The 144179-nt window shown below is 39.2% G+C and overlaps 1 protein-coding gene across 1 annotated transcript in view; it reads right to left on the bottom strand.

Moving 5' to 3' along the window:
* LOC140817898 (uncharacterized) overlaps positions 1-3809 on the bottom strand; it is an 18004-nt gene extending 14195 nt beyond the window's left edge. The window contains exons 1-2 of the mRNA XM_073177692.1: positions 1602-3809; positions 966-1424 (exon numbers count right to left, since the gene is read on the bottom strand). Of these exons, the coding sequence (XP_073033793.1) occupies positions 966-1424; positions 1602-3809 (2667 nt within the window). The remainder of the gene's footprint in view (positions 1-965; positions 1425-1601) is intronic.
* Between the last annotated feature and the right edge of the window lie 140370 nt (positions 3810-144179).

The following is a 144179-nucleotide window of genomic DNA, read 5'->3' as shown; positions in this document are numbered from 1 at the left end:
ATACAATTTGACGGCGTAATCTCGCGATACCGATAATACCAATAAGTCGAACATCAATATATCTATATCAACCTCTCATAAGTCTCATTAAAATCTAATGTATCATGTTGAACTCTTCACTATCTCAACTTAATATACATGCTGGAAATTCAAGACAATCTCATACGGTATCCGAAAATCGATCCGATTGCAATTATATCATGCTCAACATATCAAGAACACATAATATAACTTATATCTGAATTTCCCCAACATCAATATCTCAAATCAGGCTGAAAGTGAATGAAACTTACACCCTCTTGTAACCCTTGAAGAGAGGAACAAGAATCTCAACTCGAAATATAATTCGGATGGCTAAATCTTGAGAAATCTAACTTCAAAGCCTTGAAGAAATTTGAAGGATTCTCAGAGCTCTCTCTCGGTCTCTAGCTTTCTGAAATGGGAGGAATTGAAGACACCTCTCTTATATTGCATGGCAAGGACAAGTGTTATTATTTTTCAAGCAACACGCATGACCGCGGGTACGGTGACATCTTCAGCGCGGGTGCGCTCATGCTTCGGCAGCACTTTCATTTTTCATAATTTGATGACCGCGGGTGCGGTCTTGCTTCGGTAAAATTTGCCAACTTTCTGTCCATGCACCGCGGGTGCGGTGGTTCTTGGACCGCGGGTGCGGTGTGGTTTCGGCCTCACCCTATTCAAAACTCTCATTTCATGTCATGCATTCTCATATCTTCCGAGTTTCACATCAATGAAGACTAATAAATCAAATTTCAAGTCCTATAACATGCATACTCATATTTTCCGAGTATTTCGTCAATGAAAACTAATAAATCTCGAGCTTTACATACATAAAGATAATGACGCCATATCTTCAATGCAAACACAATGGCAGCTAACTCCAAATCATGAACTGGATATCGAGTCTCAAGTGACTTCAATTGACGAGATGCATACGTAATCACTCGCCCATTTTGCATCAAAACACAACCCAGTCCATTTAGAGAAGAATCTGTACAGACAACAAATCCACTTGAGCCTGAAGGCAAAGCTAACACTGGAGATGTGGTCAACTTTTCTTTTAAAGTCCGAAAACTAGACTCACATTTTGCAGTCCATACAAAACGTCGATCTTTCTGTGTCAACTGGGTCATAGGCCTAGCTATTCTAGAAAATCCTTCAATGAAACGCCTATAGTACCCAGCTAAACCCAAAAGGCTGCGAATCTCAGACACATTGGTTGGTTTAGGCCAATTGATAAAAGCTTCAACTTTACTAGGATCAACAGATACTCCTTGTGCAGATATAACATGTCCTAAAAATAAAACTCTGTCCAACCAGAACTCACACTTAGAAAATTTGGCATACAATTGCGCTTCTCTGAGTGTTTGAAGAACTAATTTCAAATGTTCCTTGTGCTCTTTCTGTGACTTGGAATAAATCAAGATGTCATCAAAAAAGACAATAACGAATCTATCGATGAATTCTCGGAATACACGGTTCATTAAATCCATAAACACTGCGGGTGCATTAGTCAAACCGAAAGCCACAACTAAGAATTCATAATGCCCATATCGTGTCCGAAATGCTGTCTTAGGAACATCTTCCTCTCGGACTCTAAGCTGATGGTATCCGGAACGAAGATCAATCTTGAAATACACAGATGTACCCTGCAACTGATCAAACAAGTCGTCAATACGCGGCAGAGGATACTTATTCTTCACAGTAGCCCGGTTCAACTGCCGATAATCAACGCACATTCTCATCGTTCCGTCTTTCTTCTTTACAAACAATACTGGAGCTCCCCAGGATGACATACTGGGTCTGATATAGCCTTTTTCCAGTAAATCTTTAAGCTGTTCCTTGAGTTCATTCCACTCTGTCGGAGCTAAACGATATGGTGCTCTAGATATAGGATTTGTCCCTGGCATTAATTCAATGCTAAGATCTATTTCCCTTTGAGGTGGAAAACCTGGAATCTCATCAGGAAATACATCTGGAAAATCCTTGACAAAGGGAATGTCTGAAACTTTCAATTGTTCTTCACGTGTTACATCAAGAGCATAGATAAAAAATCCATCATTGCCGATTGACAACAACCTGAACATTTCCATTGCAGATACTAATGGAATTCGAGCCTGTGAATCATAACCATAAAAATTCCATTTGCTGCCATAATATGGTCTAAATCTGACAACTCCATGGAAACAATCCACAGTAGCTCGATAATTCGTCAACAAATCCATACCCAGAATAAAGTCAAAATCAGTCATAGCTAACTTGATTAGATTAGTTATCATAATATTATTCCCAAATCTAATCACACAGTTCAAAACTATCTCATGGGACATCAAGTAATCACCGGAAGGAGTAGCAACTGACACAGTATCCAACAAAGGAATAGTAGCAATCTCATGCTCATCAACAAATGCGGCAGATAAAAATGAATGAGATGCTCTTGTGTCTATCAATATGCGTGCAGGATAGTCAAAAACATAACAAATACCTGCAATCACTCCTCCTGGTGCATCCTGAGCCTGGTCTTGAGTCAATGCATGCACTCTAGCCTGCTGTGGCACTGTAAATTGTTGCTGAGGAGGACCTCTAGGCGGTGGATAACCAGATTGCTGAAATGACTGTGCAGGAGCATATGGCTGGAAAGCTGGTCCTCGGGGAACTTGTCCAGACTGTTGTGGCTGAAATTGCTGTCTTTGTGCATTAGGACATACTCTGGCATAATGTCCAACCTGACCACAATTATGACAAGTCCCCTGAACTCCTACACATTGGGAACTAAAATGTCGACCACCACATCGATCACAATGCATAGTGCTAGACGACCCAACCGAACCTCCCCCTCGTGCAGTGCCTGAACTGGAGGAGCTGGATTGAGACTTCTTCTTGAATTGCTTTCCTTTTGCCTTGTACCTCTGCTGCTTGGGTTGTTGGTATGACTGTACAGGCTGATATGGAGGTAAATCCACTGGCATTGACATACTACTCCCAGATCCCTGAGAAACAGATGATGGACCTGGTTGTGGGTCTCCTCTGAGCAAACTTGCTTCAATTTTCTTCGCCTTTTCCACTGATTGAATATACGTATTAGGCGATCCAGTCATTACCAACGTATGAACAGTCTGCTGCAACCTGTGCAGAAAACGTGATAGTTTAGCCTGATCATTCCTGGCAACATGTGGAACATAGGGCAAAAGAGCAGAAAACTGTGAAGCATATTCCACTACTGATTTGTTGCCCTGTACCAACTGATTGAACTCTTCTTCTTTAGCAGCATAATATGATGGTGGTGCATATTCCTGGGTAAAGTGAGCACGAAAAGCATCCCAAGTAATAATTTCACCAGAGTCCTTCATTGCTTCCTCTGTGGCTTCCCACCAGAGTTGTGCTCGGTCTTTAAGTTGGTAGATGGCAAGCTTAAATTTAATATCTTGGGAATACTTCAACAAATTAAATAGATGATTTATACTTTTCAGCCAGCCTGCTGCTTTTTCTCCACTCTCGTTGCCAAAGGATTTTGGAGGACGTAATTCTTGAAACTGAGAAATTATTAACTGCATTCCTCCAACTTTCTGTGTCAGCTGTTCCACTTCTTGCTCAATCGCTACCTGTCTAGCTCCAGGTCTTTCAGGTCGAGGAGGTTCTTGGTTCATTTCTTCTTCAACATTTTGAGCGACTTTTCCTCGAGGCCGACCACGTCTACCTCTAATGATATCTTCAAGTCCTCGAACATTTTGCGCCTCAGATTCTTGCGCTATTTCTTTTCCTTTTCTACCTCTTCCTCCAGGTGCCATTCTACAAGACACGAGTATTAAATCCACAGGCAGATAACAGGTAAAAGAAAGTTATAGGCAATTTCTAAACTACATACCATGCCTAATCAGCTAGTCGTTCTAACGCAGGTAAATTCAAGCAAATCACACCAAATAATTCAAATACGAGCAAATAGTCAAACACAGGCACAATCATTTTATTTGTGTCTAGACTCAAATGCCCTAGACTCTAATTCGAGCATATCCCAGTTACGCTCTGATACCAACTGTGCGGGGCTCGTGCTCCTGATTAATATTAATGACCAAACAACCAGGCTTTATTAATGTAAACAACGAAAGCGATTAATCCAAATTATATAAATCTGAATTTTCGAAATTAATCCAAATATATAAATCTGAATTTTCGAAATTAATCCAAATATATAAATCTGAATTTTCGAAAATCCAATTATATAAATCTGAATTTTCGAAATTAATCCAAATAAATTCCGAAAATCTGGTAGATACCTTTAATCGGCTCAATTCTTGTACTTACAATCAATAATATAACAAATATTAATATTGGTACCAAATTTAACCCAACAAAAATACAACCACCTTGCTGGAATCATGATTTGTACCTCAATATATATACCAAAATGAAGCCTATGACTTAGAGAACAAAACCCCTCAGTCAATTTTCGAATTCCGGTGACGTACGAGCGGCAATTCGACGGAGAAAGGGAAAACGGGTTTTCGAAAAGTGTCGAGAAACACTTCAATATAGGTACCAAAACGTAGCTCTCGTCGAGAGGATTCCAAAACTATACTTACTTTCGAAAATAGTTCAACGAATTTGGAGTTACGGGCGGTCAAAGACGGATGAAAATCGTTTGACAAGAAGAAGAAATTTTCGACAGATTGCTTACGGGAGAGAGAGAGAGAGGAAAAATTGATAATTATCTTCCTTTTTTTTAACTTATTATCCAAATGGGCTGGGCTCTCACACAATCATGTCTCAAAACTTATAATATGGTGTGAAAGATGAGTGAAAGAAGATTAAGGCGTGCCTTCGCATATTTCACGCACGAAAAACAACTTGCGATGCGATGAACGTGGCGGAGAGACGGGGGAAGAATCTTGCTGAATTTTGTTCAAACCTTGCGTGAATACCTCTTCAAAACGTGTGTTGTGTGTGTTTATGTGCTGATGGAAGAGTCCTAGTAATTTCCTAGGGTGAGGGGCGTGCGTTTTGAATGGAATAAAAGAGCTTGGAAGCTTGATAATTTGATATATAAACACATGTGCAAGCTTAGGCTCATTAACCTCGTATCATAAGCCCATTAGATAATATTTAAAGCATTTTGTTTAGGTTGCTTTTCGAAAATAATAAAAGAGCCTCCAAAAAGTCCCTATTTTTGTCAATGATTGTGCCGGTCTAAAGTACGACTCAACACGTAAAAACACATTAAAAGTTGCCATTTTCGAAAATATACATTAAAAAATATCACATATTAAATAATTAAAAATAAGCATTTAATAAAATATTTTCCCTTTACGGTCTCCGGTCTCTGTTCCTCGATCGCGTCTCAAATAACCTTTAAAACACAGTTTTGATGCATTCTAGAAGAAACTACATTTTAAACATGTAAACATGCCTACCATAATCAATTTATACAATTAAAACAATTTAATTAAAATACATAAGAAATTTGATAATTTGCATTCATGTGGTTCACGTAGAATTTCAAATTTTCGGAACGTTACAACATTATTTTTTGGTCAACTAACCCCAAACTATGTGAAAAGTTCTCTAAATTGATGTATGACAAATCTGATATTCTTTTTTGTTCTAAGTGTGAAACAATTGGTTAATGATATTTACATCATTCAAACTAATTACATAACGTAACTACTGATGAAATTTGACATGAAAACATGTTCCAGAATAACAACTCAATGAGCTCATCAGTTAAACTAGACAAAGATGAATAGAGAATATCAGTTGAGGTAACCATATATCAAGGCTTAATAGATTCTTTATTGTACCTAACTGGAAGTCGACATGATATTATTTTTCCTCTTTGTGTGTGCTTAGTTTCAGTCGGATCCTAAGGATCTCTTTATTTAGCTGCCAAGAAATTTCTTAAATATCTTAAAGGATCACAAAATATGGGCCTATGGTATGCTAAAAACTCTTCTTTCAATTTAGTTAGCTATTTAGATATAGATTATGCAGGGTGCTAGCTTGATAGAAAAAGTACCAGTGGGTCATGTCAGTTTCTAGGACACAAACTGATATCTTGGTTTATCCAGAAGCATATTTCCATTGCAATATTCAAAACTGAAGTAGAACACTTAGCTTCTGGAAGCTGCTATGTCCAACTGCTTTGGATTCAACAACAGTTAAGAGATTATGGGATCATTGCACATGAATAACCAATATTTTTGACAATACTGGCACCATAGCAATAATTTACAATCCAATTCTAGATTCCAGGACCAAACACATTGATATCAGATATCACTGTATCAGAGATCATACATTGAATAAAGACATAAGGCTATAATATCTCTCAACTAATCAACAATCAACAACTATTTTCACCAAGCCACAACTAAATACTAAGTTTTATTATTTCAAAAATATTTTAAGGATTATTGATTTATCTTCATGCTTAATTAGGGGGGATATTGATTGTTAAGATGCTCAACTGATAAGACAAAAGTCAGCTTACCTTGAGCTCAACTGATTGTCAGTTTAGTTCCCTAAACTACAATTTTGTTATTTTAGACAAAATGATCTTATCATTTAGTAGACTGATTCTTAACTCAGTTTAATTCCATATCAAGTTGTGATGGTTGAATGATTATTCAACTTCAAATCAATTTACCAATTTTTCAAAAATATTTTTGTTCCAATTACGAACTGCCACGTGTCTCATCAGAGGAAATTAAAAAATTCACCGTACAAAAGCACTTCAGTTCACCTCTTACATTTCTTTGGAGGGTGCAGGCTGTGTGTCATTTTTGGGTTGCATCCAGATGACCTAAGAGTGTTGAGTCGTGCCTGGTTCGTGGGCAAGGGCTGGAACAAAGCAGCTTGGCCGCTTGATCACCACATGCACATGGTTTGGGAATTTTGTTCATGGCTCGGGGCAGGGACTATATTCAGGTCTTAGGCTAAGTCGTGATGGTCCAAAGGGGTCTTCGGGGTAATCTATTCATGGGATGGTAGGGGTTGGCTCATGGTTAGTGTAGAGCCTAAAATCAGTACACGTAAAATCCATGCATTTATTTAACTGTTAAATCATTTATTTTAAAATTAAAATTTACTTTTAGCGATACATGATTTATTTAAATGCATTATTTTAAATTATTATGTTTATGTGATGCATGTTAAAAGTTTTTATCGAGTTTCATGTTTCAGACGATTATTCGATGCGAGATCGAGGAGAAGAGACCAGTGACGATTTTGGCAATCTTAGAATGTGGGAAATTATTTTTAAGTTTAGATTGGGGGCATTTTAAGTGATTTATAAGTTTTAGTATTTTTAAAAGCCTAAATTATTTATTTAAGTGATTTTAGAATTTTACTTTTAAAGTCTAGCATGTGTGAATTTTATTTAAATTAGAGGATTTTATTAGAGTATGTAGTAGTTTACTATTTTGATTAACTTATTTGGTATTTTAAATTAGCTTGTTAATTATTAATTAAGCAAATTTAACCCCTATTTTTGCCACTAAACACACTCACACACACCCATACACACACTTACATGTTAAAAACACAACACACACCTACACACTTCAATTTCAGATTTTTGTTGGAGAAAAGTTTAGGGTTCTTAAGCTATCAGCATCCGCCCTTCCCTTTGAACTTTTCCAGCAGATTTTCGTCCATTTTTCTTCAAGGAAATAGTGCCACGTTTGTCCCGGATCAACCTTCGTATCATCCACGCTTCGGTAAATTTTAGTATCAAAAGGCATGTATAACCTGTTGTTTATGCATCGATCTCGTTATATTACGTGTTGTGCTGTTTACTATGCGTGAAATCCATGTGTGTTGTGAAAAGGTTTGAGCAAGAACGTTTGAAATGATTTTTGGATCAAAATTTTTAGATCTAAAATGTGTCTGTCATTTCGTGTGCTGCGAATTTTCAGTCACTTATTTTGAAAAACTTTCAACATATAAAATGTAAAATTTTCTATACCTTCGATTCGACAGTAAATTCAAAATATTTGGATAAAAATTGAGAGAGTTATGATCGTTTTTGTGGGACTGCTCAAACTGCGTTTTTCTGAGAATTTCTTGTTGCAGGCTTCGTTGGTAATCATCAGAGGTGCCTTGCTTTGTATAGGAGTGTCCATTGGGGTGATCATGTGAATTTTGGGGTGTTGTCTCGGGTTGGGGAGGTTGTGCATGCATTAGAACATAGCGATCTCTTGTGCAGAATTTTGGGTGGATTTGCTGTAATGCCCAAGATTTTGTATCATGTTAATCTGAGATTATTAATTATTAGCGGACACGATTATAACCCGGAGAAAGAAATAGGAAGAGCCAAGAGGTGGGCCGAAAGTGTCTCGCCCGGGCGGAAGTTTTTGTCCGCTCGAGCGAGACGGAATTCTGAAAGAGGGCCGAGAGTTACTCGCTCGGGCGGAAGTTTGTGCTCGCCCGAGCGAGACTGCTTGAATTGCGAGGGCCGAGAGTTACTCGCCCGGGCGGAAACTTATGTCCGCCCGAGCGAGAGACGTGGTTGGCCAAGGATGAGCCATTTGCCCTTGTGCATGCGGAAGTTGTATAGATATATATATACACATGCATGTCTTCCGGGGAAAGAAAAGGGAAATCAGGGGAAAACTTTGCTTCTTGATTCAAGAATTCAATCGTGCGATCAATCCGTCCGTTTGATTTTGATTCCGACTTCGGTACCGAGTTCCTATCGACGTAGGCTACACTTTGACGTAAGTTTTGCTATGTTTTGACATGCTTTGAAATTATGCTATTGTCAGAATTGAATGGAACTCATATATGGTGTTCTTGATATGTTAGACATCGTAGAATCGAAGTCAGATTAAGAAATAGACTGATTATGGAATTGTTGTGATTTTCTGATAATAATCAGTTGATACCGGACCGATTTGGATTATGGATTGATTATAGATTGTATTGGATATGGGTTATGGATTGTAACTATTATCGGGTGAATTGGTATAGACGGGGATATTGGAATTGTACCGTTATACCGTTGATTTTGAATTAAATCCAGATTGATCAGATTATTATGGAATTGACTGGTATATTGATATGAGACTGTTGATATTGTCAGTACCAGACAGGCCTTGAGGTCAGGACTTTGACTGAGCGGGAAACCGAGACTGCAAAGAAAGGTATAAGTCAATGTGGTATTGGGAGATGGACTTGAGTCGGCTTGGACTTGGGTTTCCCTAAATCACATACTTTATTTATTGCATTGATATTTGCATTTATTTGATTAATATACTTGTGCTCTTGATATTTAGATGACAGGTATTAGTCGAACTGTCTTGTGACACATCGTGCCGGATAGTGGTGGTATCGCCACGGCACATTGCACGATGTCACAAGATAGGATGCTAGCGATAGAGCTGCAGTCCATGACGGATAGGTCAGGACACTGGATGTATGGTTATATCGAGTAATGGAATCCATTACGGAATTCGATATAGGAACACCATATTTGGTTATATCGAGTAAAGGGGTTGGAATTCTTCTATTACGGAATTCGATATAGGAATACCGGGGCACTGGTTATATCGAGTAATAGAGATTATGGTTCCCTCCTTTACGGAATTCGATATAGGAATACCACATCCGGAAACCGGGATCCCTAGACTAGGATTGAGTCTAGTCTTAAATGATGTAGCTACGAGTATTGTTTATGTTTCGGATTATGATACATATTCATGTTACCTGATTACATGCTTTATATTGTTTATATGATTGCCTGTTTCATTGATTTATACTGGGGATTATATTCTCACCGGTATATCCGGCTGTTGTCTTGTCTGTATGTGTACTTGACAACAGGTGGGACAGGTCCAGGGTCGAAGAGATGAAGAGATAGATCGTGATTAGAGTGGTGGCACCGGACTTGGACTAGATGTAGGGTTGATACACTTGACTTTAGTTTTAAACCCTAGTTTGAATAAATGTTGAAATACAGGATTTGTATTTTATATACTGATATGTATATATGTGGTATGTCACTACGTTCCGCATTTTAAAAAAAAATTTTAGACCCTCTTTTCAATTGATTAATTAGTCCCATTTATGATTAAGAACTTGATTAGCGTCCGGGTCCCCACAACAGGTGGTATCAGAGCGATAGATCCTTGAGATTGAGATAGGAGCTAGTGAGCGGGGTAGAATGAGATTTTCTTTCCTTGCTTTTGATTGCTAGCATGATTCCTGTTTTAATACATGTTACCTGACTTATCTGCTATTGATATGGTATTGTGTATTATTGGAATGGATCAGCTGTAAGATGATCCAGGGAGGCTTGAAACAGGATTATTGTTGGAACCGCTAACCCTTTTGGTTATCAGATATGCCTCCGAGGAGAATGCCAGAACAGGGGAGTACCTCGAATCCTCCCATGGATGTGACACCTACAGCAATGGAGAAATTGCTGAAACGGTTTCAGTCATTTCATCCACCGACTTTGAAAGGAACGGAGAACTCCGTGGATTGTGAAAGTTGGTTGGACGACATTGAATCACTGTTTGACTCTTTGGAGTACACGGAGGAAAAGAGGGCGAAACTGATAATACACCAGTTGCATGACGTTGCTAAACACTGGTGGATTACGACAAAAAGGGCATTGGAACAGCGAGGTACGGCAATTACCTGGAATGTGTTTAAGACTGAATTTTATCTACGGTTCTTTCCAGTTTCTTATAGGAAGGACAAGGGAGCCGAGTTTGCAAACCTGAAACAAGGCCAGTTGAACATTGAGGATTATGTGGCTAAGTTTTCGACACTGCTCCGATTTGCTCCCCACGTAGCTGAACATGATGAGGCCGTAGCAGACCAGTTCATAAATGGCCTAAATCCTGAGATTTTTACGCTGGTGAATACTGGGAGGCCCAACAATTTCACCGATGCCCTGAATAGAGCCAAGGGAGCCGAGGCAGGCCTGATGAGGCAGAAAGAGGCTTCGTTTGTGCTTCCAGCACCGGGACAACAACAACCTCCTCGATTTGAAGGTGGCAGCAGCGGTAGCGGAAAGAAGGATTTCTTGAAGGCTAGAGGGAAGCAATTCAAGAAATCAGGGACTACCTCGTCCAGTTCGAGTGGCTCTAGACAGACCGGTCAGATCCAGAGCTATGCAGGACCATACTGTGGTACTTGTGGAGGGAGGCATTCCACAGATCAGTGCCGAGGAGTAGTTGGCAGCTGTCGTATCTGTAGACAGCAAGGACACTTTGCTCGAGTGTGTCCCCAGAGGAGTGCCCAGGGATCACAGGCTGCTGAGTAATCTGGATCAGCGGCTCAGCCAGGTAGACGACCGTCTGCCGTGCACACTTTTCAGCCAGCACCGTCTACTCTGTCACAGCAGAGGCCAGGAGGGGGCCAGATCGTGAGCCAGCCTCCGAGACAGCAGGCCAGAGTTTTTGCTTTGACCGAGGAGCAGGCACAGGATGCACCTGATGATGTAGTTGCAGGTTGACCAAGTACCGAGCTACAGTCGATTGTTTCCACAAGATTGTTCGATTCAGACCTGAGATGGCTAAGGAGTGGAAATTTTATGGTAAGGGTTCTCGAGCGAGAATTCCTTTAATATCTGCAATGAATATGACTCGATTATTGCAGAAGGGAGCGGATGGATTCCTGGTATATTCAGTTGACTTACTGAAAACGAGCCCAGCATTGGCAGATTTGCCAGTGGTGTGCAAGTTTGCTGATGTCTTTCCAGATGAGATTCCGGGATTGCCTCCGATTCGAGAGATAGACTTCAGCATTGAGCTAATGCCAGGAACAGTTCCGATTTCGAGAGCTCCTTACAGGATGGCACCGATCGAGTTGAAAGAATTGAAAGAACAGTTGGAGGATTTACTGGCCAAAGGATATATCAGACCGAGTGTATCTCCTTGGGGTGCTCCAGTACTGTTCGTGAGAAAGAAAGACGGGTCGATGAGACTTTGTATCGACTATAGGCAACTGAACAAGGCAACGGTAAAGAATAAATACCCCTTGCCTCGTATTGATGATCTGTTTGATCAGTTGCAAGGTTCATCTGTGTATTCCAAGATCGACTTGAGATCTGGATACCATCAACTGAGAGTCAGGGACTCTGATATCTCAAAGACAGCATTCAGAACGAGGTATGGACATTATGAGTTTATTGTCATGCCTTTTGGTTTGACGAATGCACCAGCGGTATTTATGGGATTGATGAACCGCGTCTTTCAGAAATACTTAGATGATTTTGTGATCATATTCATTGATGATATATTGATTTATTCAAAGAATATGATTGAGCATGCAAATCATCTGAGGACTGTGTTGAGCATTTTGAGGGCTGAGAAGCTGTATGCTAAATTGTCGAAATGCGAGTTTTGGCTGAAACAGGTTGTGTTTTTGGGTCACATTATATCGGGAGACGGTATCTCAGTTGATCCTAGTAAGGTTGAAGCCGTGATGAGTTGGCCGAGACCTACATCTGTGCCGGAAATTCGCAGTTTTATGGGTTTGGCAGGATATTACCGACGATTCATTCAAGATTTTTCGAGTATTGCCAAACCGATTACGCAGTTAACTCAGAAGAATGCTCCGTTTGTTTGGTCAGAAGACTGTGAATCCAGTTTTCTGGAATTAAAGAAAAGATTAACCAGTGCGCCTGTGTTGACGATTCCTTCAGGTACTGGTGACTTTGTGGTTTATTGTGATGCATCTCACAGAGGGTTGGGATGTATACTGATGCAGCAAGGGCATGTCATCGCCTATGCCTCTAGACAATTGAAACCACATGAGACTCGTTATCCAATTCATGATCTTGAATTGGCAGCCATAGTCTTTGCATTGAAGATATGGCGGCCTTATCTGTACGGTGAAAAATTCGAAATTTATTCTGATCATAAAAGCTTGAAATATCTGTTTTCGCAATCAGAATGGAATATGAGACAGCGAAAATGGCTGGATTTATTGAAAGATTTCGATTGTGAAATCAAGTATTATCCAGGGAAGTCCAATGCAGCAGCTGATGCACTGAGTCGAAAGGTATGTGCACTATCCTTATCGACGATTGGTGTATCGAATTTGATAGAAGACTGCTGTTTGTCTGGATTAGAATTTGAAACAGATTATGGGCCGTTAAGACTTTATACGGTGCAAGTAGAACCAGAGCTGATTATGAGAATTAAGGCAGCTCAGCGAGGTGATCAGAATGTACAGAAATCAGTATCGATGGTTAGAGCAGGACATCGATCAGAGTATCAGGTACGTGATAACGTCTTGTATGTGAATAATCGCCTGGTTGTGCCGAATGTTTCAGATTTGAGACGACAGATATTGTCAGAAGCGCACAACAGTCGATTCAGTATTCATCCTGGTGGCAGAAAAATGTATAATGATTTAAAGACACAGTATTGGTGGAAACAAATGAAATCTGATGTGACCGAATTTGTAGCCAAGTGTCTGAATTGCCAACAGGTGAAAGCTGAAAGAAAGAAACCAGGAGGATTGTTACAGAGTTTGTCCATTCCTGAATGGAAATGGGATCACATTTCCATGGATTTTGTGACACAGTTGCCGAGATCCTCCCGAGGTTGTGATGCGATTTGGGTCGTGATTGATCGATTGACCAAATCAGCATGTTTTATTCCATACAAGATGACGTACCGATATGATCAGATGGCTGATATTTATGTCAAGGAAGTGGTTAGATTACACGGAGTGCCGAAGTCGATTGTTTCAGATCGTGATCCTCGATTTACTTCGCACTTCTGGCAGAGTTTACAGCAAGCTCTTGGTACGAAGTTACATTTGAGCACCGCATATCATCCACAGACCGATGGACAGTCAGAGCGAACTATCCAGACCCTGGAAGATATGCTGAGAGCAGTGGTGCTAAATTTTAGCACTACTTGGCAAGATGCATTGCCTCTTTGTGAGTTTTCGTACAACAACAGCTATCAGACGAGTATTGAGATGGCACCATTCGAAGCGTTGTACGGAAAGAAATGTCGATCCCCTCTGTATTGGGATGATATCTCTGAAGTTCCTGAGACTGGACCTGAGATGATCAGAGATATGACCGAGAAAGTGAAATTGATTCAGAAGAAAATGAAGGCAGCTCAGGACAGACAAGCCAAGTATGCCAACATCAGACGACGACCGTTGGTATTTGAGGCTGGAGACCGAGTATTCCTGAAGATTTCGCCTTTCAGAGGTGTTAGCAGATTTGGCAAGAAAGGGAAATTGTCTCCACGATATGTAGGTCCTTATGAGATTCTCGAAAAGATAGGAGATCGTGCCTATCGACTTGCTTTGCCGCCTTCATTATCTGAGATACATGATGTCTTTCATGTATCGATGCTGCGGAAATATCTCCCTGATGATTCTCACGTGATTCGACCAGACGAGACTGAGCTGGATGAGACATTGAGTTATGTCGAGAAACCGATCCGGATTATCGATCGTAAAGAAAAACAGCTCAGAACAAAGATGATTCCGTTGGTGAAAGTTCAATGGACTCGTCATGGGGTTGAAGAAGCCACGTGGGAGACTGAATCAGATATGAGACAGGAATTCCCAGCATTATTTCACTGATGTAAATTTCTTATACAGTGTTTGTATATACTCCTTATTGATACGAATGAAATGCTCGTGATTTCGAGGACGAAATCGTATCTTAGGGGGGGAGAAATGTAATGCCCAAGATTTTGTATCATGTTAATCTGAGATTATTAATTATTAGCGGACACGATTATAACCCGGACAAGAAATAGGAAGAGCCAAGAGGTGGGCCGAAAGTGTCTCGCCCGGGCGGAAGTTTTTGTCCGCTCGAGCGAGACGGAATTCTGAAAGAGGGCCGAGAGTTACTCGCTCGGGCGGAAGTTTGTGCTCGCCCGAGCGAGACTGCTTGAATTGCGAGGGCCGAGAGTTACTCGCCCGGGCGGAAACTTATGTCCGCCCGAGCGAGAGACGTGGTTGGCCAAGGATGAGCCATTTGCCCTTGTGCATGCGGAAGTTGTATAGATATATATATACACATGCATGTCTTCCGGGGAAAGAAAAGGGAAATCAGGGGAAAACTTTGCTTCTTGATTCAAGAATTCAATCGTGCGATCAATCCGTCCGTTTGATTTTGATTCCGACTTCGGTACCGAGTTCCTATCGACGTAGGCTACACTTTGACGTAAGTTTTGCTACGTTTTGACATGCTTTGAAATTATGCTATTGTCAGAATTGAATGGAACTCATATATGGTGTTCTTGATATGTTAGACATCGTAGAATCGAAGTCAGATTAAGAAATAGACTGATTATGGAATTGTTGTGATTTTCTGATAATAATCAGTTGATATCGGACCGATTTGGATTATGGATTGATTATAGATTGTATTGGATATGGGTTATGGATTGTAACTATTATCGGGTGAATTGGTATAGACGGGGATATTGGAATTGTACCGTTATACCGTTGATTTTGAATTAAATCTAGATTGATCAGATTATTATGGAATTGACTGGTATATTGATATGAGACTGTTGATATTGTCAGTACCAGACAGGCCTTGAGGTCAGGACTTTGACTGAGCGGGAAACCGAGACTGCAAAGAAAGGTATAAGTCAATGTGGTATTGGGAGATGGACTTGAGTCGGCTTGGACTTGGGTTTCCCTAAATCACATACTTTATTTATTGCATTGATATTTGCATTTATTTGATTAATATACTTGTGCTCTTGATATTTAGATGACAGGTATTAGTCGAACTGTCTTGTGACACATCGTGCCGGATAGTGGTGGTATCGCCACGGCACATTGCACGATGTCACAAGATAGGATGCTAGCGATAGAGCTACAGTCCATGACGGATAGGTCAGGACACTGGATGTATGGTTATATCGAGTAATGGAATCCATTACGGAATTCGATATAGGAACACCATATTTGGTTATATCGAGTAAAGGGGTTGGAATTCTTCTATTACGGAATTCGATATAGGAATACCGGGGCACTGGTTATATCGAGTAATAGAGATTATGGTTCCCTCCTTTACGGAATTCGATATAGGAATACCACATCCGGAAACCGGGATCCCTAGACTAGGATTGAGTCTAGTCTTAAATGATGTAGCTACGAGTATTGTTTATGTTTCGGATTATGATACATATTCATGTTACCTGATTACATGCTTTATATTGTTTATATGATTGCATGTTTCATTGATTTATACTGGGGATTATATTCTCACCGGTATATCCGGCTGTTGTCTTGTCTGTATGTGTACTTGACAACAGGTGGGACAGGTCCAGGGTCGAAGAGATGAAGAGATAGATCGTGATTAGAGTGGTGGCACCGGACTTGGACTAGATGTAGGGTTGATACACTTGACTTTAGTTTTAAACCCTAGTTTGAATAAATGTTGAAATACAGGATTTGTATTTTATATACTGATATGTATATATGTGGTATGTCACTACGTTCCGCATTTTAAAAAAAAAAATTTAGACCCTGTTTTCAATTGATTAATTAGTCCCATTTATGATTAAGAACTTGATTAGCGTCCGGGTCCCCACATTTGCGCAGAAACAGCGCCGCACTGCGGGCACCGCAGCGCTGCCAGTACGTGCCAGCAAGCGCCTAGGCGCTGCTGGTACACACAGGCAGCGCTGCAGCGCCTTGGCGCCGGTCTGGCGCTGCAGTGCAGCGCTCCTTCAGACGAACTTTAGGCTTCAGATTTAGGTGCTCTTGCAGGCGCTTACTGGTACACACTAGCAGCGCCGCGGTGCCTAGGCCCCAGTCTGGCGCTGCAGTGCAGCGCTCCTTCAGGTGAACTTTAGGCTTCAGATTTAGGTGCTCTTGCTTACTTTGGGTACTATTAAGTCGTTATGTCCTAGTATACTAAAAGCTAATTTAGATGTCATGAAGTTTGATCGGGGAACGTTGAACTATGTTTTAGGCAAGGTCCGTGCATTCTATTGTTTTGGGGAAATTCATACTTCTGGGCAAGAATTGTTTCGGGGTTGAGTCGGGGGTTAGCATGTTGTTTATCACTGTAAAGTCCCGAGCATTTCTAGAAGGTCATAAGTTAGCGAGTCAATTGGTGATGCATTTGATAGGCATGATTAAGTTGTGGAATTTAAAGTTCATGGTAGCATGTTAGCATGTGTAGCAAGGACCCGAACGTGATCCAACGAATCCCTCTACGTCAAGTAAGTTTTTTCGACGTGCAAGAGAAAATACTTTTAAGTTGATTTAGGTATGCTAAATGTTTTGTGACCAAATTATATATAAGATTGGAAAGCGATAAAGCATGACCAGGGACCAATCCACCCCATAAGGCATGAACGGGTTTAGATCAGGATTGGAAAGCGGTAAATCATGACAAGGGACCAATCCACCCGTTAAAGCATGAACGAGGATCTCAAGAATGTGGCAATGGATTTTCCCTGTCAGCCCAGTTGTAATGACCGGGATTTTTATTTGGTAATTTGCAATTATTGATTTATAATTTGCTGTAATTATGGACGGAAAGGATCGGACAGAGAAAGACGAGAAAATACATGAAATGTGTGCGAGGAACAGTACCCCTCGCGCATATGCGCGACACTGATGCGCGCCTATGCGCGAAGTGGGCAGAGGACCTTGCGCATATGCGCAGAGGGTGTGCGCGCATATGCGCGAGTTGTGCAGTGGTTCAAGTTCATGTCCAGAGAACCTCGCGGATATGCGCGACAGGAGGGCACACATATGCGCGAGCTGCCGAGCTGTTATTGCTGAGACCAGTAGGTCTCGTGCATATGCGTCGATGTAGGTCGCGCATATGCGCGAGACATGTTTATCAAAGGATGAGCCACACGTCAATTACATGAATGATATATATATATATATATTTATATATATATATATATATATATATACATATGAACGTCTTCATCATTATTCAGACAATAAGAAACGAGAATTCCTCTGAAAACTTGGAGCTTCCGTCGACTTTGACTTGGGAGTTTATTCAATCTGTTTATCAGAATTTAAATCCGGACACAGTACCGTGATTCTATTGACGACAGCTACTACTGGACGTAAGTTTTATTACGTTTTGTTATGATTTGAAATTATGATATTGCTGGAATCAAAAATGATTCATATATGAGGTTCTTGACATGTCAGACATCGTAGAATCGAAGTCAGATTAAGAAACATATTAATTATGGAATTGTTATGGTTTTTCAGATTATATTGGTTGATATTGGACAGATTTGAATTATGGATTGATTACAGATTGTATTGGATATCAGTTATGGATTGTAATTAATATCTGTTGATATTGTATAGAGGGGATATCAGGATTGTTCCGTTATGCCGTTGATTTTGAGTTTAATCCAGATTTATCAGATTCGGTATTGATCTGAGCAGTATATTGATATGGTATTATTTGATATTGAAATTGCCAGATTGAGTGTTGACAGACTTTGAATTCCAGAGAGGAACAACGTCAGAACTGCTATAAAACAAAGGTATAATTCAATGTGTTATCGGGAGAACGACTCGAGTATGATATACTTGAGTTTCCCTAATCACATACTTGTTGTTATTATGTGCATTGATTTGATTTGATATGCTTGTTCTATTGATTTATAGAAAGCATGTATTAGACGAGTATTAGATGAGTGATCTTGTGAGATAGGTGCTGATAGTGATGGAATCGTCACTGGCACATTGCAGATTGTCACAGGATAGTGATTTGGCGAAAGTGCCAAAGTCCGTGACAGATAGGTCAAAACACCGGATGTTTGGTTATATCGAAGTGGATAGAATTGGAGTTTCTTCAATTACTGATATTCAATATGTTATACCAACGTCTGGATACCAGGATCCCTAGACTAGGATTGAGTCTAGTCTCATACGTGGAGTCATGAGTCTAGTTGACGATTTTATATTAGTTATGTTTCAGATTTCGATATATGTTACTGATATCTGTTACATGCTTTTACATTGTTTTTATGATTGAATGTTTCGTTGATTTATACTGGGATGTATTTCTCAGCGGAGTTATCCGGCTGTTGTCGTGTTTGTATGTGTGCATGTCAACAGGTGGGACATGATCAGGGTCAAGGAGATGATGAGAGATCGTGATTAGAGTGGAGACTACGGACTTTGACGTTGCTGTAGATAGGATTCAGCACTTGACATTTAGTTGTTGAACCTTAGTTTAAGTTTGATGTTTGTTGTACAAGAATTGTATTTTTATACTGATATGTATATTAGATTGAATACCATTATGTTCCGCAATTTTTTTTTAAAAAATTAGACCCTGTTTATTATAATTGATTAAATTGTCCTAATGATGATTAAGAACATGATTAGCATCCAGGTCCCTACAACAGGTGGTATCAGAGCGATATATCCTTTATATTGAGATAGGAGCTAGTAAGCGCGGTAGATTGAGTTTTCTTTTCTTGCTTTGGATTGCTAGCATGACTTACTGTTTTAATACATGTTTACCTGATTATCTGATTTTGATATGGTAATGTGTATTATTGAGAATGGATCAGAACCGATTCTTGATCAGAGGTAAGATGATCAGAAAGCGAGTGAGACAAAATTGTTAATTGTGATGGCTAACTCTTTTGATAATCAGATATGCCTCCCCGAAGAATACCAGAACAAGGTAGCACTTCGAATCTTTCAATGGATGTGACAGCAACACCGATGGAGACATTGCTGAAGAGATTTCAGTCATTCCATCCACAGACTCTGAAGGGTACTGAGACTTCAGTTGATTGTGAGAGTTGGTTAGACGACATTGAGATGCTGTTTGAGTCCTTGGATTACACTGATGAGCGGAGAGTGAAACTGGTAGGGCACCAGTTGCATGATGTGGCAAAGAACTGGTGGATTACAACAAAGCGGGCCTTGGAGCATTGAGGTACAGCTATCACCTGGAATGTATTTAGAACTGAGTTTTATCAGAGATTCTTTCCAGTGTCGTACAGGAAGGATAAGGGAGCAAAGTTTGCAATCTTGAGACAGGGTCAGCTGAACATCGAAGAATATGTGGCCAAGTTCTCTACACTGCTACGATTTGCTCCACATGTGGCCGAGAATGACGAAGCCGTTGCTGATCAGTTCATTAATGGCCTGAATTCGGAAATCTTTACCTTGGTGAATACCGGGAGACCGAATAATTTTACTGATGCTTTGAATAGAGCTAAGGAAGCCGAAGCCAGTCTGATGAGACAGAGAAGAGCTTCGTTTGTGCCTCCAGCACCAAGACCACAACAACCACCTCCTCGATTTGAGAGTGGCAGCAGTGGTGGTGGAAAGAAAGAATTCCTGAAAGCTAGAGGGAAGCAGTTCAAAAGATCTGGAAGCAGTTCATCCAGTTCTAGTGGCTCGAGACAGACCGATCAGGGCCAGAGTTATAGGACCTTACTGCAGCACTTGTGGAGGGAAGCATTCCATAGAGCAGTGCCGAGGAGTGTTTGGCAGTTGCCGTATTTATAGACAGCAGAGACATTTTGCTAGAGCTTGTCCCAATAGGACGCACCAGACGATGTTGTGGCAGGTAACTGTTTTATTTTTGGTTACCCTGCTTATGTATTGATAGATACTGGTGCATCGCATACATTCATATCTGAGAGATTTGCATTGAGTCATGCATTGCCTATTGAGTAATTATCTGCTGTAGTGTCTGTCTCTTCTCTTTTGGGGACATGTTTGATATCACTAAAGTCTGTGAAACATTGTATGCTACAGTATGATGGGCATGATATTGAGATAGATTGTTTTGTGCTTGGGTTGTTTGATTTTGATTGTATTATCGGTATCGATATGTTAACGAAGTACAGAGCCACTGTTGATTATTTCCACAAGATTGTGAGATTCAGACCTGAAATGGCTGAGGAGTAGTAATTTTATGGTAAGGGTTCTCGAGCTAGAATTCCTTTTATATCTGCTATGAATATGACTCGATTATTGCAGAAAGGAGCGGATGGATTCCTTGTTTATTCAGTTGATTTACTGAAATTGAGTCCATCATTGGCGGACTTGCCAGTGGTGTGTCAATTTGCTGACGTCTTCCCAGATGAGATTCCTGATTTGCCTCCGATTCGAGAGATAGACTTCAACATTGAGTTGATGCCAGGTACAGTTCTGATATCTAGGGCTCCGTACAGAATGGCACCGATAGAACTGAAAGAGCTGAAAGAACAGTTGGAGGGTCTACTGGCCAAGGGTTACATTAGATCGAGTGTTTCTCCTTGGGGTGCTCCAGTGTTGTTTGTGAGAAAGAAAGACGGTTCGATGAGACTATGTATCGACTGCCGGCAACTGAACAAGGCTACGGTAAAGAACAACTACCCTTTGCCTCGTATTAATAATTTTTTTGATCAGTTGCAGGGTTCATCTGTATATTCAAAGATCGATCTGAGATCTGGATACCATCAGATGAGAGTCAGGGATTATGATATCCCGAAGACAGCATTTAGAACCAGGTATAGACATTATGAATTTATTGTCATGCCATTTGGTTTGACGAATGCGCCGCCTGTATTTATGGAATTGATGAACCATGTTTTTCAGATACCTCGATGAGTTTGCAATTATATTCATTGTTGACATTTTTGATATATTCAAAAAATATGATTGAGCATGCCGAGCATCTGAGAACGGTATTGAAGATTTTAAGGGCTGAGAAATTGTATGCTAAACTGTCGAAATGAGAATTCTGGTTGAGACAGGTTGTATTTCTGGGGCATATTATATCCGGAGACGGTATATCAGTGGATCCCAGCAAGGTTGAAGCTGTGATTTCTTGGCCGAGATCGACTTCAGTACCCGAGATTCACATTTTTATGGGTTTGGCACGATATTATCGACGTTTTATTAAAGATTTTTCCAGCCAAACCGATTACTCAGTTGACTCAGAAGAATGCTCCATTTATTTGGTCAGAAGACTGTGAGTCCAGTTTTCTTGAGTTGAAGAAGAGATTGACCAATGCACCGATATTGACTATCCCCTCAGGCACTGGTGATTTTTTAGTTTATTGTGATGCTTCTCATCGAGGATTGGGTTGTGTTTTGATGCAGCGAGGGCATGTTATCGCTTATGACTCAAGACATCTGAAGCCCCATGAGACTCGTTATCCAATTCATGATCTTGAATTGGCAACCATCGTCTTTGCGTTAAAGATATGGCGACATTATCTGTACGATGAAAAATTTGGAATTTATTCTGATCACAAGAGCCTGAAGTATCTGTTTTCACAGTCCGAGTTGAACATGAGGCAGCGAAGATGGATTGATTTACTAAAGGATTTCAATTGTGAAATCAAGTATTATCCAGGAAAATCCAATGCAGCAGCTGATGCACTGAGTCGAAAGGTATGTTCTTTATCTTTATCGAATATTGGTATTTCAAATTTGATAGAAGATTGATGTTTTTCTGGATTAGCCTTCTAAACAGATTGTCAGCCTCTGAGATTATGTGCTATTCGGGCCGAACCAGAACTGATATTGCGAATTAAAGAAGCACAGAAAGTGGAACAGAATGTACAGAATTCGATTACTATGGTCAGAGCTGGACATCAATCGGAGTATCAGGTTCTTGACAGTGTTTTGTATGTGAATAACCGTATTGTTTGCCGAATATTTCAGATTTGTGACAACATATACTAGCAGAAGAGCACAGCAGTCGTTTTAGCATTCATCCTGGTGGCAGGAAAATGTATAATGATTTGAAGACACAATATTGGTGGAAACAGATGAAATCTGATGTTAATGAATTTGTAGCCAAGTGTCTGCATTGCCAACAGGTGAAATCAGAAAGAAAGAAACCAAGAGGATTGTTACAGAGTTTGTCCATTCCTGAATGGAAATGGGATCACATTTCCATGGATTTTGTGACGCAGTTGCCGAGATCCTCCAGAGGTTGTGATGCGATTTGGGTCGCGATTGATCGATTGACCAAATTTGCATGCTTTATTCCATACAAGATGACATACAGACATGACCAGATGGCCGATATTTATGTCAGAGAAGCGGTTAGATTGCACGGAGTGCCGAAGTAGATTGTTTCAGACCGTGATCCTCGGTTTACTTCGCATTTCTGGCAGAGTTTATAGCAGTCTCTAGGTACGAAGTTACATTTGAGTACCGCATATCATCCACAGAAAGACGGACAGTCAGAGCGGACGATTCAGACATTAGAGGATATGCTGAGAGGTGTAGTGCTTGATTTTAGCACTAATTGGCCGGATGCATTGCCACTTTGTGAGTTCTCGTACAACAACAGTTATCAGACGAGTATTGAGATGGCTCCTTTCGAAGCATTGTATGGAAAGAAGTATCGATTCCCTCTGTATTGGGATGATATCTCTGAAGTTCCTGAGACTGGACCTGGTATGATCAGAGATATGACGGAGAAAGTGAAGCTGATTCAGAAAATAATGAAGGTAGCTCAAGATAGACAGGCCAAATATGCCAACATCAGACGACGACCGTTGATATTTGAGGCAGGAGACCGAGTATTTTTGAAGATTTCACCTTTCCAAGGTGTTGTCAGATTTGGAAAGAAGGGGAAGTTGTCTCCACGATACATTGGGCCTTATGAGATCCTCGAGAAGATAGGAGATCGTGCCTATCGACTCGCCTTACCGTCTTCTTTATCTGAGATACATGATGTCTTTCATGTATCGTTATTACGGAAATACCTGCCTCATGCTTCACACATTATGCAGTCAGACGAGGCCGAGCTTGATGAGGCATTGAGCTACTACGAAAAGCCGATTCAGATTTTTGATCGGAAGGAAAAGCAGCTCAGAACGAAGACAATTTCACTTGTGAAAGTTCAGTGGGGTCGTCACGGCATCGAGGAAGCTACCTGGGAGACTGAGTCAGACATGAGACAGAGATTCCCAGAATTATTTCATTTATGTGAGTTTTCTGTTCAGTTTCTGTTATACACCTTTTTATTGATATGATTGATTGTCTGTGATTTCGGGGACGAAATTGTATCTTAGGGGGGGAGAAATGTAATGCCCGGGATTTCTATTTGGTAATTTACGATTATTGATTTATAATTTGCTGTAATTATGGACGGAAAGGATCGGACCGGGAAAAACGAGAAAATACATGAAATGTGTGCAAGGAACAGTACCCGTAGTGCATATGCGCGACACTGATGCGCGAAGTGGGCAGAGGACCTAGTGCATATGCACGGAGGGTTTGCGCGCATATGCGCGAGTTGTGCAGTGGTTCATTATTCAGAAAATAAGAAACGAGAATTCCTCTGAAAACTTGGAGCTTCCATCGACTTTGAGTTGGGAGTTTATTCGATCCGTTTATCAGAATTTAAATCCGGACACAGTACCGTGATTCTATGGACGACAGCTACTACTGGACGTAAGTTTTATTACATTTTGTTAAGATTTGAAATTATGATATTGCTGGAATCGAATATGATTCATATAAGAGGTTCTTGACATGTTAGACATCGTAGAATCAAAGTCAGATTAAGAAACAGAGTGATTATGGAATTGTTATGGTTTTTCATATTATATTGGTTGATATTGGACAGATTTTAATTATGGATTGATTACAGATTGTATTGGATATCAGTTATTGATTGTAATTAATATCTGTTGTTATTGTATTGACAGGGATATCGAGATTGTTCCGTTATGCTGTTGATTTTGAGTTTAATCTAGATTTATCAGATTTGGTATTGATCTGAGCAGTATATTGATATGGTATTATTTGGTATTGTCATTGCCAGATTGAGTGTGGACAGACTTTGAATTCCCGACAGGAACGACGTCAGAACTGCTATAAAAGAAAGGTATAAGTCAATGTGGTACCGGGAGAACGACTCGAGTATGATATACTTGAGTTTCCCTAAATCAAATACTTATTGTTATTATGTGCATTGATTTGATTTGATATGCTTGTTCTATTGATTTATAGAAAGCATGTATTAGACGAGTGATGTAATGCCCGAAAATTAATCGCTGTTAATTGACGATTATTGATTTATAATTTGAGGTGAGTATGAGAGGATTAATCAGGACATGGTTTGAATTCAACATGAAAAGATGTATGTGCGAGGATGAGCTCTCGCGCATATGCGCGACCCAGCCGGGCGCATATGCGCGAAATGTCCAGAGAACCTCGCGCATATGCGCCGAGTAAGGGAACGCATATGCGCGAGGGGCTGTGCGAGCTACGCGCCGAAACATACTGTCTCGCGCATATGCGCCGAGGAGGGTCGCGCATATGCGCGAGACATGTTGCATGTAGGATGAGCCATTTGCCTTAATTTGTGTCGAGTGTATGTCTGTTGATATGGTATTGACAGGGATACTGAGATGGTGTCGTTATACCGTTGATTTGAATTAAATCTAGATTAATCAGATTCAGTGTGGAATTGAACATGGAATATTGATATTATGATTCTCGATATGTCATTTCAGATTTACAGAGACATTCTTGAGTTCAGGACTAATATTACTTCTGACCGAGACTACAAACGAAATGTAAGGCCCGAGATGTCATCATTTTTGTGAGAACCCGAAAATTAAATAATTGATTTAAATTATTGAATGGCATTTTTGTGATTTTCGGATGGCATTTTCGTAATTATTTGAGGGAAATGGCATTTTCGTAATTATTTGATGGCAATGGCATTTTCGTAATTATTGGATGGCAATGGCATTTTCGTAATTATTAGAAGCAATGGCATTTTCGTAATTTTGATAGAAATGGGCAAAAATTTGGGAGTGTGCCAAGTTTCTTGATTCATGCATGTGGATATATATATGTATGTAAATGAATGAAATTAGATTCAGAATTTGCTCGAAGGAAGGCTTTGGGGAAAAAGGCTCATTTCTTGAGTTTAGAAATTGATTGCGAGAAATCTATCTGTCTGATTTTGAATCCGACTTCGGTATTGTGTTCCTAACAACGCAGGCTACAACTGGACGTAAGTTTTGTTACGTTTAGACAAGATTTGAATTTATGATATTGTAAGATTTGAATATGATTCAGATATAGTGTTTCTGCTACCGTAAATATTATAGAATTGAAGTCAGATTAAAGAACAGACCGTTTCTGTAATTGTTATGATTTTTGAAAGATATTGACTGAGATTCTATATCAGAATTGTGTTAATATTCAGAGTATGAATTATGTTGACACAGATTACGAGTTCCAGTATTATATTTGTGATGTTCAGATTGATGGGGTTATTCAGATTGTATTAGTATGTCGTCGAAACATCAGTTGATTTAGATTGATCAGATTCAGATATGATTTCGATTAGATTGTGATATTATTGATATGACTCAGATTTCATCTTGTTCAGATATTGATCAGATTGTATACTGAATTGAGTATTGATCAGAGCAGATTGAATATTGAATTATTTACTGATACAGTGTATTCGATATTGTCATTTCAGATTTGAGATGGACAAATTTGAATACAGGTCTTCGTCATCGTCAGACCGGGACGACAAAGGTATAATGCATGTGATATTCGGGAAGTCCCAACTCAAATGAAATCTCATTTGAGTTTCCCAACAAAATCACATACTAGACTGTTGTCTATATTTTATTATGATTATGCTTTGATTATAGAATTGTATTCAAGCATGTAAGATAATTGTGATATTCAGTTATGAATATGATTATGCTTTGTTTACAGATTGTTATTCATTGCATTTAAGATAGGAAAGTCTTGACAGCCATTGTCAGACTTCTAGACGTTCGGTGTATCTCAACTTAGGAGTAGCCATTACTCCTATTGCCAGCCGTCGATACAGTTCGGACCGAAGTCTAGGAATAAGACGTACAGTCGCCCCGAGTGGTTGGGTAGGTGACAGTCAGTGACGTCTTATTCACCCCGGGATCCCTAGAGTTATAGTTGAGTCAAGTCTAGACATGATTTGATTAGAACAGCATGCGTAGATGAATTGGTTTCATAGACTATGGGACCTATTGTTATTACTTTCAGTCATGACAGCATGTTTCATGATTTAGATTATTTACATGCATGTTTATCTGATTTGAATTGCATGTTTAGTTAGATTAGAGTTCATAGATGATGAAATCTATTACTATTGTCTTTGCTTTTATTCATGACAGTATGTTCCATGAATCATTATGTGTATATGCATGTTTACCATATTTTATACTGGGATTTATTCTCACCGAAGTTATCCGGCTGTTGTCTTGTTTTGTATGTGTGCATGACAACAGGTGGGACAGGATCAGGGTCGAGAAGACGACGAGAGAAGACGAGATTAGCGTGGTGATTCCGGACTTGGATAGATTTGATTTTAATACTTGAAATTAGTAATTGAACCCTAGATTTAGGTTGTAGAGTGTTGTACTTTTCTTCTGAACTGTAGTTTTTATACAGAGATGTATATTGTTTAGATTCCATTACCTTCCGCAGTTACATTTTAAAAAGAAAAATTTTTAGACCCTGTTTATCATAACTGGTAATTAAATCCCAACGATGATTAAGAAGATGATTAGCGTCCGGGTCCCCACAACAGGTGGTATCAGAGCGATAGATCCTTTAGATTGAGATAGTAAGAACTGATAGATCTTTCAGACTGAGATAGAATAGAATGAGCGGGGTAGATTGAATTTTCTTTCCTTGCATGAGATTGCTAGCATGTGATTTGTTCTGATGTTGATTTACATTCTGGGTGCTAGCTTGATTTACTGCTTTCCCTATTACATGTTGGTGGTATCTGAGTTGATTGCAGCATGTAAGTGTTAAGCCTGAATCAGAACCGATTCTCGATCAGAGGTATATGATCAGAGGAGGGCTGAGACAGATTGTATAGACTTTGTACTAATCTGTTTGATATTTAGATATACCGCCTCGGAGAATTCCAGAAAGGGGTAGTACTTCTTCTGAACCGATAGATGCATCCGAAACTCAGATGGAAGTAAAATTAGCAGAACTTCAGTTATTCCAGCCGCCGATTCTGAGTGGTATCGAGACATCTGAAGATTGTCAGAATTGGTTAGATGACATAGAAATATTGTTTGATCTAATTGACTGTACAGATGAACAGAAAGTTAAATTGGTATTCCACCAGTTACGAGAGGCTGCTAGGAAATGGTGGATTGCAACCAAAGGAGTATTAGCACAATGTGGTACGTTAATTACGTGGGAAGTCTTTGAAGCTGAATTTTATCGACGATTCTTCCCAGGATCATACCGAGAGAACAAAAGAGCAGAATTTGAGAATTTGAGCCAAGGGCAGCTGAATATTGACGAATATATTGCTAAATTCTCTACGTTAAGGCATTTTGTTCCTCAGATAGCTGGAAGTGATGAAGCTCTAGTAAATCAGTTCATCAGAGGGTTGAATTCAGAGGTAGTTGCATTTATGAATTTGCAACGACCTTACCATTTCGCGGATGTCTTGAGTAGAGCAAAGAGAGCGGAGGCGAGTCTGATTAGACAATTGACAAGGTTGTGTGTGAAGTCACCTCAGACACAGCAATCCCCTCTTCGATATGATCACGGCAGTACGAGTGGGAAGCAAGATGTGCTGAAAGCTCGAAAGAAGCCATTCAAGAAGTTGGGAAGTGGTTCCTCTAGCTCCAGCGGTTCTAGTCCAAGTTATATTGGAGTTTATTGCAGGACATGCGGTGGGAGACATCCCACAGAGCTATGCCAGGGAGTGTCTGGTAGTTGCCATATTTGTGGACAGTCGGGACACTTTGCTAAAGTTTGTCCCCAGATGCGTTCCCGAAAATTGTAGGGAACAGAGTTCAATTGAAAGCACAGATCTAGAATTCACAACAGGTACTTTCTTTATGATTATATCGCATATGTATTGATATGTACTAATGCGTTTTTTATAAGAGTATCTGTGACTGAGTTGCATGGAGATATGCATTATCTGTTGAGTCTATATTGCTGTAGTATTAATCTTTGTACCTTGTGAGAAAGAAAGATTGATTTCAGAGATTTCTGTGACATATGTATACTACAGTAAGACGAAACTGAGATCGAGTTAAATTTTGATGTACTTGTGTTTCTGATTTGATTGCATTATTGATATTAATATGCTAAACAAGTACAGAATTATTATAGATTCCAGTCAGGAAAGTATAAGATTCAGACTAGATATGGCTGATGAGTAGAGATTTCACAGTAAGGATTCTAGATTTCGAATTCCTTTGATATTTGTGTTATCTATGACTCGATTGATACAGAAAGGAATAGATAGTATCCTTATGTATTCAGTAGATCTACTGAAATCGAGCCTAGCATTGGCAGATTTGCCAATGATATATGAGTTGGCTGATATTGCTAGATAAGATTTCAGATTTGCTTTATATCAGAAAGATAGACTTCAGAAGTGAAGTGATAAATCAGAGTACTGGGCAGAGAGTTACATCAGATAGAGTGTTTCTCTTGAAGATATTTCAGTTCTATGTCTAGACTGATAGCTTCTGTGTTCAGGAGTATTTGGATGATTTATGCTTATTATATCGATGATATATTGATATAATTGCAGTATCTGACTAATGGAATCGAATATTGGAAAGATTTTATTGGATATTCGAAGAATTATGATTTTGTATACAGATTGATTTGACACAGTTGAAATTGTGATCAATAGCTGATAAGATACCAATATCAGAAAGACCAGAAAGGTCAGAAATGTCAGAAATGTATGTTGTCTGATTTGACAGAGTATTTTATTCGACCATTGCTTTATATCTGCTGAGTTTTGTTATTACTCTAAATCAGTATTTGAGACATATTATATTGTTTTGGGGAGCATATTTTATTTGCAGATGAGATATACCAGTTGATCAGAATGACATGAAGATATTCACCAGAAATCCTTATATTATGAGTTCACTGAACTCACTAGATCTGTATAGGTTACTGATATTTCGTTTCTGATTTGATATTACTGTTGTTTTGAATTCGTACATGATACAGATTATTGTGAACCGTCAAGATTATATACAGTTCAATTGTATCAGAATTGATTTCAAGAGTTACATCAGTTCAGGAATATGATTAGAAGGGTCAGAACTCGATTCTATAATCAAAACAGAGCATCAGTCAGGATAACAGATATGTGATTTTGCGTTTTGTATGAAACTGATTATTTTGTTATGTCAAAATGTTTCAGAATTGTATAACAGAATTGATATCGATAATCAGAGCCGAATACCAGGTAGGTATTTCTTCTTTAATTTATATTATTAACTGATTTGTTTGTGCCGAATAGTTCGAATCAGATAGCACAGATAATGTCAGACATGCACAGTAGTGGATTCAGTTTTTATTCGGATAACAGACAGTGTTGATATAGACAGATTAAATCAGTTGTAACAGAATTTGTACGGAAATGTTAGAATATATCATATTGATATGTCTAAATCGCTAACAGAAAAGATAGAAAGATAGAAATCAGAAGATTTATTACAGAATTGTGAAGTTTTAAATAGAAATGAGAGTACATTTCTATAGCCTTCGTAATGAAATTACCGTCATTTTTACAGATTGTAATATGATATGATTAAGATTGACAGATTGTTCAGTCTATATCTATCAGTTTGTACCAGATAATGTACAAACATGACCCAATGACACAGATTGATGTCAGAAAAGTGGTCAGAAAGATCAGAATGCCATAGTAGACTATGTCAGATTATGATTTTGCTGGAGTTTGTATTCGTGACAGAATATATCATGAACTCTCTCTTAGATGGTTTTACAGATTGATAGATTGTCAGAATGTATTATCCAGAAATTAGAAGATTTTGGTATAGTGTTAGTGTTGGATGTTAGCACTATACAGCTTTAGTGCTGGATGTTAGCACTAGATGTTATGAATTATTGTTCCGGTATGACAATAATTATTATGACAGTTCAGAATAGACAGACTTAAGAAACCAACGTCGGATAATGACGATTGGTATTTGAAGCTAAAGATTGTATAGGTCCTTGATTGGGATAAACAGATTTGATAATGGCTGATGGTATTGATTTGTTATGAATTGTGATTGGTTTATACGAATGTTGTATAACCAACATGGAAAGATTGATTCTGTCAGAAGGATTGGAGAAGTAGTATGATATTATACTTAGTGAATTCTTATTCCAGACTGGAATCAGATATTTGAATTTTGGATTTAACCTCTCGTATACATTTCTTCTGAGATATCTGAATAGATTATTGGCGAGTTCGAGGACGAACTCAGCTCTAAGAGGGGAAGAAATGTAAGGCCCGAGATGTCATCATTTTTGTGAGAACCCGAAAATTAAATAATTGATTTAAATTATTGAATGGCATTTTTGTGATTTTCGGATGGCATTTTCGTAATTATTTGAGGGAAATGGCATTTTCGTAATTATTTGATGGCAATGGCATTTTCGTAATTATTGGAGGCAATGGCATTTTCGTAATTATTGGATGGCAATGGCATTTTCGTAATTATTGGAGGCAATGGCATTTTCGTAATTTTGATAGAAATGGGCAAAAATTTGGGAGTGTGCCACGTTTCTTGATTCATGCATGTGGATATATATATGTATGTAAATGAATGAAATTAGATTCAGAATTTGCTCGAAGGAAGGCTTTGGGGAAAAAGGCTCATTTCTTGAGTTTAGAAATTGATTGCGAGAAATCTATCTGTCTGATTTTGAATCCGACTTCGGTATTGTGTTCCTAACAACGCAGGCTACAACTGGACGTAAGTTTTGTTACGTTTAGACAAGATTTGAATTTATGATATTGTCAGATTTGAATATGATTCAGATATAGTGTTTCTGCTACCGTAAATATTATAGAATTGAAGTCAGATTAAAGAACAGACCGTTTCTGTAATTGTTATGATTTTTGAAAGATATTGACTGAGATTCTATATCAGAATTGTGTTAATATTCAGAGTATGAATTATGTTGACACAGATTACGAGTTCCAGTATTATATTTGTGATGTTCAGATTGATGGGGTTATTCAGATTGTATTAGTATGTCGTCGAAACATCAGTTGATTTAGATTGATCAGATTCAGATATGATTTCGATTAGATTGTGATATTATTGATATGACTCAGATTTCATCTTGTTCAGATATTGATCAGATTGTATACTGAATTGAGTATTGGTCAGAGCAGATTGAATATTGAATTATTTACTGATACAGTGTATTCGATATTGTCATTTCAGATTTGAGATGGACAAATTTGAATACAGGTCTTCGTCATCGTCAGACCGGGACGACAAAGGTATAATGCATGTGATATTCGGGAAGTCCCAACTCAAATGAAATCTCATTTGAGTTTCCCAACAAAATCACATACTAGACTGTTGTCTATATTTTATTATGATTATGCTTTGATTATAGAATTTTATTCAAGCATGTAAGATAATTGTGATATTCAGTTATGAATATGATTATGCTTTGTTTACAGATTGTTATTCATTGCATTTAAGATAGGAAAGTCTTGACAGCCATTGTCAGACTTCTAGACGTTCGGTGTATCTCAACTTAGGAGTAGCCATTACTCCTATTGCCAGTCGTCGATACAGTTCGGACCGAAGTCTAGGAATAAGACGTACAGTCGCCCCGAGTGGTTGGGTAGGTGACAGTCAGTGACGTCTTATTCACCCCGGGATCCCTAGAGTTATAGTTGAGTCAAGTCTAGACATGATTTGATTAGAACAGCATGCGTAGATGAATTGGCTTCATAGACTATGGGACCTATTGTTATTACTTTCAGTCATGACAGCATGTTTCATGATTTAGATTATTTACATGCATGTTTATCTGATTTGAATTGCATGTTTAGTTAGATTAGAGTTCATAGATGATGAAATCTATTACTATTGTCTTTGCTTTTATTCATGACAGTATGTTCCATGAATCATTATGTGTATATGCATGTTTACCATGTTTTATATTGGGATTTATTCTCACCGGAGTTATCCGGCTGTTGTCTTGTTTTGTATGTGTGCATGACAACAGGTGGGACAGGATCAGGGTCGAGAAGACGACGAGAGAAGACGAGATTAGCGTGGTGATTCCGGACTTGGATAGATTTGATTTTAATACTTGAAATTAGTAATTGAACCCTAGATTTAGGTTGTAGAGTGTTGTACTTTTCTTCTGAACTGTAGTTTTTATACAGAGATGTATATTGTTTAGATTCCATTACCTTCCGCAGTTACATTTTAAAAAGAAAAATTTTTAGATCCTGTTTATCATAACTGGTAATTAAATCCCAACTATGATTAAGAAGATGATTAGCGTCCGGGTCCCCACACGAAAGGTATAAGTCAATGTGGTATTGGGAGATCGGCTCAAGTAGGATATGCTTGGGTTTCCCTAAATCACATACTTATTGTTATTGTATGCATTGATTTGATTATTATATGATGTTCTATTGATTTGTAGGAAGCATGTATTAGATGGGTATTAGATGAGTAATCTTGTGACAGAAGTGCCTGATAGTGGTGGGATCGCCACAGGCACATTGCACGATGTCACAAGATAGTGTATTGGCGATAGTGCCAAAGTCTGTCTCCGGATGATTGGCTATCGATGTGGATAGAATCGGAGTTTTTTCTATTACTGGTGATCGATATGGAATGTCAACGTCTGGAAACCGGGATCCCTAGACTAGGATTGAGTCTAGTCTGAGTCGTGGAGTCACGAGCATTGTCGACAGTTTTATATTGATTATGTTTCAGAGTTTGATACATATTGCTGTTACCTGTTCATGCTTTTATGTTTATCATATTATTGCATGTTTCATTGATTTATATTGGGATTATATTCTCACCGGAATTATCCGGCTGTTGTCGTGTTTGTATGTGTCCATGACAACAGGTGGGACAGGATCAGGGTCGAGGAGATGACGAGAGATCATGATTAGAGTGGAGACCACGGACTTAGACATTGCTGTAGATAGGGTTTGGACACTTGATAGCTAGTTGTTGAACCCTAGTGTATATTTAATGTATGTTGTACATGACTTGGACCTTATTTTATACTGATATGTATACTAGTATGATTTCCATTACATTCCGCATTTTAAAAAAAAATTTAGACCCTGTTTATTATAATTGATTAAATTGTCCCAATGACAATTATGAACTTGATTAGCGTTCGGGTTCCCACAACAGGTGGTATCAGAGCGATAGATCCTTTAGATTGAGATAGAAGCTAGTGAGCGGGGTAGATTGAGGTTTTCTTTCCTGCTTTTGAATGCTAGCATGTTTTACTGCTTTAATACATGTTACTTGTTTATCTGATTTGATATAGTAATATGTTTGATTGAGAATGAATCAGCACCGATTCTGGATCAGCAGTAAGATGATCGGAGGAGGACTGAAATAAAATTGTGGTATTTGTTACTAACCCATTTGATTATCAGATATGCCTCCGAGAAGAGTACCAGAACATGATAGCACGTCAAATCTTCCAATGGACGTTACAGCCACTCCGATGGAGACATTGTTAAAAAGATTTCAGTCATTTCATACACCGACTTTGAAAGGTACCGAGAATGCAGTGAACTGCGAGAGTTGGCTAGACGATATCGAGATGCTTTTTGAGTCTTTGGACTATACTGATGAGCGGAGGGTGGAACTGATAGGACACCAGTTATATGATGTGGCAAAGAACTGGTGGATCACTACTAAGCGAGCATTAGAACATCGAGGTACGACTATTACCTGTAATGTGTTTAGGACTGAATTTTATCAGAGGTTCTTTCCAGTGTCGTACAGGAAAGACAAGGGAGCCGAGTTTGCTAACTTGAGACAGGGCCAGCTAAACATTGAGGAATATGTGGCCAAGTTCTCTACATTGTTGCGGTTTGCTCCCCACGTGTCTGAACATGATGAGGCTGTTGCAGACCAATTTATTAATGGCCTAAATCCTGAAATCTTTACCTTGGTAAATACCGGGAGGCCAAATAATTTCACTGATGCCTTGAATCGGGCTAAGGGAGATGAAGCAGGTCTGATGAGACAGCGAAGAGCTTCGTTTGTGCCTCCAGCACCGAGATTAGAACAACCACCTTCTCGATTTGAGAGTGGCAGCAGTAGTGGCGGAAAGAAGTATTTCTTGAAGGGTAGAGGAAAGCAATTCAAGAAGTCAGGAAGCTGTTCTTCTAGCTCTGGGAGTCCTCGACAGAGCCAAAGTTATACAGGACCCTATTGCAGCACCTGTGGAGGGAAGCATTCCACGAAGCAGTGTCGAGGAGTGTTTGGCAGCTATCGTATTCGTAGACAGCAGGGAAATTTTGCACGAGTATGTCCACAGAGAGGTGCCCAGGGATCCCAGGCAGCAGAGCCATCTGGATCAGTGGCTCAGACAGGGAGACGACCATCTGCTGTTCATTCTTTCCAGCCAGCACCTTCTACTCAGTCACAGCAGAGGCCAGGAGGAAGCCAGACAGTGAGCCAGCCTCCGAGACAGCAGGCCAGAGTGTTCTCTTTGACTGAGAAGCAGGCACAGGATGCACCTGATGATGTTGTAGCAGGTAACTGCTTTATTTCTGGTTATCCTGCATATGTATTGATAGATACTGGTGCATCACATACATTTATATCTGAGCGATTTGCATTGAGTCATGCACTGCCTATTAAGTCATTGTCTGCTGTAGTGTCTGTCTCTTCTCCGTTGGGGAAATGTTTAATATCAGTGAAGTCTGTTAGGTCTTGTATACTGCAGTATGATGGGCATGAGATTGAGTTAGACTGTATTGTGCTTGGGATATCTGACTTTGATTGTATTATCGGTATCAATATGTTGACGAAGTACATGGCTACAGTCGATTGTTTCCACAAGATTGTTCGATTCAGACCTGAAATGGCTGAGGAGTGGAAATTTTATGGTAAGGGTTCTCGATCCAGCATTCCTTTGATATCTGCTATGAATATGACTCGATTATTGCAGAAAGGAGCGGATGGATTCCTTGTCTATTCAGTTGATTTACTGAAATCGAGTCCATCATTGGCGGACTTGCCAGTGGTGTGTGAGTTTGCTGATGTCTTTCCAGATGATATTCCTGGATTGCCTCCGATTCGAGAGATAGACTTCAGCATTGAGTTGATGCCAGGTAAAGTTCCAATATCTAGAGCTCCATACCGAATGGCACCAATTGAGTTGAAAGAGTTGAAAGAACAGTTGGAAGATTTACTGGCCAAGGGGTATATCAGACCGAGTGTGTCCCCTTGGGGTGCCCCAGTATTGTTTGTTCGAAAGAAAGACGATTCGATGAGACTTTGTATCGACTACCGGCAACTGAACAAGGAAACGGTAAAGAATAAATATCCCTTGCCTGGCATTGATGATCTGTTTGATCAGTTGCAGGGTTCATCGGTATATTTCAAGATCGATTTGAGATCTGGATATCATCAGTTGAGAGTCAAAGATTCTGATATATCAAAGACAGCATTCAGAACCATGTATGGACACTATGAATTTATTGTCATGCCGTTTGGTTTGACGAATGCACCGGCTGTATTTATGGGGTTGATGAACCACATATTTCAGAGAAATCTGGATGATTTTGTTATTATATTCATTGATGAAATTTTGATTTATTCAAATAATATGATTGAGCATGCTAATCATCTGAGAACTGTATTGAAAATTTTGAGGGCTGAGAGGTTATAGGCTAAACTGTCGAAATGTGAGTTCTGGTTGAGACATGTAGTATTTCTGGGGCATATTATATCCGGAGACGGTATATCGGTTGATCCCAGTAAGGTTGATGCAGTGATTTCTTGGCCGAGACCGACATCAGTGCCCGAGATTTGTAGTTTTATGGGTTTAGCAGGATATTATCGTCGATTTATAAAATATTTCTCCAGTATTGTCAAGCCAATTACACAGTTGACTCAAAAAAATACACCGTTTGTTTGGTCTGAAGAATGTGAGAGCAGTTTTCTTGAATTAAAGAAAAGTTTGACCAGTGCTCCGGTATTGACTATCCCGTCAGGTACTGGTGACTTTGTTGTTTATTGTGATGCTTCTCATCGAGGGTATGCCTCAAGACAGCTGAAGTCCCATGAACTCGTTATCCAATTCGTGATCTTGAATTGACAGCCGTAGTCTTTGCATTGAAGATATGGCGACACTATCTGTACGGTGAGAAATTCGAAATATATTATGATCACAAAAGCTTGAAGTATCTTTTTTAACAATCCGAGCTGAATATGAGACAGCGAAGATGGCTGGATTTATTGAAAGACTTTGATTGTGAAATCAAGTACTATCCGGGGAAATCCAATGCAGCAGCAGATGCACTAAGTCGAAAGGTTTGTTCTCTATCCTTATCGATGATTGGTGTTTCGAATTTAATAAAAGATTGCTGTTTGTCTGGATTTGTGGGGACCTGGACGCTGATCTTTCTCATTAATCATCTTTGGGATTTAATTATCAGTTCTGATAAAACAGGGTCTAAAAATTTTCTTTTTAAATTATATAACTGCGGAAGGTAATGGAATCTAAATACTATACATGTCTGTATATAAAATACAATTCAGTATAAAAAATACAATAATGTACAACATTCTAATCTAAGGTTCACTACTAAAATTCTAGTAGTAAAATCCAATCTACTGTAAGTCCGGAATCACCACGCTAACTCGTCTTCTCTCATCATCTTCGTGACCCCGATCCTGTCTCCCCCTGATGTCATGCACACATACAAACAAGACACCAGCCGGATAACTCCGGTGAGAATAAATCCCAGTATAAAACATGGTAAGCATGTATATAAACAAACTAATTCATAAAACATGCGATCCTGTATAAACCAATATATTTCATAATCTATGAAATAAATCAAATAAGCATGTAACTCAAATCAGATAAACATGCATATAAACGATCTAAATCATAAAAACATGCTAGCACAACTGGAAGCAATAACGATGGGTCCCATGATCTAGGAGCCACATCCATATAAGCATGAAGTCTTAATCAAATCATGTCTAGACTTGACTCGATCTATAACTCTAGGGATCCCGGGGTGAATAAGACGATCTATCACCTACTCTCCAATCGGGGGTGACGGTATGTCTTATTCCTAGACTTCGGTCTGATCTGTATCCACATCAACAATAGGAGAGGTGATCTTCTCCTAAGCTGTGATATCACCGAACGTCTAGCAGTCTGGCTGATCTCCAAACTGTCCTATCTTAAATGCATGAATACAATCAGTAAACAAAGCATAATCATATAAACATAAACAAGAATATAGTATGTGATTTATTGGGCAACTCAAGTGGTGATCTCAATTGAGTTGTTTCTTCCCGAATATCACATGAATTATACCTTTGTCGTCCCGGTCTGACGAAGATGATGATCTGTATTCAACTCTGTCCATCTCAATCTGAAAAGACAATATCGAATACATAGTATCAATGAATAACTCAATCTACAATCTGTTCTGATCAGTACTCAATTCAATATACAATCTGATCAATGTCTGAACAAGATACAATCTGATTCATATCAATGATATCACGATATAATCGAAATCATAACTGAATCTGATCAATCTGAATCAACTGATGTTTCCACGGTATAATAATACAATCTTGTAACCCTGTCAATCTCAACATCACAGATATCATATCTAAAGGCATAATCAATACCATATCATCTTTCTTCTAATTCTAGTATGTCAATATCTATTGAATTCAACTCAGGATCTGTTGAAATTCATAATACCAACATACTGTATAATTTATTCGATCTGACTTTATAAACATACTGAATAATCTATCCAGAACACATAAGCATGATCATCTCTCTATTCTTGAATCAAGAATAATACAATTCCAGTGTTTAATCTCAGATAATATCTTCTGAAATTCATCACAATTGTATAAACACTCTGTTCTTTAATCTGACTTCGATTATACAATGTCTACGGTAGCATCAACGCCATATCTGAATCATATTCGATTCTAGCAACATTATATTTTCAAAACATCTCAAAACGTAACGAAACTTACGTCCTTGTGTAGCTCGTAGCTAGAGGAACACGATACTTCTTCCGGATTCGAATTCTGATAGACAGATCTTCCACAATCGCAAATTCAAAAATGCGTAAGGATTTTTTCTTCAACAACTCGACTCCTTTTTCTGAATTGTGAGGAATAACGTGTAATGCTCCTATATATATACTGCATGCAAATCGTAAAACGTGTCCTCATTTTCCAAGCAACACGTATGACCGCGGGTGCGGTAGTGCAAGGAGCGCGGGTGCGCTCATGCAATGTATATCCTTCCTTTTTCCCGAAAGCTTAGACCGCGGGTGCGGTGTCATCATTACCGCGGGTGCGGTGTCTTGACCGCAGGTGCGGTGTATGCAAGACCGCGGGTGCGGTCTTGCTTCGGAATTTCTTGCCAACTTACTGTCCATGCACCGCGGGTGCGGTCTATGCAAGACCGCGGGTGCGGTCTTGCTTCGCCCAAAATTCCTACTCTACTGGACTCACACCGCGGGTGCGGTGTCTCCCAGACCGCGGGTGCAGTCCTGCATTTTCTAAAAATCCACAATTTTAATCCTTGTAACATCTCATAATCTTATCTGATTAATTCTACAAGTCTTGGGCATTACATTAACCTTGTCTGATCAATTCTACGACCATTCTTGGGCATTACAGGATTAGTATCTGAAACAGATCGCCAGCCTCTGAGATTATATACTATTCAAGCTGAACCAGAGCTGATTTTGAAAATTGAAGCGGCTCAGAGAGTTGATCAGAATGTACAGAATTCGATTGCTATGGTCAGAGCTGGTCATCGGTCGGAGTATCAGGTTCGTGATGGTGTCTTGTATGTGAATAATCGTCTAGTTGTGCCAAATATTTCAGAATTGAGACACTAAATACTGACAGAAGCGCACAACAGTCGTTTTAGCATTCATCCTGGTGGCAGGAAAATGTTTAATGCTTTGAAAGGACAGTTTTGATGGAAACAAATGAAGACTGCCATTGCAGAATTTGTTTCCAGATGTCTGAATTGACAACAGATGAAGGCTGAAAGAAAGAAACCAGGAGGATTGTTACAGAGTTTGTCGATTCCTGAATTGAAATGGGATCACTTTTCCATGGATTTTGTGACACAGTTACCGAGATCCTCCCGAGGTTGTGATGCGATTTGGGTTGTGATCGATCGATTGACCAAATCTGCATGTTTTATTACATATAAGATGACGGGTAGCGAATTCTCATATCTGCTTCGGTCTCCCAAGTGGCCTCCTCCACTGAGTGATTTAGCCACTAGAATTTGACCAGCTTGGTCACCTTGTTTCGAAGTCTGCACTTTTGTCTGTCTAGGATTTGGACAGGTCTCTCCTCATAAGACAGGTCTGGAGCCAACTGTAACGGTTCATAGCTCAATATGTGCGAAGGATTAGCTAGGTATTTCCTCAGCATTGAGACGTGGAACACATTGTGTACCCCGGCCAGATTCAGCGAAAGGGCAACACGATAAGCTAGTGTCCCATCTCTGTCAAGAATCTCAAACGGTCCAATAAACCTCGGACTCAGCTTGCCTATTTTCCCAAATCTCATAACACCCTTCATGGGCGTTATCTTTATAAAAACGTGATCACCTACAGCAAATTCGAGATCTATTCTCCTCTTATCGGCATAGCTCTTTTGGCTACTCTGGGCGGTCTTCATTTTGTCCCGAATCTTTATCACCACATTTGCAGTCTGCTGAACTATCTCGGGACAAAGTTCCGCTCTTTCACTGACTTCATCCCAATGAACCGGCGATCTACACTTCCTTCCATACAATGCCTGTAGGGAGCCATACCTATAGATGCTTGGAAACTGTTGTTGTATGTAAACTCCACTAGAGGTAGCTTAGATTCACAAGTCCCATGGAAATCGATCATACAGGCTCGCAATAGATCCTCCAAAATCTGAATCACCCGCTCAGATTGGCCATCTGTTTGCGGGTGAAAAGATGTACTGAATAGCAACTTAGTCCCCATGGTTGCATGCAAACTCTTCCAAAAGGACGATGTAAACCTCGGGTCCCTGTCGGACACAATTGAAACTGGATCCCATGCAATCGAACTGTCTCCTTGATATATAGCTCCGCATATTGCATCATGGAGAAAGTCGTCTTCACTGGCAAGAAGTGTGCCGACTTAGTAAGTCGATCCACTATAACCCAAATGGCATTGGATCCTCTGACTGACTCCGACAAACCAACCACGAAGCCATGGTGATATTCTCCCATTTTCAATCGGGGATATGGAGTGTCTTAAGCATTCCTGCTGGCCTCTGATGCTCTGCCTTCACCTGCTGACAAGTGAGACATTCAGACACAAATCGGCGGATGTCTCTTCATACCTGGTCACCAATACAAAATCTGTAAATCCTTGTACATCTTGGTTGATTGGAATACAAAGATGCATATGACTCTGTCAGAATATCCTCTCTGATCGAGTCAACACTAGGCACTCACATCCTTCCTCTGTACCTCACAATACCCTCGGACACTGTATAGAGTACATTGCCCTTGGCTTCATCCTTTAGTCTCCATTTCTGCAACTGCTCATCTGAAAACTGACGTGCACGGATTCGGTCAAGCACCGAAGACTGAACTATCAGATTAGACAGCTTAGGAGCTCTGCCCTTAGGATAAACCTCTAACCCAAATATCTGAATTTCTGACTGAAGAGGTCTTTGTACTGACAGTTGTGCTACTACTAAAACTTTCCTGCTCAAGGCATCTGCCACAACATTAACTTTTCTCGGATGGTAGATAATTTCATAATCATAGTCTTTTACCAACTACAACCACCGTCTTTGTCTCATATTCAATTCTTTCTGCGTAAAGAAATATTTGAGACTCTTGTGATTAAAGAATATCTTGCATTTCTCGCCGTACAAGTAGTCTCTCCATATCTTCAACGCAAAGACAACTTCAGCTAACTCAAGATCATGAGTCGGGTAGTTCTTCTCATGCACCTTCAACTGCCTGGAAGCATAAGCTATAACCCGACCATGATGCATCAACACTGCGCCTAACCCTAGCTTAGATGCATCGGTGTACAACACAAAATTTCCTTGACCTGCTGGCATGGCTTACACTGGAGCTGAAATAAGAGCTTGCTTCAAAGTTTCAAAGCTCTTCTGATATTCATCACTTCATACGAATTTAGCATTCTTCTTTGTCAGTGAAGTGAGTGGCACTGTAATCGAAGAAAACCCATGAATAAATTTCATGTAGTAGCCTGCTAGACCTCGGAAACTGCGAATTTCTTACGCTTTCTTCGGTTCGACCCATTCCTTAACTGCTGCTACCTTAGCTTGATCCACCTCAATGCCACTGTTATAATTTACATGACCTAAAAACGCTACCTTCTCCAACCAGAATTCACACTTATTAAATTTTGCAAACAACTTGCGACTCTGCAGACCTGCAAAGCTATATCCAAGTGCTGTCAATGCTCCTCATGGCTCTTCAAGTAGATGGGAATGTCGTCAATGAAATTACGAACTGGTCTAGGTAGGGCTGAAAAAACCCGATTCATCCATTCCATAAAAATTGCTGGAGTATTCGTCGGTCCGAATGGCATCACTAAGAACTCGTAATGCCTGTATCTAGTTCTGAAGGCTGTCTTAGTTTTACCTTACTATGACCTCGAATTCTGACCTTTCTCACAATTCCCGATAATATAAATGGAGGTTCAAACTTATCGTAGCTTATTTTCCTTATACTGTACCCGTAATGTTCATCGATCTATTACATTAGCATTTATGTAGTTCAATATAAGAAATCTTAGCACAAAAAATTACTGATCAACTTTCTATCATTGGTACTACACTCAAAAGTTAAACCTTGTCTTAACCCCGTAATATTGACCTACGATCCTAGAGTCGAATCTTTACCTTACGACATCAAACTTACGTAACTTAGCTATTTACATGTACATCCCAAATAAAGATTGTTGCTAATCTTAAATTTCGAGTAACATTAATCCATAAACCACAAAATATAGAATATTGATATTCTGATTAGATAATGAAACCTTCCTAGCATCAAACACATGCTTAAATTATTTCCTTCCCAATTACATTATAGTTGAGGCCTAAGACACTTAAACCTTCCTCATAATGTCACACTTTGACGTATTCTCAATACTTAATTCATTTGTGACACCCTGACCCGTTACAATTAAAATACAGCGGAATTTAAAATTTTCTTTCAAACGGAATGAGTTTCAAAATACATTTTATATAAGTGTTTACAAAATAACAACATGATCATTCCAATGGCATAACAAAATACAAAATATCATTAGTGTGATCATGTTACAAAATGGTACAAAATAATCATACTTCCAATCTTCGTATGCATATGACCCCCATCCACAGTCAACGTCCCGGTCCGTCGCTCTTATCTGCATCACATGAAAATAACTGAAATGAGAATAAATCTCAGCAAGTGGAACTCTTACATAGCAATGATACATAGTATACTCGGTAAAACATGGCTTTTAAATCATAAATACCATCGATTCTGAAACATGAATAACGTAGCAATAACTGTAGCAATAGCATAGCAATAGATAGCAAAACGATGGTATTTCTCTTTTCTATGGTTGGATTGATATCAATAGTATCTGTGACTGTGGTTGCCAATATCCCATCGATATAAATCGATAACTGTGAGGGGATAAAAGCCTATGGTCGATGATCATCTAATTGCATGCAATGCTATGGCTATGATTAATCAATCCAATAAAACATTTGAATTCTCAATATCATTTAAAGCCGTCGTTTCGCAATCTCATAATATCTTTTGTATTCCCTTTTTAACAATAGTGAGACATCAATGCCTCCAATAGATAATCAATGAAATCAATACATAACAATGGATCAATGGAAGGGAATAACACTTTGAAACCTTTAAAACACAATACATATAATATCATGTGAGCAAAAAGGATGAAATTCCACTTACAAATCAATAGAACACCTCCAACTATACTCTTGGTACACCACCTACAACAATAATCCATAAATAACACCAATATCAAGACTAAATCCAAGAGTCCATGCTAAATAATCCATAGAACCATCAAAACATCAAATCCAAAATAACCCTTAACTCGAAACCTCATTAGAATCGCACCAAAAACTTACCTAAGCTTCCTTATACCACGGAGAACGATGATCTCAAGTCGGAAATCCAAATAACTCCAAGAAACAAAGATAGGAAGCAAAAGAAATGGATGAAAACCCTTAAGAATTGAGAGAATATCGAGAATGGAAGGAAGAAGATAAGGTAGGTATGGCCAACAACCCCCAAAAAGTCACTTAAAATCTCGCCCATACTTACACCGCGGGTGCGGTCACTCAAGCACCGCGGATGCGCTAAGCTCACGGCATCCCAAAATAAATCCCATGCACAATCACCGCGGGTGCGGTGCTACAAATACCGCGGGTGCGGTCTCACCGTGGGTGCGGTCCTTGCACTGCCGCGGGTGCGGTGTCCTCACGGCCTTCCAAATCCAAAATGATGAATAGTACACCGCGGGGGCACTTATCTAAGAGCGCGGGTGCACTCTACTCACGGCAATGAACAGTAACAAAACATCTAAAATCGATTCGAAACGCTGAAACGAACAATCAACACCAACTAACACCTCAAATAAATAATAACCAATAATACTATAGCCCAAAACACAACTATAATCATCTAATCACATAACCCAATTAACACAATAAAGCTTAAACCGTACCGTACACCGGGCTCGGCTATTACAATCTCCCCTCCTTAGAGGAATTTCGTCCTCGAAATTGACGTCACGGCACGAACAACTCAGGATACCTCTCTCTCATCTCAGTCTCTGGTTCCCACGTAGCCTCCTCAATCAAATGGTTCCTCCAAAGGACTTTAACAATACCGATCTCTTTGTTCCTCAGAACTCTAACTGTGCGATCCAGAATCTGAATCGGAATCTCATGGTAAGTCAGACTCGGCGTCAAGTCCAATGGCTCATGGCGAAGAACATGGGAAGGATCTGCAATATACTTCCTGAGCATCGATACGTGAAACACATTATGGACTCTGTCAAGATCGGGCGGTAGGGCTAATCTGTAGGCTCGGTCACCCACTCTGTCCAATATCTCGAATGGACCAATGAATCTAGGGCTCAACTTGCCCTTCTTGCCAAATCGCATCACACCCTTGAGAGGTGCTATCTTCAGAAAAACATGATCGCCAACCTCGAACTGCAAAGGTCTACGACGAACGTCTGCATAGCTCTTCTCTCTGGACTGAGCAGTCTTCATCCTCTCTCTGATAACTGCAACAACATCGGCAGTCTGTTGGACCAACTCGGGACCCAACATCTTCCTCTCTCCAACCTCATCCCAAAACAAAGGAGATCTGCACTTCCTGCCATAAAGTGCCTCATACGGTGCAATGCCAATCGTCGCCTGGTAGCTATTGTTGTACGTGAACTCCACAAGAGGTAACTTGGAATCCCAGCTACCAGAATAGTCAATAGTACAAGCTCTGAGCATATCCTCCAGAATCTGAATGACTCTCTCTGACTGACCGTCGCTCTGAGGATGATAAGCTGTACTGAAAGCTAATCGAGAACCCATAGCTCTGTGCAAACTCTTCCAGAACTCTGAGGTAAATCTAGGGTCACGATCAGACACGATCGACACAGGAACCCCATGAAGTCTAACAATCTCTGCAATGTAATCATCGTCATACTGAGACATCGAATACGTCGTCTTGACTGGGAGAAAGTGCGCTGACTTGGTCAATCTATCAACAATAACCCAAATGGAATTATAACCTCTCTGAACTCTGGGCAGACCAGTCACGAAATCCATAGTGATATGCTCCCACTTCCACTGAGGAATCGGCAAAGAAAGCAATGTCCCAGCAGGTCTCTGGTGCTCAATCTTTACCTGCTGACAAGTAAGACACTGAGAAATGAACAAAGCAACATCTTTCTTCATACCTGGCCACCAATAGAGTCGACGAAGATCCTGATACATCTTCGTACTGCCTGGATGAATCGAATAAGGTGCGGTATGAGCCTCTGTCAAGACATCTCTACGAATATCGTCGCCAGAAGGAACACAAATGCGGCCTCTGAAAGTTACCAAATCATCACCATTCAGACTAAACTCTGAATTCCCTCTAGCCTCGGCTCTAGCTCTCAACTCTGCCAACTGAACATCAGTCGACTGCTCTCTACGGATCCTGTCCGTCAATGTAGATCGAATGACCAACGCTGAAAAGCGAGCAATGGTCCCTGGAATCACCAGATCAATCTCCTCTCTCTGCAAATCCATCAACAATGGTCTCTGAATCAAAGAACTCAATGAAGCACTCGACTTGCGGCTCAAAGCATCAGCCACAACATTCGCCTTCCCTGGGTGATAACTGATCGTCACATCGTAATCCTTGACAAGCTCTAACCACCTCCTCTGACGCATATTGAGCTCTTTCTGCGAGAACAGATACTTCAAACTCTTGTGGTCTGTGAAGATCTCACACTTTTCGCCATACAGATAATGTCTCCAAATCTTAAGGGCGAAAACCACAGCTGCAAGCTCCAAATCGTGCGTCGGATAATTCTTCTCATAATCCTTCAACTGGCGAGACGCATAGGCAATGACCTTACCTCGCTGCATCAACACTGCACCAAGGCCTCTCTTCGACGCATCGGTATAGACCACAAAATCCTCTGAACCACTGGGCAAAGAAAGAACAGGAGCTGTCGTCAATCTGTCCTTCAACTCCTGAAATGCACTCTGGCAATCGATAGACCACTCGAACTTAACAGTCTTCCTCATCAGATTGGACAATGGCAGGGCAATCTTGGAGAAACCTGAAATGAAACGACGATAGTAACCCGCCAAACCAAGGAAACTGCGTACCTCAGGAACAGTGGTAGGAATAGGCCAACTCCGAATCGCCTCTATCTTCAACGGATCAACAGCAATGCCATCTCTCGAAACCACATGGCCTAGAAAAGAAATCTGATCAAACCAAAACTCACATTTCTTCAGCTTGGCAAACAATCTCTTCTCTCGCAACAACTGAAGAACAACTCTGAGATGCTCGGCATGAAGCTCTCTGGATTTGGAATAGATCAAGATATCGTCGATGAAAACAATGACAAAGCTATCCAGATAAGGCTTGAACACACGGTTCATCAGATCCATGAAGAATGAAGGGGCATTGGTCAAACCAAAAGACATGACAAGAAACTCATAGTGACCGTACCTGGTCCGGAAAGCTGTCTTAGGGATATCAGACTCCCTAACCTTCAACTGATAGTAGCCAGACCGAAGATCAATCTTCGAGAACATAGTAGCACCATGGAGCTGATCAAACAAATCATCTATCCGAGGCAACGGATACTTGTTCTTGACAGCTACTTTGTTAAGCTCCCTGTAGTCGATACACAGTCGCAAAGAGCCATCCTTCTTCTTGACAAATAGAACCGGAGCTCCCCAAGGCGAAGAACTCGGACGAATAAAGCCCTTGTCTAAAAGATCCTGCAACTGAGTCTTCAACTCCTTCATCTCGGTAGGGGCCATCCGGTACGGAGCCTTAGAAATAGGAACCGTACCTGGAGCTAAATCAATCACAAACTCAACATCTCTATCCGGCGGTAAACCCGGAACATCATCCTCAAACACATCAGCAAACTCCCTCACCACATCAATATCATCTACATTCAACTTAATCAATCTATCAACATCCACAATAGAAGCAAGAAACCCATCGCAACCTCCACACAACAATCTCTCAGCCTCAAAGCAAGAAATAAAAGGAAGGACCAGCGAAGTACCTGTGCTGGCGAGCGCTCCTCCCTGGCCATCATCTGCAAAAGTCACCTTCTTAGCAACACAATCGATAACTGCACGGTAAGTCGAAATCCAATCCATGCAAAGAATAACATCGAAGGCAACCATAGGGATAACAATCAAATCAGCGAATACAACTCGCTCCTCCATACGAACAGGGCACGCAAAGACAATTGATGTCGGGCACAAGACATCCCCCGAAGGTAAAACAACATTAAGCTGGAGGGGAAGAACAGAAGGAACTATACCCAAAGATCTCAAAAATAATTCAGACATAAAAGAATGAGTAGCACCAGTATCAATCAAAGTAGTAGCTACTCTGCCTGAAATCAAAATAGTATTAAGGATCAATGAAGAGTCACGATTAATACCTTCCTTGGTCATCGCAAAGATACGACCCTGCACCTTCCCTTGGCTATCTCCCCTCGGGCAATTCCTGGCAACGTGGCCCGCCGCGCCACAACGAAAACAAGTATGAGTGCCCAATCTGCACTCTCCTCGATGATGCTTACCACACTTTGGACACAGTGGCTTCTCGGGATCAAATGGAACTGGCGGTGGTCTAGAACTCGGCTCCATCTTGCCCTTGCCCTTGAAACGATCCCTGCCCCTCTGATTCGAACCCTGGCCTCTCTGAGCAATGGCCTGGTGTCTCTCCTGCCTCTCCCTGGCGATGTCCTTCTCGTCTTGCTCGGCCAACAATGCTTTGGACACAATCTCCTTGAAAGTAACAGCCTTGGACATGTTGATATCACGACGAATCTCAGCTCTAAGGCCTCGAATGAAATGAGCGCCTTTATCTTTGTCATTGGATGCAACATACGGAGCAAAAAGGCAACCCTCCTCGAACTTCAGAATATACTGGCCAACATCCATGCTCCCCTGTCGAAGTTCCAAGAACTCCGTAACCTTCCTCGCTCGAAGTGCGTCGGGGAAATACTTGTCGTAGAACAAGTCAGTGAACTCTGACCACTTCAGTGTCGCAACATCAACTCCAACTTTCGTAGCATTCCACCAGATACGTGCAGCTTTAACCAGCAAGAACACTGCACAGCTAATCCTATCTTTGTCCTCATACTGGAGATGATCGAAGATAGCTTCAAGCGCCTTGACCCACTCGACAGCAACTAGAGGATCGGTGCTACCTGCGAATTCCGGTGGATCCATTCTCTTAAAAGCAGAAAAGACGGCATCAGTGCCAACAGCCTGAGCAACTTGACCTCTCACTTGGCCTCGACCCTGTCCTGCTCCTTGCAATCGGAGCAACTGTTGAATCTGATCGCTATGCACCTTAGCCTGCTCCTTAAGCAACTTGCCGAACTCGTCGACAACTCTCGAGGAAGAACTATCCTCACCCTCTGCCGCCTTACGCTTAGGAGGCATACTCTACAATTGCTCACAAGACACCAATCAATAAATAACAATGGATAGATGCAAGAAAACGTACCCGGACAGTTGAAAGTAGACGAAGTCATATGCATTGGTCCGAAGAACCGGTGCTCTGATACCACTAAATGTGACACCCTGACCCGTTACAATTAAAATACAGCGGAATTTAAAATTTTCTTTCAAACGGAAGGAGTTTCAAAATACATTTTATAAAAGTGTTTACAAAATAACAACATGATCATTCCAATGACATAACAAAATACAAAATATCATTAGTGTGATCATGTTACAAAATGGTACAAAATAATCATCCTTCCAATCTTCGTATGCATATGACCCCCATCCACAGTCAACGTCCCGGTCCGTCGCTCTTATCTGCATCACATGAAAATAACTGAAATGAGAATAAATCTCAGCAAGTGGAACTCTTACATAGCAATGATACATAGTATACTCTGTAAAACATGGCTTTTAAATCATAAATACCATCGATTCTGAAACATGAATAACGTAGCAATAACTGTAGCAATAGCATAGCAATAGATAGCAAAACGATGGTATTTCTCTTTTCTATGGTTGGATTGATATCAATAGTATCTGTGACTGTGGTTGCCAATATCCCATCGATATAAATCGATAACTGTGAGGGGATAAAAGCCTATGGTCGATGATCATCTAATTGCATGCAATGCTATGGCTATGATTAATCAATCCAATAAAACATTTGAATTCTCAATATCATTTAAAGCCGTTGTTTCGCAATCTCATAATATCTTTTGTATTCCCTTTTTAACAATAGTGAGACATCAATGCCTCCAATAGATAATCAATGAAATCAATACATAACAATGGATCAATGGAAGGGAATAACACTTTGAAACCTTTAAAACACAATACATATAATATCATGTGAGCAAAAAGGATGAAATTCCACTTACAAACCAATAGAACACCTCCAACTATACTCTTGGTACACCACCTACAACAATAATCCATAAATAACACCAATATCAAGACTAAATCCAAGAGTCCATGCTAAATAATCCATAGAACCATCAAAACATCAAATCCAAAATAACCCTTAACTCGAAACCTCATTAGAATCGCACCAAAAACTTACCTAAGCTTCCTTATACCACGGAGAACGATGATCTCAAGTCGGAAATCCAAATAACTCCAAGAAACAAAGATAGGAAGCAAAAGAAATGGATGAAAACCCTTAAGAATTGAGAGAATATCGAGAATGGAAGGATGAAGATAAGGTAGGTATGGCCAACAACCCCCAAAAAGTCACTTAAAATCTCGCCCATACTTACACCGCGGGTGCGGTCACTCAAGCACCGCGGGTGCGCTAAGCTCACGGCATCCCAAAATAAATCCCATGCACAATCACCGCGGGTGCGGTGCTACAAATACCGCGGGTGCGGTCTCACCGCGGGTGCGGTCCTTGCACTGCCGCGGGTGCGGTGTCCTCACGGCCTTCCAAATCCAAAATGATGAATAGTACACCGCGGGGGCACTCATCTAAGAGCGCGGGTGCACTCTACTCACGGCAATGAACAGTAACAAAACAACTAAAATCGATTCGAAACGCTGAAACGAACAATCAACACCAACTAACACCTCAATTAAATAATAACCAATAATACTATAGCCCAAAACACAACTATAATCATCTAATCACATAACCCAATTAACACAATAAAGCTTAAACCATACCGTACACCGGGCTCGGCTATTACATCATTCGAATGTATAAAGCTTAATAAGTTTCCCCTGTTAATGATGGACTAATTCTAATAAATCAACTAATTCCATTTTGTTTTTATTTCACCAAATATCCCCGTATGATCACCTATTTCATAAACTTGAAATTATAACTTACACAATCCAAGTAGTCTTAGATAACCTAATTCCATTACTCATATCCACTTAATCCTAAGTTTCTTAATGACTTACAAAGATTCCTCAAGACATGTTCTTGATAGGGCCTCTTGCCATGCCTATCGACCTCAATGTCCCTCTGGTCCTGCCCTGCCGCCTAAGCTCTCGACACGGAAACTGCATAAGTCCTAGGACCAGCAACTCGAATATCACGGTGCAAGATCGGCGCAACCCATCCATAAAATGCCTCAGCTTCTCCTGGCCATCATTTGCAATCATTGGCACAAAGTGACAGCCCCTGAAAAAATTCCCTGACGAAATCTACTACTATAGTGTCCAAATTCAGTACACTTATAACCCATGCATTTATTTAATTGCTAAAGCATTTGTTTAATTTTAAAACGAGTCTTAGTAGTGCATGATTTATTTAATTGCATTATTTTAATGTTTATGTGATGCACGTTAAAATGTTTTTCGTGTTTCATGTTTCAGGCGATTATTCGAGGCGCAATCGAGGAAAAGACCGGTGACGATTTTGGAAATTTTAATGTGGTATTTTATTTTAAGTTGAGATTGGGGTATTTTAACTAATTTATTAGGTTGTTAGTATTTTTAAAGCCTAAATTATTTACTTAGCGAATTAAGAGTTTGAAACTTTTAGAGTTAGCATTTTATGTGTGTTATTTTAATTAAGGGATTTTATTAGGAGTGTGTAGTAATTTTTACTATTTTTATTAACTTGTTAAGGGAGTTAGTATTTTAAATTACCTTGCTAATTACTGATTTAAGCAAATTTTCTCCTAATTAACAATACACACACACAAACCATATATAACACACACACACACGTTTCAAATTCAGAATTTTATTATTTTGAGAGGAGAGAAACCTAGGGTTCTAAATTCCACAGCAGCCGCCCCATCCCTTCATCATTCCAGCAACTTTTCGTGAATTTTATTACCAGATTTTAGCGCCACGTTAGTCCCGAATCAATCCTCACGCCATCTCCGCTTCGGTATTGTCGTTGCGGTATTTTAAATATCAAAGGCACGTATATTCTGTTATTTCTACATCGATCTAGTCATATTATGTGCCTTGTTATTTTTATGCGTAAAATTTTATGTGTGAAATTTGTCGTTTGAGCGGAAATAGGTTTGGATCAGTTTTGAAATAGTTTTTAGATCTGAAAACTCGTTTTTACTATCTTTTTAAAAACTGCGACTTTTCGGTCGTGATTCTGAGAAAACTTTCAACAAGAAAATTGTAGAACTTTTCAATACCTTCGATTTGACAGTTAATTAGAAATATTGGGATAAAATTTGATTGAGCTATGATGTTTTTCGTGGGACTGGTCAAACTGCGTTTTTCAGAAAATTATGTATTGATGTGTTCTTGAAGTTTTATTGTTGTAACCTTCGTTGGGGATCGACGGTTGATCATTGATGCGTCTAGGTATGCTTATTATGATGTTGGGTTGTTATTTGATATGTCGTTTGGTATCGATAGGCACTCAAGTACATTAGTAGTCGTAGGAAACGATTGGGTGTCAATTGCCACGTTTTTGGAATTGTATGTGTCGTAGGGTGAACGTCGTGCTTTGGGTGGTTGTACTGTGGGGAATCACATCATAAACACATATCAATTGTGATATTTGCACATTCCCAAGTCGGTACATGCTGTAAAATCGTTAAAATAGCATACGGTACTATTTATTCGGTCCGATTTCGAATATACTATATTCCACATGATAAAAACTCATACTAATCATCATATCAAAATTCTTTCAATACATGAAATCTAAATCATGCTAGAACTGAACAATACTTACATCTCTAGATAGCTCTTGATGCAAGGAACACAAATCTATGCTTGAATTGAAGTTTGGATGTGTAATTCTTTCACAAATCAACTTCTAAGTTATGAAGAAGGTTTGGAACCCTTTTCCTTTCGTTTCTCAGCTGATGGAATCTGAAGAAATGAAGACACATACACATATATATCCTGCATGTTGATAGGCAAGTGTCTTATTTTTCAAGCACCGCGTATGACCGCGGGTGCGGTGGCTTCAGCAGCGCGGGTGCGCTCAAGCTTCGGCAAGTCTTCCAAAAATTCATAAAAGTCGACCGCGGGTGCGGTCAGTTCTGCACCGTGGGTGCGGTGTCATTTCTGTAAATAATTTCCAACTCTCTGTCCATCAACCGCGGGTGCACTCCCTCTAGACCACGGGTGCGGTGACCCTACTATAAAAATGGCCAACTTTCTGCCTATCCACCGCGGGTGCGGTGCTTCTCTAGGCGCGGGTGCGGTCTTCCCTTGTATTCAAACTCTAATTTTTCATGTCTTTGCCATGTCTTTCCTACTCTCATCTCATTTAGTGCTCTTGATTACATGTCATGCATTCTCATATCTTCGAATATCACATCAATGAAGACTAATAATCTCGAGCCTTACATTTCTCCCCCTCTAAGAAATGATTTTGTCCTCGAAATCGCAGGCACTCTATCAATTCATACATGAAAAGTAATAAAATCAAGACTGAAAATTACTTACATCATGTGAATAACTCGGGATGTTTCTGTCTCATATCTGCTTCTGTCTCCCAAGTTGCTTCTTCAGTGCCATGACGACTCCACTGGACTTTCACTAGCGGGATAGTCTTCATTCTGAGCTGCTTCTCCTTCTGATCAAGAATCTGTATCGGTTGTTCAACATAACTCAAAGTCTGATCCAGCTCAGCTTCGTCAGGTTGAATGACATGAGAATCATCAGGCATATATTTCCGCAACATCGATACATGAAAAATGTCATGTATCCCATAAAGTGAAGGAGGAAGAGCAAGTCGATATGCTCGATCGCCAATCTTTTCTAAAATCTCGTATGGACCGATGTATCTAGGAGACAACTTCCCGCGTTTTCCAAATCTGACAATGCCTCTGAAAGGAGAAATCTTCAAGAATACTCTATCTCCCTGTTCAAATACCAACGGTCTACGTCGGATATTGGCATATTTGGCTTGCCTATCTTGTGCCGTTTTCATTCTTTTCTGAATAACCTTCACTTTCTCTGTCATCTCACGAATCATGTCATGCCCAAATTATGGTACCTCAGATATATCATTCCAATATAGAGGAGATCTGCACTTCTTGCCATATAAAGCTTCAAACGGAGCCATTTCAATGCTCGTTTGGTTGCTGTTGTTGTACGAGAATTCACAAAGTGGGAGTGAATCTTGCCAACAAGTGCCAAAGTCTAGCACTACAGCTCTCAGCATGTCCTCTAAAGTCTGGATAGTCCGCTCTGACTGTCCATCTGTCTGGGGATGATAAGCAGTACTCAGGTGCAATGTCGTACCTAAAGCCTGCTACAAATTGTGCCAGAAGTGTGAAGTGAATCGTGGATCACGATCTGATACGATAGACTTCGGCACACCATGCAATCTGACTACCTCTCTGATATATATCTCAGCCATCTGATCGTGTCGGTATGTCATTCTGTATGGAATAAAACACGCTGATTTGGTTAATCTGTCAATAATGACCCAAATCGCGTCACAGCCCCGGGATGATCGAGGTAACGTCGTCGTCACAAAATCCATAGAAATGTGATCCCATTTCCATTCTGGAATAGACAAACTCTGAAGTAAACCTCCGGGCTTCTTTCTCTCAGCCTTCACCTGTTGGCAATTCAAGCACTTAGACACAAATTCTGCAATATCTGTCTTCATCTGTTTCCACCCGAATTGTGTCTTCAGATTGTTGTACATTTTCCTGCCACCAGGATGAATGCTAAACCGACTACAGTGCGCTTCTGACATAATCTGTTGTTTCAAATCTGAAACATCTGGCACTACAAGACGGTTATTCACATACAGAACATAATAACGTACCCGATATTCAGACTGATGTCCTGATCTGGCCATCTGAATCGACTTCTGAACATTCTGATCTGTTCTTTGGGCTTCCTTGATTCTCATAATCAAATCTGGCTCAATTTGAATCGAAGCAAGTCGTAACGGTCTACTATCTGTGTCAAATGCTAATCCAGACAAACAACAATCTTCAACTAAATTCGAAACATCTATCGTCGATAAGGATAGAGCACATACCTTTCGACTCAAGGCATCCGCTGCTGCATTTGACTTCCCTGGATAGTATTTGATCTCGCAATCAAAATCTGTCAACAAATCGAGCCATCTGCGCTCTCTCATGTTCAATTCGGACTGAGAAAACAGATACTTCAGGCTTTTGTGGTCCAAATAAATCTCAAATTTCTAGTCATAGAGATAATGACGCCAAATCTTCAGTGCAAAAACGATAGCCGCCAATTCAAGATCATGAATGGTGTATCGAATCTCATGTGGCTTCAGCTCTCTAGAGGCATATGCGATGACATGTCCTCGTTGCATAAGGACACATCCTAGCCCTCTGTGGGATGCATCACAACATACAACGAAATCGCCAGTACCTGAAGGAATCATCAAGACAGGTGCACTGGTCAGCCTCTTCTTCAACTCTAAGAAACTAGACTCGCAATCCTCAGACCACACAAACGGCGCATTCTTCTGTGTCAACTGGGTAATCGGCTTCGCAAAGCTGGAGAAATCTTTAATGAATCGTCTATAGTATCCTGCCAGGCCCATGAAACTGCGTATCTCAGGCACAGAAGTCTGTCTCGACCAACTGATCACAGCTTCAACTTTACTCGGATCCACAGAAATACCTCCAGATATGATATGACCCAAGAATACAACCTGTCTCAGCCAAAACTCACACTTTGACAGTTTAGCATATAATCTTTCATTCCTCAGTGTTTGCGACACAATTCTCAAATGATTGGCATGCTCATTCAAATTCTTAGAATACACCAATATATCATCAATAAAAACAATCACAAACTCATCCAAGTACCTCTGAAAGACCCGGTTCATTAATCCCATAAACTCTACTGGCGCATTCGTTAAACCAAAAGGCATGACAACAAACTCGTAATGTCCATACCTGGTTCGGAATCCCGTCTTCGGTATATCAACATCTCGAACTCTGAGTTGGTGATATCCCGATCGCAAATCAATCTTGGAATAAATAGAAGATCCCTGCAACTGATCGAATAAGTCGTCGATACAAGGCAATGGATACTTGTTCTTTATCGTTGCCTTGTTCAGTTGCTTGTAATCTATACACAATCTCATCGAACCGTCTTTCTTTCGCACGAATAGTACTGGAGCAGCCCAAGGAGATACACTAGGTCTGATATATCCCTTGGCTAGAAGATCTTCTAATTGTGCTTTCAATTCTTTCAGTTCTATCGGCGCCATCCTATACGGAGCTCTCGAAATAGGAACGGTACCTGGAATCAGATCAATACTAAAATCTACCTCTTGAGCTGGAGGTAACCCTGGGATCTCATCTGGAAATACATCTGCAAACTCCCGTACTACTGGCAAATCTGCCAATGTCGGGCTCGATTTTTTAAGTCTACAGAATAAAGAAGGAACCCATCTGCTCCTTTCTGTAACAATTTACTCATAGTCAGAGCAGACACTAAGGGAATCCAAGATCTGGAACCCTTACCGTAGAATTTCCACTCTTCTGTCATTTCGGGTCTGAATCTGACAATCTTGTGAAAACAGTCTACGTTGGCTCTGTACTTAGTCAACATGTAAATCCCGACAATACAATCAAAATCAGATAGACCAAGTATAACACAGTCTAAATCAATTTCATGTCCCTCAAACTGTGGCATGCAATGTCTAACTGAAGTCACAGATATCAAACCACTTACCAACGGAGAAGAAATAGACACTACAGTGGACAAGGACTCGACAGGCAATGCATGTGTCAATGCAAAATGTTCTGATATGAATGTATGTGATGCACCTGTATCTATCAATACATATGCAGGATAACCGCAAAGGAAACCGTTACCTGCAATCACATCGTTTGGCGCATCTTGGGCTTGCTCCTCTGTCAGGGCAAACACCTGAGCCTTTTGTCTGGTAGGTTGGCCCCCTGTCTGGCCACCTCTGGCTCTAGGCTGGGACTGTGTAGGCGTAGGCTGAAATGAATGGACAGATGAAGCTTGCCTCTCAGGCTGAGTCATTAATGCTGATGACCCTGCACTCTGAAATCTCTGTGCACCTCTCTGTGGAAAGACTTTGGCGAAATGCCATTGTTGCCTACATATGTTGCATCTTCCCGTAACCCCCTGACACTGCTCTATGGCATGTCGGCCTCCACAAGTGTTGCAATACCCACCTGTCAAATCTGTACTCTTGCCAGGACCTCTCTGTCGTGGCCCGCTAGAGCTCGACGAACTGCTCCCTGCTCTCTTGAACTGCTTACCCTTAGCTTTCAAAGAATCCTTCTTGCCACTACTACTGCTTCCACTATCAAATCGAGGAGGAGGTGGTGGAAACTGTGCGGCGGGCTGTGGCAGTCTCTGACTCTGAGCACTATAGGAAGCTCCTCACTGCCTAATCAAGCCAGCCTCTGCTCCCTTCGCTCTGTTCAGTGTCTCAGAAAAACTGTTGGGTCGTCCCGTGTTCACCAAAGTAAAAATATCAGGGTTTAATCCATTGATTAACTGGTCCGCGACCGCTTCGTCATTACCTGCCACGTGTGGCGCTAATTGGAGCATAGAAGAAAACTTGGCCACATATTCTTCTATGTTCCATTGCCCCTGTCTCAAGTTGGCGAATTCTGCCCCTTTGTCTTTTCCTTATGACACTGGAAAGAAACGTTGATAAAATTCATCTTTAAACACTTTCCAAGTAATATCGATACCTCTATGCTCCAGGGCTCGTTTCGCTGTCAGCCACCAACTCTTTGCCACTTCTTGCAACTGATGGCCAATCAACTTCACTCTCCGTTCATTTGTATAGGCAAGGGATTCGAACAACATCTCGATATCGTCTAGCCAACTCTCACAGTCCACTGCATTCTCCGTGCCCTTCAAGGTAGGTGGATGGAATGATTGAAACCTCTTCAATAAAGTCTTCATCGGTGTCGCAGTAACATCCATCACTGTACCCGATGTACTCCTCTGTTCTGGCACTTGACCTGCAGCTGGTTGTGGTATTCTTCTAGGCGGCATAATCTGATTATCAAACAGATTAGTACACAATCTATATACCATCTGTCTCAGTCCTTCTTCTGATCATATACCTCTGATCCAGAATCGGTTCTGATTCAGTCTTTACGAATACATGCTGTAAATCAATTCAGATAACAAACAACATGTAATAGGGAAAGCAATAAATCATACCAGCATATCAAAAGCAAGGAAGAAGACTCGATTTACCCCGCTCATTCTATTCTATCTCAGTCTACAGAACCTACTGCTCGGATACCACATGTTGTGGGGACCCGGGCTCTAACTCAATTCTTTTCGGGATTTATCGGATCTTTATTCAAATGTGGGTCAATTTTTCGCTTTTAACATTATATCAAATATATATAAATAAGCATAAGGTCTTTACTTATTTTACAAACATACAAACATGTCTTGTTCTAGTACAATCATACAAACTAGTGTTTACTTCAAACTACAAACATAAGTAGTACAAATCTAATGAGAACCACTAGTCATCTTCTGCGCCCGAAGTCACCACGCTATCTCGATCTCATCTCTGTCGTGACCCAGATCCTGCCCCGCCTGTTGTTATGCACACATACAGACATAACAACAGCCGGAAACTCCGGTGAGAACAAATCTCAGTATAAAACATGTATACATGCTGATACGAAATCATAAATCATGCATGAAAGCAATAACAATGGTTCCATAGTCTATGAAACCGATATATCTAAACATGCAATTCAAATCAAATCATGTCTTGACTCGAATTGACTCTACTCTAGGGATCCCGGTGTGAATAAGACGTCAATGGCTGTCACCTACCCTCCCAATCGGGGTGACTGTATGTCTTATTCCTAGACTTCGGTCATATCTGTATCGAATGTCTACAATCGGATTGAATCTGGTCCGAAGCGTCGATACCACCGAACATCTAGTTTGGCAGGTCTGCCAAAGACTCTCCTATCTCAAATGCTTGAATATAGATCTATAAACAAAGCATCATCATAACAAGAGAATTGCATATAATTCTATAAACAATTAAAAATCATCTCAAAAGATAAACAACAATTCTAGTATGTGATTTTGTTGGGAAACTCAAATTGAATCTCATTTGAGTTGTGTCTTCCCCAAACAAAACATGAATTATACCTTTCGTCGTACAATCTGTCGTAGTCGAAGTCTCGATATCAAAATCGTCAATACAAATCTGAAATGGCAATCACCAATGTACATTCTATCAAGCTCTAGTACACCACAATACCCATAAGAATCAATATTTCATTTCAATTCATTTCGACGACCTAACGGAGGATTCTCGATATTCCGGTCAACTCATATAACAATAATCAGTAACCATAATCCATAATCTCCAGGAATCACATCATAAACACATATCAATTCTGATATTTGCACATTCCCAACTCGTTACATGCTGTAAAATCGTTAAAATAGCATACGGTACTATTTCTTCGGTCCGATTTCGAATATACTATATTCCACATGATAAGAACTCATACTCATCATCATATCAAAATTCTTTCAATACATGAAATCTAAATCATGCTAGAACTGAACAATACTTACATATCTAGATAGCTCTTGATGCAAGGAACACAAATCTATGCTTGAATTGAAGTTTGGATGTGTAATTCTTTCACAAATCAACTTCTAAGTTATGAAGAAGGTTTGGAACCCTTTTCCTTTCGTTTCTCAGCTGATGGAATCTGAAGAAATGAAGACACATACACATATATATCCTGCATGTTGAGAGGCAAGTGTCTTATTTTTCAAGCACCACGTATGACCGCGGGTGCGGTGGCTTCAGCAGCGCGGGTGCGCTCAAGCTTCGGCAAGTCTTCCAAAAATTCATAAAAATCGACCGCGGGTGCGGTCAGTTCTGCACCGCGGGTGCGATGTCGTTTCTGTAAATAATTTCCAACTCTCTGTCCATCAACCACGGGTGCACTCCCTCTGGACCGCGGGTGCGCTGACCCTACTGTAAAAATGGCCAACTTTCTGCCTATCCACCGCGGGTGCGGTGCTTCTCTAGGCGCGGGTGCGGTCTTCCCTTGTATTCAAACTCTAATTTTCATGTCTTTGCCATGTCTTTCCTACTCTCATCTCATTTAGTGCTCTTGATTACATGTCATGCATTCTCATATCTTCGAATATCACATCAATGAAGACTAATAATCTCGAGCTTTACATGTACGAATTTGGTTTGATGTTATGGCATGCTAGGATGGGTCTCGGGGTGTCGGTCCTTGGTCCGTATGATCGTGTTTAGAATGTAAGCAGCACTTGTTCAGAATTTTAGTTAGTTCGCATCCAACGAGGGTATATGGACCCGACACGTACCCTGGAACGGGGTTCGTGTCTTCGTTTCTTCTTGATTATCCTTTTTGCGTGCTGACACGGACCCCCACACGGACCGGGGCACGGGCTCCGTGCCTCCCCTTTTCTTCAGGATAAATTTTACGCACGTACACGGACCCGGTGCCGGACCTAGGCACGGGATCCGTGTCCTTTCTACTTCCCGAGTATCCCCTTTGCGCACCTACACGGACCCATACACGGAGCCATGCACGGGGTCCGTGTCCTTCATATTTTGGGAAAACTTTTATAGTATGCTTTGAGGTTCGATGTCATGGTGTAGTACAATGATTTACAAGGTCGAGTCATGGGAATTGTAGAACGTCCTAAGGAATTGAAAGAAATCGTAAGTAAGCATGATATTTACATCTAAAAGTTACACAAGTTAATAATTTATGTTAGTATGTGCAGCAACGACCCCAATCGAAGTCCAACGAATCCCTCAACGCCAATTAAGTATGTTGACATGCAAGAAAATATTTTAAGTTTTTGAGGTATGCTAAATGTATTGTGACCAAATTATGTTTAGGATTGGAAAACGTTAAATTATGAATGGGGACCAATCCGCCTGTTAAATTATGAACGGGTTTAGATCGAGATTGGAAAGCGTTAAATTATGAACGTGGACCAATCAGCCCGTTGAATTATGAACGAGGATCTCATGTATGTGGCAGTGGATACGTCCCTGTCATCCCAATACTGTGGTTTAGTCTGATCAGGTGAATTATGATATGGGTCACTTGCTTTGAAACATATCTCTACGCAAAATGATGAAGCTATGTATGTTTAAGTATGTTCAAGTATGCAAGCATGTTTAAGAAAAGTTTATGTTGATGGCACGTCTAAGGTATGTACGAATGTTCAAGTTATATCTTGCAAGTTCAAGTTTAAAGTATGTATGTCCTATTTTAAAGTTGCATGTGATCTTATTATGTAGTACCTGTTACTTCCAGTTTATACGTGTTGAGTCTTTAGACTTACTAGACTTGATCGATGCAGGTGAAGATGTTTATGAGGAGACATGAGTTGGGGAACAAGGAGCAGGTTTGGACTGAGCGGGAGGCTAAACCCGAGGACCGCCATGTTTTTAAGTCCTTATGAAAATGTTCAAATACTTTTGTCAAACTCTATTTTTAGATCTTTGTTGAGACGTACATTTTATTTTATCGAATTTTGAATGCTCACGTTTTTATTTTAGAAAATTTTTAATTCTTCCGTAAATTTTTGTAGTAAAAAGTAAAGTACGTTACAACCACGCTGCTGTCTCCCTGTCACAGCGACATGAACTCCTTGTTCAGGCGGGAGCGTACTTCTTCAGTGAAGTATTTGGAGTAGAAAATCTCTTTGAACCCATTCCACGTCAGTATTTGTAAGTTCACTGACGCTGACGTGCCTTCCCTCTAAAGCCTGGTGTCTCCAGTCAACAAGGATGTGGCACATCTAACTCTGTCTACTTCCTACAGCTCCATAAACGCAAAGATTACCTCGATGGACTTAATCCATCCTTCCGCTATCATCGGGTCAGTAGTCCCCGAGAACTACTTCAGACCATCCTCTTAAACCTCTGATAAACTGTCACCGGTTTGGGCCTCGCCCCTGTGTCTACTGCAGTCTGGTTCTCGAAAATTATGTGAAGAACTGGGTTATCCCTGCAAGCATCTGAGCCTGCAAATCTGGGGTGGATGAGAACGAGTGACCCTCTCCCCATCCTGGGCTTCCCTATTTATCATGCGTCTAGGAGGTATATTGTTCCAACAATTCATCCAACACGTAAACCCAACATGCATGAACATAATATCAATAGCATAAGATGCACGTAAATCGAACTTAAAACATGGACATGCTGAAATCATGGCTTAATGCTTAATACATGGAATAATTCAAAACCTTAAAACTTACAGACTTGAGGTGTGGATTCGTGAGCTTCTCATAACTAGCAATAGGCGTAACCCTTTACAAGAACACCGCTCTGATACCAACTGTAACGTACCGTACTTTTTACTACTTAAAATTAATGGAAAATTAAAAATTTTCTTAAATAAGAAGTGAACCTTCAAAATTTGATAAAATAAATTGTTTATCTCAACAACCATTGTAACGAAAGATCTCATAGTAAAGTTTGCCAAAAGTATTTGCTTAAAATCTCAAAACTAGTAACATAAATCAGAGTAATTTTAAACATTTCATAAAGCTTAAAACTTGGCGGGTTTAGTCTCCCGCTCAGTCCAAGCCAGCTCACTGGTAAACATATCTCGTCTCCTCAAAGGCCTCATCACCTGCATCGATCAAGTCTAGTGAGTCTAAAGAGTACTCAACATGTATAAACTGAGAGTAACGATTAAAACATAATAAAATCACATGCAACTTTAAAATAGAGCGTACGTACTTGAAACTTGAACTTGCATACTTAAAAGCCTGAACGTAACATACTTGAAACTTGTGCATACATACATAAACATAAATGTGCCATCATCATAAGACTTTTCTTAAACATGCTTGCATACTTGTACATACTCGAACATTCATAAACTTCATAATTTTGCGTAGAGGCATGTTTCAAAGCAAGTGACCAATAACATAAATCGCCTGATCAGACTAAACCACAATACTGGGTTGACAGGGAAGAATCAACTGCCACATACATGAGATCCTCGTTCATGCTTTAACGGGTGGATTGGTCCTCGTTCATGCTTTAATGCTTTCCAATCCTGATCTAAAAACTTTCATGATTTAACGGGGTGGATTGGTCCCTGGTCATGCTTATCGCTTTCGAATCCCATACATAAATTTGGTCACAAGACATTTAGCATACCTCAAAAACATAAAAGTATTTCTTTTGCACGTCAACATACTTGGTGTTGAGAGATTTGTTGGATCTCACTTGGGACCGCTGCTGCAACATACTAACATGAATTTCAACACTTAACTTTCATAACTTATACGTAGGTAACTCCTGCTCGCCACCGAAGTAAATAAATAGCTTATGACATTCTAGATAACTCGAGACTTGACCTCGTTTAATAATCATATTAAACCATGACATAAAACCTAAAAAAAAATCCTATATTATTACATAAATAAATTTTAACCATCGTACTAAACCATGATATAAAACCCCGAAACAAATCCTAATTTTTCTTTAAAGATCGGGGTACACGAACCCCGTGTACGGGTCCGGGTAGGCACTAGAATTTCGTATTTTAGAAGGAAAAAGGACACAGTCTCCGTGCCGGAGTCCGGGAAGGGGTCCAGCTGTATTTGGAAATTCACGAAAATTCACGAACTTAATCATCCACCCTTTCAATCCAAGCCTAAGGACCACGAACTAACACCTCAAGACTCATCCTAGGATGCTATTACATTGATTCAAACCAGTAAAAACACCCCAAACGTCCCCAAGCATCAACAAGTAACTTCAATACAACAATAACTCGTAATTCGGCATCATTTCGCTTCCTAGGACTTCGATTACATCCGAAGCCAATCCCGACCCAAACGAACCACCAAATAACACCTAAATACATCCCATAACATATCTAAATGCAGTAGCACAAGCCCGACGATGCCCAACAAATCTTGAAACAGATAACTTCAAGAACACATTAATACATAATTTTCTGAAAAAAAGCAGTTTGAGCAGTCCCACGAGAAACACCATAACTCACTCAATTTTTATCCAAATATTTCAATTTTTACTGTCAAATCTAAGGTATAAAAAATTTATACAATTTTCATGTTGAAATATTTCTCAGAACCACGACCAAAAAATCGCAGTTTTAAAAATGACAGCAAAAACGAGTTCTCAAATCCAAAAACCATTTCAAAAGTGATCCAACCATATTTGCTCAAAACCTTACATAACATACACATGATTTCCATACGATAAACATCAAGATATTTACTATGACAAGATCGATGCAGAAACGAAAGAATATACATGTCTTTTGATAGTTAGAAATACCAATATGACGATACCGACCAGATGAAAGATGCGAGGTTGATCCCGGACGAACGTGACACCGTTTTCTTGCAATAAAAATCACCGAAAGCTTGCTGGAAATTCAAAAGGGAGGGCAGCTGCTCAAGAGTAGAGGAACCTTAGGATTTCTCTTTTAAAAATCTTAAAATCACCTAATAATTAAATTAGGCTATAAAATGCTAAACTTAATAAGTCATTTAAAATTCCCCAACCTCAACTCAAAATAAAAATACCGCATTTAAAAATTGTCAAACTCGTCTTCGGTCTCTATACCTCGATCCCACCTCGAATGATCATCTGAAACATGACACTTGAAAAATATTTTAACGTGCATCACATAAACATAAACAATTTAAAATAATTCATTTAAATAAATCATGCCCTAAGACTCATTTTAAAATTATATAAATGCTTTAATAATTAAATAAATGTATGGGTTATACGTGTACTTAATTTGGGCTATACAGTTCAGTAGCTCAACAGATACCAGGATTGCCGCCAAGATCTATATAAGTCCAGGAGGTCTTGGGTTCTAATCCTGGGAAGGCAAAAAGCTCCAATGCCTGGGCTGGAGAAGTTCTACGAGTAATGGGTAATGGGATAACCGTGAGGGGACTTAAGCCCAATCGGGATAGCCCATGTGCATTACAAAAAAAGGCGCTCGTAGAACTTCTCCAGCCCAGGCATTGGAGCTTTTTGCCTTCTCAGGATTAGAACCCAAGATCTCCTGGACTTATATAGATCTTGGCAGCAATCCTGGTACCAGTTGATCTAGTAGCTCAACTGGTACCAGGATTGCAGTAGCTCAACTGGTACCGGGATTGTTGCCAAGATCTATATAAGTCCAGGAGGTATTGGGTTATAATCCTGGGAAGGCAAAAAGCTCCAGTGCCTGGGCTGGAGAAGTTCTATGAGTAATGGGTAATGGGATAACCTTGAGGGGACTTAAGCCCAATCGGGATAGCCTATGTGCATTACACTATCGACCCGAGACAAAGCACTAAACATCAACCCCACAGCATACTCACCATGCTTAAACGCAGCAGCAGTCACCCAACGTCCCCAACAAAGTGTGCAACAAATAAACCTAAAGAATACATCAACAACATAATTTTCAAAAATATGCAATTTGAATAGTCCCACGAAAAGCACCATAACTCACTCAATTTGAATCCAAAAAATTCGAATCTTATATCAAATCGAAGGTATCAAAAAGATATACGTTTTTTATGTTGAAAGTTTTCCCAAAATCTCGACTGAAAAATCGCAGTAATTCAAAATACAGTGAAAAACGAAATTTCAGATCTAAAAACTTTCAAAATCGATTCGACAAGTTTCTGCTCAAACTTCCACAAAACATACACATGTTTTCATACATAATCAACAACACAAAACATAATATAACGAGATCGATGCAGACAAAACAGATTATACATGTCTGTTGATATGAAAAACTCAGAATACAGCGATACCGAAGCGGAGATGGAGCGAGACTTGATCCGAGACGATTGTGGCACTAAAATCTTGTAATAAAACTCACAAAAATTTTCTGGAATGCTAAAGGGAATGGGGCGGCTGCTGTTTTCTCTTAAAAACCCTAAGGTTTGCTCTCTCAAAAATAAGTAAATCTGAAGGAATTATGTGTGTGTGTGTTGTCGTGTGATGTTTGTGTGAAAGTAGGTGTGTGCGTGTGTTATAACATAATTAAGGGGTATAAAATTGCTTAATTATAAATTAACCACTAATTAATGTTAAATCAAGCAATAAATTTACTAGAATCCCTCAACTAAAAATAAATAACACACTTGCTAAATTTTAAAAGTTTTAAACTCTAAATCACCTAAATAAATAATTTAGGCTTTAATAATGCTGAAACTTAACAAATTATTTAAAATGCCCAAAAACTAATTTAAAATAAATTACCACGTTTTAAAATTACCAAAAATCGTCACCGGTCTCTTCTCCTCGATCCCGCATCGAATATTCGCCTGAAACATGAAACTCAAGAAAATATTTTAACGTACATCACTTAAACATAATTAATTTTAAATAATGCATTTTTAATAAATCATGACCACTAAAATCATTTTAAACTTAAATAAAAGATTTAATCATTAAATATATGCATGGGATTTACGTGTACTGATTTTTGAGCTCTACACATGACCTCCTATAGCTCAGGGGCAGCAGAAGGCCCAAAGTTAGTCAAAGAAACCAGGGCAATAGAAGCCACTACAGATTGGAGACTCCCCAAAATCTGATGAGAAGCCACTATACAAAGAATGCAACTACCTTCACTATGACAAGTGCATATGGGGATCATTCAAGTGCTTTATTTGCAAGGAGGAAGAGCACAAAGCCATTGATTGACCAAGAAGGAATGGACCAACGACAGACAGAGCTTATGTCATGCATGCCGAGGAGGCAGAAGCAGAGCCAGACACGACTTTAATCACTGGTAACCTAGTTGATTAACATCTTTACATTGCTTTTATTGCATGAAATGTTAAGTTGGTTAATGGAATTGATTTGAGATAATAAGGAACCTAGAAGAAACTAGGTTGCATGCTCTATTTTAGTTGGATCTAAGGGATGACATTGAATTTTTAAGAGATTGGGCATAAAATATAAGCTTTAAATGTAAAGGATTGAAGTGAATCAACTTAAGAATTATGGGGCTTAAGAATGATGAAAACGAAATTATGAGGTTTATATTGCATAAATGAAAACTATAGGGAATAAAATGAAAAAAAAATTCGAGAGCTCAAGGGTTTAAATGCATGAGACTGAAAATTTCGGGGTCTAATATGTAATTCTTAAAGTCCATGGACTGAATTTGGGATGGCCGAAAGTTCCAAGTTGAACTATGTAATTTTTTAAAATTCAAGGACTAAATTGAAAAGTTTGAGAATTACAGGGTTGTTTTGAGAATTAGGGGAATTAATTCGGCAAATGCAGAATTTTGGAACTCTAGGGTCTAAAATGAAAGAATTCGAGAAAAGCAAAGGCTGAAATGCAATTTTCGAAAATTTATTTTGGGCAGATTGTGTATTTTCGAGATTAATTAAGGGTGAGGTAATTTTCGAGAATTATGGGTTATTAATGATAGAAGTTCATAATTTTATTCAGCTCGAATGGATTTGATGGTATATTTGATGTAGGAAGGATATTTATTTCAAGTGTAGCTACCTATGCATTGCTAGATTTAGGAGCTACAAACTCATTAATATCCGAGACGTTTGTCAAGCGACTAAAAAATATACCAGAGTATTTCGATTTGGGCTTTAGAGTTTCTATTCCTTCTGGTGATCAGATGGTTACTACGAATATAGTTAGAAATTTGGAGCTTCGTTTACAGAAGAATGTGGTTCAGACAGATCTAATCGTACTTTTGATGCCTGAGTTCAATATCCTTGGCATGGATTGCCTATCTTTGAATTGAGCTTTCATAGATTTTGGGCAGAGGTCAGTGTCTATTTGACCGCACAACGAAAAATCTTTCGTCTTTGGGACAGCGAGGAACAAGCATATTCCGCATATTATCTCCTACATCTGGGCGAGGAAACTTATGAGGTGAGGCTGCCAAGCTTTTCTGGCGAGTGTTATTTCAGTACCTATTTCGGTCAGTCAGATGCTAGAGTATGTCGAGGTTATCAGTAACCTTCCTAGCGTCTTTCTTGAGGACGTTTATGGCATTCCACTAGACCGAGAAGTTAAATTTTCTATTGAGTTGATGTCGTGTACAGTGCCAATTTCTAAAGCACCCTATCATCTAACACCTGCTGTGGGGACCCGGACGCTAATCAAGTTCTTAATCATCATTGGGACTAATTAATCAATTATAGTAATGAGGGTCTAAATTTTTTTTAAAATGCGGAAGGTAATGGAATCAAACTCCTATACATATCAGTATAAAAGTATAAATCTTATAAAATATACAATCATACATACTCAGGTTCAACAACTACTATCAAGTGTTCAAACCCTAGCTCTAATCCAAGTCCGGTATCACCACTCTAATCTCGATCTGTCTTCACCTCTGTGACCCTGTACCTGTCCCACCTGTTGTCATGCACACATACAAACAAGACAACAGCCGGATAACTCCGGTGAGATATAAATATCACAGTATAAACAATGTATTAAATGCATTCATATAAAACATATATAAAAGCATAAACAAACATCAAAACATGTATCTAGTCTGACTACATGAATCAATGACTCGTGATCTAATCTTATCTTATCTCAAATCTAGGGATCCCAATCTAATTTAGACTTTGGTATGCTGTATCGAGTGTCTGAGATAGACGTCGATCTACATCTAAGGCTCTTCGATACACCGTAAGTCTAGAGTCTTATCGGTTCTGAGAAAGACTCGGCGGTTCTGCCCTAGCTAGGCTGATCTGCCCTAGACTCGGACTCTGACTCTGTTCTAAGTCAATACATTAACATATCAATCTGATAATCTGCAAATATCAATGCAATAAAGTAAAGTATGTGATTTAGGGAAACTCAAGTCAAACCTAACTCGAGTTGTGCAATCCCGAATCAACATTTATTTATACCTTTCTTGCTGTCGATCTGATACAATCAAAGTCTGGATTCAAAGTCTGTCACTGTTCAATCTGGCAATGAAAATATCATTATTCTGTATCAATATTCTAATCAATAACAATCTGATCAATCTGGATTTAATTCAAAATCAACGGTACAACGGTACAAACTCAGTATCCCCGTCAATACCACGTCACCAGATAACAACTCTCTCAATTCATAATCGATACCAACACAATCTGATATCATATCTCAATCAATTAACTTCAGAAAATCACAACAATTCCATAATCAGTCCGTTTCTTAATCTGACTTCGATTTTATGATGTCTAACATGTCAAGAACAACATATATGAGTTCCATTCAATTCTAACAATATCATAATTTCAAAGCATGTCAAAACGTAGTAAAACTTACGTCCAGTTGTAGCTACGTTGCTAGGAACTCGATACCGAAGTCAGATTCAAAATCAGACGGACGGATTTCTCACAAAAGGCGTAAGGATTTTCGATACAATTTCTCAGACCCTTTTCTCGACTTTCCTTACTGATTTTCGAAGGATTTCGTACATATATATATATATATATATATCAATGCATGTAACAGCGAGGTGGCCTCATTTGTGCCAAACACGTCGCACCGCGGGTGCGGTAGCAACGGGACCGCGGGTGCGCTGCGTGTATCAATCCATATCCATTTTCCAGAAGTCAAGACCGCGTGTGCGGTCTTGTTTTTACCGCGGGTGCGGTCTCACTTTTTCAAAAATTGCTACCCTACTGGACATGCACCGCGGGTGCGGTGTCTTCTCGACCGCGGGTGCGGTATTGCTTCGGCAGTAAATTCCAAATTCAGAATAAATGGTCGCACATTATCTTAAATCGTGTCTCCGTTGGCCCTTGCGTAATCACGTTAAATTATAAATCAATAATCTTTGATTAACAGTGATTAAATCTCGGGCATTACACCTGCTGAGATGAAAGAGCTGAAGGATCAGATTCAGGAGTTGCTGGACAAGGGTTACTATTCTCTTGAGTTTTCCCCATGGGGCAGACCGGTATTATTCATGAAGAAAAAAGATGGTAGCAAGTGACTCTGCATTGACTATAGAGAGTTAAACAGAGTCACCATCAAGAATAAGTAATCCTTGCTTATAATCGAGGACTAGTTTGATCAGCTGCAAGAAGCTTTGGTTTTCTCAATAAATTGATCTTCGTTCATATATGGTCTAGAAAATTCGAGCTACGTAACCTGACTGCATGCAATCTAGGGTTTTACTAAAATATGTGCTTAATTATTTTAATGCATGATTATTGCATGGATATGTGTTTATTGCATGATTTATAAAAGTTTCAAGCATAAGGGCTTTTAGTAGTTTTTCGCGCTCGAACAAAGACCGGGAATAATTAAGGAAAAATATTTTTATTAAATCATTATATTTAATTATTTAATATATGGTGTAATTAAGTGTAATTTTCGAATTGGGCCTTGGTTGGATATGTTTACTCTTCAGGTCATATTTTAAACCGATATGCAAATTTTAACGAGTCGGAGGACTTTTTGAGGGTTGGGGCCATATTTTCAAAAACGTTGAAACATCCATTACTCGTTTCTCTTTTAAATATACTAGAATTTTTTTTTCTTTTTTCTTATCCATCTGTTTGGCCGAACCCATCCGCACACATATATAAATATATTTTAAAATACTTTTGCACCATTTAAAAATAAACCAACAAATTATTATTTGAAAATCCAAAAGAATGCATTTAAAACATAAAATCGTAAATCGTCAACCAAACCTAAATAAATCTAACATCCTCTCAAAAACCCCTCAAAAACATCATAAGCATAAAATCTTAAAAGTAACTTAAATCATTATCATAAGTCATAAACATAAGTGCGGAAAACTAGCGACGATTCTCAGATCATGTGCACCTTCAGTCCAGCTAGTTCAACCATCAAATACTCTATTAACATCAAGCTCACCTGCATCGATCACACCTAGTGAATCTATTGACTCAGCAAACCTTAACCATGATAAAAATTAATACATGTACATCCACATTCAAAACTGGAAATACTTTACTAAAAATATCTTTTCATGAAAATGCATAAACTTAAATATTTTTCCTGTCATCGTATCACATCATGTTTTCTTTCATCATATCTTATCATATTTTCTTTCATCATATACGTATACGTTTTTCTTTTATTGAATTAGGATCGTTGATTGTGACTTTCATATCAGCTGAAGGTCGATGGATCCATCTACGTGCAACCATAGTACTAGGGGCGGGGACATCAGCGACACTTTCCCCCGTCCACTGAGCCTTGGCCTTACATATCATCGTATCATCATAATCATCATATTAGTCAGAATTGTAACGCCCTCGATTGATTTCATAAAATAACAGCGGAATTTAAAATATTTTACTTAAAGGAAAGAAGGATTTAAAATTTTCTTGACATAAATACATTTTCAATATATACAAACAAAAGTATATACATGATCTATAAAGTGTTGTATCAAAATACAAAATATCATTTTTGATCATACCAAAATGCTAACAAAATATCTCTCTTCCTTCCTTCTTTTGTACATATGACTTCAGCTCCAGTCAACGTTCCAGCTCGTCACTCTTATCTGCATCACATGAAATAACTGGAATGAGTATAAAACTCAGCAAGTGTAATTCTTACACATCAATCTACATATATCATACTCTGTAAAACAAACATAGAATAACATAATATAACATAATCATAACGATGGTATTTCTCTTTTCTCTTGTGGATTGATATCTAAATAGTATCTCTGTTTATGTACATATATCCCGTCGATATAAATCGATTACTCTGTCGAGATATAAGCCTATGGTCGTTGATCAACTAATTGCATGCAATCTCTTAATATCTATTTATCAATCCAATAAATCATTTGAACTCTCTCTTGGACATTAAAACAAACACTTTGAGTACTCTTTTCGTTTGCATTCCCTTGTATATAAATGAAACATATAAAAGCCTCAAATATACAACAAAGTGTATTCATACATAACATGAATCAAATGGAAGGGAATAACATTTTAAAACCATTGAAATACAATACATATACTTCATGTGAGCACAAGAAATGAATTCCACTTACAACCAATGGAAAGCTTGATTCTAATCTCTTGGTACAAATCCTACAACAATAAACCATGTATTGAACCATCAACAACCTAATAATCAAATAACCATACCATAAAACACATAAAACCAACACAATCATAAATTCCATGATTTCCCCAAACACCACATTCCAAAAAAAAAAAACTAAAACCACAAGCTTACCTTAGCTCCTTAAACCCAAAATAATCTTGCTCTCACTTCAATAACCCAACAAGAAGCTTGAATCAAAGGAACAAAAGAAAGAAATAAGAACCCTAGCTTCCCCTTGAGTTGAAGAACTGAGAAGAATGGAGGAAATGAGGAAAAATAAGAGCAAACACTTGTATTTAATCAATTAAAACTTCAAAACACGACTTTACTGTTCATCGACCGCGGGTGCGTTACGCATACTGTACCACATCCAAAAATCCGAAAGAAACGACCGCGGGTGCGCTGGGTTTCCTACCGCGGGTGCGATGGCCCTACTGTCCAATCACCGCGGGTGCTGTGTCCTCTGAAGCCAACAATAAACTTTGCAACTAAAATCGAATCCCAACGTCGCTTCTCCTCATATTTTGGCAACACTCTCAACAAGAAAGTTGCTCCTCTATGTCTTATCTAACGACTCCAACTAGCCTCATACCAATTGGCTGAACATACAATTTATCATGAATTTAATCGTAACGACGCTACAATATAACCACACAAACAATACTATAAATCATAAATCGCCATTCTTAGCATCAAAACTATACTTAAACTTAACCAAGTAGTCAATAAACAAATGAAACCTTAAACCGTACCGTTCACCAAGCTTGGATATTACAACAATTACTTCACCTCCTTCAACTTTGTATATTTTCATCACTTATAAAAGTTCATGCACATATAAATCATTTTTTTTAAAACCAAGCATGCAACATATATTTTAGCATTAACATTTCATCATATAATTTCATAAACATTTAAAATAAACATATTAACATTATTTACAGCATTCAGGACACTTCCAGGACGTCTAACAATTTTAAGTGTAAAATGAACGTTTTACCCATAGGAGCATAACTTTGCATATTTATCCATAAACCTCGAAACAACGTCCCAAATCATTCAAAAATTAACCTATTACCTTAAAACACTCCCTTAAATATTCCTTAGGCTTAAAATTTAGGTTTTGATGATTTCCTCTATTTGTTTTAAAAATTAAACGTACATCCCGATTTTGACTCATATTTACTCGAAACTTAACCAAACTTGAACCAAAGTTTAATAACAACCAAATAAGCCATATTCAACCCAAAACAAGTCAATCAAGACCAATGAAGCAGCATAGAACTCCTACTTAACTCCAGCCCTATTTTCAAAAACCCTAGGTTGTATTGCCATGCAAGGTTCGACCCTAGCCCTCGAGCAACTCAACCAGTCCCTCGTTGACCATCCTAGGACACTATGGAACCCATATGGACCATACTTGACCAAGCCTAAAGGACCTAGAAGCCCCAACCATCAAACCCGATCACATGAATGTGTGCGGGTCTCCCTAATCCACGTGATCCTCAAGCATTTCGAACCACCCCTTGTCAAACCACCCTAGGACCATCATCCAGACCTCGTAGGACTCCTAACCATGCCCTAACAGCAGCTACAGTCGTGGCTAACAAGGAAAGCCCTATTCGATGAGTCCTAACCCACTAGGACTCTTATTTTCATTCATTATGTCACTAGGTTGTGTCCAGCCTCTGATCACGCCCTTAAGGACTCTAAAACCAGTGAAAAAAGTGCCTTATGAAGCCCCTACCATGGCAGCCCAATTTTGAAATGATATCGTAAGTTTTGGATTACAAAAACTTGAGTTATTTACATGTCATGGCATAAAAATGAAAATAAATACGAGACTAACATATTTTTCCATGCAAAAATATTTGAATAATGTAATATGGTGTGATGGATGAGAAAAAGTAGATTAAGGCGTGCCTTTGCATTTCTTACGCGGGAAAAACGGCTTGGCGATGCGAGGATGTCGACGAGGAGAAGGCCCTATGCTGATTTTTCCTTCAAAATTGTGTGAGATTCACCGTCAAAATCGTGTGGTGTGTGCAATAAGTGCTGAGGGGTTGGGGCGTGTGGTGTATGGTGGGTTTTTGGGAGGGTTTTGGCTTATTTATTAGTTAAAAACAATTGTGTAAGCTTAGGCCCCTGAAACCAGTATAATAGGCCCATTAAGTCCTTTAATCAATTTTTTAAAATATTTTGTTTAGGAAAATTTTTGAAAATATTAGCCGAATTCTCAAAAAGTTCATATTTTTGTCGAAAATCGAATACCGTTTAAAATACGACTCGGTGTATAGAAACACCTCATTTTTGAAAATTCCCTTTAAAATACACCTCATATTAAACAATAAAAAAATAATTATTTTTTAAAAAAAATTTCCCTTATATGGTCCCCAGTCTCCGTTCCTCAATCGCAACTCGAATAACCTTTTAAAACACAGTTTTATGCATTCGAGTAGATAAGTGCATTTTAGACATGTAAACATACACACCTTATGTAATTCATGCAATTTAAACCATTTAAATAAATTACATAAGAAATTTGATGACTTGCATACATGTGGTTCACGTAGACTTTTAAATTTTCAGGACATTACAAACGTACGTAAACGAAATATTTTTCGGGAGTGTTAATGGGTTTATTTTATTGCTTAATGGGTCCAAAATCCTTTTAATTCTTTTTTTTTAATTAGGGGTCCATTAGCACTTAATTTATAACTTAAAACCTATAGTTAAACCCTAATCTCCTACCCTCTCTACTCGGCCGCCCCCTCCCTCATTTCTCCAGCGGCATCTTCGAAATCTCAGCAGCTTCCCCCTTAGGTTTTCTAAAGCTTTTTGCGTAGAACTTCTTCCTCGTCTCTCCGGTACACGTTCTACGTGGGTATATCCATGTTTTCGAGCGTATAAACACAAATACACGCCAAAAATCTCGTTTCACTCATCATTCAAATCATTATATTCCGATTTGCATGTTTATGCATGATAAATTCTTTGATCAATTATGTGGTATCATTTTTTCATAGTTTTGACATGAAATACGCATACACTTTTATGTAACTAACGTTTTCATGGTTTTAATGCAATGGGGGTGCTAGACCTAGGTATGTAAGGGCGGCAAAGATGTGATATGAGGCAGAAAGGTGCTGGAGTCGAGATTGGATCGAGCATGGGTGAGGGCCGATCGGTTTTCTTGAGGGGCTAGGGTTTATGGTGGATCAGGTGAAGGGAAAGGGTAGGCACGGCCATGGAGGAATGAACTAGGCCATAGTGCATACCTTAGTGGGTCCAAACTGTGGTCTAGGGAGGTCCAAGCATTGCTGGCCTCTGGTAGAAAGTAGATCGGAAGGGGTAAACTTGGCTAGGGCTCAGTTTTCTGACATTCGGGTAAAACGGGTTCAACAACATGCATGGGGCTAGGGTCCTTGGCTAGGTTGGTTCAAGTGGTTGAGAGTAGGGTACAGGTCGGCTTCAAAGTTTTTGGGACATTTTTCTTCCGTAGGGTTAGTGCCGCGACGCTGCCTTTTAGGCGCCGCAACGCCCGAGCCTCGGGGCTGGTCGTGTTGCAGCGCTGATGCCTGGTGCCTAGGCACTAATCAAGCGCCGCAGTGCCACATTGTCTGTGCCTAGGCACTAGTCCAGCTTATGCTGGAAATTATTTTTTAGCGTGATTGTCTCGTTTGGGTAATGATACGTCGTTATGACCGGGTTTGGTGAGGGTAGAATTGAGTCATACGAGGCTAGAATAGGGGTCTTTAAAATGTGGTTTAAGCTTGGCCGGATTTGGGTCGAAATTTTTAGGTCCAGGGGTAAAATGGTCAGTTAGGGTTTCTAGGTGCAAAATTGTCATTTTGCACGCGGGTCGAGTTAGCTGCTCTAGCAGCGCCTTGAACACTAAAATTACATTTTTAAAATGTATATGATATTATGAAGATGAATTTTTATGAAAATACGAAAAATACGTTGCATGCTTGGTTTGAGAAAAATTTATGTATGTGCATGATTACGATAATATGATGACATGTAAGGCCAAAGCTTAGTGGATGTGTATTACTGTCGATGATGTCCCCACCCCCGGGTGCGCAGTTATACGTAGATGGATCAATCTACAAACAGCTGATACAAAAGTCCCAACTAATGAACATAATTCAAATCAAGAAAATGGAAGACGTTTATGTTGACATGATGCGATATGGACACGTTTATGCTTTGGCATGTTAAGTTTATGCTTATGTTTTAAGATCATGAAATGCATTTTAATCACATTACTTCTCACTGTTGTCTGTTATGTATATGTACTTGTTATAATGATTCAGGCGTGTTGAGTCTTCATATCACTAAGTGTGAATAAGGCAAGTGAGCATATTGATGAGGAGACTGGAGGCCCTGAAGACCGAGTAACCGGGGCTGGATGTGCGAACGCTAACCTGGGGACCATATTTTTCCGCATAGTATGTTTATGAGTTAGGAGTAAACAAGAATATTTTTACACAATATCGCTTTTATATGTTGAAGTTTGACATGACTTTGCATGTTATTTATTTGAACTCTTTTGAACAACACATTATGAATTTGCCATGTTTAAAGATATTTAAATTCAATATTTTTATTTAGTAGTGCATGACTATTTTTTAAATGCACGTGTTGAGTAATTTTTTTAAAATTAAAATATATAAAAATAAAAATTAGCAGCATTTTTCAACACGAGTCGTTTAAGTTCTGGATATCATCAGCTGAAGGTGAAAGAGTCTGATGTTCATAAGACGGCCTTCAGAACTCGATATGGGTACTACGAGTTCATGGTGATGCCATTAGGGTTGACCAATGCGCTAGCGATCTTCTTGGATCTCATGAATCACATATTTAACCCATATTTGGATAAATTTATAATTGTCTTTATAGATGATGTTCTGATTTACTCGAGAAGCAGAGAAGAACATAGTCAGTACTTGAGAACGATTCTACAGATATTGAAAGACAGAAAGCTATTTGCTAAGTTCAACAAGTGCGAGTTTTGGCTCGAGAGAGTGGCCAGTACCTAAGAGTGTAGAGTCGTACCAAGTGCGAGTTTTGGCTCATTATTTCTAGAGATGGAGTTGGTATCGATCCGAGTAAAGTCGAGGCAAGAGTGGCTAGTACCTAAGAATGTGATCGAGATCCGTCATTTCTTTGGTCTGTCTGGCTACTACCGGAAGTTCATTCAAGGTTTCTCTTCTATTACAATACCCTTGAACACCTCGACAAATAAAAATGAGAAATTCATTTGGAGATCAGATTGCCAGAAGAGTTTCGAGAAGTTGAAGCAAGATTTGACTTCCGCGCCAGTTCTATCGATGCCATCAGGGCAAGGAGAATAAGTTCTCTATACAGATGCTTCGAACCTTGGTTTGGGCGCAGTCCTGATGTAGAATGATCGCGTGATAGCATATGCGTCTAGACAGCACAAGGTTCATGAGAAGAATTACCCGACTCATAACATCGAGCTTGTAGCAGTAGTATTTGCTCTGAAGATCTGGACACTACTTATATGGGGAGAAGTGCAAGATTTTTTCACTGATCATAAAAGCTTGAAGTACTTCTTCACCTAGAAAGAGTTGAATATGAGGAAGTGGAGATGTTTAGAGATGGTGAAGGATTAAGACTACAATATTTGCTATCATCCGAAAAAGGCTAATGTGGTCGTGATGCTTTTAGTAGAAAGACATCAGTTATTGCTCAGTTGTCAGTTCAAAGACCACTGGAGACAGAGATTCAGCGATTCGAGCTTGCAGTGTATGCTAAGGGCGAGTCTCCTTGTAATGTCCCGAAAATTGGAAGGTCCATGTGAACCGCATGCATGCAAGTTATCAAATTTCTTATGTATTTTAATCAATTTATTTTATTTACATTAATTTAATGTGGTAGGTATGTTTACATGTTTAAAATATGATTTTCTACTAGAATGCATAAAATTGTTTTTTAAAGTTATTTGAAACGCGATCGAGGAACGGAGACTGGATACTTTATAAGGGAAAATATTTTTATTAAATAATTATTTAATGTATGATATATTTTAATATATATTTTCGAGAATTATTTTAAGGTATTTTTACCGGCCAAGTCATATTTTAAACCAGCAATAGATTTTCGATGAAAATATGGAATTTTGAGAACTCGGCTAATATTTTCACAAATTTTCCTCAACAAAATATTTTAAATATTAAATTCTGGGCTTAGTGGGCCAATTATACTAGGTTAATGGGATGAAACTTGCACCATGTATTTATATCAAATAATTATGGTTTCAAGTCATTTTCTTCCTTCAAACTCATGCACACAACACCTAGGAAAACTATGACTCTTCTCCCCTCACCCCACATGGCCACACACACTAAATTCAAAGGCTGCTACATGTGAATATTGAAAAAAATTTCAGCAAAGTCTTCCCCTCGTCAATGTCCTCGCATCGCAAGTTGATTTTCGAGCGTAATATACGCAAAGACGCGTCTTAACTTCCTTCAAACATCTTTCACATCATATTTTGTATATTTAATTATGTTTGCATGAAAAATATGATGCACCACTAGTATTTTCGGTTTTATGGCTAAATATGCATAAAATTAGAGTTTCGTTTTTTTAAAAACTCTTCCTAATGATGTACAAAAGGGCTGCCATGGTACGGGTACTTAAAGGGATGTTTTTTGTGACACCCTGAACCGTTTTAAAATATTAAAATCTATAATGCGGAAGCTTTAAAAAAAATAAACTTGGAGGAAAGTAAATGTAACGTACCGTACTTTTTACTACTTAAAATTTGCGGAAAAATTTAAAATTTTCTTAAATAGCAATAAACTCTCCATTTGCGTTCATAAATAATCGTCCAACAAAAAGTATTTGCAAAAGAAAAATACTGGTTTAAACTCTCATAATCACCAGCATAAATCAGAGTATTTTTAAATGTTCATAAAAACTTAAAACATGGCGGTCCTCGGGTTTAGCCTCCCACTCAGTCCAAGCCAGCTCACTGGTCTACATCTCTCGTCTCCTAAAATGCATCCTCACCTGTATCGATCAAGTCTAGTGAGTCTAAAGACTCAACACGTATAAACTGGAAGTAACAAGTAATACGTAATAAAACCACACGCGACTTCAAAATAGTACATACATACTTGAACTTGAATTTGCACTTAAACTTGAACATACATACATAACATAGACGTGCCCTAACATGAAAACTTTTCATAAACATGGTTGCGTACTTGTACATACATAACTTCATCATTTTGCGTAGAGGCATGTTTCAAAACAAGTGACCGATAACATAAATCACCTGATCAGATTAAACCATAGTACTGGGCTGACAGGGAAACATCTACTGCCACATACATGAGATCCCCGTTCATGCTTTAATGAGTGGATTGGTCCCCATTCATGCTTTAACGCTTTCCAATCCTGATCTAAACCTGTTCAAGCTTTAATAGGGTAGATTGGTTCCTGGTCATGCTTTACCGTTTTTAAATCCCATACATAAATTGGTCACAAGACATTTAGCATACCTCAAAAACTTGAAATATTTTCTTTGCACGTCGAACATACTTACTTGGCGTTGAGAGATTCGTTGGATTTTGCTTGGGGCCACTGCTGCACATACTAACATGAATTTCAACACTTAACTTGCATAGCTTAGACGTAGGTACGCGCACTCACCACCGAAGTAAATAAATGACTTATGAAATTCTAGAACGCTTGGGACTTGACCTCGTTTAATCGTACTAACCATGACATCAAACCCCGAAACAAACTCTAAGATGACATGTGAACATTTCCTGTGGGGACCCGGACGCTAATCAAGTTCTTAATCATAAATGGGACTAATTAATCAATTAAAAACAGGGTCTAAAATTTTTTTTTTAAAATGCGGAACGTAGTGACATACAACATATATACATATCAGTATATAAAATACAAATCCTGTATTTCAACATTTATTCAAGCTAGGGTTTAAAACTAAAGTCTAGTGTTTAACCCTACAACTAGTACAAGTCCGGTGCCACCACTCTAATCACGATCTAGCTCTTCATCTCCTCGACCCTGGACCTGTCCCACCTGTTGTCAAGTACACATACAGACAAGACAACAGCCGGATAACTCCGGTGAGAATAAATCCCAGTATAAATCAACGAAACATGCAATCATATAAACAAATATAAAGCATGTAATCAGGTAACAGAATATGTAACAAATCTGAAACATAATCAATATCATGCTGTCGACAATACTCGTAGATCTACAATTCAGACTAGACTCAATCCTAGTCTAGGGATCCCGGTTTCCAGATGTGGTATTCCTATATCGAATTCCGTAAAGGATGGAATCATAATCTCTATTACTCGATATAACCAGTGCCCCGGTATTCCTATATCGAATTCCGTAATAGAAGAATTCCAACCCCTTTACTCGATATAACCAAATATGGTGTTCCTATATCGAATTCCGTAATGGATTCCATTACTCGATATAACCATACATCTAGTGTCCTGACCTAACCGTCAAGGACTGTAGCTCTATCGCTAGCATCCTATCTTGTGACATTGTGCAATGTGCCATGGCGATACCACCACTATCCGGCACGGTGTGTCACAAGACAATTCAACCAATACCTGTTGTCTAATATCAAGAGAACAAGTATATTAATCAAATCAATGCAAATATCCATGCAATAAAATAAAGTATGTGATTTAGGGAAACCCAAGTCTAAACCGACTCAAGTCCATCTCCCAATACCACATTGACTTATACCTTTCGTTGCAGTCTCGGTTTCCTGCTCAGTCGAAGTCTTTAATTCACAGTCTGTCTGGTAATGACAATATCAATAATCTTATGTCAATATACCACTCGAATCAATAACAATCTGATAAATCTTGATTTAATTCAAAATCAACGGCATAACGGTACAATCTCCATATTACCGTCAATACCATTTCACCAGATAATAGTTACAATCCATAACCCATATCCAGTATAATCTGTAATCCAATCAAAATTCAACTCTATCCGGTATAACTCAATATACCCTAAAAATTCATAACAATTCCATAATCAGTCCGTTTCTCAATCTGACTTCGATTCTACGATGTCTAACATATCAAGAACATCATATATGAATTCCATTCAATTCTGACAACAGCAAAATATCAAAGCATGTCAAAACGTAGCAAAACTTACGTCCAGTTGTAGCCTACGTTGCTAGGAACTCAGTACCGAAGTCGAATTTAAAATCTAACGGACGGATTTCGCATAATCAAATTGAACGTGATTTCTCCCCGGAAACTTTCATTCTTTTCCTCTCAGATTCTGAGGAAATTTCGCATGTATATATATATATATATATCCCTAACATGCATCAGGACGAGTGGCTCGATCTTGGCTCAACACGTCTCTCGCTCGGGCGGACATAAATTTCCGCCCGGGCGAGCAACTCTCGGCCCTTCTGCGCGATTCAGTCTCGCTCGGGCGAGCACAAACTTCCGCCCGGGCGAGTAACTCTCGGCCCTCTTCCACTAGGCACTCGCGCTCGGGCGGTTAAAAAATTCCGCCCGGGCGCGCCATCTTCGCCCAACAATTTAGTCTTCTCAAATTAATCTCAAAATGGTCCGGGTTATAATCGTGTCCACTAATAATCAATAATCTCAGATTAACATGATACAAAATCTTGGGCATTACATTTCTCCCCCCCTAAGATACGATTTCGTCCTCGAAATCACAAACTGTCAATCGTATTAATAAGGAGTATGTATACAAACACTGTATCAAAATTTACATCAGTGAAACAATGCTGGAAATTCCTGTCTCATGTCAGATTCAGTCTCCCAAGTAGCTTCTTCAACCCCATGACGAGTCCATTGTACTTTCACAAGAGGAATCGTCTTTGTTCTGAGCTGTTTTTCTTTACGATCTATAATCCGGATCGGTTTCTCGACATAACTCAATGTCTCATCCAGCTCAGTCTCGTCTGGTTGAATCACGTGAGAATCATCAGGGAGATATTTCCGCAGCATTGATACATGAAAAACATCATGTATTCCAGATAATGAAGGCGGCAATGCTAGTCGATAGGCACGATCTCCTATCTTCTCGAGAATTTCATAAGGACCTACATATCGTGGAGACAATTTCCCTTTCTTGCCAAATCTGACAACACCTCTGAAAGGAGAAATCTTCAGGAATACTCGGTCTCCAGCCTTAAATACCAACGGTCGTCGTCTGATGTTGGCATACTTGGCTTGTCTGTCCTGAGCTGCCTTCATTTTCTTCTGAATCAATTTCACTTTATCGGTCATATCTCTGATCATGTCAGGTCCAGTCTCAGGAACTTCAGAGATATCATCCCAATACAATGGGGATCGACACTTCTTTCCGTACAACGCTTCGAATGGAGCCATCTCAATACTAGTCTGATAGCTATTGTTGTACGAAAACTCACAAAGAGGCAATGCCTCTTGCCAATTAGTACTAAAATCAAGTACCACCGCTCTCAGCATATCTTCCAGGGTCTGGATAGTCCGCTCTGACTGTCCATCGGTCTGTGGATGATATGCGGTACTCAGATGTAACTTCGTACCTAGAGCTTGCTGCAAACTCTGCCAAAAGTGCGAAGTAAACCGAGGATCACGATCTGAAACAATCGACTTCGGCACTCCGTGCAATCTAATCACTTCTCGGACATAGATATCGGCCATCTGATCATATCTATACGTCATCTTGTATGGAATAAAACATGCAGATTTGGTCAGTCGATCAATCACGACCCAAATCGCATCACAACCTCGGGAGGATCTCGGCAACTGTGTTACAAAATCCATGGAAATGTGATCCCATTTCCATTCAGGAATGGACAAACTCTGTAACAATCCTCCTGGTTTCTTTCTTTCAGCCTTCACCTGTTGGCAATTCAGACACTTGGCTATAAATTCAGTCACATCAGATTTCATTTGTTTCCACCAATACTGTGTCTTTAAATCATTGTACATTTTCCTACCACCAGGATGAATGCTAAAACGACTGTTGTGTGCTTCTGTCAGTATCCGCTGTTTCAATTCTGAAACATTTGGCACAACAATACGATTATTCACATACAAGACATTGTCACGAACCTGATATTCCGATTGATGTCCAGTTCTAACCATCGCAATCGAATTCTATACATTCTGATCAACTTTCTGAGCTGTTTTAATTTTCAAAAGAAGCTCTGGTTCGGCTCGAATAGCACACAATCTCAGAGGCTGACGATCTGTCTCAAATATTAATCCAGACAAACAGCAGTTTTCAATCAAATTCGATACACCAATCATCGATAAGGATAGTGCACATACCTTTCGACTCAGCGCATCTGCTGCTGCATTGCACTTTCCTGGATAGTATTTAATCTCACAATCAAAGTCTTTCAGTAAATCCAGCCATCTCCGATGTCTCATATTCAGCTCTGATTGCGAAAATAGATATTTCAAGCTTTTGTGATCAGAATATATCTCAAATTTTTCACCGTACAGATAATGCCGCCATATCTTCAATGCAAAGACTATGGCTGCCAATTCAAGATCATGAATTGGATAACGAGTTTCATGGGGTTTCAGCTGTCTTGAGGCATAAGCAATCACATGCCCCCGCTGCATCAAAACACAACCCAATCCTCGGTGAGATGCATCACAATAAACAACAAATCCACCAGGACCTGAAGGAATCGTCAACACAGGCGCACTGGTCAATCTCTTCTTTAACTCAAGAAAACTGGTCTCACATTCCTCAGACCAATTAAACGGAGCATTATTCTGAGTCAACTGTGTAATCGGTTTGGCAATACTCGAGAAATCTTGAATAAATCAGCGATAATATCCTGCCAAACCCATAAAACTGCGAATTTCTGGTACAGATATAGGTCTCGGCCAACTCATCACGGCTTCAACCTTACTAGGATCAACTGATATACCGTCTCCCGATATAATGTGACCCAAAAACACAACCTGTTTCAGCCAAAACTCGCATTTCGACAATTTAGCATACAGTTTCTCTGCCCTCAGAATTCTCAATACAGTCCTCAGATGATTAGCATGCTCAATCATATTCATTGCAGATATCAAAGGAATTCTAGCACGAGAACCCTTACCATAAAATTTCCACTCCTCTGCCATCTCAGGTCTGAATCGAACAATCTTGTGGAAACAATCGACTGTAGCTCGGTACTTGGCCAACATATCGATACCGATAATGCAATCAAAATCAGATAAACCAAGCACAATACAGTCTAGCTCAATCGTATGTCCATCGTACTGCAGTATACAAGGTTTCACAGATTTCACTGACATCAAACCTGTTCCTAACGGGGAAGACACAGACACTACTCCAGACAATGACTCAATTGGTAATGCACGACTCAATGCAAACCTCTCAGAAATAAAAGTATGCGATGCACCAGTATCAATCAATACATATGCAGGATAACCAAAAATAAAACAGTTACCTGCAACTACATCATCAGGTGCATCCTGAGCTTGCTCCTCAGTCAAAGCAAACAATCGGGCCTGCTGTCTAGGAGGCTGGCTCGCGGTCTGGCCCCCTCCTGGCCTCTGCTGTGACAGAGTAGACGGTACTGGCTGAAAAGTATGAACGGCAGATGGTCGTCTACCTGCCTGAGCCACTGATCCCGATGACTCAGCTGCCTGTGATCCCTGGGCCCCTCGCTGTGGACACACCCGGGCAAAGTGTCCCTGCTGTCTACAGATACGACAGCTGCCAACTATTCCTCGGCACTGATCTATGGAATGCCTCCCTCCACAAGTACCACAGTACGGTCCTGCATAGCTCTGGCTCTGACCGGTCTGTCTAGAGCCACTCGAACTGGACGAGGTAGTCCCTGATTTCTTGAATTGCTTCCCTCTAGCCTTCAAGAAATCCTTCTTTCCGCTACCGCTGCTGCCACCTTCAAATCTAGGAGGTGGTTGCTGTCCCGGTGCTGGAAGCACAAACGAAGCTTCTTTCTGCCTCATCAAGCCTGCCTCGGCTCCCTTGGCTCTGTTCAGGGCATCGGTGAAGTTGTTGGGCCTCCCAGTATTTACCAGCGTAAAAATCTCAGGATTTAGGCCATTTATGAACTGATCTGTTACGGCCTCATCATGTTCAGCTACGTGGGGAGCAAACCGGAGCAATGTCGAAAACTTAGCCACATAATCCTCAATGTTCAACTGGCCTTGTTTCAGGTTTGCAAACTCGGCTCCCTTGTCCTTCCTATAAGAAACTGGAAAGAACCGTAGATAGAATTCAGTCTTAAACACATTCCAGGTAATGGCCGTACCTCTCTGTTCCAATGCCCTTCTAGTCGTGATCCACCAGTGTTTAGCAACGTCATGCAACTGGTGTATTATCAGTTTCACCCTCTTTTCCTCAGTATACTCTAAAGATTCAAACAGTGATTCAATGTCGTCCAACCAACTTTCACATTCCACGGAGTTCTCCGTTCATTTCAAAGTCGGTGGATGAAATGACTGAAACCTTTTCAGCAATTTCTCCATTGCTGTAGGTGTCACATCCATGGGAGGATTCGAGGTACTCCCCTGTTCTGGCATTCTCCTCGGAGGCATATCTGATAACCAAAAGGGTTAGCAATTCCAACAATAATCCTGTTTTAAGCCTCCTCGGATCATCTTACTGCTGATCCAGAATCGGTTCTGATTCAATCTCAATAACACATGTTTTCAAATCAAATCAGATAAATAGATAAACATGCATTATAAAGCAGTAAATCATGCTAGCAATCAAAAGCAAGGAAAGAAAATCTCAATCTACCCCGCTCACTAGCTCCTATCTCAATCTCAAGGATCTATCGCTCTGATACCACCTGTTGTGGAGACCCGGACGCTAATCAAGTTCTTAATCATAAATGGGACTAATTAATCAATTAAAAACAGGGTCTAAATTTTTTTTTTTAAAATGCGGAACGTAGTGACATACAACATATATACATATCAGTATATAAAATACAAATCCTGTATTTCAACATTTATTCAAGCTAGGGCTTAAAACTAAAGTCAAGTGTTTAACCCTACAACTAGTACAAGTCCGGTGCCACCACTCTAATCACGATCTAGCTCTTCATCTCCTCGACCCTGGACCTGTCCCACCTGTTGTCAAGTACACATACAGACAAGACAACAGCCGGATAACTCCGGTGAGAATAAATCCCAGTATAAATCAACGAAACATGCAATCATATAAACAAATATAAAGCATGTAATCAGGTAACAGAATATGTAACAAATCTGAAACATAATCAATATCATGCTGTCGACAATACTCGTAGATCTACAATTCAGACTAGACTCAATCCTAGTCTAGGGATCCCGGTTTCCAGATGTGGTATTCCTATATCGAATTCCGTAAAGGATGGAATCATAATCTCTATTACTCGATATAACCAGTGCCCCGGTATTCCTATATCGAATTCCGTAATAGAAGAATCCCAACCCCTTTACTCGATATAACCAAATATGGTGTTCCTATATCGAATTCCGTAATGGATTCCATTACTCGATATAACCATACATCCAGTGTATTGACCTAACCGTCAAGGACTGTAGCTCTATCGCTAGCATCCTATCTTGTGACATTGTGCAATGTGCCATGGCGATACCACCACTATCCGGCACGGTGTGTCACAAGACAATTCAACCAATACCTGTTGTCTAATATCAAGAGAACAAGTATATTAATCAAATCAATGCAAATATCCATGCAATAAAATAAAGTATGTGATTTAGGGAAACCCAAGTCTAAACCGACTCAAGTCCATCTCCCAATACCACATTGACTTATACCTTTCGTTGCAGTCTCGGTTTCCTGCTCAGTCGAAGTCTTGAATTCACAGTCTGTCTGGTAATGACAATATCAATAATCTTATGTCAATATACCACTCGAATCAATAACAATCTGATAAATCTTGATTTAATTCAAAATCAACGGCATAACGGTACAATCTCCATATTCCCATCAATACCATTTCACCAGATAATAGTTACAATCCATAACCCATATCCAGTATAATCTGTAATCCAATCAAAATTCAACTCTATCCGGTATAACTCAATATACCCTAAAAATTCATAACAATTCCATAATCAGTCCGTTTCTCAATCTGACTTCGATTCTACGATGTCTAACATATCAAGAACATCATATATGAATTCCATTCAATTCTGACAACAGCAAAATATCAAAGCATGTCAAAACGTAGCAAAACTTACGTCCAGTTGTAGCCTACGTTGCTAGGAACTCAGTACCGAAGTCGAATTTAAAATCTAACGGATGGATTTCGCATATTCAGTCTCGCTCGGGCGAGCACAAACTTCCGCCCGGGCGAGTAACTCTCGGCCCTCTTCCACTAGGCACTCGCGCTCGGGCGGTTAAAAACTTCCGCCCGGGCGCGCCATCTTCGCCCAACAATTTAGTCTTCTCAAATTAATCTCAAAATGGTCCGGGTTATAATCGTGTCCACTAATAATCAATAATCTCAGATTAACATGATACAAAATCTTGGGCATTACATTTCCCAACCATAAAAGACATGAACTCACTATTTGAATTTGAAAAGAAGTGGAAACCAAATATTCGGACAGAAGGAGTGGCGCTCGGGCGGTAAGAAATTAGTGCTCGGGCGCCGAGCTAAAAAAAAAATTTAAATGCTCGACAGTGAGGGTGGCGCTCGGGCGGTAAAATGTTACCGCTCAGGCGCCGAGCTTTCTGAAGCCCTACTCTTGGATAGAATGAGTGGCGCTCGGGCGCCGAGTGTACTGAACTCGAGATTTGCCTCTTAATACTCTTAACCAAAAAAATATACGATTCGTGAACCAATCCATCGAGACTCATTCTAGGACACTATGACATTGACTCGACTCCATAAAAAGTCCCAAACGTTCCCAAAGAAACGACGCACCACACGCAATGAAATAAAACTCATAAACTCAAATTTTAACATCCAAAATAGTTTTCACGAATACTCGCTCTCCCAAGTGCCTAACGACATGAAGCAAAACGTCAATGACCATTCAAAAATCATTAAAAATATACCTATACGCAGCAGCGATCACTCTTCAATCCCCAATGAAGCCTGCAAACATAAAACTTCAAGAACGCGTCAATATCATACTTTCGGAAAACGCAGTTTGAGAAGTCCTACGAAAAACTTCATAACTCACTCAATTTTTATTCAAATATTTCGAGTTTACTGTCAAATCAAAGGTATCAAAAGTTCTACAATTTTTGTGTTGAAAGGTATATCAGATTCACGACCGAAAAATCACAGTTTTGAAATTGACAGCAAAAACGTGATTTGAGATCCCAAAAATGATTTCAAAAGTGATTTAAACATTATTGCTCAAACTTCTACACATCACACATGGATTTTCTCGCATAAAAAATCGCACTAATTAATACTAATTTAAAACACACACATTTCACACACTCACACACACTTACATGTTTTTGCACACCCCAAAACACACAACACACACCTACACATTTTATTTTGAGATCTTTTATATTTTGGAGGGCAAAAACCTAGGGTTCCTCCACCTTAGAGCAGCCGCCCTCCCTTTTGAATTTCCAGCAAGTTTTCGGTAATTTTTATTGCAAGAATATAGTGCCATGTTCGTCCCGTATCAACCTCGATCCGTCTCCACTTTGGTATCGCGATATCGTGAGTTTTAAATATCAAAAGGCATGTATATTCTGTTTTCACTGCGTCAATCTAGTCATATTATGTGTTGCGATGTTTTTATGCGAGAAAATCCGTGTGTGATGTGTAGAAGTTTGAGAAATTATGTTTGGATCACTTTTGAAACCGTTTTTGGGATCTCAAATGACGTTTTCGCTGTCAATTTCAAAACTGTGATTTTTTGGTCGTGATTCTGATAAAACTTTCAACAAAAAAATCGTAGAACTTTTTGATACCTTCGATTTGACAGTAAAGTCAAAACATTTGGATAAGAATTGAGTGAGTTATGACGTTTTTCGTGGGACTGCTCAAACTGCATTTTCTGAAAATTATGATATTGATGCGTTTTGAAGTTTTATGGTTGCAGGCTTCGTTGATCGCTGCTGCATATATGTATATTGTTATTGATGTTGGTATGGTCATTGACGTTTTGTTTCGCGTCGTTAGGCACTTGGGAGAGCGAGTAGTCGTGAAAACTATTTTGGATGTTAAAATTTGAGTTTAATAAGTTTTATTGTGTTGCGTGTGGTGCGTCGTTTCTTTGGGAACGTTTGGGACGTTTGATGGAGTCGAGTCACTGTCGTAGTGTTCTAGGATGAGTCTCGAAGGATTGGTTAACGAATCGTATATTTTTTTGGTTAAGGGGATTAAGAGGCAAATCGCGAGTTCAGTACACTCCGCGCCCGGGCGGTAATTCTTACCGCCTAAGAAATTACCGCTCGAGCGCCACTCATCTGTCCGAGAGTAGAGCTTCAGAAAGCTCGCCCGAGCGGTAACATTTTACCGCCCGAGCGCCACCCTCACTGTCGAGCATTTAATTTTTTATTTAGCTCGGCGCCCGAGCGGTAATTTCTTACCGCCCGAGCTCCACTCCTTATGTACGAATATTTTGTTTCCGTTTCTTTTAAAATTCAATTAGTGAGTTCATATATTTTATGGTTGGGAAATGTTCACACGTCATCTTAGAGTTTGTTTCGGGGTTTGATGTCATGGTTAGTACGATTAAACGAGGTCAAGTCCCGAGTGATTTAGAAGTCATAAGTCGTTTATTTACTTCGATGGTGAGTGCGCGTACCTACGTCTAAGCAATGCAAGTTAAGTGTTGAAATTCAAGTTAGTATGTGTAGCAGTGGCCGCAAGAGAAATCCAACGAATCCCTCAACGCCAAGTAATTATGTTCGACGTGCAAAGAAAATAATTCATGTTTTTGAGATATGCTAAATGTCTTTTGACCAATTTATATATGGTATTGGAAAACGGTAAAGCATGACCAGAGACCAATCCACCCTTTAAAACATGAACGGGTTTAGATCATGATTGGAAAGCGTTAAAGCATGAACGAGGACCAATCCACCCGTTAAAGCATGAACGAGGATCTCATGTATGTGGCAGTGGATGTTTCCTTGTCAGCCCAGTACTGTGATTTAGTCTGATGAGGCGATTTATGTTATGGGTCAATTGCTTTGAAACATGCATCTAAGCAAAATGATGAAGTTATGTATGTACAAGTATGCAAGCATGTTTATGAAAAGTTTTCACGTTATGGCTCATCTATGTTATGTATGTATGTTCAAGTTTAAGTGCAAGTGCAAGTTCAAGTTCAAGTATGTATGTACTATTTTGAAGTCGCATGTGGTTTTATTGGTTTTATTACGTATTACTTGCTACTTCCAGTTTATACGTATTGAGTCTTTAGACTCACTAGACTTGATCGATGTAGGTGAGGATGCATTTGACGAAACGAGAGATGTGGACCAGTGAGCTGGCTTGGAATGAGCGGGAGGCTAAACATGAGGACCGCCATGTTTTAAGTTTTTATGAACATTTAAAATACTCTGATTTATGCTGCTGGTTATGAGAGTTTAAACCAGTATTTTTCTTTTGCAAATACTTTTGGTTGGACGATTATTTATTAACGCAAATGGAGAGTTTATTGCTATTTAAGAAAATTTTAAATTTTTCCGTAAATTTTAAGTAGTAAAAAGTACGGTACGTTACAATGGTATCAGAGCGGTGTTCTTCTAAAGGGTTATGCCTACTGCCAGTCGCAAGAAGCTCACGAAGTCACACTGTGGGGACCCGGACGCTCATTCATTTATTAATCGTCTGTGGGAATAATTAATTCAATTATAATAAACAGAGTCTAAAATTTTTTTATACAAGTGTCAAATGCGGAATATAGTGGAACTCATTCGAATATATACATCGAAACAAAGTACAAGTCTTGTACTACATACAATCATTTGAAACTAAGGTTTAACAACTACAAATCAAATATTCAAAACCTATCTATAATTCAAGTTCGTAGTCTCAACTCTAATCACGATCTCTCTCTTCATCTCCTCAACCCCAATCATGTCCCACCTGTTGTCATGCACACATACAAACACGACAACAGCCGGATAACTCCGGTGAGAATTATATCCCAGTATAAATCAACGATACATGCAATCATATAATCAATATAAAGCATGAAACAGATATCAATAATATGTATCAAAATCTGAAAACATAATTCAACATAAATCTTTTAATAACTCATGACTCCAAATCTCAAACTAGACTCATTCCTAGTATAGGGATCGCGATTTCCAGACGTTGGCATCCTATATTGAATTTCAGTAAAAGAAGTAAATCCACCTCTAATCAAACATCGATATAAACCAAACATCCATTGTCTTGACCTATCCGTCACAGACTTTGGCTCCTCCGCCAATCACTATTCGGTGACAATGTGCAATGGGACAGTGACGATTCCATCACCATCAGGCCCGTCTGTCACAAGACCAATTGTCTAATACATGCTTTCTATAAATCAATAGAACAAGCAAATCAATTCAAATCAGTGCACAGAATAACAATAAGTATGTGGTTTAGGGAAACTCAAGTATATCACACTCGAATCATTCTCCCGATTCGACATTGACTTATGCCTTTCTTTAATCACCGTTCTGACAATGTTTAAGTCTGGAATTTGAAGTCTGTCAATACTCAATCTCGTAATGACAATATCAAGAAGTAAAATATCAATATACTGCTCAAATCAATACTGAATCTGATCAATCGGAATCTAACTCAGAATCAACGGCCTAACGAAACAATCTGAATATCCCCGTCAATATAATATCAACAGATATTACCACAACTCATAATCAATAACAACACCAATCTGATATCAAATCTCAATCATATTCAATCGGAAAATCATAACCATTTCATATGGTATACATTCTTCAATCTGGTTTCGATTATACGATGTCTAACATGTCAAGAACATCATATATGAATCATATCCGATTCTGGTAATATCATAATTTAAAGACAGATCAAAACTTAATAAAACTTACGTCCAGTTGTAGCCTGCGTCGATTGGAACACAATACTGAATTCAGATTGAAATTCTGACGGGCTGATCTTTCACAATCACAAATCTAAATTGTAAAAAGGCATAAGGATTTTTGGCAAATTCTGTGAAGCTTTTCTCGAAATTCCTTTCGTTTTCGTCTGATATTCCCAAGCAAATGAATTGATTAACATATTATGTTGGAACATTTCATGTTCGTAATCTTGAATTTGATGTTAACAAAACTTGTTATTGTGTTTCTAACATATTTACTCAAGTGTGAAGTTGCAAACACAAGAAGCAAGCTGAAACTGAATTCTGCACAAACTGAATTTCTGGCAAGCTTCTGTATTTTGATGATATCTCTCAGCTGGATGATCCAAACGACAATCCGCCAACTGGACTGATCAGAAAACTCAATTTGGAACAAGTCGTATTTCACGTCAGTTGGGCAAAATCGAATGTTATCAAGGGCTAACTGATCGCTGAAGTGACGAACTGACTGCACGAAAACAGCAATCAGTTGAGTTTGAGCAGCTGCGGTATTTTGGTCATATCTCTCAGCTCGGTTATCGAAACGAAGCGATTCAGTATGTGTTGGAAAGATAAGACAAAGATCTAAAAATCATTCTTATAAGTCAAAGTCTGAATCGAAGCTTACGATGTTGTTAAATGACGATGAAGCTACTGGTTCTGCACAAACTGAAATCAGCTAGATTGATTTCAGCACACTAGCTGAAACTGAACCAGCTGCTGACCAGTTGACCAACCAACTGAACCAGTTGAACTGAACCAGACCAGCTGAAGAGCAGTTGAACCAGACCAGCTGAACTGAACCAGACCAGTTGAACCAGACCAGCTGAAATGAACCAGTTGCACTGAACCAGACCAGTTGAACCAGTCCAACTGAACCAGAACCCGACCAACTGAACCAGTTGAACTGATTGGCCAGTTGAGTTGACCAGAGTTGACCAGTCGGGAAATTTTCCAGCAAGACGAATTTGACCGTTGCACTTCCTGAAACAGTACAGAAACATTCTCAACGGTCATATTCTTGTGTCTAACGTATATATCAGTGTTGGAGCTTATAAATACAACATCTTGAAGATCAAACAAGAGCTTTGGAAGTGGATTCAAAGCATGGGCACTTAGCATGAATATATCAGCTAGTTGAGAGCACAAGTCCTTGTGTGAGGAAACATTTGAGATGTACATTGTAACTGATAAATTCCTCACACACAATCACTCACACATATACAGAGAGTTTGAGCTGAAAAGTTTAGTTGAGTGAGTCTTTACACAAAGACGTAAAACATTGTGTTTGTAGTCTTTGCATATGAGACATTAAACAATATGCTGATTGTGAGGTGCTGCCTACAATCTTGAGTGCTAGGAGTTCAGTTTTAGGCAGTGGGTAAGTCCTAGCTGAATGGGTTTGTACAATGAGTTGTATAAATCAAAGTCTTCTAGTGGATCCTTCCCAAGGGGAAGAAGGGAAGATGTAGGAGTGTTTGAAATCTCCGAACATCCATAAACAAATTCGTGTCTATTTATTTATTGCATTTACTTATGATTTCCATAGTTTTAAAGATGCATTGTTGAAGCATTTTATGTGTTCTTCAAATACCAAAATATTGTACACCAAGTGTTTGATAAAATGCTTCAACTGAATATTTTAACTCATTCAACGTGGATATATTTTAAATGGTTTACAAAATATTTATTCGGTTTTTACGAAGGATTATTTCTAGTATTTTCCGCTTGGTTTGAACACCAAACTCGATTTAATTCATCGGTGTTCAATATTTCAAGAACCGAGCTATTGTAACTCAACGATTACCCCCCCTAATTGATCCTATCAATTGGTATCAGAGCGGGTTGTTCTTGAAAGAACATTGAAACTGATTTTGATGTTTAAAATTCAAAATTTCAGATTTTTTACACATATATATGCAAAACTGAATTTTTGCGCAGCTTGCAGCGACAGTGGGAAAAATGGCATATCTCCTTGCTCGAGTGTCCAAATGACAAACCGCTTTTTGCGTTGCAAACTAGACTCATAGAGGTTTACAGCGGTATAAAATTTGTAGCCTAATTATGCACGACAAAATACAGTTTATTCGTGGAAGACAGAGCATATGTGCTGCAGCAGAAAATGAGCCATGGAGAAAATTGGTTAGCTACCCCTCTTCTTTTAAATTTTTCAAAATATAAAAAATATAGGGGGAGAACTCATTATAGCTTTAATGAGTAGATTATTTTTAGATATTGAGGGGGAGAAAATTTTGTTTAAAATGTTTTGGAATATGACTTTTTGATTCCCACAAAAAGGGGGAGAAATATGTTAGTTGAGTTGATTGTTTATCCAAATTTTGTGATCATCAAAAAGGGGGAGATTGTTGGAACATTTCATGTTCGTAATCTTGATTTTGATGTTAACAAAACTTGTTATTGTGTTTCTAACATATTTACTCAAGTGTGAAGTTGCAAACACAAGAAGCAAGCTGAAACTGAATTCTGCACAAACTGAATTTCTGGCAAGCTTCTGTATTTTGATGATATCTCTTAGCTGGATGATCCAAACGACAATCCGCCAACTGGACTGATCAGAAAACTCAATTTGGAACAAGTCGTATTTCACGTAAGTTGGGCAAAATCGAATGTTATCAAGGGCTAACTGATCGCTGAAGTGACGAACTGACTGCACGAAAACAACAATCAGTTGGGTTTGAGCAGCTGCGGTATTTTGGTCATATCTCTCAGCTCGGTTATCGAAACGAAGCGATTCATTATGCGTTGGAAAGTTAAGACAAAGATCTACAAATCATTCTGATAAGTCAAAGTCTGAATCGAAGCTTACGATGCTGATAAATGACGATGAAGCTACTAGTTCTGCACAAACTGAAATCAGCTAGACTGATTTCAGCACACCAGCTGAAACTGAACCAGCTGCTGACCAGTTGACCAACCAACTGAACCAGTTGAAGTGAACCAGACCAGCTGAAGAGCAGTTGAACCAGACCAGCTGAACTGAACCAGACCAGTTGAACCAGACCAGCTGAAATGAACCAGTTGAACTGAACCAGACCAGTTGAACTGAACCAGTCCAACTGAATCAGTTGAACTGAACCAGACCAACTGAACCAGTTGAACTGATTGACCAGTTGAGTTGACCAGAGTTGACCAGTCGGGAAATTTTCCAGCAAGACGAATTTGACCGTTGCACTTCCTGAAACAGTACAGAAACATTCCCAACGGTCATATTCTTGTGTCTAACGTATATATCAGTGTTGGAGCTTATAAATACAACATTTTGAAGATCAAACAAGAGCTTTGGAAGTGGATTCAAAGCATGGGCACTTAGCATGAATATATCAGCTAGTTGAGAGCACAAGCCCTTGTGTGAGGAAATATTTGAGATGTACACTGTAACTGATAAATTCCTCACACACAATCACTCACACATATACAGAGAGTTTGAGCTGAAAAGTTTAGTTGAGTGAGTCTTTACACAAAGACGTAAAACATTGTGTTTGTAGTCTTTGCATATGAGACATTAAACAATATGCTGATTGTGAGGTGCTGCTACAATCTTGAGTGCTAGGAGTTCAGTTTTAGGCAGTGGGTAAGTCCTAGCTGAATGGGTTTGTACAATGAGTTGTATAAATCAAAGTCTTCTAGTGGATCCTTCCCAAGGGGAAGAAGGGGTGACGTAGGAGTGTTTGAAATCTCCGAACATCCATAAACAAATTCGTGTCTATTTATTTATTGCATTTACTTATGATTTCCATAGTTTTAAAGATGCATTGTTGAAGAATTTTATGTGTTCTTCAAATACCAAAATATTGTACACCAAGTGTTTGATAAAATGCTTCAACTGAATATTTTAACTCATTCAACGTGCATATATTTTAAATGGTTTACAAAATATTTATTCGGTTTCTACGAAGGATTATTTCGAGTATTTTCTGCTTGTTTTGAACACCAAACTCGATTTAATTCATCGGTGTTCAATATTTCAAGAACCGAGCTATTGTAGCTCAACGATTACCCCCCCTAATCGATCCTATCATATTATATATGCATTTCCAATCCATGTGGCTTCACCTTTGTACTGCACGTCTCATGCATATGCGCGACCTCAACCGGCGCATATGCGCGAGACCTACTGGTCTCGGTCCTTAGCTTCTCGGCAGCTGGCGCATATGCGCGCCCTCCTTCCGTGCATATGCGCGAGGCTCTCTGGAATTGTTCTTTGCTTCTCGCATAGCTCGCGCATATACGCGAGGTCCTCTGCCCAAATCGCGCATATGCGCGCATCAGTGTCGCGCATATGCGCGAGGGGTACTGTTCCGCGCACACACTTCATATATTTTTTCGTCTTTACTGGTCCGATCCTTTCCGTCCATAATTACAGCAAATTATAAATAAATAATTGAAAATTATCAAATAAAATCCCGAGCATTACATTTCTCCCCCCCAAGATCCGATTTCGTCCCTGAAATCACAGGCAATCAAATTAGATATCGGATCAGATACAATAAGGAATGGAGAATAGAAGCTAAATAAAAATACTCACATCAGTGAAATAGCTCCGTTAATCTCTGTCTCGTGTCTGACTCAGTCTCCCAGGTCGCTTCTTCGATACCTTGACGACTCCACTGTACTTTCACAAGCGGAATTGTCTTCGTCCTGAGCTGTTTTTCCTTTCGGTCGAGAATCTGAATCGGCCTTTCAAAGTAGCTCAATGTCTCGTCATGTTCGGCCTCTGCTTGCTGAATAACATGTGAAACATCAGACATGTAATTCTATGGGGACCCGGACGCTAATCAAGTTCTTAATCATTATTGGGACTAATTAATCAATTATAAAACAGGGTCTAAAATTTTTTTTAAAATACAAAGCGGAAACGTAATGTAATTTACTCAAATTACATATTAAACATAAACATACAAATCTTGCGTTATCTACAAGAATTCAACTAGGTTCAACTACAAATCAGTGCTGAATCCAATGTTGCTTCGAAGCCCGGATCTCCACGCTATCTAATCTTCTCTCATCCTCTTCTTGACCCTGATCCAGCCCCACCTGTTGTCATGCACACATACAAAACAAGACAACAGCCGGATAACTCCGGTGAGATATAAATATCCCAGTATAAACAATGTAAACATGCAGTCATATAAAAGCATATACAAAAGCATATAAGAAGTATTCATAACATGTCTCAAATCAGAAACATAAATTCATATCAAACATTCAATAATCATTAATGGCATAAACAAGGTAAATCAACATGTCATATCAGAATCAACTCAACCGACGCGTCGTCTCAGACTCAACTCCTCTGACGCGTCGTCTCAGACTCGACTCAACTCGTTCCTAGGGATCCCGATGTCTGGATATAGGTAATTATATCGAATCTCAGTCGATAGGAATGAATCAATCCCTAAACGGCATCGATATAATTCATATATCAGTGTCTGGGCGAATCAGCCGCAGAATTGACGACTCAGTCAATAACCCGACGAATCAACCGGTAATTAGGCGAATCAGCTTAAGTTTAGACGAATCAGTCAATCACCAGACGAATCAGCCGGTGACTAGGCGAATCAGCCTATAATAAGACGAATCAGTCAATAACTAGACGAATCAGCCTATAATAAGACGAATCAGTCAATAACCAGACGAATCAGCCGGTAATTAAGCGAATCAGCTTAAGTTTAGACGAATCAGCCGGTGACTCAACGACTCAGTAATCAATACATGCATTCAGTATCTAAGCAAATCAATCGATGACTAGCGAATCAGCAGTCATTACATGCAGTGGCTATAAATCAATAGACTACAATCATAAGTCTCATCAATTGCAAATATCAATGCAATAAATGACAGTATGTTATTTAGGGAGACTCGAGTCAAACCTCACTCGAGTTGTGCAATCCCAACTCAACATAAATTTATACCTTTCTTTCTGATACTCTGGCTCTGTCGAAGTCTCGAACCCAGATCTGTCAATACTCAATCTGATAATAACGATATCGAGGGTACAATATCAATACACTACCCAATCAATACTGGATATAATCAGAATTTAATCAAATTCTGTTTCAACAACATAACGGCATAATCTCAATATATCCAGTCATATCATATATATCAGTCACATATCAATTCCCACATCTCATAATCAATAACAACTCAATTTTGTTATCAATTGATTCCAAAACAATTCCGAAAATCATAACAATTTCATATGGTATTTGTTCTTCAATCCGGTTTCGATTATACGATGTCTAACATGCTAAGAACATCATATATGAATCATATCAGATTCTGACAATACCATCATTTCAGAACATATCAAAACGTAGCAAAACTTACGTCCAGTTGTAGCCTGTTTTGTTAGGAAAACAGTACTGAAGTCGGATTTCAAATCGAACGGACGGATTTGGCACGATCAAGATTGAAAAATATAAAAAAGCTAAGCTTTTCCCGGAAGCTTTTCTCGATTCCCCTTTCTTCCTTCTGAGGAGAAATCGTTTGTCTCTTATATATATATACTTTGCATGTAAATCACACGTGGCTTCTCCAGAATTTGCCAAAAACCCACTCGCGCATATGCGCGCTTCATCTCGCGCATATGCGCCAAAGATTCTGGAACTGTGGCGCATATGCGCGCCTTATCTCGCGCATATGCGCGAGGGCTTCTGGACCCCTCGCGCATATGCGCGTGTTTCTTCGCGCATGTGCGCTGGTCATTTCTTTTGAGATGTTCAGCCGAACATCTCGAGATGTTCGGTTGAACATCTTGGCTTATATTGTATCGATGCCCGACTTCTTCATTCAAGTTCGTATAACCTCATTCGTCACAATCTTGTCAATTAATCAGCATCTGATTACAATAATTAAATCTCGGGCATTACATTTCTCCCCCTCTTAGATCTGAGTTCGTCCTCGAACTCGCAAGTAATCAATCAATTCAGAGATATCAGAAGAAATTCATAACAGAGTTTAAACCAAAACTCAAATATCTGATTCCAGTCTGTAATACGAATTTCCTAAGTATAATATCATAATACTTCTCCAATCCTTCTGATAGATCTTGCCATGTTGGTTATACAACATCCGTATAAACCAATCTATAGCTCATGACATATCAGTACTATTAGCTATTATCAATCTATTATCCTCGAATCAAGGATATCATTCCCCTACCAACCGTCATCATCCGACGTTGGCATAATAAATCTGTCAAATTTGATCTGTATTCATTCTTTTATGCCTTCTCTGCAAAAGAATTCTGTAGTATTCACTGTATACTGTCCTGACTATAACTATCTCATTACTCATCTGATAAACTGATAGCTATTATCACGCAGTGATATTAAATCATATCAATTAGTGTTAACATCCAGCACTAAAGCTGCATAGTGCTAACATCCAGCACTAAAGCTGTGCCAAGGTCTTCCACTAGCTGGATAACCCATTCTGACTGCCTGTCAATCTGTAAAACAATCTAAGAGAGAGTTCATGATATATTCTATCACTAATACAAACTCAAGCAACATTACAATCTGACATAATCTACTATGGCATTCTGATCTTTCTGACCACTTTTCTGACATCGATCTGTGTCATTTGGTCATGTTTGTACGTTATCTGGTACAAACTGATAGATCTAGATTGAACAATCTGTCAATCACAATCATATCATATCTCAATCTGAAGAAAATGACGGTAATTTCATTACGAAAGCCATAGAAATGTACTCTCATTTCTATTTATAACTATACAATTCTGTAATAAATCTTCTGAGTTCTATCTTTCTTTCTTTTCTGTTAGCGATTTAGACATATCAGTACAATTTCTGCCAACATTTCAATACATTTCTGTTATAACTGATCTCATCTGTCTATATCACAACTATCTGTTCGAATACAATACAGTCTTAATCATCAGACTGAACACTGAATCCATGACTGTAAGCTTCTGACAATATTTGTTCTTTCTGATTCGAACTATTTGATATACACAAATCAGTTAATAACATAAATTAAAGAAGAAATACCTACCTGGTATTCGGCTCTAACTATCACTATCAAGCTTTGCTGTACAATTCTGACACATCTGATATCACAGAATAATCAATCTCATACAACATACACAATCACATATCTGTTACTCTGATCGACACTCTGTTCTGATTATCGATATTGAGTTCTAAACATTCTAATCAGCTTTTTGAATTGTTAACATTTCAAAATCAGCTCTGGTTCGGACGGTACAATATAATCTCCATTGTCTACAATCCGTCTCAACCACATATTCAGAATAACATCAATATTCAATCAGATTCAACACATGCTAAATTCATAAACCACAACTGTCTGACACTGATGTCAATCTCAGCTACTTAATCACGGTTTAGTTCTGTGAAAATCAACGAATATATCATCTTAAGATATAACACATCCTGAATGCAATCGGTTTCAATCAAGATTCACCATATCAATAGTTCTGATATCAACTCAAAGCTAAAATCAATTTATCTGATTGGAATCAGATCTGAAGTCTTATCAGAGAAAACATCAATAACTTTCTTATCATTGGTAAATCAGCTAATGATAGACTCAATTTCAGTAAATCAACTGAATACATAAGGAGTTATTCTGCTCCTTTCTGTAATAATCGAGTCATAGCTAGTACGAATATCAAAGGAATTCTCAGTCTAGAATTCTTATCGTACAATATTCATCTCTTGGCCATCTCAGGTCTAATTCTCACCATCTTCTGGAATTAATCTATGGTAGCTCTGTACTTGATCAGCATATCAATATCAATAATGTAGTTCCAAAATCATAGAACACCAGTACAATATCATCTACCACACAATCTAACTCGATCTCATTCTCATCCTACTGTAGTATACAAGATCTAACAGAAATCACTGATACAAGATCTTTTCCCAAAGGAAAGGAAACAAATACTACAGTAAATATGGACTCAACAGATAATGCATACATCAATGCAAATCTTTCAGAAATAAAAGTATATGAAGCACCGGTACCCCTCAATACATATGCAGGATAATCAAACAAATCAGTTACCTGCAACATCATCATCTGGTGCTTCCTGAGCCTGATCCTCGGTCAAAGCAAATACTCTGGCCTGCTGTCTAGGAGGTTGGCCAACTGTCTGGCTTCCTCTTGTCCTCTGCTGTGACTGAGATGGTGCTGGCTGAAATGAAGGAACGGCAGCTGATCGTCTACTCCACTGTGCCGCTGGTCCAGATGGTTCAGCTCTCTAGGATCTTTGGGAACTCCTCTGTGGACACACTCTAGAAAAATGTCCCTGTTGCTTGCAGAAGTGACAGCTACCAAGTACTCCTTGGCATTGCTCAGTGGAATGTCTCCCTCCACAATTTCCGCAGTAAGCCCCGGTATAACTCTGTTAGGGACCACTAGAGCTAGAAGAACTGCTGCCAGACTTCTTAAATTGCTTTCCTCTAGCCTTCAGAAAATCTTTCCTTCCACCACTGCTACTGCCACCCTCGAATCGGGGAGGTGGTTGCGGTGGTCTCGACACTGGAGGAACAAATTCAGCTCCTCTCTGCCTTATCAGGCCCGCTTCAGCGCCCTTTGCTCTATTCATGGCATCAGCAAAATTATTCGGTCGTCCTGTGTTCACCAATGTAAAAATATCGGGATTCAAGCCATTGATGAACTAATCAGCAACGGCTTCGTCATTTTCAGACACATGAGGAGCAAACTTCAACAAGGTAGAGAACTTGGTCACATATTCCTCAATGTTCAGCTGACCTTGTCTCAAATTGGCAAACTCCGCCACCTTGTCTTTTCTGTACGATATTGGGAAGAATCTTTGATAAAACTCAGTTTTAAACACATCCCAAGTAATAATCGTACCTCGTTGCTCCAAGGCCCTCTTCATCGTTACCCACCAGCTTTGTGCAACATCCAGCAACTGGTGCCCAATCAATTTAATCCGGCGCTCATCACTGTACTCCAGTGAATCAAACAGCAACTCAATGCTACCTAACCAACTCTCACACTCGACTGATGTCTCAGTACCCGTCAGAGTGGGTGGTTTGAATGACTGAAACCTCTTCAGCAAGGTTTCCATTGGAGTCGGTGTTACATCCATCGGAGGATTAGATGTACTACCCTATTCTGGAATTCGTCTAGGAGGCATATCTGAAACTCAAAAGGATTAGTAATCCAATCCAACAAACCTGTTTCAATTCAGTCACTCCTCCGATCATCTTACTGCTGATCGAGAATCAATTCAGATTCGTTCTCAATAATACATATTACTATATCAAATCAGATAAATCAAGTAACATGTATGTCAAAGCAGTAAGTCATGCTAGCAATCAAAAGCAGGAAAGAAAACACATTCTACCCCGCTCACTAGCTTCTATCTTAGTCTCAAGGATCTATGGCTCTGATACCACCTGTTGTGGGGACCCAGACGCTAATCAAGTTCTTAATCATTATTGGGACTAATTAATCAATTATAAAACAGGGTCTAAAATTTTTCTTAAAATACAAAGCGGAAACGGAATGTAATTTACTCAAATTACATATTAAACATAAACATACAAATCTTGCGTTATCTACAAGAATTCAACTAGGTTCAACTACAAATCAGTGCTGAATCCTATGTTGCTTCGAAGCCCGGATCTCCACGCTATCTAATCTTCTCTCATCCTCTTCTTGACCCTGATCCAGCCCCACCTGTTGTCATGCACACATACAAAACAAGACAACAGCCGGATAACTCCGGTGAGATATAAATATCCCAGTATAAACAATGTAAACATGCAGTCATATAAAAGCATATACAAAAGCATATAAGAAGTATTCATAACATGTCTCAAATCAGAAACATAAATTCATATCAAACATTCAATAATCATGAATGGCATAAACAAGGTAAATCAACATGTCATATCAGACTCAACTCAACCGACGCGTCGTCTCAGACTCAACTCCTCGGACGCGTCGTCTCAGACTCGACTCAACTATATCCTAGGGATCCCGATGTCTGGATATAGGTAATTATATCGAATCTCAGTCGATAGGAATGAATCAATCCCTAAACAGCATCGATATAATTCATATATCAGTGTCTGGGCGAATCAGCCGCAGAATTGACGACTCAGTCAATAACCCGACGAATCAGCCGGTAATTAGGCGAATCAGCCAATAATCAGACAACTCAGCCTGTAATTAAGCGAATCAGCTTAAGTTTAGACGAATCAGTCAATCACCAGACGAATCAGCCGGTGACGAGGCGAATCAGCCTATAATAAGACGAATCAGTCAATAACCAGACGAATCAGCCGGTAATTAAGTGAATCAGCTTAAGTTTAGACGAATCAGTCCATAACCAGACGAATCAGCCGGTGACTCAAAGACTCAGTAATCAATACATGCATTCAGTATCTAAGCAAATCAATCGATGACTAGCGAATCAGCAATCATTACATGCAGTGGCTATAAATCAATAGACTACAATCATAAGTCTCATCAATTGCAAATATCAATGCAATAAATGACAGTATGTGATTTAGGGAGACTCGAGTCAAACCTCACTCGAGTTGTGCAATCCCAACTCAACATAAATTTATTCCTTTCTTTCTGATACTCTGGCTCTGTCGAAGTCTCGAACCCAAATCTGTCAATACTCAATCTGATAATAACGATATCGAGGGTACAATATCAATACACTACCCAATCAATACTGGATATGATCAGAATTTAATCAAATTCTGTTTCAACAACATAACGGCATAATCTCAATATATCCAGTCATATCATATCAGTCAGATATCAATTCCCACATCTCATAATCAATAACAACTCAATTTTGATATCAATGGATTCCAAAACAATTCCGAAAATCATAACAATTTCATTTGGTATTTGTTCTTCAATCCGGTTTTGATTATACGATGTCTAACATGCTAAGAACATCATATATGAATCATATCAGATTCTGACAATACCATCATTTCAGAACATATCAAAACGTAGCAAAACTTACGTCCAGTTGTAGCCTGTTTTGTTAGGAACACAGTACTGAAGTCGGATTTCAAATCGAACGGACGGATTTGGCACGATCAAGATTGAAAAATATAAAAAAGCTAAGCTTTTCCCAGAAGCTTTTCTCGATTCCCCTTTCTTCTTTCTGAGGAGAAATCGTTTGTCTCTTATATATATATACTTTGCATGTAAATCACACGTGGCTTCTCCAGAATTTGCCAAAAACCCACTCGCGCATATGCGCGCTTCATCTCGCGCATATGCGCCAAAGATTCTGGAACTGTGGCGCATATGCGCGCCTTATCTCGCGCATATGCGCGAGGGCTTCTGGACCCCTCGCGCATATGCGCGTGTTTCTTCGCGCATGTGCGTCGGTCATTTCTTTTGAGATGTTCAGCCGAACATCTCGAGATGTTCGGTTGAACATCTTGGCTTATATTGTAACGATGCCCGACTTCTTCATTCAAGTTCGTATAACCTCATTCGTCACAATCTTGTCAATTAATCAGCATCTGATTACAATAGTTAAATCTCGGGCATTACAATTTCCGTAATAATGATATATGAAAGACATCATGTATCCCAGATAGAGAAGGCGGCAAGGCGAGTCGATATGCATGATATCCTAGCTTCTCGAGAATCTCATATGGCCCAATATATCGAGGAGACAGCTTCTCTTTCTTGCCAAATCTGACAATTCCCCTGAAAGGTGAAATTTTCAGAAATACTCGATCTCCTACCTCAAATACCAATGATCGTCGTATGATGTTGTCATATTTTGCTTGCCTGTTTTGAGCTGCCTTCATTTTCTTCTGAATCAGCTTCACTTTTTATGTCATATCTCTGATCATATCAGGTCCAATCTCAGGAATTTCAGAGATATCATCCCAGTAAAGAGGGGATCTCATTTCTTTCCATACAACACCTCAAAAGGAGCCATCTCAATACTCGTCTGATAGATATTGTTGTACGAAAATTCACAAAGTGGAAATGCATCTTGCCAGTTAGTGCTAAAATCAATCACTACAGCTCTCAGCACTGACTGTCCGTCAGTCTGTGGATGATATGCGGTACTCAAATGTAATTTCGTACCTAGAGCTTGCTGCAAACTCTGCAAGAAGTGTGAAGTAAACTGAGGATCACGGTCTGATACAATCAACTTCGATACTCCATGCAATCTGACCACTTCTCTGACATAAATATCGGCCATCTGGTCATGTCTATACGTCATCTTGTATGGAATAAAACATGCGGATTAGGTCAATTTGTCAATCACAACCCAAATCGCATCACAACCTCTGGAGGAACGTGGTAACTGCGTCACAAAATCCATGGAAATGTGATCCCATTTCCATTCAGGAATAGACAAACATTGTAACAGTCCTCCTGGTTGCTTTCTTTCCGCTTTCACCTGTTGGAAATTCAGTCATTTGGAAACATATTCTGCAATATCAGCTTTCAGCTGTTTCCACCAAAACTGTCTTTTCAAATGTTTATACATTTTCCTGCCACCAGGATGAATACTGAATCGACTGCTATGTGCTTCTGACAATATCTGTTGTTTAAAATCGGAAACACTCGTCACGACAAGACGATTATTCACATAAAATACGCTATCACGTACCTAAAACTCAGATCGATGCCCTGCTCTGACCATCGCTATCGATTTCTGCACATTCTGATCACTTTTCTGGGCCGCTTTGATTCTCAAAATCAGCTCTGGTTCGACTTGAATAGCATATATTCTCATCGTTCTATAATCTGTCTCAAATACCAATCCAGACAAACAACAATCTTCTATCAAATTCGAAACACCAATCGCCGATAAGGATAAAGAACATACCTTTCGTCTCAGTGCATCTGCTGCTGCATTGGATTTCCCAGGATAGTACTTGATATCACAATCAAAGTCTTTCAATAAATCAAGCCATCTTCGCTGTCTCATATTCAGCTCTGACTGTAAAAATAGATACTTCAGGCTCTTGTGATCAGAATAGATCTCAAACTTCTCACCGTACAGGTAGTATCGCCATATCTTCAATGCAAAGACGATGGCAGCCAATTCAAGATCATGAATTGGGTAACGAGTCTCGTGTGGCTTCAGATGTCTCGAGGGATAAGCGATAACATGTCCTCGCTGCATCAGAACACAACCCAATCCTCGATGAGATGCATCACAATAAACAACAAAGTCACCAGTAACTGAGGGGATAATCAGTATCGGAGCACTGGTCAGTCTCTTCTTCAATTCCAGAAAACTGGACTCACAGTCTTCTGACCACACAAATGGAGCATTCTTCTGAGTCAACTGAGTGATCGGTTTGGCAATGCTCGAGAAATCTTTAATAAATCGACGATAATATCCTGCCAAACCCATAAAATTGCGAATCTCTGGCACTGATGTCGGTCTCGGCCAACTGATCACGGATTGAACCTTAATTTGTTCAACTGAAATACCATCTCTGGATATAATATGACACAAAAATACAACCTGTCTCAGCCAGAATTCACATTTGGACAGTTTGGCATACAGTTTCTCAACCCTCAGAATTTTTAATATAGTTCTCAAATGCTCGGCATGTTCAATCATATTCTTCGAATAAATCAAGATATCATCAATGAATATAAAAACAAAATCATCAAGATACCTCTGAAATATACGGTTCATCAGATCCATAAACACAGCTAGAGCATTAGTCAAACCGAACGGCATGACAATAAACTCATAATGGCCATACCTGGTTCTGAATGTTGTCTTCGAGATATCAGAATCTCTGACTCTCAACTGATGATATCCAGATCGATCTTGGAATATACAGATGAACCCTGCAACTGATCAAACAAATCATCAATGCGAGGCAAGGGACATTTATTCTTTACCGTTGCTTTGTTCAGTTGCCGGTAGTAAATGCAGAGTCTCATTGAACCGTCTTTCTTTCGTACAAACAGTAATGGAGAACCCCAAGGAGATACGCTCAGTCTGATATACCCCTTGGCCAGTAAATCCTCTAACTGTTCTTTCAACTCTTTCAGTTCAATCGGTGCCATTCTATACAGAGCTTTAGAAATCGGAACCGTACCTGTCATTAACTCAATTCTGAACTCTATCTCTCGAATCGGAGGGAAACCAAGAATCTCATCTGGGAAGACATCACAAACTGACACACTACTGGCAAATCATCCAATGATGGACTCGACTTCAGTAAGTCAACTGAATATACAAGGAATCCCTCCGCTCCTTTCTGTATCAACCGAGTCATATTCATAGCAGATATCAAAGGAATTCTGGTTCGAGAACACTTACCGTAGAATTTCCAGTCATTAGCCATCTCAGGTCTAAATCTTACAATCTTGTGGAAACAATCAACAGTAGCTCTGTACTTGGTCAACATATCGATATCGATAATACAGTCAAAATCAGACAACCCAAGCACAATACAGTCTAACTCAATCTCATGCTGTAGCATACAATGTTTCACAGACTTCACTGATATCAAATATGTCCCCAAAGGAGAAGAGACAGACACTAGAACAGATAATGACTCAATAGGCAAAGAATTCATCAATGCAAATCGTTCAGATATGAATGTATGTGATACACCAGTATCTATCAATACATATGCTGGATAACCAAAAATAAAACAATTACCTGCAACAACATCATCTGCTGCGTCTTGAGCCTGTTCTTCAGTCAAGGCGAGCACTCTAGCCTGCTGTCTAGGAGGCTGGCTCACTGTCTGGCTACCTCCTGGCCTCTGCTGTGACTGAGATGGTGCTGGCTGGAACGAATGAACTGTAGCTGATCGTCTATCAGTCGGTGTCGTTGATCCAGATACGGAAACTGCCAAACACCCTGTGATCTCTGAGAATCTCTCTGGGGACGAACTCTAGCGAAATTTCTCTGCTGTCTGCAGATACGGCAACTTCCAAACACTCCTCGGCACTGTTCTGTAGCATGTTTCCCTCCACAAGTGCTGCAGTAGGCTCCTGTATAACTCTGGCCCTGACCGATCTATTTCGAGCCACTAGAACTGGATGAACTTCTTCCAGCTCTCTTAAACTGCTTCCCTCTGAATTTCGGGAATTCTTTCTTTCCCCCACTGCTGCTGCCACTCTCAAATCGGGGAGGTGGTTGCTGTGGTCTCGGTGCTGGAGGCACAAACGAAGCTCCCTTCTGTCTCATCAGACCGGCTTCGGCTCTCTTGGCTCTATTCAAGGCATCAGTAAAGTTGTTCGGTCGCTCCGTATTCACCAATGTAAATATTTCAGGATTTAGGCTCTTAATGAACTGATCAGCAACAGCTTCGTCGTTTTCAGCCACATGTGGAGCAAATCTTAACAAGGTAGAAAACTTGGCCACATATTCTTCGATTTTCAGCTGACCATGTCTCAAATTTGCAAACTCTGCTCCCTTGTCTTTTCTATACGACACTGGAGAGAATCTATGATAAAATTTAGTTATAAAGACATTCCAGGTAATAGTCGTACCTCGATTCTCCAATGCTTTCTTCGTCTTAATCCACCAGTTCTTTGCAACATCATGCAACTGGTGCCGATCAGTTTCACTCTCCGCTCATCGGTGTAATCCAAGGATTCAAACAGCATCTCAATGTCATCTAGCCAACTCTCACAATCCACTGATGTCTCAGTACCCTTCAGAGTCGGTGGATGAAACGACTGAAATCTCTTCAGCAAATTTTTCATTGGTGTTGCTATCACATCCATTGGAGAATTTGAAGTGCTACCCTGTTCTAGTATTCTTCGAGGAGGCATATCTGATTACCAAAAGGGTTAGCAACCAAATAAAACAAATCTTTTTCAGTCCTCCTCTGATCATCTTACTGCTGATCAAGAATCGGTTCTGATTCATTCTCAATAACACATGTTTCCAAATCAAGTCAGATAAACAGATAAACATGCATATAAAACAGTAGAACATGCTAGCAATCAAAAGCAGGAAAGAAAACTCAATCTACTCAGCTCACTAGCTCCTATCTCAGTCTAAAGGATCTATCGCTCTGATACCACTTATTGTGGGGACCCGGGCGCTAATTCATTTTTTAATCGTCTGTGGGAATAATTAATTCAATTATAATAAACAGGGTCTAAATTTTTTTTTATACAAGTGTCAAATGCGGAATATAGTGGAACTCATTCGAATATATACATCGAAACAAAGTACAAGTCTTGTACTACATACAATCATTTGAAACTAAGTCTTAACAACTACAAATCAAGTATTCAAAACCTATCTATAATCCAAGTCCGTAATCTCCACTCTAATCACGATCTCTCTCTTCATCTCCTCGACCCTGATCTTGTCCCACCTGTTGTCATGCACACATATAAACACGACAACAGCCAGATAACTCCGGTGAGAATTACATCCCAGTATAAATCAACGATACATGCGATCATATAATCAATATAAAGCATGAAACAGATATCAGTAATACGTATCAAAATCTGAAAACATAATTCAACATAAATCTGTTAATAACTCATGACTCCATATCTCAGACTAGACTCATTCCTAGTCTAGGATCTCGGTTTCCAGACGTTGGCATCCTATATCGAATTTCAGTAAAAGAAGTAAATCCACCTCTAATCAAACATCGATATAAACCAAACATCCAGTGTCTTGACCTACCCGTCACAGACTTTGGCACCTCCGCCAATCACTATTCGGTGATAATGTGCAATGGGTCAGTGACGATTCCATCACCATCAGGCCCGTCTGTCACAAGACCAATCGTCTAATACATGCTTTCTATAAATCAATAGAACAAGCAAATCAATTCAAATCAGTGCACACAATAACAATAAGTACGTGGTTTAGGGAAACTCAAGTATATCACACTCGAGTCATTCTCCCGGTTTGACATTGACTTATACCTTTCTTTAATCGCAGTTCTGACAACATTTAAGTCTGAAATTTGAAGTCTGTGAATACTCAATCTCGTAATGACAATATCAAGAAGTACAATATCAAAATACTGCTCAAATCAATACTGAATCTGATCAATCTGAATCTAACTCATAATCAACGGCATAACGGAACAATATGAATTTCCCCGTCAATATAATATCAACAGATATCAATCACCACAACTCATAATCAATAACAACACCAATCTGATATCAAATCCCAATCATATTCAATCAGAAAATCATAACAATTTCATATGGTATACATTCTTCAATCCGGTTTCTATTATACGATGTCTAACATGTCAAGAACATCATATATGAATCATATCCGATTCTGCTAATATCATAATTTCAAGACAGATAAAAAAATTAATAAAAATTACGTCCAGTTGTAGCCTGCGTCGATAGGAACACAGTACTGAAGTCGGATTGAAATTCTGACGGGCGGATCTTTTCTCGAAATTCCTCTCGTTTTCGTCTGATATTCCCAAGCAAATGAATTGATTAACATATTATATATGCATGTGCAATCCATGTGGCTTCACCTTTGTACTGCACGTCTCGCGCATATGCGCGACCTCAGCCGCCGCATATGCACGAGACCTCAACCGGCGCATATGCGCGAGACCTACTGGCCTCGGTCCTTAGCTTCTCGACAGCTTGTGCATATGCGCACCCTCTTTCCGCACATATGCATGAGGTTCTCTGGAATTGTTCTTTTCTTCTCGCACAGCTCGCGCATATGCGCACACTCACTTCGTGCATATGCGCGAGGTCCTCTGCCCACTTCGCGCATATGCGCGCATCACTGTTCCTCGCACACACTTCATATATTTTCTCGTCTTTCCCGGTCCGATCCTTTCCGTCCATAATTACAGCAAATTATAAATCAATAACTGCAAATTGTCAAATAAAATCCCGAGCATTACACACACCTCAAGTCTGTAAGTTTAAAGTTTTAAATTATGTTATGTATTGAGCATTAAACCATGATATCAGCATGTTATGTTTTAAGTTCAAGTTATGTGCGTCTTATGCTATTGATATATGTTCATGCATATTGGGTTTACGTGTTGGGTAAATTATTGGAACAGTATTCCTCCTAGACGTTTGGTTAACCGGGAAGTGAGGGATGAGGACATAGAAGCTAGAGTGGAGGGGAGAGACGCTCCTCCTCCTTCACCACCAGATATACAAGTGCAGATGCTTGCTTGTATGAATCGGTTCTTCGCGTAGTTTGCGGGGAACCAGGCTGCATTGGATGCAGGGGCGAGGCCCCGACCGGAAGCCGTGTATGAATGATTTAGGAGGATGAGTCCGAAAGAGTTCTCGGGGACGACTGACCCATAGGTGACTGAGGATGGATTAAATCCATCGAGGTGATATTTGACTTTATGGAACTTGCAAATGCAGAAAGGGTTAGATGTCCCACCTTATTGTTGATTGGAGACGCCAGGCTATGGTGGGAAAGTGCATTAGTGTTATTTAACATGCAAAAACTGACGTGGAATGGATTTAAGAAGGTCTTTTTTACTCCATGTAATTCACTGAGGAAATACGCTCCAGATTGACTAGGGAGTTCATGACGTTGCGTCAGGGGGATAACAGCGTTGCAGAGTTTATGAGGAAGTTTGATAGGGGGTGTCACTTTGTGCCCCTGATAGCTAATGATGCCCATGGAAGTAGAGGCATTTCATGGATGGGTTACGACCGATCTTGCGCCTTGATGTCAGGGTTGCTGGTCCGACTACCTATGCCATGGCAGTATCTAGAGCCTTGGCGGCCGAGCAGGACCAGAGAGATATCGAGGTTGATAGGCAGGGCAAGAGGCCCTATTAGACACCTCAGCAGCAGCAGAAACAATGACCTCAATTTAAGAGGCCGTTCCAGGGACAGCCAGGGAAGAAGCCATATCAAGGACCGCCAAAGGGCAAGGGTCCTATGCCACAGAAGAAGGTGCCACAGAGGCCGGATGAGCACCCGGTCTTCCCAAAGTGCAACCGCCAGCACCCGAGGCAGTGTTTATATCGGTTGGGAAAGTGCTTTAAATGTGGAGCCAGTGACCATATGTTAAAGAAGTGCCCGCAATGGAGGCAGCCAACTCAGGGCAGAGTGTTCGCCATGCATGCACATGAGGCGAACCCAGACACTACACTGTTGACAGGTAACTTATTTAATTCCGTACAGTATTAAATTTTTGCCTTGCATGTTAATTTGAATGGGGATTATTAGGATGCTAGTTGGAAATTTTTGATGCCTTTTGTTGCATAAGACTACTATTAGAACTTTGGGATATAAGTTGCATGGTGCTAACGTCTCTCAGAAATATTTTCATCAAGAGATTAGCTACGAAGGCCCTTATAGATTCAAGAGCCACTCACTCCTTTATCTCGGAGACATTCGTTAATCATTTAGACATCAAGTCTATCGACCTTGACAGGAACTACTCGGTGACAGTCCCATCAGGGGAAGAATTGTTAGCTACCAGCGTTGTCAGAGATATTGATCTAGAACTGCAGGACCACCTAGTATATTCCGATTTGATAGTGTTGTCGATGCCAGAGTTTTATATTATTGATCTTATGCCAGGCACTGTGCCGATCGATAAGGCACCGCATAGGCTAGCTCCAGCTGAGATGTTAGAGCACAAACATTAGATTCAGGAGCTCCTAGAAAAGGAATTCATTCGCCCTAGTTTCTCACCGGGGGGCGCACCTGTGCTCTTTGTGAAAAAGAAAGATGGGAGCATGAGGCTGTGTATCGATTACCGAGAATTGAACAAGGTAACGATCAAGAACAAATACCCGCTTCCAAGGATCGAGGACTTGTTTGATCAGTTGCAGGGAGCCACAGTGTTCTCTAAGATAGATCTTCGATTAGGTTATCACCAGCTGAAGGTAAAAATGCAGATGTTCACAAGACAGCCTTTAGAACCAGGTATGGGCATTATGAGTTCTTGGTGATGCCGTTTGGACTGACAAATGCTCCAACAATTTTCATGGACCTCATGAATCGAGTATTTCAGCCTTACCTAGACTAATTCGTCATACTGTTCATTGACGACATTCTTATTTACTCAAAGAGCCATGAGGAGCACAATCAGCATTTGAGGATAGATTTACAGAATTTGCAGAGTCGCAAGTTATTTGCGAAGTTCAGTAAGTGTTAATTCTGGTTGGAGAAGGTATCCTTTTTTTGTCATATAGTATCTAGCAGTGGCATCGAGTTGGATCCAGCTAAGATAGCAGCAGTCAAAGAATGGGTTGAGCCGAAGAATGCATCAGAAATCCACAGTTTCTTAGGCTTGGCAGGTTACTACAGAAAGTTTATTCAGAGATTTTCGTCGATAGCAGTGCCGCTCACTTCATTAATCAAGAAGAATGCAAAATTTGTGAGGAGTGGTGAATGTCCGAAGAGCTTCGACACTTTGAAGTGCGGCTATTATTTCATCGCCAGTGTTAGCATGCCATCAGGGCAAGGAGATTTTGTGTTATACACCGATGCATCTAAGCTCGGGTTAGGCGCAGTCTTGGTGCAGCAGGGATGGGTTATAGCTTATGCTTTAGGCAATTGAAGGTGCATGAGATGAACTATCTGACTCACGATCTGGAATTAGCCGTTGTTGTCTTTGCGTTGAAGATTTGGAGACATTACTTGTATGGCGAGAAATGCCAGATATTTACTGATCACAAGAGTCTCAAGTATTTCTTCACACAGAAATAACTGAATATGAGACAGAGACGGAAGTTAGAGTTGGTAAAAGACTATGATTGCAAAATTAGCTACCATCCAGGTAAAGCTAACGTTATGGCAGATGCCCTGAGCCGAAAAGTTGCAATCATAGCACAATTTTCAGTATAGAGACCTCTTCAGTCTGAGATTCAAAGTTTTGGTCTAGAGGTTTACCGTAAGGACAGAGCTCCTAGACTGTCTAATCTGACAGTCAAATCCGATTTTCTAGATCGAATCCGCAGAGGACAGCCTTCAGATGGGCAGTTGCAGAAATGGAGGATGAAAGATGAAGCCAATGGCAGTGTACTCTAATCAGTGTCTGATGGTATTGTGAGATACATAGGTAGAATGTGTGTGCCTAACGTTGACTCCATCAGAGAGGATATCCTGTCAGAGGCACATGCATCTCTGTATTCCATCCATCCGAGAGGTACCAAGATGTACAAAGACTTGCAGCTTCTGTATTGGTGGCCAGGTATGAAACTAGATATCCGTTGATTTGTGTCTGAATGCCTCACTTGTCAGCAGGTGAAGGCAGAACATAAAAGGCCAGCAGGAACGCTTAAGCCAGTCCCTATCCCCGAGTGAAAATGGGAGAATATTACCATGGACTTCGTTGTTGGTTTGCCGAAGTCAGTCAAAGGATTCAATTACATTTGGGTTATAGTGGATCGACTTACGAAGTCGGCACACTTCTTGCCAATGAAGACGACTTTCTCCATGACTCAGTAAGCAGAGCCTTATATAAGGTAGATAGATTGGTTGCACGGAATTCCAGTGTCAATTGTGTCTGACAGGGACCCGAGATTTACCTAGTCTTTCTGGAAGAGTTTACATGCGGCCATGGGGACGAAGTTGCTATTCAGTACAACGATTCACCCACAGACAGATGGCCAGTATGAGCGTGTGATACAGATTTTGGAGGATTTATTGCGAGCCTGTATGATCGATTTCCAAGGGACTTGGGAATTGAAGCTACCTCTAGTGGAGTTCACCTAGAACAATAGTTTTCAATCATCTATAGGTATGTCTCCCTACGAGGCATTACATCGGAGGAAGTACAGATCGCCGATTCTTTGGGACGAAGTCGGTGAAAGAGCAGAACTTGGTCCAGAAATATTTCAACAGACTGCAGATGTGGTGGTCAAGATTCGAGACAGAATGAAGAGCGCCCAGAGTCGCCAAAAGAGCTATGCTGACAAGAGGAGGAGGGTTCTAGAGTTTGTCGTCGGTGATCACGTTTTTGTAAAGATAGCACGTATGAATGGTGTTATGAGATTTGGGAAGAGAGGCAAGCTGAGTCCGAGGTTTATTGGGCCGTTTGAGATTCTTGACAAAGTTGGGACACTAGCTTATCGTGTTGCCCTTCTGCCGAATCTGACCGGGGTACACAATGTATTCCATGTCTCAATGCTGGGAAAGTACCTAGCTAATCCTTCGCTCGTGTTGAGCTATGAACTGTTACAGTTGGCTCTAGACCTATCGTATGAGGAAAGACCTGTCAAAATCCTAGACAGATAGGAGCGTAGACTTCGGAACAAGGTGATCAAGCTGGTCAAAGTCAGGTGGCTAAACAATCAGTAGAGGAAGCCACTTGGTAGACCGAGACAGATATGAGGATTCGCTAACCGGAGTTGTTTGGTAATATTTAATTTCGAGAACAAAATTTATATAAGTGGAGGAGGAACTGTAGAGCCCAAATTCAACACACGTAGAACCCATGCATTTATTTATTTGTTAAATCATTTATTAAATTTTAAAATGAGTTTAGTGATGCGTAATTTGTGAAACTTGCATTCTTTTAAATTATTTATATTTATGCGATGCACGTTAAAATATTTTTTCGAGTTTCATGTTTCAGGCGATTATTCGATGCGGGATCGAGGGAAGGAGATCGGCGACGATTTTTGTGGGGACCGGGTGATAATTCATTTCTTAATCGTTCCTGGGAATAATTGGATCAATTTAATAAACTAGGTCTAATATTTTTTATATATACAAATGTGGAACGTAATGGAATCAATCCGATATACATATCAAAAGTAAAAGTATATGTGTTGTACAAATCAATGTATACATGCAATCATATAAAAGCATAGAAGAAAGTATACAATCATCAATAAAATGTATCAATCTAAAACATGAAATGATATAAAATTGTAACTCAACTCATATCTCTGACTCGACTTTGATCTATTCTAGTCTAGGGATCCCGGTTCTCGGACATAGGCACATATATCGAATTTCAGCAATAAAAGTCGATCTACTTCTTAGCAACATCGATATAACCAAACATTCAATGTCTAGGAACCTCTGCCCAAGACTTGGCACCTCTGCTAATGACTCGTTCTCGTAATCTATCTTCTATTCTCTGTTATTCTATAAGTCAATAGAATAGACATATACATTCAAATAATACAAAGATATTAAAACAATAACAAACAAGTATGTGGTTTAGGGAAACTCAAGTCAAATCTAACTCGAGTCGATCTCCCGATTAACATTGATTTATACCTTTCTTTTGTCGATCTGACGAAGTCGAAGTCTTGGATTCGAAGCTGTCAATATCAAATCTGAAATGACATGTTCGATAGGTACAATATCAATATACCATTCAAATCACAAGCTGCTCTCAATACTCAATCTAGATTCATGTCAACGGCATAACGGCACAATAACGATATCCCAGATAACTCAACAACATGATATATCAATAGATATAATATCAAGGTCTCCAAAAATCTGTATAACCAAATCAGGAACATCTGAAAATCATAAAAATTGTATACGGTATCCGTTCTTCGTTCCATTTTCAATTTTACGATATCGAATATCGTAAAATCATAATTCCTCCCATACATGAATTTCAAATCATAATTCCTCCCATACATGAATTTCAAATCATGCTAGAACTTAATAAAACTTACGTTCTTGTGTAGCTCTTGACAAGAGGAGTACAAAACTGTGTTCGGATTGAAATTCTGATAGGCGGATCTTGAATAATCAAATTTCTATGATGAAGGAATGAAGGATGTATATCTTGAATAATCTTGAATTCTGAAGGAATGAAGGATATATATCTATCCAATTGCATGTCAAAGAGACGTGGCTTATTCTTCTTGCATCTCAGGCGGCGTTGGGGCAGTTAATCTTTACCTCTCGGGCTCCGAACAATATGTCCTACTACTCAAGTTGTTATACACTGGCGCTCGGGCGGTCATTTTCTACCGCTCGGGTGCCAGAAATTCTGTCTGAATCCTAACCTTGTGGTGCACTGGCGCTCGGGCGGTCTTTTTTGACCGCTCGGGCACCAATGTTCTGTACAAGATTTTGATTGTAGTGCACCGGCGCCCGGCTTCACCCTTCATATCTTACTTAGCTCTTGAAATATCAATTCTCTCAATTAATTAATGTTTGATTATAGTAATAAAATCTCGGGCATTAAAAGTTTGGCAATTTTAAAACACGTTATTTTTATTTTAAGTTGAGGGTGTGGCATTTTAAATAATTTATTTAGTTTAGCATTTTAAAGCTTAAATTATGTAATTAGTGAGTTTATAATTTCAAAACTTCTAAAGTTGGCTTTGTGCATTCTATTTCTTAAAAAGGAGAATTTTAGAAAATTAGTGTGTATTTATTTTTAATTGAGGAGTTGTTAAAAATTAGTGTGAGTTAACTTTTGTTAGCATTTTAATTAGTTAAATTAGCACTAATTACTCCTAATTCAAAACACACACACGTTTCACACACTCACACAAACTTACATATTTTTACACTGGCCAAAACACACAACACACACCTACACATTTTATTTTCAGATCTTTAATATTTTGGAGAGGAAAAACGTAGGGTTCCTACACCCTAGAGCAGTCGCCCCTCCCTTTTGAATTTCCAGCAAGTTTTTGGTGATTTTTATTGCAAGAAAATAGTGACACGTTCGTCCCGGATCAAGCCTCGCTCTGTCTCCCCTTCAGTATCGCCGTATCGTGATTTTTAAATATCAAAAGGCATGTATATTCTGTTTTTCCTGCATCGATCTAGTAATATTATGTGATTGAAGGAAATATATTGAGTTCTCTGGTTTGAATGTTGAGGTAAGGTTGTTAATATAATAATTGATGGTATTATTATTATTATTGTGTTGTTGGAATCCCACAAGAACTAATCAACTACTTGTATATTGGGTTGTAAGTAGACTTTTCCTTTGAATGCATCTCTCGATCTATTTATATGATAAATGAGGTTTCTACTGATTTTAACTCCTTTAAATCATTGATTATGTATATTGTATGTAATGATATATTGAAAAGAAATGAAATTGTTTACAAGAGCAAAGTAAAGGAGCTAATTCTTTAGCATGCAGACCACTTGTTTGATAAAATGTTTCAATGAATGTTTTTATGGCTTGATGGTTATATGGTAATGTGGTGTTACCTATGGTAATTCTAAACCCACTTGACTGAAGTCGATTAACATAATGACATTTACTGTGACTGATTTTGACTTAGACATACATGTGTAATATTGACTGATGACCTATCAATGTCATACGAATGAAAAGAAATGAATTGTTCTATAGATGCCATCTTATAATTGTTATATACGCATTTTATTGACTGATGGCATATTATGGTTAAAAAATGGTATGGATTCCTTCTTTACACTATGGTATATGTACTTGTTATTTAAAGGTATATTTCTTGAGTTTTTATAACTCATTTCAGTTATGTTCATGAGATGCAGATGCAGGTAACCGAGACTGATAAGACGTAGTGTCGAGACGGAAGAAAGAAATGTGCCAAGCTTGGAGGAATGATGAAATGATTATTTTGTCTATGGATGGTTAAGAATTTATTTTTTTTTGAAATGGTTGATGTGGTGAATATCTTTCGTTGTAAAACATTTGATATTTTGGGAGTTTAAACTTGACTAAATTATTTTGGTAATCAAATGCAATGCTTTGATTTTTTTTAATATATTTATGTATTAGTTGCGGGAAGTTTTATGATGTATTGGTTTTATTGCTTGAGGCAGGTGGTGAGTTCTTTTTTACGGGGAAACTCTGCCAAATTTTTTAAAGCATTTACTGTAGAGCCCAAATTTAGCAAACATAAAACCCATGCATTTATTTAATTGTTAAATCATTTTATTAAATTTTAAAATGAGTTTAGTGATGCATAATTTGTGAAACATGCATTCTTTTAAATTATTTATATTTATGCGATGCACGTTAAAAGTTTTTTCGAGTTTCATGTTTCAGGCGATTATTTGATGCGGGATCGAGGAAGGAGACCGGCGACGAGTTTGGCAATTTAAAACACAGTATTTTATTTTAAGTTGAGGATGTGACATTTTAAATAATTTATTTAGTTTATTATTTTAAAAATTAAATTATGTAATTAGTGAGTTTATAATTTCGAAACTTCTAAAGTTGGCTTTGTGCATTCTATTTGTTAAAAAGGAGAATTTTAGAAAATTAGTGTGTATTTATTTTTAATTGAATAGTTGTTAAAAATTAGTGTGAGTTAACCCTAGCTTCCAAGCCGATGGAGATAAAAGAAGAGAAGTAAAATGAGTAAAAAAGATGATCCCGTTCGATTTTATGTCTTCCCAAACTTCAAAACACATTTTTTAACTTGCTAGGCGCTCAGGCGGTCACATATTACTGCCCTAGCGCGTACCATATTGTTAAAAACCCAAAAATCTAGAAGCAGCCACCCTCGTGCGTTCAAATCTTACCGCTCGGTCGCGCTCTGTGCACAATTACTGTAAAGATTGTTTTCGAAACGCCTTTTCCCTTCAGAATTAGGAAAAGTGGTAAACATAAAAGTTGTAGCCCTATGTCTTGGCTTGCATCTCCAATTGGCCTCACGTAATTTGAAGGTCTGAGTAAAGAGTTACTGTGGGGACCCGGACGCTAATCATCTTCTTAATCATCGTTGGGATTTAATTATCAGTTCTGATAAACAGGGTCGAGAAGACGACGAGAGAAGACGAGTTTAGCGTGGTGATTCCGGACTTGGATAGATTTGATTTTAATACTTGAAATTAGTATTTGAACCTTAGATTTAGGTTGTACAGTGTTGTACCTTTATACTGAAATGTAGTTTTATACAGATATGTATATTATTAGATGCTTGTGGGGACCCGGGCTCTAACTTTTTCTTTGGGATTTAATGGATTGTTCATATAAAAGTGGGTCAAATTTTTTGCTTTTACATTAACTCAAATGAAAGCTAACACAAGAAGATTCTATGTTATTCAACAACATAATATACAAACATAAGATACAAATATGTTTGGTTCCAAACCATATTCGACAACTAGTAATTAAATACAGTACATGCCAAAAGTACAACTACTAGTTCTTCTGCTATGCCCGAGATCACCACGCTATGTCCATCTCTCATCCTCTGCGTGACCCAGATCCTGTCCCACCTGTTGTTATGCACACATACAGACATAACAACAGCCGGAAACTCCGGTGAGAACAAATCCCAGTATAAACATGTATACATGCATATAATCAATTAAACATGAAACATGCTATCATGAATGACATCATATGCACATGCAATGCAATGCGAATCAAACCATGTCTGGACTCGACTCGACTAGAACTCTAGGGATCCCGGTGTGAATAAGACGTCAATGGCTGTCACCTACCCTCCCACTCGGGGTGACTGTACGTCTTATTCCTAGACTTCGGTCTGAGCTGTAACAACGGCTGGCAATAGGAGTCGAGGCTGCTCCTAAGCTGAGATACACCGAACATCTAGATAGTTGACAATGACTGCCAACGACTCTCCTATCTTAAATGCAATGACTATCAATCTGTAACAAAGCATGCTCATATTCATATCTGAATATCACAATATTCTTACATGCTTAAATACATTTCTATAATCAAAGCATAATCATGTAACAAGATTTGCATATAATTCTATAAACAAGTCATAAACATGTTACTATATATACAACAATACTAGTATGTGATTTTGGTTTGGGAAACTCAAATAATATCTTATTTGAGTTGTGGCTTCCCAAACAACATTGTTTATACCTTTCTTGTCGTTAGAATCACTCGAAGTCTCGAAGTTGATATCAAGTCTGTCAATCAAATCTGAAAGAGATACATTGATACACATTCTATCAATTTCTATCCCATTCAACACTATGAATCAATAATCTATCTTAATATTAAACTAGAACACAATAATTCCGCTCCATCTATTCTTAAAACACGCTGGAATTCCTAGCAAACGCATATGATATCATTTCTTCGTTCTGTTTTCGATTATAAACTCATAATCATCACAAGAACATATATCTATACGCAGAACATAGTTTCCCCAACATCTACACATCCAAACATGCTGGAATTCAAGGAAACTTACATCCTCTTGAAGCTAATGATGAGAGGAGTTCAAAACCGAATTCGGATTCAAATTTGAATTGCTAAATCTTGCACAATCTTTCTTCAAATCTACAAAGCACAAGTAAAATTCTCTGAAGATCTCTCGGCTGTAGGTGCTGAGTAATAAAGGAGAGAAGGCCACCACATCTATATTGCATGGTTATAGACAAGTGTTATTATTTTTCACTCTCCACGTATGACCGCAGGTGCGGTAACTGTAGGGAGCGCAGGTGCGCCAAGCTCTCGGCAATTCTATTCAAAATGTAGAACATAGACCGCGGGTGCGGTCTCTGCAAGACCGCAGGTGCGGTCTTTGCACCGCGGGTGCGGTCTGATCTTACCGCGGGTGCGGTCTCGAAATGTCAAAAACATGCCCCCTACTGGACATGCACCGCGGGTGCGGTCTTACTGGCACCGCGGGTGCGGTGTAGCTTCGACTTTTCTTGTTCAAATCCACAATTGCATGACCGCGGGTGCACTCTTGTACTAAGCGCTGGTGCAGTCTTGCAAAACCCTCATTTCTCATGTATTTTCTTCCCTCATTGCATTTCATGCATTCTCGTATTCTCCGAAACGTTCGTCAATAAAAACTAATAACCACGAGCCTTACAGTTACGCTCATTCGCCCAACATGTGTCATTGTAGGAATGACGATACGCACGACACACTTCGGGGCGCTATTGGCTTATCTTCCACAGTGATTTGAACAAAACTTAAAACATAGCCTTATATCTTATCTTTCTAATGAAAGTGGCCTCACATCAATTGGATCAATATACAAAATATTATGCTAAAAACCACAACTACTGCCACAGTTTCATACCGTTACAGCACTTCCATTACCTATTTAACTCAAATTCAACCTTCTATTCTACCCTTCCATTATCTATTCCATTCTATAACTTTCATTACCATTCATATACTAATGTAAAGCCATAAACTATCACAATAAAAATACCTTAATTCATAATAAAAGACATGAACGGTCGGCTATTACCATTCTCCTCCCCTTATAAAAATTTCGTTCCCGAAATTTACATCAAGATGTAAAAAAGTCAGGATAAAGTTGCTTCATCTCTTGCTCGAGTTGCCATTTTGCTTCTTCGATGATATGATTACTCCATAACACTTTCACGATCCCAATTTATTTGTTTCTAAGCACTTTAACCTTTCGATCCAGTATTTGTACCGGCCGTTCATGATAACTAAAATTTGGCGTTAAGTCTAGTGGTTCGTGACGAAGTACAGGAGTTGGATTCGATACATATTTACGAAGCATTGAGACATGAAATACATTATGCACTTTATCCAAGTCCGGAGGCAAAGTCAATCAATAAGCTCGCTCACCAATCCTATCAAGAATCTCGAAAGGTCCAATAAAACGAGGACTCAACTTCCCTTTCTTCCCAAATATCATAACTCCCTTGAGAGGAGCTGTAATGCCCAAGAATTTGATTAACGTAATCTGAAATGATTAACGTAATCTGAGATGATTTGTTGATTATGAAAGGATGGGAGTATAGTTGGGCCACTCCGAGACCAAATTGGTTGAAACATATGAATTATGTGAATTTCGGGCAGTAAGTATGGCGCCCGCGCGGTAGAAGATGACCGCCCGAGCGCCAATGTTCAACCAAAGATGTTCCGGGCAGAAAGCTTGGCGCCCGGGCGGTAGTATTTAACCGCCCGAGCGCCATCGAATAGGGCAAGGAGACAGAACTCCCCACGCCCGGGCGGCAGATCTTGACCGCTCGAGCGCCGAGCTCGCGCCCGGGCGGAAATTTATTACCGCCCGAGCGCGAGACGTGGAAAATGGAGAATGAGCCATTTTCCATCATGCATGTCCGAGATATATATATATATATATATATATATATATATATATATATATATATATGTATATCTATATATATATATATATAAACATGCAAAATTCATTCAGAATTCAGAAGATAAGAATCGAGAAAAGCCTCTAGAGAAAGGTTGGAAATCCTTACGCCTTTTGTGAGAAATCCGTCCGTCTGATTTTGAATCTGACTTCGGTATCGAGTTCCTATCAACGTAGGCTACAACTGGACGTAAGTTTTACTACGTTTTGACATGCTTTGAAATTATGATATTGTCAGAATTTAATGGAACTCATATATGTTATTCTTGACATATTAGACATCATAGAATCGAAGTCAGATTAAGAAACGGACTGATTATGGAATTGTTATAATTTTCGGAGTTGATATGATATCAGAATTGAGTTGTTATTGATTACGAGATGTTGGGATTCATATCTGACTGATATGGTAGTACTGGACATATTGAAATTATGACGTTACGTGGTTGAAACAGAATTTGGTAGAATTCTGATTATATCCAGTATTGTTTGGTTGGTGTATTGATATTGTACCCTCGATATCGTATTGTCAGATTGAGTATTGACAGGCTTGGGTTCGAGACTTCGACAGAGTCAAAGTATCAGAGTGAAAGGTATAAATTAATGTTGTGTTGGGATTGCACAACTCGAGTGTGGTTTGGCTCGAGTCTCCCTAAATCACATACTTAGTTTATTACATTGATTTTTGTAATTGTTGAGATTGATGTGTGTAGTTTATTGATTCATAGCTATTGCATGTGTTGACTGCTGAATTGTTTAGTCATTGGCTGAGTTGCCTAGTCACCGACTGATTCGTCTAGCTATCGGCTGTTTCGCCTAGCTATTGGCTGATTCGCTTATTTATTGACTGATTTGTCTATTTATTGACTGATTCGTCTATCTATTGACTGATTCGTCTAGCTATCGGCTGTTTCGCCTAGCTATTGGCTGATTCGCTTAAATCTTGACTGAGTCGTCAATTCTGTGGCTGTTTCGCCCAGACATCGGGATCCCTAGGTTAGAGTTGAGTCGAGTCTGAGACGACGCGTTGTTTGAGTTAAGTTTGAGTCTGAGTGTGATTCATTGCATTGCTTGATATTGATTTATATTATTTGATGTTGATTATGTTCCTGATGATGGTACATGTTTAGAGTAAGAGTTATTCTTGATATTGCTTCATGTTCTGATTGATACATGTTATGATTATTGCTTATATGCTTTTATATATGTTTTTATATGATTGCATGTTTACATTGTTTATACTGGGATTTATTCTCACCGGAGTTATCCGGCTGTTGTCTTGTTTTGTATGTGTGCATGACAACAGGTGGGGCAGGTTCAGGGTCAAGAAAAGAAAGAGGCTGGACTAGATAGCGTGGAGATCCGGGCTTCAAAGCAACTTAGGATTCAGCACTGATATGTAGTTGAACCTAGTTGAATCCGTGTAGATAATACAGGATGTGTATGTTTATGTTTAATATGTAATTTGAATTTAATTACATTACGTTTCCGTTTTTTATATTAAAACGAAAAAATTTTAGACCCTGTTTATAATTGATTAATTAGTCCCAATGATGATTAATAACTTGATTAGCGTCCGGGTCCCCACAGGAGGTATCTTAACAAATACGTGATCACCTACCTCGAATGCCAAAGGCCTTCTTCAAACATTTGCATAGCTTTTCTGTCGAAACTGAGCAGTTTTCATTCTTTCTCGAATCAATGCTACAACATCAACCATTTGTTGGACCAAGTCTGGTCCTAACATCTTTGTTTCACCTACTTCATCCCAAAACAAAGGTGAACGACACTTTCTCCCATGCAAAGCTTCATAGGGTGCCATGCTAATCGAGGACTAATAGCTGTTGTTATATGTGAATTCCACAAGAGGCAGCTTCAAATCCTAACTTCCAAGAAAATCAATAATGCAGGCTCTTAACATATCCTCAAGAATTTGAATAACTCGTTCTTATTATCCATCACTCTGAGGATGATAAGTTGTGCTGAAGGCCAACTTTGTACCCGAAGCTCTATGCAAACTCTTCCAGAATTCAGATGTAAATCTTGGATTACGATCAGAAACAATTGACAATGGTATCCCATGAAGTCTAACAATCTCTTGAACATAAGCCTCAACATATTGATTCATTGAATAAGTTGTCTTGATAGGAAGAAAATGTGATGACTTGGTTAAACGATCAACAATAACCCAAATTGAATTATAACCTTTCTGCGTCTTTGGATGTCCGACAACAAAGTCCATTGTGATGTGTTCTCACTTCCACTGAGGTATCGGCAATGATTGCAACAATCCTGCAGGTATTTGGTGCTCAATCTTAACCTGATGACATGTTAGGTATTCAGAAATATACAAAACAATATCCTTCTTCATACCTAGCCACCAGAAGAGTCGACGAAGATCTTGATACATCTTGGTATTACCTGGATGTATCGAATATGGTGCAGTATGCGCCTCAATCAAAACATCTCGTCGAATATTATCGCCTATCAGAATACAAATTCGACCTCTGAAGGTCATCAACACATCACTGTTTAAACCAAACTCAGAATTTCTTTTCAGCTGAGCATTAGATCTCATTTCCAGTAATTGCTTATCATTTTGTTGTTCATCTTTAATCCTGTCATTCAAAGTAGGTCGAATCACCAAAACTTAAAGTCTAGCTATCGTACCTTTCTCGACCAAAGCGATCTCATTCTTTTACAAGTCCAAAAATAAAGGTTTATGAATTATAGAACTAAAAACAACTCATGATTTCCGACTCAATGCATCTGCAACTACATTCGCCTTTCCAGGGTGGTAACTAATAGTACAATCATAATCCTTAACAAGTTATAACCATCTCTTCTGACGCATGTTCAATTCCTTTTGAGTAATCAGATATTAAGGCTTTTATGATCTGAGAAAATATCACACTTTACTCCATAAAAATAATGTCGCCAGATCTTCAAAGCGAATAGTAGAGCTGCCAACTCAAGATCGTGAGTGAGTCGGGCAATTATTTTCATAATCCTTCAGCTGACAGAAGCATAAGCAATTACTTTACCACGCTGCATCAATACAGCACCGAGTCCTTTCTTAGAAGCATCAGTAAACACTACAAACTCTTCAACCCCTGAGAACTTTGTTGACACTCATTTGTCGATTAAAATTTAATTGTCTTTCTTGTCGATGCTATCAATGGCAGGGTTATCTTTCAGAAATCAGCTATAAAACGACGATAGTAACCTGCCAAACCAAGAAAACTTCGTGCCTCAGAAACTGTCGTAGGAATAAACCATTTCTTCACTGCTTCTATCTTTGTTGGATCCACGGAAATTCCATCTTTAGAAACAATATGGCCTAAAAAGTCACTTGGTCCAACCAGAACTCGCACTTCTTTAACTTGGTATATAACTTGTTATCCCTCAATTGTTGCAACACAGTTCTCAAATGTTCTCGATGAAGTTCTCGAGTCTTCGAATAAACCAGAATATCATCAATAAATACAATGACAAAACTATCCAAATAAGGCTTGAAGACTCGATTCATAAGATCCATAAAAACTGACGGCGCAATCGTTAACTCGAAAGACATTACTTGAAATTCATAATGACCATACGTAGTTCAAAAAGCAGTCTTAGGTATGTCATCTTCTTTCACCTTCAATTGGTGATATCCTGATCGCATATCAATATTAGAAAATACTATTGCCCCTTGTAATTGATCAAACAGATCATCAATTCGTGGCAAAGGATACATGTTCTTAATTGTAACTTTGTTGATCTCTCTGTAGTCAATACACAAACGTAGTGACCCATCTTTCTTTTTCAGTCGGTCTAATAAAGCCCTTATCTAACAGTTCTTGCAATTAGTTCTTCAATTCTTTCTTTTCATTCGGTGCCATTCGATAAGGGGCTTTAGAAATAAAAGCAGTACCATGTACAAATTCAATGACAAATTCGACTTCTCTATCGGGTGGCAACCTCGGCACATCATCGGCAAAGACATCCGAATACTCTCGAACAATATCAATATCATTCACATCCACATTATATTCCTTACTCACAGCCATTACTGACGCCAGAAATCCCTGACACCCCTTAACCAACATCTTATTCACCTTTAAGCAAGTAATAAAAGAAGTGTCAAGCGAAGTACCTGAACGATTGAAGACCCTGTTTTCACCTCAAAAATCGCACCGTCTTTTCAACAATATCTATTATTGATATAACCGACGTATCTGGATTAACACCCTCTTTGGTCAAAGAGAAGATGCGCCCTTGGATTCGTCCTCGGCATAAAGATTGGGTGCAGTTGATGGCAATGTGACCTGCTCCTCGACATCTGTAACATTTGTTGCTCCCTACGAGACATTCACTCTTGTGTGGCTTGTTGCATTTGGGACATAAAGGCCTATTTGTCTCAGACTGAACCACATAAGATTTACCTCGATGTTCTTCTTTTCCTTTTCCTTTGTATCCTCCTTTCCAACTTTGACTCGAAGTTTGGACTTTTGATTAAAGCTCTGTCTTCTCAATCGCCTTTCCTTCTCAATCTCTTTCTCGTCATGTTCCGCTAAAAGAGATTTCTGCACGATCTCTTTGTACGTTGTAGCCTTATACATTCTGACATCCCTCCTGATCTCAGCTCTCAAGCCTCTCATGAAGTGTTCCCCTCGATCTTTGTAATTCGAGGCAATGAAAGGAAAAAACAGACAACCTTCTTCAAACTTCAAAATATAATCATTCACATTCAAGTTGCCTGCTTTAGTTCCAAGAACTCTTTCACTTTCTGTGTCTTGACATTCGTGGAGAAATATTTATCATAAAATAGCTCCTTGAACTCATTCCATTGGAGGGTTTGAACGTTGACAGTTACCTTCGTGGCCTCCCACCAAATGCTTGCAGTCTTGGTTAGAAGAAACACTGCACAACAAACTCGATCATTATCCTCAAAGTGCAGGTAGTCAAAGATTGCTTCAATAGCTTTAACCCATTCTATAGCTATAAGAGGGTCCGCACTTTCCACGAACTCAGGTGGATTCGTTCTTTTAAATCTGTCTCACAAGACCTCTACCTCTCCCTTGTACTGGGTTCTACAATCTCAATAACTATTGGATCTGATCTCCATGAACTTTGGCTTGCTCCTTGAGCAACTTACTAAACTCATCAACAACTCGTGATGAGGAACTATCTTCTTCCTCTACAGATTTCCTCTCAGGTGGCATCTCCTTCATTGCATCTCAGTTTAAAATCATTTTAAATCATCTACATACCATTAAAGATATTTATCATCATATCAGTACATCAATGAGATGCAAAAATATACATACCGAAGTTTCGCCAACAGAAGAATTCATGTCCCAAACATTGGTCCGAAAAACGTCTATTCTAATACCACTAAATGTGACACCCTGACCAGTTTTAAAATAAAAAATTCTATAATGTTGAAGCTTTAAAAAAATAGACTTGGACGAAAGTAAGTGCTTTAAAAAATTTGGCAGAGTTTCCCCGGAAAAAGGAACTCACCACCTGCCTCAAGCAATAAAACCAATACATCATAAAAATTCCCACAACTAATACATAAAGATATAAAAAAATTCAGCATTGCATTTGATTACAAAAATAATTTAGTCATGTTTAAACTCCCAAAATATCAAATGTTTTACAACAAAAGATATTCACCACTTCAACCATTTCAAAACAAAATAAACTCTTAACCATCCATAGACAAAATAATAATTTAATCCTTCCTCCAAACTTTGCAAATTTCCTTCTTCTGTCTCGACACCACGCCTTATCAGTCTCGGTTACCTGCATCTGCATCTCATGAACATAACTGAAATGAGTTATAAAAACTCAGCAAGTAGACCTTTAAAGAACAAGTACATATACCATAGTGTAAAGAAAGAATCCATACCATTTCTTAATCGTAATATGCCATCAGTCAAAAAAATGCGTATATAACAATTCTAAGATTATATCTACAGAACAATTCATTTCTTTTCATTTGTATGGCATTAATAGGTCATCAGTCAATGGTACACATGTATGTCTCAGTAAAATCAGTCACAGTACATGTCATTATGTTGATCAACTTCAGTCAAGTGGGTTTAGAATCACCATAGGTAACACCACAATACCATATAACCATCAAGCCATAAAAACATTCATTGAAACATTTTATCAAACACGTGGTGTGCATGCTAAAGAATTAGCTCCTTCACTTTTGCTCTTGTCAACAATCTCATTTCTTTTCAATATATCATTACATACAATATACATAATCAATGATTTAAAGGAGGTAAATTGAGTAGAAACCTCATTTATCATATACATAGATCCTGAGATGCATTCAAAGGAAAAGTCTACTTACAACCCAATATACAAGTAGTTGCTTAGTTCTTGAGAGATTCCTACAACACAATAATAATAATAATAATAATACCATCAATCATTATATTAACAACCTTACCTCAACATTCAAACCAAACAACCCAATATCTTTCTCTCAATCACTAACCCAATAAAAATAAGCTTTCTTACCTTGTTCCTAGACTCTTGAGGAGAAAAAATTCTAATCTTTAAGCAAAGATTAAGGCTTCAATCAAAGATTAATGTCTTGGAAGTAGTTGGATTAAAGGAGAAATGATGAACCTTAGTCCAAGCCGATGGAGAGAAAAGAAGAGAAGGAAAATGAGTAAAAAAGATGATCCCCATTCGATTTTATGTCTTCCCAAACTTCAAAACACGTTTTTTAACTTGCTAGGCGCTCGGGCAGTCACATATTACCGCCCTAGCGTGGACCATACTGTTAGAAACCCAAAAATCCAGAAGCAGCCGTGCTCGTGCGGTCAAATCTTATCGCTCGGGCGCGCTCTGTGCACAGCTACTGTAAAGATCACTTCCGAAACGCCTCTTCCCTTCAGAATTGGAAAATGTGGTAAACATAAAAGTTGTAGCCCTATGTCTTGGCTTGCATGTCCAATTGGTCTCATGTCATTTAAAGGTCTAAGTAAATAGTTACGCTGATTCTCCCAACATGTGTCATTGTAGGAACGACGATACAAAACGACACATTTCGGGGCGCTATTGGCTTATCTTCCACAATGATTTGAACAAAACTAAAAACACGAAAGTTATAACCTTTTATCTTATCTTTCTAATGAAAGTGGCCTCACATCAATTGGATCAATATACAAAACATTATGCTAAAAATCACAACTACTGCCATAGTTCCATACCGTTACAACACTTCCATTACCTATTTAACTCAAATGAAACCTTCTATTCTACCTTTCCATTATCTATTCCATTTTGTAACATTCATTACCATTCATATCATAATGTAAAGCAATAAACCATCACAATAAAATACCGTAATTCATAATAAAAGACATGAAAGATCGGCAATTACATTTTTCCACATGTTTAAGGGTCCCTAGATGCATAGATAAGGGCTGCACGTGAAGGGCTGATGGCTTGAACGAAAATTGGAGTTTATGAAGGTTAGGGTTCCGGCTAGGGTGCGGTTGCTTCCTAGGTACATGCAGCTGCTAGTTGCTGTTAGGGGCATGTCCAGGGGTCTTAAGAGGGATGAGCCATTGTCCTAGATAGGCTGCAAGATGGCTGGTTTAAAGGATAGGCACGAGCCGCGCCTATGGGAGTCGCGCGTGGCATCCTAAGGCAAGGATGAAGGATTGGGCATGTTTGGGCTGTTAGGTTCAGTCCAGTGGCTTGCTATGGGCATGTTCATGGTTCTATGAGGGTGGTCTAGGGACTGGTCTTGGTGGATAAGGGCTAAGGCCGAATGGTGTATGGGTAGGAGGCTAGGGTTTCCAAATTAGGACAAGAAGATTCAGTAGATGATCTAGGCTTGATCGAGAGTCTAAATTAGCTTGATTTGGGTTGTATATGGTATAGTTAGGTGTTATTAAGCTATGATTCATGTTTGATTAAGTTTTGAGTCATTACGAGTCAAAACCGGAGGACCGTCCCTAGTTTTGGGTTGTATATGATATAGTTAGGTGTAATTAAGCTATAATACTGACGTAGGACTTGATGTTTGAACTAGCTAGAATAAAGGTGCACACAACCCGATGACCGTCCCTAGTTTTCTGCAAAAAATATGTTCAAGATTTAAGTTAATTTTAAGATTTTATGACTTATGATGCTTTTGAGAGGATGTTAGAGTTAAATTTATTTTTGAAATAATGTTAGATTAGGGTTGATTGACGTTTACGATTTTATGTTTTAAATGCGTTCTTTTGGATTTTCAAATAATAGTTGGCTGATTTATTTTAAATTGTGCAAAAGTACTTTAAAATATTTTAATGGATATTTTCGACCGAATGCTTAAGTGGGGTAAAAAAATTTCTAGTATATTTTAAAGAAAACTAGTAGTGGACGTTTCAGTTGGTATCAGAGAAATTTTCCTACGAAGGGTGTGCAACCACCAGTTTCAGAAAGCTCGGTCGTCAAGCCTCAATTCTGTAAGTTTATATGTTTTAAAGGTTTTTAATGTTATCACATGTATTTTTACATGGTTTATACGTTTAAGCTACATGTTTAAACGCTTTTTGAAGTTAAATGACATTTATATTTAAGTTCGCATGATAAATGATTTTTATGATTAAACATGCATGGTTACATGATTTTTTTTATGCTAAAAGATTAGATGCTTTAGAATATTTATGCATGTTACGTTATGAAATAAAAAAGTATATGATTTTCATGCATACTGGCTTCGTAGTGGAATTGGACATGTTTAAGAATTTGATTAATAAGCGTTGTCAAAGGTTGAAAATAATCTGACTATATTGATTTTTTTTGTTTTAGTATTGATATTATACTTTTTGGGTTGTAAGTTAATCATGAAGATTATTAATGTTTTTGGCACATGTAGATTTTCTAAGAAAACACTGATGATTCGTGGTTACTAATTGAGTTAATTTTCGAGAATTACATATAAAAAATAATGATTCGAAGACTCTGTCGGTCTTTAGAAGTATAAAAATGTATATTTTGGGATTTTAGGTTTCGACGGAAAGGTAAGACTGGTTATGAGAATATATTTTAGGTTTAATAAACTTAATATTATTGAACATTATGTTCCGAAAAACCTATAGAATGGAATTAGGAGTGCCAAGAACTTATGGGTTAATTGTAGAATATTCGAAATTTAGGACCAATTGGATAATTTTTGAGGAAATTAGGAACTTATTAAGCAATTGTTAAGGAATTTGGAGACTAATTTAGGAATAAGTGATAATTGAATGGTTTCAATGATAAGAATTTTCGATGATTTAGGTATAAAATGATATTTAGAACCTTGAAATATCTTGATTATAATGTTATAAGGTTTTTATACGAAAATTCTGGGCGAAATTTAAGATTTGCAACAATTTTATATTTGGGGATGTACTTGTAAATAGCTAAGTTATGTTAGTTGCGACTACAAGAAAATATGCCTTCAACAAGACTAAAAAAACAACGATTTTATTGGAAAACCGTTGTCTTTTTATTTTTAACAACGATTTTATCCAAAACCGTTGTGGATTAGTATGTTTTTTGGACAAACGACAATGGTTTTGTTAAAACCGAACCGTTGTGGATTAGCGTGTTTTTTTGACAAGACAACCGTTGTCGATTAGCTTGTTTTTTGGATAAAAGAAAACGATTTTCGAAAACCGTTGTTGGCGTGTTTTTTTGGAGAAACCACAAGGATTAGCGCGTTTTTTGGAGAAACGACATCGGTTTTAGTGAACTATTGTAGATTAGCATGTTTTTTTGGAGAAACGACAACGGTTTAGTGAACCATTGTTAAAATAACTATGCTTTAGGCAAATATCGTCGCTAATAGCAATGGTTTTTGAACCATCGCTAATTTAAAACTTAGCGACCGTTTTACAAAAACCGTCGCTATTAAAACCGTCGTAATTTTTAAAATAACGACATTTTAAACATTAACCGTCAGCAACAACGACGCTCTTTGCTTAACCGTTGCTAATAGCAACAGTTTAAAAACAACCATCACTATTAGCGACGGGACAGTTTTACCAAAAACCGTCGCAAATTGTCTATAAACACTCACATTTTTGGTCCATTTTCATCCATTCCTTCCACATCTACAATACATTTTTCTCTCTTATACGATTTTAGTTTCGTTTAGGATAAGTTTTTTAGCTTCAATTCTTGGTAAATTTCTAAGAGTTAGTTAAGATCATAAATTTTATTAGCTTAGAAAGATTGTAAGTTTTTTTTGTTAGATTTATTAAAATATAAAAGTAATTTTTTTTATTTTACTTAAAAATTTAGCAACAGATTAGTTTAGCGACGGTTTAGTGAAAAACCGTCGTAAATTTGCGACGGTTTTATACGACGGTTTAGAAAAAACCGTCGCTAATTGTATATACAGTTTAACTTAAACAATCACTAATTGTATTGACGGTATAACTTAATTACTTACGGTAAAATCCGTCACTAATTGTAGCGACGATATAACTTAATTACTGACGGTAAAATCCGTCGTTAATTTAAAAAACCGTCGCAATATATAGCTAAGACAATGGTATAAAACCGTTGCCGTAGAACACACTTTCAACAACACTGCCAATTACAACAGTTTTAAATGGCCGTAAGATAAAGATTTGATTCAAATATCTTAGACTAATACTTTTACGGGGTTGAGATAAGGTTTAGCTATTAAATGTATTACCTATGATAGAAGTCGATTAGTAAATTTTATTGCTAAGATCTCCTAATTTGTACTGTATAATATTTGGATTTAAATCCTTAGCATACCTTGAGTTCAATAAATTTAAGAAATTCTGCTTTTTGGATTTTAATGTTGAAATATAATACGTTGATGAACATATTGGGTATAGTATAAGGAAAGTAAGATATGATAAGTTTGGACTTCCATTTCTAATAGTAGGAACTGTGAGAAAAGTCAAAATTCGAGGTTATAGTAAAATAGAATTAAGTCACCAAAGATCGTTTTAAGTCACAATTCGCAAACGAGGAGCTTGAAGGCAAATTTAATTAGGATTGAGGAGACATAAGGACAACCTAAAAATTATTTTATCAGAGTGGCGCAGCAGAAGTGTGGATTATTGAGATACTAGAATTTAGAGTCTAAACCTTTTGATTATTGAAGATAAGCAAATTTCTGGGACGAAATTCAATTTAAGGCGGTAGATTTTAACGTCCCGAAAATTGGAAGATCAACATGAACCAATGCAAGTTATCAAATTTATTATGTATTTTAATCAGTTTATTTTTATTTAATTAATTAAATGTGGTAGGAATGTTTATATGTTTGAAATATGGTTTTATACTAGAATCCGTGAAACTGTGTTTTAAATATTATTCTAGACACGATCGAGGAACGGAAACCAAGACCTTATAAGGGAAAATATTTTTATTAAATAATTATTTAGTTTATGGTATATTTTAATAGGTATTTTCAAGAATGAGGTATTTTGATGTGTTTTTACGCGCCAAGTCGTATTTTAAACCGGCAATCGGTTTTTGACAAAAATATGGACTTTTGAAAACTCGGATAATATTTTCATAAATTTTCCTAAACAAAATATTTTAAATATTAACTAATGGGCCTATTATACTAGGTTAATGGACCTAAGCTTGCACCATATATTTTATATCAAATAATCAAGGCTTTTAGGCCATTTTCTTCCTTCAAACTCACGCACACAACACCTATGAAAACTAGGAATCTTCTCCCCTTACCCACACGGCCACACACACTAAATTCGAAGACTGCTACATGTGAATATTGAAGAAAATTTCAGCAAGGTCTTGCCCTCGTCAATATGCCCTCACATCACAAGTTGATTTTCGAGCGTAATATACACAAAGGAATGCCTTAATATTTTTTCAAACATCTTTCACACCATATTATGTGTATTTAATTATGTTTGTATGAAAAATATGATGCACCACTTATATTTTATTTTTTATGGTTAAATATACATAAAAATAGAGTTTTATTTTCTTAAAACTCTTCCTAATGATGCACAAAGGGGCTGCCATGGTAGGGGTACTTGAAGGGATGTTTTTTCACATGTTTAAAGGTCCCTAGATGCATAGATAAGGGATGCATGTGAAGGGCTGAGGTTTGAATGAAAATTTGAGTTTATGATGGTTAGGGTTTCGACTAGGATGCAGTTGCTTCCTAAGTGCATGTGGCTGCTGGATGCTATTAGAGGCACGTACAGGGGTCTTAAGAGTGCTGAGCCATGGTCCTAGATAGGCTGCAAGATGGCTGGTTCGAAGGATAGGCACGAGCCGCGTCTATGGGAGTCGCGCATGGCTTCCTAGGGCAAGGAGAAAGGCTTGGCACGTTTTGGACTGTTAGTTTCGGTCCACTCGCTTTCTTTGGGTACGATCATGGACCTAGCTAGTCTAGGGGCTGGCCTTGGTGGATAAGGGCTAGGGCCAATGGGTGCATGGGTATGAGGCTAGGGTTTCCAAATTAGGACGAGAAGATTCAGTAGCTGATCTAAGCTTGATCGAGGGTCTTAATTTGCATGACCCTGAATGTTGTAATGAATTTTGAAATGTTTATTTTAAATGTTTATGAAATTTTATGATGAAATGTTAATGCTAAAAGACATGTTGCATTCTTGGTTTAAAAGAGAAATGATTTATATATGCATGAATTTGTATAAGTAATAGAGAAATATGAAATGTTGAAGGAGATGAATTGATTGTGACTAATACGATGATACAATGATATGTAAGGAAAAAACTCAGTTGACGAGTGAGAATGTCGTTGATGTCCTCGCCGCTCGGGATCGTAGTAATACATAGATGGATCCATCGACCTACAGCTAATGCGAAAATCACAATTTAGAATTTAAATTCAGTAAAAAGGGAAACATATACATATATGATTAAAGGGAATATGAAATGAGGAAAGGAAAAAAGTTTAAGTTTATGACCATGAAAAACTATTTTATTAAAAGTATTTTCACTGTTACTTATGAATGTATATGTATTACTTGCTATTATGATTAAGGTTTGCTGAGTCAATAAACTCACTAGGTGTGATCGATGCAGGTGAGCATGATATTGAAGGAGGACTTGATTGTGGAACTTTCTAGACTGAAGGTGCAAACAACCCGAGGACCATCGCTAGTTTTTCGCAAAAATAGCCAAAATTATGTTTAAGATTTAAGCTACTTTAAAGATTTTATGACTTACGATGTAACATACCGCACTTTTCATACTCAAAATTTGCGGAAAAATTAAAAATTTTCTTAAACATAAAATAACATTCAAAGTTTGCCATAAAATATCTCAACCAATTCCCCCATAAGACATAGTTGTCCAAAATAACTACCATAAAATTTGTCCACAAAAGGTTTGCTCAAAGTGCTTCCCTCAAAACATGAAATCAGAGTAACTTAACATTTGCATAAAAACATAAACATTGCGGTCCTCGGGTTAGCCTCCCACTCAGTCCAAGCCTACCCCCTGGTCGCCACCTCCTGTCTCATCATCAACATACTCACCTGCATCGATCAAGTCTAGTGAGTCTAAAGACTCAACACGTATGCGAGTACTACATAATAAAACCGCATGCAACTTTAAAATAAAACATACATACTTGAACTTGAATTTGCGTACTAAAACTTGAACATACGTACATAACATAGACGTGCCATAACGTGAAAACTTGTCATAAACATACTGCATACTAGAACATACATAACATCATCATTTTGCGTAGAGTCATGTTTCAAAGCAAGTGACTCATAACATAATAAATGCCTGATCAGACAAACCACAGTACTGGGCTGACAGGGACGTATCCACTGCCACATACATGAGATCCCCGTTCATAATTTAACGGGCGGATTGGTCCCCGTTCATAATTTAACGCTTTCCAATCCTTAACATAACTTGGTCACAAGACATTTAGCATACCTCAAAACTTAAAATATTTTCTTTTTGCACGTCACATACTTACTTGGTGTTGAGGGATCCGTTGGACTTCGATCGGGGGCGTTGCCGCACATATTAATCATGAATTGGCATGCTTATCTTGCGTAACTTGGACATAAATTTCAAGCTTACATAAGAACTCATTCAATTCCTGTAGTATCCCGATGCCTAATTTGAGTTAATTATTGGATTAATTATATTTCGGTGGGATCGGAAGGACCGAACCGGGTTCGGATCGTCCGAATAGGGTTCGGATCGTCCGAAGAGGGTTCGGATCGTCCGAAGACAGGTGGCTGGACACGTGGAAGACATGCAGAGTTCGGATCGTCCGATCAGGGTTCGGATCGTCCGAAGACAGGTGTCTGGACACGTGGAAGACATGCAGGGTTCGGATCGTCCGATAAGGGTTCGGAAGGTCCGAAGGGTACAGGGTTCGGATCGTCCGAAGTGGATCGGATCGTCCGAAGAGGATCGGATCGTCCGATCGTTGTCTATAAATAGAGGCGCGAGGCTTCACTTTTTACTCGCCAATTCCGAGTGTTCCAGAGCGTTTTAGTCGTTTCTGATGGGTTTCTAGCCTTTTCCCGAGGTTTAGGCACTAGCGGGGAGCTACTGGTTTTGTAGCGGAGCTGTGCTCTAGTTGGGAGCTAGCGGCATCAGTGGGCTGACTACGGACGCAGGCTTGATTCTAGGGCTGATTTCTAGGATCTACTGGTTTGAGGTACGAAAGTACTATCCGAGATAGCAGGATTGAGTATGCTTTACTATGTGTTGCATGTTTATATGTTGCATTATTATCTGTCATATGATGCATGGTTTATTATGCGGCATTTGCATAATCATGTTGAGCCTGATTATCTTTGAGATAGCCTGTTGAGAGGGTGCTCAGCCCTCGTTTGTTGTGGATGGTTGGACCCCGTTGGCCGACGGTGGTCAGGTCACCGGTATATCCACAGGTTTATTTTGGTATGGGAGCCACCTCCTGGTGCGACGGCGCAGAGTGCTACATACCTTGACGTCATTTACCTGAGCAGTATTTCGATATACCCAGATCCTGGTATCCAGTACATTTTGCATACATGCATGTCATAGTCTTGTATACTCATGCTTTCGGTGCTGAGCGTTTTATGCTCACGTCCTCGGTTTATCTCTGTTTTGGACACCCTATTCGATGGGGCAGGTCTCAGGTTGGACGGTCCAGGAGGGAGTGGACAGGGAGCTGGCAGAGGTTGACTTGTAGTTATTGGTATTTGTTCTTGGAATTTAGTTCGATCTGGTTGTTTAAGTATTTTGTACTTACAGATTCGATTGGGTTGTATTACTGTTTTTCCGCTGTTTTACCTTTTTCAGTTTTAATGTTAATTTTGCATGCTTAAGTTCTGATTAGTAGGTGATTCTGGAACGGGTCACTACAATTCCTTATGACGTTCTAAATTCCCATGACTCGACTGCGTAAATCGCTGAACTAAAACCATGTCATCAACCCCAAAGCATACTATAGAAATTTTCCCCAAACATGAAGTACACGGACCCCGTGCCCAGGTCCGAGTCCGGGTCCGTGTAAGTACTGTAAAATGCGTGTGAAGGAAAGGGGAGACACGGACCCCGTGCTGAGGTCCGTGTAGGGGTCCGTGTAGAATCTGTAAAATGTGTCGGCAGAAAGGAAGGGGCACAGACCCTGTGCCAGGGGCCGTCAAAGGGTCTGTGTAGACTCGGTAAACTGACACTTTGGAAAGAACAAAGGCACGGACCCCGTGCTTGAGTCCGTGTGAGGGTCCGTGTACCTGCTGTGACCGCGAACTTACGAAGGTTTCTGTACCTGTTATGCTTTACGCTCTAGACTCGCTTGCCCGGGCTAAGAATTGACACCACGAGACCATCTTAGGCTACTATGTTCTTGAATCAAGCCTATACTATTGCCCAAAAACACCCACATGTCACAAGCAACCCAATAAACCCGTGAGCGCGAATTTTGACAACAACACGATTTATACGCCCATCCAATCTCTCAAGTGCCTAACGACACGAAAAGAAACCGCAATAACCATCTTAACGACATGATAACCATACCTAAACGCAGCAACGATCACTCGTTGATCCCCAACGAAGCCTGCAACTAATAAACTTCAAGAACACAATTTTTGTAAAAGTTGCAGTTTGAGCAGTCCCACGAAAAACGTCATAACTCACTCAATATTCACCCAAAAATCTCGAATTGTATATCAAATCGAAGGCATCAAAAAGTTCTACAATTTTTAGGTGAAATTTTTCTCAAAATCTCGACTGAAAATTCGCAGTTTCAACCAGAACAGTAAAACGTGATTTTTGGATCCCTAAAATGGTTTCAAAAGTGATCACAACACGATTGCTCAAACTTCTACACATCGCACACATTTTTTTATGCATAAATAACAACGCACGCATAATATGACATGATCGATGCATCAAGAACAGAATATACGTGCCTTTTGATGATAAACTTTACCGAAACGGCGACACCGACGGGGGAACGGAGCGAGGCTTGATCAGAGACGAACATGGCCCAATTTTTCTGTGAAGAAAACTCACAAAACCTTGCTGGAATATAGAGGAGGGGGGGTGCTGATAAAGGTAGAACCCTAGACTTAGCTCTCCAAAATATGAAAATATATGGATGTGTAAGCGTGTTGTGTGGAAAACGATTTTGTGTGTGTGTGTAATATGTTTTTAGTGTGTATAGATATGGGTGTGCTTGAGTTTTGAATTAGATTAGGGGAATGATTTGCTAATTGATTAATTGACAATGCTAATTGTAGTGCTAATTAGAATATTAAAAAAATGTTAATTCCCACTACTAGGTAAAGTCCCCTAATTAACAAGGCACACAAAATTGATAAACTTTAAAGGTTTCAAAATTCTAAAATAACTAATTAAATAATTTAGACTTTAAAATGCTGAAACTAAACAAATCATTAAAACAAATTCCCCTTTCCAATTTAAAAACAAAACACCCCAATAAAGTTGCCACAAACGTCGCGGGTTTTTTCCTCAATTCCGCCTCGAATGATTGCCTGAAACATGAAACTCGAAAAATATTTTAACGTGCATCACATAAACATAAATAATTTAAAATAATGCATTCAAATAAATCATGCATGGCTTAAAATTCATTTTAAAATTACTTAAATGATTTACTAATTAAATAAATGCATGGGTTATACGTGTACTGAATTTGGGCACTACAGTTCCTCCCCCACTTATAAAAATTTTGTCCTAGAAATTAAGTCTTACCGAACAACTCCGGGTAGCGAAGTCTCATATCTGCTTCTGATTCCCAAGTGCCCTCTTCCACCGATTGATTTAGCTACCGGACTTTGACTAGCTTAGTCACTTTATTCCGGAGCCTACGCTCTTGCCTGTCTAGGATTTGGACTGGTTTTTCCTCGTAAGACAAGTCTGGAGTCAGCTGCAACGGCTCATAACTCAGAATGTGCGAAGGATTAACCAGATATTTCCTCAGCATCGAGACATGGAACACATTGTGCAGCCCGGCCAGATTCGGCGGAAGGGCAACACGATAGGCTAAGGTCCCAACTCTGTCCAAAATTTTGAACGGTCCAATGAATCTCGGACTCAGCTTGCCTCTCTTCCCAAATCTCATCACCTCCTTCATAGGTGCTATCTTGACGAATACGTGATCACCGACGGCAAACTCGAGATCTCTCTTCCTCTTAACAGCATAACTCTTCTGACGGCTTTGGGCAGTCTTCATTCTGTCACGAATCTTGACCACCACATCTGCAGTCTGCTGAACTATCTCTAAACCAAGTTCTGCTCTCTCACCAACTTCATACCAATGAACTGGTGATCTGCACTTCCTCCCATACAACGCCTCATAGGGAGCCATCTTAATTGATGATTGGAAGCTGTTGTTGTATGTGAACTCCACTAGAGGTAGTCTAGACTCCCAAGTTCCTTGAAAATCAATCATGCAGGCTCTCAAAAAATCCTCTAAAATCTGAATCACTCGCTCAGACTGACCATCTGTCTGCGGGTGAAAAGCTGTACTGAAAAACAACTTCGTTCCCATGGCTGCATGTAAGCTCTTCCAGAAGGACGATGTGAATCTCGGGTCTCTGTCGGACACAATTGAAACTGGGAATCCATGCAAACGGACTATCTCCTTGATATAAAGCTCCGCATACCGCGTCATGGAGAAAGTCGTCTTCATGGCAAAAAGTGCGCTGACTTCGTGAGTCGGTCCACAAAAACCGAAAAGGCATTAAAGCCTCTGACTGATCTAGGCAACCCAATGACGAAGTCCATCGTGATGTTCTCCCATTTCCACTCTGGGATGGGGAGTGGCTTAACCAATCCCGGTGGCCTCTGATGTTCTGCCTTCACCTGCTGACAAGTGAGGCATTTAGACAGAAACCTGCGGATGTCTCTCTTCATCCCTGGCCACCAATACAGAATCTGTAGGTCCTTATACATCTTGGTACCTCCTGGGTGGATAGAATACGGAGATGCGTGTGCCTCTGCCAAAATATCCTGTCTGATCGATTCACCGCTAGGCACCCACATCCTACCTCTGCATCTCACAATCCCATCTGACACTGTATAAAGAACACTGCCCTTGGCCTCATCTTTCAGTCTCCATGTGGGGACCCGGACGCTAATCAAGTTCTTAATCATTATTGGGACTAATTAATCAATTATAAAACAGGGTCTAAAATTTTTTTTCTTTTTAAAATGCGGAACGTAGTGAAATCAAACTAATATACATATCAGTATAAAATACAATACAAGTCCTGTACTGCATGCATTAAAACTAAACTAAGGTTTAAACAGCTAATGTTAAGTGTCCAAACCCTATTATACATCATAATCAAAGTCCGTAGTCTCCACTCTAATCACGATCTCTCCTCATCTCCTGGACCCTGATCATGTCCCACCTGTTGTCATGTACACATACAGACAAGACAACAGCCGGATAACTCCGGTGAGAATAAATCCCAGTATAAATCAACGAAACATGCAATCATATAAACAATATAAAGCATGTAATCAGGTAACAGATATATGTATCCAAATCTGAAACATAAACAATCATAGACTGTCGACAATGCTCATAACTATATCATTCAGACTAGACTCAATCCTAGTCTAGGGATCCCGGTTTCCAAATGTGGTGTTCCTATATCGAATTCCGTAATAGAAGGAACTTTGATCCTATTACTCGATATAACCAAACATGGTGTTCCTATATCGAATTCTGTAATAGAAGAATTCCAATCCTATTTGCTCGATATAACCAAACATCCGGTGTCCTGACCTAACCGTCATGGACTGTAGCTCTATCGCTAATATCCTATCTTGAGACATCGTGCAATGTGCCCGTGGCGATCCCGCCACTGTCAGGCACTTTCGTCCCAAGAGTTCTACACTATCCTGTGACATTGTGCAATGTGCCCGTGGAGATCCCACCACTATCAGGCACTTCTGTCACAAGATTACTCGTCTGATACCTACTATCTATAATTCAAGAAAACAAGTACATCAATCCAATCAATGCAAATATCAATGCAATAAAGTAAAGTATGTGATTTAGGGAAACTCAAGTCTAAAAAGACTCAAGTCGATCTCCCAATACCACATTGACTTATACCTTTCTTTCGTCGGTTTCTGGCTCAGTCGAAGTCTTGAATTCACAGTCTGTGTCCAGTTGTAGCCTACATCGATAGGAATTCGGTACTGAAGTCGGATTATAATTCAGACGGGCGGATTTCGCACAATCGCGATTCTAAGCTTCAAGTCTAATTTTCTCCGCAGTTTCTCTTCAATTTTCGTTTCTTGAAGATTAATGTATGTGTGTATATATATATATATATATAACTCGCGCATGTCAAAGCAATCGTGGGAATTTGTCGGTTTGCATGTCTCGCGCATTATCGGCGCATATGCGCGACATCCTCGGCGCATATGCGCGAGACCTACTGGTCTCGGCGTTTGGCTTGCACATCGCTGGCGCATATGCGCGACACCTTTCCGCGCATATGCGCCCAACTCTCTGGACCTCCCGCGCATGTGCGTGCATCCAGTCGCGCATGTGCGCCAACTTCTCTGGACCTCTCGCGCATGTGCGCCGATGCTATTGTCTTGCATCATGGGCTTCTGCCCTACTCGCGCATATGCGCGCCTACGCTTCGCGCAGATGCGCGAGACCTTCGGCTCTCGCACATACATTCACACGTATTCTTATTTCGTGTCCCGATTAATCCTCTCATAATCATATCAAATTATAATTCAATAATTGCAGATTATTAGGATTAAATTTCCGGGCATTACACTCCATTTATGTAGTTGCTCATCTGAAGACTGTCCTGCCCGGATGTGGCCTAGCAAATCAGATTTGACTATCAGATCAGACAGCCTAGGAGCTCTGCCCTCACGATAAATCTATAGACCAAACTTCTGAATTTCAGACTGAAGAGGTCTCTGCGGTGATAACTGAGCTATGACTGCAACCTTTCTGCTCAAGGCATCCGCCACAACATTAGCTTTTCAGGGATGGTAGCTAATCTCGCAATCATAGTCTTTCACCAGTTCCAACCACCGTCTCTGCCTCATGTTTAGCTCTTTCTGCGTGAAGAAATATTTGAGACTTTTATGATCGGTGAAAATCTGACATTTCTCGCCGTATAGGTAGTGTCTCCAAATTTTCAGTGCGAAGACAACGGCGGCTAACTCAAGATCGTGCGTCGGGTAGTTCTTCTCGTGCACTTTCAACTGCCTGGAAG

Source organism: Primulina eburnea, chromosome 17, assembly GCF_022965805.1.
Source record: "Primulina eburnea isolate SZY01 chromosome 17, ASM2296580v1, whole genome shotgun sequence".
NCBI classification, from domain to species: Eukaryota; Viridiplantae; Streptophyta; class Magnoliopsida; order Lamiales; family Gesneriaceae; genus Primulina; species Primulina eburnea.
This window is presented reverse-complemented; position numbering and strand designations above follow the sequence as displayed.